Consider the following 121896-nt stretch of genomic DNA (forward strand, 5'->3'; position numbering starts at 1 on the left):
CCCCATCCCACCCGCACGTGCCTGCACCACCCGTGGCCTCCACCCCAATCACCGAGTTCCTTTCTGGCTTCTGTCGATGGGCCCCTCAGCGTATGACCTGTATCCCTCGTGGTTGGATGTCCCATAGCGGGAGCAGGATCACTGGCGGCAGGAGTGTCGTCGTCAAATAAAGGTAAGTCCTGCTCCCGGTGGGGAGGATACCTTTCAAATCCTGCGTCCTAAGAAGTGGGGTGGCACGTGACGAATCCGACCAGGGCACTGACAGACCACAGGGAGTCAGCTCTGGAGCCATCCAGCTCACTGGATGGCGGGACGGGCCACCCCGAGGGCGTGTGAGGCCCCAGGCCAGTGTTCGTCGGGGTCCCTGTCTCTAGAAGCAATGTCATTTAAAGACGCATCACAGGTCCACGGGCCCGTGAGAGGCACGGTGGTTTAGGGGTGAGGATTTAGAGTGATGGTAGGCAAGAGTTGCTAACGTATTTGTCAAGGGGCACACGTGAAGATTCTGGGTGCCCTTCCCTTCTGTCCACGTCCAGGAGCCATCCCTGCGTGTCCCTTGTCAACGGCACTGTTCCCGGGTGGTTTCACGTCTCCTACGGCAAGAAAAACGTGGCAACGCTGTTATTACCTACACGGTCATGACTCTTGCACAGACACCATGCAGACCTTCCCCATCCGCAGTCTCCTGGGGCCGTTTCTTTGAGACTAGTCCCAGGGGCGCCTGGGTGGCTCAGTTAGTTGAGCATCCGACTTCAGCTCAGGTCAGGATCTCGCGGTTTGTGAGTTTGAGCCCCGCGTCGGGCTCTGAGCTGTTGGCACAGCTCAATGTACTGATCAGGGGCAGGACCGGGTGTTGATTGGAAGGACCTGTGGGTGTGGGGAGGGATGGTCTGGAAAACCCTCCAGAGGACCCTCTGACAGGTGCCGTTGAGCCTGCGGGAGGCATGGGTAAAGCCACCAGCCCCACCGCCCTCAGGTGCCGTAGACCAGAGGCGGCACCTTCTGGAATATGTTCAGGCAAGAGCCAAGGCATGGCTCCCACACAGCTCAAGCCCAAGGGCGGGCTGTCGGCTGGATGGCACCCCTGTTGTGGTCAGTCCCGGGGAGGGGGGTTGGAAAATGCGGAGGGGAGTGCTCAGAAGGACAGGCCCCCTGACGCAGGGGCCCATCTACCCTAAGGGCCTAAGAATCTAAGGGTGATACTGACTCTGGGCCTCTGTTTCCGCATCTGTCAACTGGGAACAATACCCACCAGCCTGTGTCCGTGCTCAGGTCAACTGGGATTCCGAATGTTGGAGAAGCCCACCAACGCTCAGACATCATCGCAACCGAAGATGTTACTTTGACGGCGTTTTCACCTGTACCCGCAAAGGAATGTGGATATCAGTTCTGGAAAATTACTAGGACAACATAGAGTAAAAGACAGACATACAGACGAAAAACCAACCAAATGGCTCTTCCGATGAGCATACACAAGCAGCGGAAAGTGGAAAAAGAAAACCCTCGTTCCCAGAATGCTAAAATGTATTTCTCTGGTCTTTGCTCGGGATTGGCCCACCTTTTCTTGTAGCTCTGCCCTGGAGTTTTCGTCGCGGGATGCGGGTAGACTTGTCCACTGACGGAGGAAAGTGATGGGGGATGATGTGAGCTCTCAGGTGCCCCCGGGGAAGAGGAAGCAGGGGAAGGGGTGGTGCTGTGGGGAGGAAGGAGGTGCAGCCCTGAGCATTCCCATGGGAATCTGGGGGGCTTGTAGGGGAGTGGGGTTTCTGGAGTTCAGGAGAAGGTGCAGCGTCTTGGTGAATTCCGCAAGGAAGGCCGCAGGAAGGGAAGGGAAGAGACAGGTCTCCAGACAGGTGCATGGGTGTGGCCGGAGGGACCAGCAGAGCATCTCTCAGCACGGTGTCTGCAAGTGTGGCCTCTCAGACTCCCTGAGGGACCTGGGGGCCACCTGACTACCATTGTCTGTGATGGAAAGCCCCAGAGAAGAGCAGGATCATCGAAACACATGAGGGACACCCCAGGGGTCAGCCCGGCTGGTATGGATAAAGGGCGGCACCCCTTTACTGAGCAAATCCCTCACCCACCCTAGGCCGGCCATGCCCAGGCCTGTCCCCACTGACACGAGTCGAGCAGGACCCACAGAAGCAGGGGCCTGGCTGCTGGGCTCACCTACCCGCTAAGCAGTTGAAAAGACGTAGATGTCCGGAGCAGGCAGGCTGCGTGGGGACCCGGCAGGGAGTTTCCAAGTGCCTTCCCCCTCTTGGGAGGGGACACCCCACTCCCACCCAAGCCCTTTTGAGCCCACGTCTGGTCAACCAGCTGCATTGAGAGCAGAAGGGGGCTCTTCGGAAGAAGCAGGACAGAGTGGCCCTGGGCCCCACGTCCCTTTGGGTTTAGCCCCATCCTTCGTCCTGGCCTGAGGCTGCCAGAAGGTCTAAGGATCCGCGGGGGACTGGTCCAGGCCATCCTCTCTCTGGGTGACCGTGGGCAGTAGAGTCAGAAAATTCCCCAGGGCAGCGTGCTCTGTCCCTACCTGAACTTACGTGTGTCTTGACCGGTGCTGGCGAGAGGAGCTCAGAGGAGGTCCCCACCCTTGCCGTGTCCTAGAGCGGATGCCTCTGCAGATGCTCCCTGTGTTTCCTCAGCCTTCCACTGGTTCCCACAGCCCCGTCCCATGGGGGGAGGGGTGCGTGGACAGGGCCGTTGCCATGCTGTGGACGCGGCTCCGTGGCCCCGGCTGGAAAATCACATCTGCCTTTAGAGGGAGCGCCTGCTGCTGGGACATACCTTGTCAGCACCTTGGAGAGTCCCAGAGAGGGCTGGCCCCACCGGTAACAGCCCCCTAGCTTCATTGTGTACCATTTGCCATTTGCCAACTCCGAACCCCCTGCCACCCGCGGTCGAGGGAGCAGAATGGAAAGGGAGTTGGGAGCCACCAGACACGGGACCCATTGCAAGCAAACCCGACCGAGCCCAGCTCAGGGGAGCAAGGGGACACCCGCGGAAGGGGGCCAGAGCCCCAGGTGGGGTAGGGAGGATTCTGAACAGGCTCAGAGTTGTGCGGGAGGGAAGGTGGGGTGGGGATGGCGAGGGAGAGGGTCCCCCCAGCCCGCCTGCGCTCACTTTCACCTGCCCTGTGAAACTCAAGGACCACCCCTCCGGGGTGCCGCGCCCTGTGTCGAGGACCCTGCCCTGTGCACGAGCCCAGTGGGGGTACAGGTGACGGCGTGAGAGCAAATTACGTACCCCGTCGTGGCCCCGGCCATAACTTTCCTTACCTCCAGCAAAGACACCTACAAATGTGCTTCATAGTTTCTTGGACACTTGACATACTTTTAGTGAATATTTCATTGTAGTTTCTGGCCCAGTCACTCATTGGCATTATTGCTGCCCCCGGGAATAAAGGTTCTGACAACAAAAAACGTCCTTGTAAGATGTTCTTTTTATTAAGAGAGGCGATATTGTCAATGAAGAGTCAAACGCGGGTGCCGTGTGAATTAGGGGGTGATTATTCCCGTTACAAAGAAGCTCTCATTTTAGAGAACGATTCCCTATGGCATTCCTTTAACTAGCCAGCTTTCCCAATGCATTTTTAATGTGCTTCAGCATATTAAAAATTATTTACACGCGGCTTTCTCGGGTCTATCCAGTCAGCCCCCGCGTGCGGGCTCCCACTTGGAGGGACTGCACTCCCACAGGAGCGTCACCCAGGGAGGGGGTCACCCGCCTTGCGGTGAGCGAGAGCAGCCTCACTGCAAGGTGAAGCCTAAGGACGTGTCCCCACTTCCCCGGGGAGAGTGGGATGTTTTCTCAAAGCAGGGAGATCCCGCCGGCCGGGCAGGAAGCAGAAAGAACGGGGGTTCCACGGGGAGAGAAAGTGAGTGGGGACCCTCGGAGGAGGCCAGGGATCATTTTGCCTGCGTTGCTGGAGGGATGCGTCAGAAGAGGCTTGGCTGGTGGCGGAGAGCAAGGGCCCTTGTGCCAGTCAGAGGAGCAAGGCCATCGGGGCAGTGGGGGGCAGGGGAGTGTCACCCCCGGAGCCGGGTTCCAGGGAGGTGGCTTGGCCCAGCGGGAAGACGGGTCAGCGCCTTACCTGGAGTTGCCGGCCGGCTGTGAGCGGCTATAATGACCCGACGAGCCGCGTGCAGCCCGTCGTTGGGGCAGAGGCACTGGGGGCATCGGGGAGGGCGACAGCTCTGAGAATCACCTCCAGGAGTTAAGAACAGCCAGACATTTCTAACTCAGGCCAAAGCTGGAGCCGAGGGATGGCTGTGGGCGTGAACGTGACCCAGGGACCCAGCGGGGACACGAGGCCCAGCAGAGAAGGCAGGCCTGGCACAGGGGGGCCTGTCTGTGCTTCTTCTGCTGGAGGTTTCTGGCATGGGGTGGGGTGGGGGTGGAGGGAAGCGAACCGAGAAGGGAAGTGAGGCGCGGAGGCGAACGCGGGACCAGGGAAGCCTGACCACCGGAGGGGGGTGGAGGACGAGTGGGCTGGAGGGTCACACAGACCCAGAGAGGACCGGAGCGGAGCTGAGAGGGAGGCAGGGGGCAGAACGGGAACAGTGAGGCGGGGGACCGGGTGGGGGCCGGAGGAGACGCGGCCTGAGCGTGTCCACGACCAAGGGCCACAGCGGTGCCCCACTGCCTCGTGTCGCGTGGCCCCATAAGAGCACCCCCTCTTTTGAAACTGACAGCCCAGGGTAGCTTGTCCGAGGACACGCACGCGGGGGCTCCCGCCCGCCCTTGTCGCCAACGGCGGTGTCTTCTACCGGCTGCCGAGCCCTGGTTTTCTTGGCCCGGGAGCGATGAGGGAGAACAGGAGGAGGAGGAGCAGACGCACCCTGTGGGATCTCTGCAGCCCGTGTGCTGCCCCAGCGTCACCCTCACGGGCGAGTGCCCGGCTCTTCTGAGACTGGGACTTCAGGGGCGCCTGGGGGGCTCAGTCGGTGAAGCGCCCGACTCTTGGTTTCAGCTCCGGTCACGATCTTGCGGCTCCGTGGGTTCGAGCCCCGCGTCAGGCTCTGCCCTGACAGTGTGGAGCCTGCTTGGGATTCTCTCTCTGCCCCTCTCCTGCTTGCGCTCTCTCTGTCTTTCTCAAAATGAATACATAAACTTTAAAAAATAAAGAAAAAAGACCCTGGGAGCTCAAGCTGCCGGCCCAGGGGCTGTCTCGGCACTCGGTGGAGCTTTCGGGCCACGGGGCTGGGTGGTCACGGCCCGTCCACCCCTATCAGCCAGGCTTCTTCCCTCTGGATCCTGCAGGAACATGCTTCCTCCATGAAGCTTCCCTGATAACCCCCCAGACACTGCCCTTTGCACGGGCCCTGGTCTCGGACCCCCTTCGCTCCCCAACTTGCCCTCCAGGGATCCCCGCACCCCTTCCGGACTCAGAGCTCTCCACAGTGGCCAATGTCCTCCTGCCCGACCCCTTCTGCACCACAGGGCCTGGAGGCGGGCTCTGTGCCCCCAAGAGTTGGGTCAGCCCTGAGTAGGGGGAGAGTCGGGGACCAGGTATTGATGGAGGTAACTGAAGCCACCGAAAACACAGTAGGCAAGAGAAAATTTGTTTGGCCAGTGACTTTTCGCGAACCCCCCCTGCCGGACTGAAGCAGGTCGGTTATGTGTGACGTGTACACCTGCTGAGCGCCGATTGGAGAAGGCTCACGGTGCGTTACCTCTGTCTGTGAGACTCCCGATTCGGGGGGTCAAAACCCAGATCATGCCCTGTGGAGTCACGCTCTGTTGTGGTGCTTCGGGGGGGACCAGCACTGATAGCGTCCTTGGTCAGCGAGCAAAGCGCCCGAGGGGACATCCCACTAGGGGTGAGGTCGGAAACAACACATAACACCGAGCCCACACGAGGCCTTTTGTCCCCAGATTCCCAGGTTCGAGGGAGCTAAGTTAGAATCCAGGCTTTCCTGTTGCCCAGCTGCTGGACTTTGGGCCAGTCCCTTTATCTCTCGAGGCCTTAGTTTCCCCATCTGAAAGTGGGGGTGACGGCCCCCTCCCAGCCCACCTCTCAGATGATTACGGGGACTCGTAGGCAGAATGGGGGTGCGTTTCTTCCCTGAGTCTGCGTCAGACAACGGAAGCATAACCTGTCACGGTTCTGGAGGCGGAGAGTCCAGAGTGAGGTGTCAGCAGGGCCGTGCTTCCCTTGACATCTCGAGGGGAGAACCTTCCGTGTCTCTTCCAGCTTCTGGTGGCTGCTGGCCGTCCTCGGTGCTCCCGGGCTTGTGGGGGCTCCCTCCAGGCTCCCCTGCCTTGTCTCGTGGCCACCTCACCTCTGCATGTGCCTGTGTCCGGATTTCTTATAAGGATACAGTCACTGGACTGGGCCCACCGTCGTCCAGCATGACCTCACCTGAACTGGACTGCATCTGCAAAGCCTGTGTTGTTGTTGTTTTAAGTTTTTTCTAATGTTTATTTACTTTAGAGAGAGAGAGAGACACAGAATCGGAAGCGGGCTCCGGGCTCCGAGCTGTCAGCACGGAGCCCGATGCAGGGCTCGAACCCATGAACTGTGAGATCGTGACCTCAGCCGAAGTCGGACGCTCAGCCGACTGAGCCCCCCGGGCGCCCCAGGGCCTGTTTCTAAATAAGTTACATTCGCGGGCTCTGGGTGGACACGCAGGTTTAAGGGACACTAGTCCCGCCAGCGTGGGGGTGAAGCCCCAGAGGCAGGAACTAAATTCCCCCTTCTGCGAGTCCGGTGTGCAAGCAAACCCTGTTGATGACAGAGCCCCCGGGGGTCCCGAGGGCAGGCCCTGTGGAGACGAAGGAAGACCATACGTACGTGACGTCTGTCCCCTTCCCATCTCGGGATCGGGGCAGGAGGGAGAGGGTCGAGGGAAAACAGATCCAAACGGGCCTTGGTCAAAGACAGGTCTCGGGGAGAAACTGTGTCCCCCGTGTCACAAAGAACCTCATTTTAGGGCTGCAAGTCAGCGGGTCAGGACAGTGCACGTTTTATTTCTTGCAGCTGACGCCCTTTCCTCCAGCAGAGCTCGGCGTGACCGGAACCTCCCCTTGGATAGATGCCAGGTGACAAACGGTGACATGTCTTCACGTGGGTCAGCAGAACCACATCCGGGTCATCCTGTCATCAGAGACTGCAGGGCTGGGACGTGGCTCCCCTCCATCGTCCTGGGGACACTCACAGCGGGTGCTCCTTCTTCTGTTCTCCATTCAAAAGTGAACGAATGTGTGTCTACACTGGGCCAGCCGCTGTGTCCCTGGTCTGCTCCCAAGCTTCATTGTTAGCCATATGGGGAGAGAAACGCTTATCTTTCTTTCTTTCTTTCTTTCTTTCTTTGGGCGCAGAAAGCCGGTGGTTTGGGTCTGGGAAAGCGAGGCCGGCGTGGCCACGGCCACGGGGAAGCGTGGCGGTGGCCAAGACCCCCTCATTTTGCAGCTGAGGCGTCTGAGTCCAAGGCAAGGAGAGCGTCTAGTGTCATTCAGCAGGGCGGGTGCAGCACAGGAGAGGGACGCCGGAGCCCAGGTCAGTCCCGCGTGTCCCCAGCCGCGTCCCACGGGGCAAGGCGTGCATGGCCTTGCGGTGGTGGGGGGTGGACGCGGTCTCCCCACACCTCTCCCCTGCTGGGGCCTCGGCGAATGCTTGCACCCTGGCTCACCCACAAGGAGCATGGGGACGGGTCGGCTAGAGGCAACGCAGCGAGAGAAGACGGACAGACCAGATGCGAGCGTTTGTTCCCACGGGAGACGGGTGTCCCTGGCAAACTGGGGCGTCCTCTTCTGCCTCCACACAGCGGCAGGTCAAGGAGACCCAGGGTGAGCTGCCCGCAGGTCGCTGGTATGACACCACGGAAAAGAGCCCGGAAGCGTTGCCCAAGGTCAGCGCTATCGGAGGGCCGGGGAAGCGGGGGTGGTGAACCTGTCAGTGTTCTTGCAGGAACCTCAGACTCGGCTTCGCTGCACCGAGACTGCAGAAGGGCCTGGTGGCTTGAAACGTGACCGCCATTCGGGGGAACTCGCAGACCGAACAGGAGAACCGACTTTTCAGAACGAAGGTGTCTTTTCTTCTTTGGGCCAAGCAGACGGAGCGCTGGCTTGGGGGCTTGGCAAAGGGCGCTCCCGGCCCTGTTCCTGTTCCTGGGTGGTCCTGGGCAGGTGGGAGGCTCCACCCCGCCCCCCCCCCCCCCAGGCCGGGTGAGGGCCACACAGCCTGCTGGCGAGAGATCTGAGATCCGAGGTCCACCAGGGGTCGGTGACGATAAGGGCCTTTCCAAATGCCAGCGAGCGCAGAGCCCTTTCCGGGGCAGGGGTGCAGGAAGGCCTGGCCCCTGGCCGCCCTGAGCTGACCTGACCCCGGTTCGTCGAGGTACTCACCCCACTCGGGGCGTCAGGAAGTGAATTCGGTGCCAGCTCGGAGCTTTGACCTTCCGTGGGGTTCAGCAGCCCCGTCCCCACAAGGAAAACGGAGGCAACGCTTCTATGGGTCTGTCTTACATACCAGACCCATCGCCCATTTGATCTTGTTGTGCCGGACTGTTGAGACTCAAAAGGTTAGGTCGCCTGCCCAGCCTCACCCACCTTATGGCGGGGAGGGCCGGTGTGTGACCCAGTCCATGTGCGTCCGCGGGCGGGGGAGGGGGCGGGAGTGGGGTCAGGAGAGGCCAGCCCCCGCCCCCAGCCCCACAATCAGCTCACTCTGAGAAAGCTCCAGCATCCCAGCGTCTCAGTGCCCTTGGAGGAAAGAAGGGACAGAAAATCCCAGATACCCTCCCCCCACCCCCACACACACCTCACAGAAGTACTGAGCCCTTCTAGAAAAAATAAGGCTGCTGCCATCTCAGGATGTCTTGACCTCCAAGACACTTTTCATTTCAGCCCTCGCGACAGTTTGGGGGGGGGGAGGGGCAGGCGTGAGCATCGCCCTTCGGGGGATGGGGCGGTCAGCTGGCCAAGTGCAGAGAAGAGTGGACTCTTCTGGAGCTCACTGGAGCCCGAGCGTGGTCCGCGGGACCCCCAGGGCACCACGTCACTGCAACGTGGCTTGCCCTCCGCAAGGCAGGCGAAGCCTCTGGCCTGGCCTGGCCCCACCCCCTGCTGCTCTGTGCCCTTGGCTGGTGACTCCTGGGAGCCGCACTTCTCTTACTGTGATGGAGGGGGGAGGCATCGGATCTCAGACCTGGTGGATGGCTTTTAGGCAGAGATGACGCGCACAAAGCCCCCGTCCGGTGCCTGGCAGACAGGCGGTGCTCGGTTGGCAAAGGCAACACTTAACGAGGAATGAAGGCCCTCCAGCAGCGTCTCGGGGCCACTCCTCAAAGGATATCTGCCGTCCTGTGCGTCCCCTTCCTGTCCCTTTCTCCCCCCCCCCGCCCCGCCTCCGTTCCCTGCTGCCCTCCCTCCCTGCCCTCCTTCCTTCCCCCTCCCACGCAGGTATTTGGAATTACACCGTGCCAACGTGTGAAAGGAGTCAAGGTGGACTTTAACAAAATAAACGCAACATAACCGCTGAAATGGGAGGAAGGAAAGAAGTCAGATGTCACCGGGAGAAGGTTGGTGAGCGATGCTGCCTTTTGCCTTAGGAAGGACCCGGGGCGGGGGGTGGGGGTGCGTCGCGGGTCGTCTCTGCGCACAGGCTGTGCCAACGCGGAGGAGTGAGGTCCCGGGGCGGATCTGCGGAAGGGGCCGCGCAGGGTGGAGCCCCGGAGCTGGGAGACTCTCAGGGTCCTTCTGTTCCGCGCGGGGATCCCGACTCCCACGGGCGGTGTGTGTCAATATCAAATCAGTAAACGGTCTGAACTTCCAGATCTCCGGTCGTACCTGCCTCAGTGGGCAAACCTGTGACGGCCTTGATGGAGCGTCGTCTCCGGGGCACCTGGGTGGCTGCGTTGGTTGAGCATCCGACCTCAGCTCAGGGTACCATCTCACAGTTGGTGAGATCGAGCCCCACGTCGGGCTCTATGCTGACGGTGCGGAGCCTGCTTGGGATTCTGTCTCTCCCTCTCCCTCTCTGCCCCTCCTCCTCCTCTCTCTCTCTTTCTCTTTCAAAATAATACACTTTAAAAAAAAGAAAAAAAAGCATGATTTCCTGTGTGAGGGGGCATGTACAGGCACCTGCTTTGGTGAGAACTACGGTCTTGAGTCCAGAGAACATGACGTCAGGTCACGGTTAGTGGGTGTAGGCACGTCGCCGGCTGCTGTGAGTGGGGATGTGCTCTCTTGGCCACCGTCGGGGCTGGAGTTCAGATCTCATCCACACTCTGCTTCCTACTTCCTGCTTCGGGGAGATCACACCTAACCTGAGTCTCAGCGAGGGTTTTTCCTGTCAAATACAGACAACACTTCTCCTGTCTCCTCGTTGGACTTTTTTTTTTTTGTGAACGAAATGCGAAGGGATGTTAAAGTGTGTCTTAAAGCATGAAAGTGTCCCCGGAGGATGGGGCGTCGTCAGGTGCACCTGCCCTTGAGTCAGGGCCCCCCTTCCCTGTGGATCAGGTGCGGGTGGGGACACCTTGAAGATTCGGTTTGGCTTTGCAACCCTTCAACCTGGGGTCGTCCTGTGATGCTCCCTCTTCCTACGTGCCCCCCACCCCGGGAGCCCCTCGGCACGTCCCGCTGCTTACCGCCTCCCCCACGCTGGCCGTTTCCCTCCGGTAAGGGTGAGACAGACTGACTTCCACGTTGTGGTTCTCCTCTCTTCTCCGGGTGCGTGCTGTCACATGTCCAACGTCCTACGGAGAATATTAAGCAGGAGAAAGGACTTGAAATAACTTGAGAACCACCAAACATCTCTGTTCTCATTTCCTTTAATAAACACAAGTTCCTCCCTCTCCACTAAATATGGCACAGACCATATCCATTCCTGTTCATCTTGAGGACGGGGAAAAACCCACCCTGAGACACGGTTCTCCCGGTAAGATGCTCCTTCTTGTCACTGGGGGGCAAGTCCTCACATTTTGAGCACAAATCTCGGAGTCTGGCTCCATTGGCAGTAAGTAATTGCCCATGAGGTAGGACCCAGGAGTCATAAGACCTCCTCCTCCTGACAGAGAGCTGCCCACTCCCCCCCGCCCCCCACCGGCCTGTGGAGGAGAGCCAGATGGAATCAGGTTCCACGAACCATTTTTTCTTTCTCTGCGATGAACTTGAAAGTCTCTTTTCACTTTGAGAGTTGGGTTGGATTAAATTGACAGGATCTGTCTCCATGTGTAGAGTTGTAGAGTTAAGACGGGTCTCTGTGTGTCTGTGCATGTGTGTGTGTGTGTGTGTGTGTGTGTGTGTGTGTGTGTGCAGGGCCAGGGGCCGGGAGCTAAGTCCCTGCTGCTCTGGACACAGTGAATGGTCTCCTTCCGCCTGAAGGCAGGAAGCTTTAGGCAGGGGGCTGAGAGAACGGGGCTCCGACAGAGAGGTCAGGCTCCACACTCTCTGTTCTGTTTCTCCTCATAGAGTTCCCCAAGGTCAAGTTGGATGGGCATTTATTGGCTGCCTACTGTATACCGAGGAGGCCTGTTTAGTGCACGCGCCCAGACTATGTTGCAAACCGCCCCGGGAGACCCGCGGAGCAGAGAAGGTCTGGAGCAGGTGCGGGTGTGGCCGGGGCCCAGGGCAGATGGCTCACCCTTCCCGGTGGCCAAGGACACAGTTCAGGTCGTCACCCTTGGTCACCCCAACAAGGGAAAATAAACTGTTTATATTCTGAGCGTCTCTGCTCTTCGCAGATGTATTTTTACCCCTCAGGCTCTATTTATAAACGCCAGGTGCCAGTTCTGAGCTCAGAACTGCACATGTGCCCACACCTAGGCCCCCCCCCCACCCTCCTCTTGCCCCAGGCCCGTCCAACAGTCCGCAGGCAGGGGCCTGGGCTGGGCTCCGTGGGACAGACGCGGGCAGGATGCATCCTTGACTCCCGGGAGCTTTCTGGGGTGGGACAGACACACACACACACCCCCAGGTGACGAGGGCACGAGGCGGGAAAAGCAAACCCAACCTTCTTACTCTGGAGACGGCCAGTCCGCCAGTCCAACTGCACCGGATGGGGGCCGGGGCAGTCAGAGAAGCCACACACGGTGTCCCCACCCCCGGGGGGGCAGCCCCAGAGCTGGGAGGGGCCCCCCAGGAAGGAAGGGAGGGGCAGGGCTGCAGGAAGCCTCATGGAGGGCTTGGGAGGCTTTCTCCTATATCTGAGAAGACAGAACACCCTTGAAGGAGTGCTCTGACCTCTCTGTGCCTCAGTTTCCTCATCCCAAACCGTCTGGAGCCATCAGCTTAATGTATCTGGGGGTACATCTGCCCCAACAGATGGGGCTTAAACAACAGAACTTTATTTTCTGTCAGTTCTAGAGGTCAGAGGTCGGGGATCACAGTGCCCTTGGCATGGATTTCTGGCAAGGCCTCTCTCCCTCGGTGGAGACAACTCCTTTCTTGCTGTGTCTGCATATGGCCTTTCCTCTGTGTGGGCAGGGAGATAGAGGTGGAGAGGAAGGAGGGAGGGGGAGAGGGAGGGAGCGAAGGAGGAGGGGGGAGGGGGGAAGAGGGAGAGAAGGGGGAGAGGGACGATGGTGGGTGGGGAGGGAGGGCCACTTCTGGTGTCTCCCCCTGTCCTTACAAGGGCACCAGTGCTATGGGATCAGGGCCCCAGCCTTACGACCTCCGGTAACCTCAGTTACCTCCTTAAAGGCCCGTCTCCAAATACAGCCCCTTGGGGGGTCAGGGCCTCTCCACCTGCACTCTGGGGTGGGGGGCGCAGACACGCAGCCCACAGCACAGGGTCCCGCCGGTGTTTCGCTCACAGTAGCACCGTGATGATTAAAGACTCACTTCAGCAAATGCTTGTCCCAACACAGGGACGCAGAAAAGAGACACTCAATAAATAATCCTAATTATTACGACAAAACATCGGCACCGCAGACACCAAGACGAAAGTGAACCACGGACGGTGTTCCCATCAAGCGTTGCCTCGCTGGGGGCCGGGGGGGAGTCAGGAGACAGCGACAGAATGCAGGCTGGTGGCTGAGGGACACACGGAGCCAGGGCCGGGTCGCCTCAGGGTCACCTTCAGCCGTGTGGGTATGGCCAAGTCTTCTGGCCTTTCTGAGCCCTCATTCTTGACCAAAATATCCCCACCCGGGACCCCTGAGCGCTCGTGTTTGTGAGCTGTGATGCGTCGGGTACAGATGAGGCCTTGGCCGTAGGTAGGGGAGGGGGGCATCTGAACAGGCGTTTGCACGGAGAGGATCAGAGGTTTGGGGGAATGGAAGCAGGACCCCCACAGGGGGTACCCGCCGGCCCCCACCCCGTCGCACTTGAGAACGGCCCGCAGACCCCAGGGCCCAGGCCAGACCCTCACGGTTTCTGTTGTAACCGCGGGGGGCGGGGGCTGTCCCGGCATCCTTCCTAGCGCCTGCCCTCCCCGCGGTGTCCCGGATTCGTATCTCACCAGCCCTGCCCCAGCCAAGTCTCCTCCTCTCTGTCCTCGACCCTTCGGCCGTCCATCCGGGCCCCCCCCCCCCCGTTTCCACCCCACTCTCCGCAGCCCGTTCTCTCCGCCTAGCCTGAGCATGGCGTCCCCCTAACAGCCTCCGTCACTTGCAGCATCAGATCCAAGAGCCTCCACCGGGGCTACCGGACCTGACGAACTTCAGGCTTGGCGACTCTCCCTGACCGGACCCCTTAGACCCCTCCTGTCCCCCTCACTCACCTCCTGCTACACTGGGCTCCCTGAAGACCCTGCCCCAGGGCCTTTGCACAGGCCGCTCCTCCCTCTGTACTGCCCTGCCCCCATCCTTTACCTGACTGCCCTGCTCCCCTCATTGAGGCCTCTGTTCCGACACCATGGCTTCCAAGAGCCTCTCTCCTGCAAAGCAGAAATGACCACTCCTGTCACGTCGACCCCCTACCCGTCCCGGCCGTGTTCCCCTGCGTCGTGCTGGCGGCGGACTGAACCGCGTTCCCCGCAAATTCATACGTCGGAGCCTTAACACCCAATGTGACTATTTGGAGGCGAGGCTTCGAGGAGGTGAGTAGGTTTACAAGAGGTCGTGCGGGCAGGCTCCTCATCTCCTAGGATTGGGGGCCTTCGAAGAAGAAGGAGAGTCAAGGAAGGTGGGGAGGCGGCCAATGCCACCCTGGGAACTGAACTTGCTGGCACCTTGACCTCCAGCTTCCCAGCCTCCACCGGGAGCTGAGAGAGGGGAGCCCTGTGCGCACGCCCCGGGTGTGGCGCTGTGTGACGGCGGCCTCAGCTCAGACGCACTGGGCACTCGGCGCCTGTCCCGGTACCTGCTTCCACGGTGATTGTTTCTTACCCCGGAAGTACGCCCTGTGGAGCCGCGGACTCGCTTCTCTCGTGCGTGACCGTAGGTCCGGCCCCCGGGACAGGGCCTGGCTCAGCTCGTAGGCACCGGACGTGTATATGGTTGGGGATCAAAAGTCAGCCAATCGGTCGGTCACGTGTGTGGCTATCAGGCCTGTCTGTGAGTGCCAGGAGGCATCGGGGTGCCGTGACCGGCAGCTTCATAGAAGGCGGCTTTGGGCCAGGCCGTGAACCCTGCGCACAGGCCCCTCCTTCCCGGACGAGGATCTGGAACGGAGAGGGGCCGAGGATCCTCAGGGAGCAAGGGGTGATGGGAATGCGCAGGACCCATCCCAGGACGGCAGGGAGGCCAGCGCTGGGGTCGGGGGCCGGCGGGGACCAAGCAGGGAGGGTCAGGAAGGAGGACCACAGGGCGGCCGGAGCGCGCCCGGTGGCCAGGCAGGGTCCCTGCCTGCTGTGCTGTATAGGGGGAGGTCACGGATGCCACCGAGACAGCTCCCCTCCCCCCCACCGGGGAACTTCATCAACCTGCCTGGGGCCTCACAACAGAAAGCCTCCCCCGGTGGCTTTCCACTCCGCCTCTTGCTAAATTGGTTGATGCTGAGACGTTATTCATTTGCAAGTCGGACGGCCAAGTCCCTGGCCTTGAACTGTTGCCCTCGGCAAGGCCAGATCTGAACGCAAGGTGCGTATTGCAGAGCTCTGCTTATTTTCTTCTCTTCCCTGGAAACTCTTTTTAGGAGGAAGGTGTGGGGCCCCCATGGGTTCCTGGAGCACAGGCCAGCGGCCCACACAACCCCTCTGCCCTGCCCACTGGATCTGAGACAAGGTCAGCAGGTTCCGGAACCTCTGAGGGAGAATCCATCCATCCCGTGCCTCTGGCGTCACGTCGATCCTCGCTGGCAATTCCTGGCGTCACCCCGGGCTCTGCCTCATCCGTACACGGGCTGCTCCCCACATGCGCCTACATTTCCCTCTCTCGGAAGGACTACAGTCTTTGTGTTAGGTCACACCCGGATCCAGGATGCCCTCCCTTAACTTGGTCACACCCGCAAAGACCCTACTTTCAAATAAGGTCACGTGCACAGGACCCCGGGGCGACGTTAGGACTTGACCGTATCTGTTTGGGGGACATAGCTCCACCCACTACGGGCACCAAGTGCGGAGGACCTTGCTTTAAAGGCATAATTCTCCCAACAGCCCCCGGAGGCAAGTACCGTGATCGCCCCCACTGGGCAGTGAGGGAAACTGAGGGCCCTCAGGTGGGGGCTCTGAAGCCCGAGCACTGACCCCTCAGGTAGACCTGAGATCGTGGACGGAAAGCCCTTGCCTTACAGCCGCCTTGCTGCGTCGTGTTTCCTATGACCCGCCGTCAGGAAGCCTCAGTTGGCCAGTGGATTAATTTGGACATATCGATTCTTCTCTTTTTGATGCTAGTATTTTGCTCACCTGAATTACATTCTGATTTTGAAAGCCGGGGATGATTAGGTTTTAAAATGTGCTTGAGGGGCGCCTGGGTGGTGCAGTAGGTTGAGCGTCCGACTTCGGCTCAGGTCATGATCTCGCGGTCCGTGAGTTCGAGCCCCGCGTCGGGCTCTGTGCTGACGGCTCAGAGCCTGGAGCCCGTTTCGGATTCTGTGTCTCCCTCTCTCTCTCTGCCCTTCCCCTGCTTGTGCTCTCTCTCTCCCTCAAATAAACGTTTAAAAAAATTACAAAAAATAAAAATAAAATGTCATATCTGGAAACTCAGCCTTTGCTTTCATCCGGAGATGCCCTGATGAAGGGTCATGGTCCTGCCTCAGCGGACACGTCCCCTTTGCATAAGAAAGAACAAGAGAGGCCCGGTTCGATAGCCCTTGGTGGCTCTTCCTGGCTGTGCACATGAACTTCCAGGCAGACATGCATGGTTCAGGCAGAGGGGACTCTCGACATTCAAAACTATGGAGGACAGTCCTCTGCAGTGCGTCCTCACGGGCACTGTACCCTTTCCCTGGGACGCACGAGAATGGCGAGGACCCAGGGCTGCGGATGCTTCCTCCACGGCCCAAGTCTGCTGCTTCTTGAGCTGGTCAAGGCCAATCCCGCAGCCCCTGGGATTCAGTGGACGTGGGGGAGGTTGGCGGGGAAGTTGAGTTAAGGAGGTGAGGTGAGGATCTGTTTAGCACATTTCCATCTTCGTCCCACCTCTGGTTCTGGACCCAGCCTCCTACCTCCGTGAGCCAGCGTGGGCAGAGGCCACAGCCTTCACATTCACAAATAAGAAAGCGTCTGTAAGATTTTGCAACTTGAATCTTTGGAAGGGCGTGAGTTTCAACTTGGAAATTTAATGACAAACCACAACTTTATGCAGCCGTCCAATTTTTAATTTTTTTTTCAACGTTTATTTATTTTTGGGACAGAGAGAGACAGAGCATGAACGGGGGAGGGGCAGAGAGAGAGGGAGACACAGAATCGGAAACAGGCTCCAGGCTCCGAGCCATCAGCCCAGAGCCCGACGCGGGGCTCGAACTCACGGACCGCGAGATCGTGACCTGGCTGATGTCGGACGCTTAACCGACTGCGCCACCCAGGTGCCCCGAATTTTTAACGCATTTATTTAGCACGGAGTTGACTCCCTATTTGGAACACAGAAGCACACAAATAAACACACACACACACACACACACACACACACACACACACACACACCTGCAAGTGTGTACAATGAAGCCTGGCCAGCAGTTAGCTGGACAAAACACCCCCATTTGGTGATCGCCTGCTCTGATGCAGGCCCTGGGCTGGGGACTGGCATTCGGTGGCCGGGGGCGGGGGGTGGATATGAACAACGCCCCTGCCCCTCTGCTCGCCCCACACGCCTTACGGTTTACCTGTGTTGCAGGCTTGTGTCTAAACAGCTGCCACCTTAGCCTGGAAGAATCATCCTAGGGTCCAGGGTGACCTTTTTGGGTTTTTTTTTTTTTTGCAATTTTAGGGGATACAATATATCAGGAGCTAACCAAGGTAGGGGAATGTCCTCGGGAAAGCAGTTGTGTGGAAATTCCCCCCTGACCTCAGTCAGGCACGTATTCAGAACTTCCAAATTCACGTGTTTTCTCACAGACTTACCTTTCTCGTTCCTCCCTGATTTACAAAAATTGAATCATCTTCTAATTCCCTCCCCCCCCCCCATGAGTAATTATTGCAAGGAATACTGGTTTATGGCACCTCTTATTTTTTTTTTTTAATGTTTACTTATTTTTGAGGGAGAGAGACAGAGACAGAGGCAGAGCGAGCTGGGGAGGGGCAGAGAGAGAGGGAGACACAGAATCTGAAGCACTTCAGGCTCCGAGCTGTCAGCACAGAGCCCGACGCTGGGCTCGAACCCACGAACCGTGAGATCATGACCTGAGCCGAAGTCGGACACTTAACCCACGGAGCCACCCAGGCGCCCCCTCTCATTGTTTTAATAAAGGTCTTCATTTCATTGTTATAAATGTTATTCATTACTTGTAACTCCTTAATTACTAGTCTCCCTGGTGACTGCCACGTGGCCGTTGAAAGATTTTTACCTGTGTCCTCCCCAGAGAGTGACAAAATGGAGCCGGATGCCTGTATTTCAGTCTCCCAGCCTGTGGTGTCCATTGGCCACTGGCCGTGTTTGCTGGGCGTCCTTTGCAAGCCCAGTAGAGCTGCCGTGTAGAGGCTAGTGCACCTGCTTGGACCTGAGTCAGTTTCCGTTGGAAACAATTACCTACCAGCCACGCTTCCTTGGATGGCTCGCTCCGCGCATGTTGGCCTCAGTTCCCACATCCACACAATGGGGTTAACACCACCTACCTCCTAGGGTCTTGGCGAAGATGATTAAAGAAGCCACGAAAGCCCTCGCCATAATGCCTGGCATTTAAATATGTCCACATTCAGTAAACTCTCCTGTTATTTTTATTGTAACTTACAAGGTCTACTGTGGAACCAAGGTCTACATGATGGGCGCTTTTTCGTTTGGAATCTGCAGGCTCAGACGTGAAGCAGGGAGGCGGGGGTGAGTGAAACAGGAAGCAGGATGCTGTTCCATTCCGCTGTTTTGGCATTCGGCTAACTAAAACGGGGAGAGAATAAAAGCGCTTTTTTTTTTTTGAAAAGTCCTTGAAAGTTTTCAATGAACTATGGGAAAAAATATGCTGACTGTGTGCATGAATAATTGAACTCGACTTCCTGTGCCTGCAAACACAGGCCACTGAGGAAGAGCAAGCAGGATCTGAGGACAATGGAGCACCAGGGTTGCAGACCGCAGTGTCCCATTGACCCGAGGGAGACTCTGACGCCCAACCTGCTGGCGGGAAAGGGGCGTGAAATCTAACAAGGGCCTGGCACGGGGGAGGCCTGATGGGAAGCATCGGGCCCAGCCTCAGTGCTCCCCCGTGGAAGGAGGCTCAGGACTTTGATCACAGTGGCTCGGAGACAGAGGTGGGACCCCACAAATAAACTCAGGTTTGGTTAAGGAAGGAAAGAAAGGGAGCGTGTCCACGTCCTGGGGTTCCACGGCGGGCGGCTTTAAGCAACAGAGGGTCTGGAGTCCGAAATCAGGGTGTTAGCAGGGGCTGTCTTCTCTGAAGGCTCCAGGGTGGAATCTGTCCCATGATTCTGGGGCTGTTGGCTGTCCCTTCTGTTCTCTGTGTCTGTCACCACGTGGGATTCTCCTCTCTGGATGTGTCTCTGTCCCATTTGCTCAATCGTGGAACTCCTGGCCCCAGCCTGGCTTCCTACCCACGCAGGGGACAGAATCAAGGCGGAGCTCAAGCAGGGTCTGTCCCAAGAGGCCCCGGGTAGGGCCACCAACCTTTGCATTCAATTACTGCTCTGCTCCTGGACTCAAACGTTACCAGGTTGCAAGTGTTTTTAAAGAAACCTAAGCTGTTTGAGATGATGCTGCCCTGTCGTCAGGTGGGCCTGCCATGTTCTGTGAATCTTGAGAGACCAGGGCCACCTGGCCCGCTGTTGGGAGATGCCCACTGCCCACACAGGGCCCAGCCAAGCGAGTGAGCTTGGCTTGGCCGTGGTGAAGGGGCTACCACGTCTCTCCTGGGCCACATCTGAGCCGTGGTTGTAACCTGTAGGACCCTTTTTAATAATTAATTTTAAAATAATGATAATAATAGTAGTAAGGGAGCATCTGGGTGGCTCAATTGGTTGAGCGCCTGACACTTAAAAAAAAATTTATTTTAGAGACAGAGAGAGAGTGCCAGTGGGGAAGAGGGGCAGAGGGAGAGAGAGAGAATCTCAAGCAGGCTCCACGCTACTGCGAGGCTCGATCCCATGAACCACGAGATCATGACTGAGCTGAAATCAAGGGTTGGACGCTCAACCGACTCAGCCACCCAGGCGCCCCGAGAGTCTGACTCTTGATTATGGCTCATGTCATGATCCTGGGGTCGTGGGATCGAGCTCCACACCGGGCTCCGCACTGAGCGTGGAACCTGCTTGAGATTCTCTTTCCCCCTCTGCCTCTTCCCCTCACCTGTGCTCTCTCTCTCTAAAAAGAAAATATAATAATAGTGATAACAATAATAGGACACGAGTCACCGGACTGGGGCCCACCCTACTCTAGAATGGCCTCGTCTTAACTTGATCACATCTGCAAAGACCAACCAGGTCACATTCTGGGGGTCTGGGAAGGATGCGAATTTTGTGAGGACGTATTCTAACCCCACGCGGGGAGGCAAAAGACCACAGACCTCACTTCCCCCTGCCTGCCTACCACTGCACTGGAACTTGGCCCTTTCTGGGTCGCAACACGTCCCCCAGACAAGCGCGCTGAGGGCGGGGCCTCAGCGCCCCAACCTCATCATCTCTCCAACCTCCCCTCTCCCACCCCCCGAGCCCGCTGCAGTCACACAGGCCAGAAACCAGACGCTGCCCGGAGCCCCGCCTCTCCCTTGCTCTGCCTTCTCGCCTGCCCACCCGTGTCACCTTCACCCAGCCTACCTGGTGGGTCCCACTCCTTCCTCCTGTCGTAGATAGTGTCCTGCTCCAGTCACGGGGGGCGGGGACCACCACCCCTCCATCTGGGACAGCCGATGACCGGCAGGTCCTTGCCGCAAACCTTCACGGCACGTCTTCTTGGCCTGTGATATCGGGTCCTCCGCCATGTGGCTGACTCCCAGGTGTGCTTTGGGGTCCAGCTGAGCCCAGGACGCGCCGGCCCGTGTCGCCAAGAGCGAGGCGCTCCACTGACTCATTGTATGTTCCCGCTGGCTCGTAGCGTGCGCTCTGCGACCCAGTACTGAACGGGTAGCCCCTACTGTGCAGGAGGAGAAATAGACACTCGGAGCAAAGAGCTGGCTGTACGTCTTTCAGCCAGGGTGACAGCCAGGCTTCAGAATCACCCGACCTCAGCCGGCTGGGCCGGCCCACTCCTGTTACCTCTCAGAAAAGGCAAGTGCAGGGCCCTAGAGGGACACTGTCAGCCCCCAGTGTCAGCCCCCATTGGCAGCGCCACGAGAGGCCAAGGTCCAGGGCAGATTCGGATCAGCACATCAGGGACAACTGAGTCACCGTGCTCGTCCCTTGGCGCTCTGGACCAGACCTGCAGCTGCCTGCCCCGAGTCGCCCCCCGACGTCCTAGCCATCAGCGTCCCCCTGGGCTGCAGCCCTCCCACACCTGCCTCTCGGCCTGCCCACCCAGCCTGTGGCGGGCAACCTCACTGCCCACTTGGCCTCGCGGGTCAGACGGGCAGGAACGTTTTGGAGCCTCTCGTCCCCGTGCTCACGTCCACTTCGGCCTCCACCCCAGCTCCTCACGACACCTGCCTCTCCTGCCTGTGCCCCCCAAACAGAGCCAGGTCCAGACGGCCCCCACCCCCGCCCCCCGGGTCTGAATTCGGCAGTGATGCAGTCAGAGCACTTAGCCACCTCCCCGTCACCTGCCGACTGTCCTAACTGCTTCTAGGAGGCATTGGCTGCCGCCTCCATTTCTGGCTTATCGCTAATGCTCTCTGGCTGGGCAGATACTGCCCCGCCCCGCCCCGCCTCACCCCTCCCAGCCTCCCGCCTTCCTCCTGTGCATCCTGAGGCTTCTACTGTGATCATTCGTCTGCAACTCTCCAGCCTCGGGAGCGGGTGCGAGGAGAATGTCCCCCCCGGGAGCGGCCCTCGATCCGTGAGGGGCAGAGAGTTGGGGGAGAACCACCCCGGGTCTCTCCTCTTGAGTGGGACGACTCACAGGTGAGGTCCACGTAGCCTCCCCGACGGAGCTCCGTGGCCCAGCAAGGTCACGTGCTCCTTAATGCACCCTGCCTGGGCTTCCTTCCTCTCTCCAGGCCACTTCCTGCTCCCACAGGCGCTTCCTGGGACCACCCGCCAGCTAAACTCCTCTCTCCAGTCCCACTCAGGCCAGCTTCTGGCTTAGATCCAAGTGAAGCCATGGCCTCGATCCTCACTCAGTACACCTGTGCCCAAACCCACCCGCGCACTCGCGTCTCTGCATCTGGACCCTCAGCGGCATCCACCGACTAGGTGATTTGCAGGTAGCCTGACTGCCTTGAGCCTCAGTTTCCCCATGAAGAGTGGAGGCGACGGCAAAGCCCCCACCTCCTCCCCAGGGTGTAGCAGGGGCAGTGGAATGATGGCGTGTGAAGCCTACCAGTGAGAAAGGGGACTCCCTCCTGGGTGCTTTCCAGCCCCCATACGGCTCACCAGCAGCTATTTTGGGCCCACCCGTGGGATGGTGGACGGGAACCTGTTATCCCATCAGACTAGGAGCCTCTAGAAAGATCCCATCTCAGGGCACCTGGGTGGCTCCGTCGGTTAAGCATCCGGCTTCGGCTCAGGTCATGATCTCGCGGTTTGCGGGTTCGAGCCCCGCGTCGGGCTCTGTGCGGACAGCTCAGGGCCGGGAGCCTGCTTCGGATTCTGTGTCTCCCTCTCTCTCTGCCCCTCCCCCACTCACACTCTATCTGTCTCTCTCAAAAATAAACATTAAAAAAAATCAGTTAGGGGCGCCTGGGTGGCGCAGTCGGTTGAGCGTCCGACTTCAGCCAGGTCACGATCTCGCGGTCCGGGAGTTCGAGCCCCGCGTCAGGCTCTGGGCTGATGGCTCAGAGCGTGGAGCCTGTTTCCGGTTCTGTGTCTCCCTCTCTCTCTGCCCCTCCCCCGTTCATGCTCTGTCTCTCTCTGTCCCAAAAATAAATAAACGTTGAAAAAAAAAATTAAAAAAAAAATCAGTTAAAAAAGAAAGGAAGGAAGAGAGATCCCATCTCCCCATAGCCTCCAGGACGAGGCCCAAAACACAATAGGATCCCCACATGATGCCGTGGAACGGAATCCCATTTTTCCTCCCTCTGTGCCCCATCAATTACTCCCCCAGATGCACTTTGGCTCTGTCCATGGAGAGAAGAACCAGGCTCGGGGGCCGACCATGAAAAATAACTTTCACTATTACTCTGCAGAGAGGTCCCAGGGTCAGAATCGCTGCTTGGCCAGAAGCCTGGAAACAAAAACATCACCCAGCGTGAGAAAGAAAATCAGAGAAGCAATTCCACTCTCGCAGCGTCTCGAGTCTTCCAGGGATAAAGGTGACGGGGAAAGAGGCCTTAGCTCAGTGCGTCCCCGGGGGATTTCACTCCGCCCGATAAAGGGCATCCTGCATATGTGTGCAACACATTGACTCACCCTCAAGAGAGAATTGAACCTCTGACTTGGAATCTATGATGTGGGTGTAGAAGTACTAATTAGGAAGCTTTTGCTAATAATGGAAGCTTCGGGACAGACACATCTTAGGTGGCTCCAACGCTTGGATCCCGTGAGGCCCCTCACTTGTCTCTGTGGCTGTGCTGGGGCTCCGGGCGGTCAGGGCTGCAGCTGGGAAGTCCCTGTCCTTCCCTGGCCATTTTCTCTCTCTTTGATGTTCACATCAACCACTTTTTCCGGACGGAACCTGAACCCCCAGAGGTGAAGCCAGGAGCCTATAGTTTCTGACTCCAAGCAGGTCCACGTACGTGGGGGGCCCTGGGTTGTGACTTCATGTGGTGGACCTTGATTCTCTCCCCTGTAAACGGGCATGATGTTAGCACTTCCCAGGGCTACTACGGGATCGCCCGTAGCGTGTGTACGTATTCAGTCAAGGCCGCCGCGCTCTCGAACGTTCTCTGCAAATGCTAATTCCAGTCTCTTCCCCTGCCCGGCCGCCACCTTGCCAATTCTGACCCTCTCTCAGCCCAGTGCACGTCTCTGTTCCCCCTTTTAGGGCTGACGGATGGAGGGACGGAGGTGTTCAGTGGGGCGGGGGCAGAGTAACGGAACTACAGATCCACGGGACCACGCAGGACCCATAGTTGGCGGTGCCATCCTGTGTACGCAGAATTCTGTCTCGGTGGTAGATCTTGTGTTCAGCGCCCTTCTCACCACAAAAGAAACAAGTCCATCTTTAAAAAGTTTTAAGTGAAAGAGTCCACGGAAACGGCTGGAAAGAACGGATGAGTTCACGGCCTTGACTACGGCGATGGTCTCATGGAGGCACACTTGCCTCGAGCTCAGCATGTTGTCCGCGGAGTATCCACAGCTTCCTGTTTGTCAGTCATCCCTCAGTGGCTTTTCTGGATTCTGAACTCTGCCTTTGGAAACTGGGCCGTTGCTTGCAGGGGAGGGAAGAAAATGTATTGGGGGATAGAAAAACAACTCCCCAAGTGGCTTCTTGACCCCTGGCCCCAGGATGGAGAGCCAGCTGGAAGGGGAGGTGGCCAGAGGCGGTGGAGACGTCCTCCTCGGTTTGGGATCAAACCGTCCTGAGTTTGAATCCTGCCCCTCGCCCACACTGGCCAAGATCTAAGACAACTATTTAGCTTTGCTGGGCTTCCTTTTCTGACAGTGAGCAATTACTTCTGCCTTTTCGGGGCGGCGGGTGGGGGGAGGCAGGGCACAATATTGACGCGCATGATGATGTGGCAAAGTGGTCCAGTTAGCCTGGGGTAGGCGCAGTGATGGGGGGCTCATCCGTGCTGGCTCCCTGCCTCGTCTTTTTCCCGCTACGAACGCCCGGGGAGCCTCAGCGTTGGATCAGACCCTCAGAACCTTCCGCATCCTGTAAAGGGGAGCTCTCCTGCCCTGTGGGCATTCACTCAGTCTCCAGAGCCATCCTGTTCATGTTTGAAGGGATGTGGGATTGCAGGAACAAGCTGGTCTCCAGTCACGTGATCCATAATATGGAGGGCTTCTCTCTCGTCTTTAGCTGACTGAGCACAAGGTATGTAGTTTAGAAATGCCCTGTGGAACGATATATGTTTTGAGACTTCTCGGAATATCTGTGTTTGAAACCAAAATGTCAAGTTGTAAGGGTGCCCGGCTGGCTCAGTCGGTAGAGCATGTGACTCTTGATCTCGGGGTTGTGGGTTCAAGCCCCCTGTTGGGTGTAGAGATAACTTAAAAATAACATCTTTCAGGGCGCCTGGGTGGCGCAGTCAGTTAAAGCGTCCGACTTCAGCCAGGTCACGATCTCGCGGTCCGGGAGTTTGAGCCCCACATCGGGCTCTGGGCTGATGGCTGAGCCTGGAGCCTGCTTCCGATTCTGTGTCTCCCTCTCTCTCTGCCCCTCCCCCGTTCATGCTCTGTCTCTCTCTGTCCCAAAAATAAATAAACGTTGAAAAAAAATAATAAACTAACATCTTTCAGGGGCACCCGGGTGGCTCGGTCGTCTGAGCTTCCGACTTCAGCTCAGGTCATGATCTCGCAGTTCATGAGTTCGAGCCCGAGGTCACGAGGCTGTTAAGGGGTGGACCCAAGTCTCAAACCCAGGTATTCAAGCTCCAATCCAGGCAATTCGATCGCAATGCAGGTGAAGAGAAATGTGGATGCTGGGATGGACTGCAGACACGGCTCATTTCTGTGGCTATTATGAAGAGTCCACCTTTCCAAAAATGGAATGTATTTCTCTTAGCATTCATCCATTCATTCATTCATTCATTCCCTCCTCACTCACCTTCTCATCCGTTAGGCACCTACTTGGCTCTAGGCACACACTGTGCCTTCCTTCAACATATTTACACCATGTTCTGCTCACAGGACAGACTCGCTCTGAGCTGTCAGCACACAGCCCGACGCGGGGCTCGAACTCACAGACCGTGAGATCATGACTTGAGCTGAAGTTGGATGCTCAACCGACTGAGCCACCCAGGAGCCCCTAAAGAGGATTTTTAAAAGGTAGGTTAGAAGGGGAGCGCCTGGGTGGCTCAGTCGGTTAAGCATCGGACTCCTGATTTCAGCTCAGGTCATAATCTTACGATTTGTGAGTTTGAGCCCTTGATCCGGCTCTGCGCGGACAATGTGGGGCCTGCTTGGGATTCTGTCTGTCCCTCTCTTTCTGCTCCTCTCTTCCTCTCTCTAAAACTAAATTAACTATTAAAAAAAATTTTTTTTAAGGTAGGTTATGAGGGAAAGGGCATCCCACATGGCGGGGGGGTGCAGCATGGGCAAGGGGAGGGCGGTCCGGGGTGCAGGACGTCGTCAGGGAAGAGTGCATCCACAGCGGCAGCACAGAACTCTGCACATTTACTGACAAGAACTTCAGCTTTGGTTTTCTGCACGTAACCAACGCCCTCGTCTTCAGAGAGCACCCCAACCCTGCGCCTTGGTTGCTGGCTCAGGACTTAGGCAGCTACGGAAACAGCAGAGGGCCAAGCAGATGATAATTGCTGTGCCCCGAATTAATTACCAGAAACTTGCAGACAGCCCTTCGAAGTCTCCGCAGCAGAAAGCACCCTCCTCTAGCCAGCATCTGCCTGAGCGCACGGGTCACGGACAACCTGAGAGTCCTCTCTGTTGATTTAATTACATACACGGCCAATGAAATTATTATGAATTTTTAACCAAAAAGCCAGTGACATTTACAGAGATTACAGTAGGAATGCTCTCACGTGCCGTCTCTCCCTGGCTCTCTGAACACCGGTCCCCTGGGCAGCCTACTTTACCGGGCTGATGCGCAGCCCAGCAAAAGCACTAGGGAGAGAGGATGCCATCCTGAGCTGGGCCGAACCCACAGTGGAAGGAGCGAGAGCCTCTTCAGGGTAGCCGGAGTCAGCCCTTTTGTTTTGCATTCGGTGAACGGTGCCTCCCTGATTGGTGCTACACCAAATGGGTCATGACCACTTAGAACGTGTGAATTAACCAGCGATCCGTCACTGAGGTCTTCCTAAAGGCTGGCTGCTGGGGTCAGAGAGGAGAGGCCCCTGGTATCTGGGGGCCCAAGGGAAAAATGCGTAAGTCACGTGTGGCAAAAGCCCTAATGGAGAGGCCAGAGCAACACTGGGGTCCTGACCTGAAAAAAAAAAAAAAAATTCTGGCAACTTCTGATAGTAGACGAGCTCGTGGCCCGTTGGCATATGTTGAAAGGGCCATTTGTTGATCGTGTGTGCCTGGGTATTTTTTGTGCCGTGCAGGAACAGGAAGTTACGATGATTTACCAGCTTAAGCCTTTACTTAGAAAGACAATTGCCATTTCTACCCGGCATTTTTCAAACATACCAGGATGCTACCAACAGGGCACAAAGCGCTCCGACGTTAATTGATGAGGGTTGGTAACTCGACCATGGTAATATCGACTCCGAGACGTTAACCGCCTGGCCGTGGGCTGGGAGTTTTGGAATACGACCTCGGCAGCTGTACTTAAAACTGTTTTATGTGACATTGACCGGACGTGTTTACGATTTTTAACAACAGCCTTAAAAAGTCCAGTGACATCTGTTGGGAGTTTAATCGTGAGTGTAAAAAAAAAAAAAAAAAAAAAAAAAAAAATCATTAAAGGCACAGTCAAGAGATCAATGTCCTTACTGTTTAAACAACACGGTGGCCATCAGGCGGTGGGGGAATCTGGCGACAGGACTAACTGAATCTCCCAAGTAGAAGCGTCAGTATGCAGGGGGACAGGAGGGGACGGCAGACAATTTAAATAAAGTAGGAGACGGAGGCTGACGGAGGCAGGGAAGAGGGAGCATGGGGAAAGAGGGAGCACCGAGAGCCAGAGGAAAAAAGAAATGAAAAAAAAAAAAAAAGAAAAAATGGACATTCTTCTCCCCCCCCCCCCCCCACCGGAGAGTATCTACAAGCCCGGCCCTGGGCTGGGCGGCCCGGGGTCCTCACGTCTGGCTGCGCGCGCGGGCGGAGAGGAGGAGGGGCGTCCGGCCCGAACGGTCCCGGGGCCGGCGGCCCCAAGCCGCGGGCCGGCGAGTTTGCGCCCCTCGGCGCCGCCACTTTTGTTCTCCGCTCGGGGTGCGGGGCCGCGGCGGGGCCGCAGTGCGCACGCGCGGGCGGGGCGGGGGCGGGGCGGGGCGGGCGGCGGGCTCCGGCACCGCCCCCCGCCGCTCCGGCCCGCTCCATCCGGGCACTGCCGAATTAGCATCGCGCCGAGGCACAACTTTGCCGAGGCCCAGCGAGATCCAGGCGCGCGCCGGAGGAAATATAGTCCCTGCCGGCCGGCGGCGGCGGGGCGGGCGCGCGCGGGGCTGCGCGGGGCTGCGCGGGGCGCCCGGCGCCTGGGGGCCATGCGCCGGCCAGCGCGGGCGGCCCGGGGACCCGGCGCAACTTGCCGGGCAGCCTGAGGAGTTGGAGCGGCCGCGGGCTTGGCGCCGCGGCGCCCGGCCGCCTTTCTTCCCCCCTCGCCAGACCCCCCCCCTCCCTCCCGTTCGGCCTTGGGGGAGGGGGCTCGTGTCCCCCCCCCTCCCCACCCGGTCCCCGGAGGCCCGGTCCGCCCCCGCCCGCTCCCGCCCCCGCGGAGTCGCGCAACTTCCCGGGAGCCGGGGCCAAAGTGAGCGCAAAGTGCTGCCCAACTTGCCGGGATGGAGCTGCAGAGCCGGCCCGAGGCGCTCGCCGTGGAACTCGCGCGCCACCAGGTAGGCGGCCGGGGCCCCGGGCCGGGAGTGCGGGGCTTCAGGGACCCGAGCCCGGCGTCTTCTCCCGCGTCGCAGGGTCTGCGCGGCCGGAGGTACGCGGAAAGGGCTCCTCCTCAAGCCTGCTCCCGGGTGGGGGACTTGGTACCTGCACGGCCCCCGCCGACCCCCGGGCTCCTCCTCCTCCCTTCGTCTCTTGCAGTCTTGCACACTTTGGGGGGGGGGGTGGCTGGAGCCCGTGGGACCTGAGCCCCGCGTCTTCTCTTTCTCCGCGCGGGGTGTGCAGGACGGAGGGGGCCAGGAGGGGGCCCCTTCGTGAGCCTGCCCCGGGCTGTTTGTGTGAGAGTGCGGGCCGGCCCCCGCCCGACCCCCACTCGCGTGCAACCCCGCACAGTTTGCAAAAGTAGTTTTGGCGATTGTTGCTCGGGCTGGCGGCGGCGTGGCGGCCGGAGCCCGAGCGGTATTGCGGCGTGCGCGTGTGTGTGTTGGGGAGATTAGGACGCGACTTGAATATTTATGAGCTTTGCTCGACACGGACTCGCCGTGTTTACTTGGCTCTTTGTTCCTCCCCCCTCCCCCGGCACACACTCACACTCACTCGCACACGCACCCCTGCCTGCAAACTTGCACGGCTCGGGGCGCGCCGCCGGGTGGCCGCGGCCCCCGCCCCGCCCCGCGAGCTGCCCCGATGAGGCGGCAGCCACAGGTAAGCGGCCCCGCGCGGCACTGCCCGGCCGCCGCGCGTGCGGGACGCGCGGCCCGGGGAACTTGGGGCGCGCTTTGCACGGCCGGGCGGGGGTTGCGGCCCGCGGGGCCCCGGGGCGCACTCGGACCCCCGGGGCGGCCGGCCTGAGCCCGCTCCTCCGTGTTTCCGCAGAACGGCGACCTCAAGAAGCAGCTCCACGAAAGGCAGCCGCGGATCGCCGCGCTCAGCGACAAACAAGTAAGCGAGCTGGAGGCTGCGCCCCCCAACTCCGCCCGAGGTGGGGAGGAGGGGTCGCCCGGCACTTTGGCAGCCCCCTAAAAAAGTGCCGGCCTCGGCGCCGCACGCTCAGACTCCCAGAGGAGTCTGTCTGCAGCCCTCAAAGTTACCCGCCCCCCCCCCCTTTTCTGGAAAGAAAGAGCCGGGTTCCTGGAGGCCGAGGGGGGCGAGCCAGCCAGGCTCCGGCAGTGGCCGAAAGAGACGAGCTGCACTCAAAAGGCGGCGAGCAGCCCGGCGTCCATTTTGAGTTGGTGGACATGTTTTTGGAATGTGGCAGTTTCTCCCGGCTCGGTGTCCCCCACCCCACGCCGGTGCGAGGGTAGGGGCGGCGGGGGGCCGTATTTGGGACCTGGACGCCAAACTACTTGGAAGCAGCTTCTGGATTCCATTGCGAACCTTATTTAAAGAACCTTCCTCCGGGCTCCCCCCCCCCCCCCCCCCTTCCTCGCCACTTCTCCAGCATCACTTTTTATTCTTGGAACCTGACGCCAGCTCCCGGGGAACAAAAGAAAGGCGCCCCCAGGACCCCCCAGTTCTGCCCCAACTTTGGTCTCGGGGCTTCAGGTGTAGATTGGGACTCCCGACAGCCGCCTCGCGCCGGGGGGAAGGGCTGGCACGGCCGCCGACCCCCCTCCCGGCCCCTCCGGGGAGGAAAAGTTGTCCATTGTGACTTAGTTGCGCTGAGCTCAGCGCTCGGGGTTTCAGCACCACGAACAGATGCCGCCGCCAGAGCGCGGCCGGCCGCGCGCCCCCGCCCCCTCCCTCCCTCCCTCCCTCCCTCCCCGCCGCCCGCGCCCCTCCCCCTCCGCCCCTCCCCCCTGCGCGCCCCGCTCCCCGCACTCGCGCTCCCGCCCCTTCCCCCGCGCCGCCCGGAGCCGAGAACTTTGAGCCGCGCAGCCAATGGCGCTCCCGGGGCTCCGAGGCTGGCGGGGGGCGGGGGCGCCGGCGCCCCTCCCCGCGGCCCCTCCCCTCCGCGGGCCCGCCCCCGCCCCGCCGCGCCCCCTGGCCATCGATCGCGCTTCCTTCGGAATGCCGGCCGCCGCCGTCAGCACCAAACTTGGACAGCGCCGCCCCCGCCCCCGCCCCCGGTGCGGCCCCCTCCGGCCTCCCCCGGCTCGGGGCCGCGGGTCGGATGCCCCCTCCCCGGAGGGGTTTTCGGTGGCGGGAGAGACGTGGACGAGATCGGCGGGGGTGGCGGCGACCGCGGAGCGGGAGAACTCGGAGGCCGGGTGCAAATTTCGAGTCTTTAAAGTTGAAAAGTGGTGGGAGGGGGCGTGCTGAAGAGGAGGGGGCCGGAGGTCGCGCAAAGAAAGATGGCTGTGCCCGCGGGTCCGCGCCCGGTCGGGGGCGCCCGGCTGGACAGGCGGGTTGGGACGAATGCATTAACCCCTTTCTGACGCTGCCGCGGCACCCCCCTTCCAACCTCCCCCCCCCCCCCCGCCCTGCCCGGCCGCGCGCGCGCGCGCGCCCGCCCGCCCGGCCCGCGCCCCCGTCCAGGCGTGGAAGCTTCCATTCCCGCCGGAGGGGGGTCCGGCGCGCGGCCCCGGCGAAGTCGGGGAGTTCGCGGGGGGAGGGGACCCGGGCCCCGGCATTACCATTTTGATTGCTTTGATGCCATTTTTGGAGGGGGAGGGGTTGGAAGACCCTTCGCTGAGCACAAAGATGTTTAATCACTGTGTAGAATCAAATCAGATACTTTATTTGTATTTTATTGTTTTAAATCCGCCACCAAATCGGGTGCGGTGTGATAGCTGAGGGTTCCTAAGCTCTGTTTTCAGTGGGTAAAACGGCAAGTTGTTGACTCTTATGCTCGGAGTGAACGATTTAAGAGAGAGCGAGAGGGAGGGAGGGAGAATCCAGGAATCCAGCGGCTTCATCGCAACAATGTCTTTATGTGTGCTTCTACATGGCAATAGTTTTACTATTTGGAGTGGCTTTTCAGAGCTTAGGTCTGATCATTTCTTCTGTATTGTAGCAACTATGCCAGGGCTGTTTAAAATTTTATGTTGATAGTAAATGAGTAGCTATTTATTATCCGTCATGCCAGAATTTAGATGAGGCTGAGAGAAACATTGGAAAATTCTGTTTGGAGGCTCCATGCATCTCAGGGGAAGGAACTGTCCTACTCCCGGCTGCCTTTGCCTTTAAATTTGAACTCCGGGAAGGAAAGATGCTTGCGAATGGAATGCACCTCCATCTTTTTTGTGTCTGTGAGTGTGTGTCCAAAAAGAAAGAAAACAAGGAAAACTTTTGTTCTCTGGCCTTTTAAAAATGTTTCTCTTTTAAATGACTAAATATAACATCTGGATAGCAGCCAGCGTTGGGCCTGGCCATCGGAACTTGTGTTTGGAACTGTCTGTTGTTTTTCCTTTTCCCTTTGTGGCATTTTATATAACAAGGGCTCACAAAAGAGGGAGGGGAGGGGGCCGAGGCCGTGGCGCAGCATGCTAATAAAGCTGCCTGGTCTCTCCCAGGCTCTGAGGTGAAATCTTTCAGAAGTCACCTATGAAATGAGTTGGGTAGACTTCACATTTACTAGTCTCTCTCTCTCCTTGGGAGTTTGGTGGTGATTGGCAGCTTGGTGGGGGGTGGGGCGACGGTCCAGGAACAAGCTCTTGGAGGTGATTCCGGGCTGCACCCAGGGTCTTAAAGAGGGGCAGTGGGGCTCTGCCTGGGAGTGGCTGAAATGTGGGAGCAGGCATGAAAAAGCCAGTATTTTTAGAGTTTGTTTTTAACTCAACATGAAACGAAAGGTAGGGCTCACTTGTAGATTGGCTGGGGAAGAAACTCACCGTTTCCACCTCCGGAGATGTGTTTTCTTGCCGCTCCCTCTTGGAATGTGGGATGTAAAGGTTAAGTTTCAATTAAAAGTGCGTACGTGGATGATGAACTGGATGGTAAAGTGAACGGATGACCCCATTATCCACATCTGTTAGAAATACAATAGCAGCTGAGTAGCATCTTTGGGTGTCCTGCCATCAATTTCCCATTCATGCCCTTGACACTGGAATTTGTTCAGTTACGTCTAGAAACACAGACAAGTGTTTCAAGATGTTTACGGAGGACTCCTAGAAGTAAATAGGTTAGTTGTCGGTCGGAAGCAGAGATACGAGTCCCGTGTAACTGTTCAGTGCGTCTCCCACCATTGATGGACCAGGGGATAAACAGGAAACCAGTGTCTGTGTGAAAACGGAGTTCATAGTTTTTTCTTTAAAAAAAAAAAAAAAAAAAAGGAGGTGTGGGAGTTGGTCAGAGCGGAGTTTTGGGCCAGGCCGCATTCCCAGGTGTGGCCGCGCCTGGCAGCTGGGTTTTTTGATTTCAGTGGAGGAGGGACCCCTCGTCTTTAACGAGATATGATGTTTGAAGACTCCATTAGTTGCTCGGATGGTTTTACGCCATGAATTTGCAGCACACGCAGAGAGGCAGTAACATTTTTATCTAAATTGTCAAGCAACAAGCACTTCCGTGTAAATAACAGACCCGTCAAAAATACTGGGTGTCTTTTCTTCCTTCCTTCCTTCCTTCCTTCCTTCCTTCCTTCCTTCCTTCCTTCCTTCCTTCCTTCCTTCCTTTTCTCCCTCCCTCCCTCCCTTCCTTTCTTCCTTCCTTCCTTCCTTCCTTCCCCCTTCCCTCCTTGAAGTTCTCAGCACGTTTAGATGCCACGTATCACGGGCATCTCTAGACCTGAACTTCATGAAGTTCAGCTTCACCACGGAGCGAGAAGAGCCTCCTGTGTTGACTGTAGTCCACGCCGGCGTGGCTTCGCGACAGAGACCCCGGAGGTGAACTTGGGGCCTTTCCTGCTGCTTGATCCATCGATTTGATGGACTCTGGATTCCGAGGGGCTGTCCTTAAGTGCAGCAATAAAAATATGTCTTCTTGAAAGGTATTATGTATGTGGCGTGCACCCGGGTGCTGAATCACGTCTTCACCGTGATTCACTAGCCGCGTTGGACAGCAGAGGAATTCTGCCTTGAAAGTATCCGCTGAACAAAACTGCAGGCTGGCTACAGTCCTTTGGTAAAAGGGTGTTGTTCCGTTTGCCAAGCTTTCCTTCCAGTCTGCCCCTCTCCAGGGGGGTCAATTTCCATCTTCCTGACTTAGTGTCGAAGAGGTCATGTTTCAAATAGTATCATTACTTTCTAAAGAGAGAAGCCTCGCGGAGCTCCGCACTCCGTACCCCGCGGGGAAGAACGTGGCCTCGGATGGCAGGACCCAGCCCTGGTTTCGCCCGCTACCACGCTTCTTAGCCCGCAGCATCCCGAACCTACCCGCGCCCCCACCCCCCTCACCTGAGCCCTGCTCCCTGAGTCCCCTCTTCCCCTCCCCCGACTCCCACCATCGTCTGTCGGTTGAGGATTGAGGCTGCCACCTCACTGCATCTCCTGTGAAAACCAAAAACCCCCAAAGCGGCTTTAGTGAGGTACATGTCACATGTCATACAATTCACCCATTTAAAATGCACAATTAAATGGTTTTTTTGTGTATTCACAGACATGTGCGACTGTCCCCACCATCAGCTTTAGAACATTTTCATCTCAGAAAGAAACCCCTGGGCTCTCGCTCCCCACCCCCACCCAGCCCTAGGCAACTGCTGATCTACCTTCTGTCTTTCTGGGGTTGCCTGTTTTGCTTCCCTGTGAATGGGATCGTACGACCGGCTTCTCTCACTGGACATAACGTTTCAAGGCTCATCCGAGTCGTGGGAGATGTTGGTGCTTCGTTCCTTTGTGCGTCTGAACGATACTCTGTTGTACAGATAGACCATATTTTGCCCGTCTGCTCACGGGTTGACGGACGTTTGGGTTGTGTCCTCCTCTTGGCCACGTGAATAACGTGTCGCGTCTCCTCTTGCCCCCTCTGGTATGTTCTGCCGGGCTCTGCTCAGGGCGGTCTCCATCCCACTCCTGCACGTGGCAATGCAGTCTCCGTGGTTGCTTTCCGGCGGCTTCTCTGGCACGTCGAGCAGTTTCCTGCCTTTACACGGTGTTGGCCGGCGTCTGTCTCCATCTTTTCACGTCTGCTTCTGTGCTGGACTGTAAGCTCCGTGCAGGGGGGTGGCGCGGCCTGCTCTCCCTCTTCCCCTGCGCCTTGTACGGACTGAACGCGCTCAGTTGAGTGAGTGGATGACGTGGTAACAGGACAGGCATGAGGATTAGTGGAGTCCCCTAGTGGGGAGTCCCTAGCCTGTCACAGGCATGCAGCAAATGGTAGGTTATCCTGTGTCCGAAGTGAGTGGACTCAGCACTGATTAAGACCCGCGGCTCCCTGCCCTTGGAAACCTCACAAAAGAGTAAGGCGTAAATAACCACGTTTCGAGAAGATCCCAGCAAAGTCCTGGGAAAGTCATGTTGTCTGGCCTGGAGATGGAGGACAGCTTCCTGGAGAGGAGGTTGGGGGACAGGTAGGTCCTCGAGGATGCCTAGGGGCGTGGACAGGAGATGCTGGTGTGAGCCCGCTAAGGGATAATGGCCTAAAGAAACCTGCAGGTGCTGTGACCCTTCCGGCAGTAAAGCCTTGAGCAAGAGAGAGACATCACAGAAGGTGAGCTGGGGCCAGAGCAAGGAAGGCATCACTTGCTTGGAGGAAGGGCCTGGATTTTACACCTTAGGCTCGGAAATAGCCAAGGGCTGTTAGTGCATAGGTCTGGAAGGTGCAGGAATGGTGCTAAGGGCAGGTGGGAAGGGAGGAGAGAGAAGGACGCCTGAGCTCCCTCGTTGCTTGGCCGGGCTGGGCCATGTGAGTTCTTCAGATGTTTGTCACCTCCATGGGGAGGCCCTTGCATGGACGCTGGGTCCCGTGTACGACATGGGACAGGAGGCTGGGAGGCCGTTGGCCACGTAGACTTGATGACCGGCACCTAACAGGCTGTGGGGGCAGGGAGCCACTTGGTGATCCTCTCCCTCCTGCCTTCCCCAGAGCTGCTTTGAGCTGAGAAATTAATGGGGGGAGGGGAGTGCTTCTGGAAACTTCTAGAAGGTGTCTCGGTTAGCAGTTCTGTTCAGTTGGTTTAAGAAAAAGTGTATGTAGGGGCGCCCGGGTGGCTCAGTCAGTTAAGCGTCTGACTTCAGCTGGGGTCACGATCTCACGGTTTGTGAGTTCAAGCCCCACCTCAGGCTCTGTGCTGACAGCTCAGAGCCTGGAGCCTGCTTTGGATTCTGGGTCTCCCTCTCTTCTCTCCTGCTCGTGCTCTCTTTCTCTCTCTAAAAAAAAAAAATTTTTTTTTAAATGTACGTGTATATACGTATACGTATACACTTACCTGTCAGGTACATCTGTGTTAGTGATTTCATTTTGACAACGTAACAAGTTAAGTAATAAGCGTGTCACCACGTACCAATAAATATATGCAAAGTCTATGTAACATGTGTATAAAAATCAGTTACTAACTTTCCAGGATTTCCTAATGAAAATGAGAGGATTTGTTTTTTGTTTGTTTTTTTGATGTTTGTTTATTGTTAAGAGACAGAGACAGAGAGTGAGTGGGGGAGGGGCAGAGAGAGAGGGAGACAGAGAATCCAAAGCAGGCTCCAGGCTCTGAGCTGTCAGCACAGGGCCTGACGTGGGGCTTGAACTCACGAACCGCGAGATTTTGACCTGAGCCAAAGTCAGACGCTCAACCGACTGAGCCACCCAGGCGCTCCTAAGGATTTGTTTTGGAAGTAAGAAAATAATTATCATTCTCCTGAAGTAAAATCTTAACCGAGGAAGGTGGTGATCGACGTTCTTTTTTGTTATTTCTGTAACATTGAGGAGGTAAAGAAGAATTCTGCTTGTAAAAAAGTTTTTACTGTAAAAGCAGCATGTGCTTGTGAGGAGGAAGGTTTGCAGTACGGATCTGAGTCCTAAAACACGAGTCCCCTTCCTTCCACCCCACCCCCCATCCTTGCTTGGGGATGAGAGCAGGGCTGTGTTTGTAGGGCACGTTCTGTGCACACACAAATGTATACAACACAGATAAACACGCTTAGTGCACAGGCTGGGCACATACCTTGCCTAAACTTGCTTTTTACGCTTGACCTTGTAGTGCAGCCCTCTCTCTTGGTAATAACTCAGTTTAATTATTCCGTAAACACTTAACGAGCATCCACCAAGTACTGGGGATATGGAGGTGATGGTGGGTAGTGTGCCGTGAGCAATGGGGGCGTCTCATTTTGTCAGGCTTTATGCTGACAGGATGCTGTCACCCCTCTTTGGTTGCACACATTTTCACATACAGTTGGGGAGACAGGTGCCTCCACAGCTCCCTATTCCGTGGAGCCCGGTGAGGTGTCTGCGTGAGATGTTTAACCACCAGGCTCACTCGGGCAGCAGACGGGATGGTGTGCTCTGATGGGGTGCTTGGGGACCGCGCCGAGGAGGTGACGTGTCCACCTGTAGAGAAGCCTGGAGACAGATTGCGCACACGATCCCTTGGCCGTCAGCAGCAGCGATCAGTTCTGTCACCTCTTTCGTGCTGTCTTTTTATTTGATTGTCGGGATGATCCCGTGACTTGGGTCAGGCCGGGCAGGTACACGCTTCCTGCCAGACAGGTCAGAGAAGGGCGGCTTCCCGAGGTCACCCAGCTTGGGACCACTGAGAGGGTGCCCTCTGTTTCAGCCACTGCCTCGTCCCCAACTGGCCCCCTGCATTCCAGAGCATAGCATGATACAGCCAGAAGAGCAGAGGCCCTAAAGTCACACGCCAGCGTTCACATCCCAGCTTTCCGCATCAGGCTGGGCAAGCTCGGGCAGATGGGGTTCGTGTCCCAGCTCCCCGCATCTGGCTGAGTAGCCTTCGACGAGTCGTGTTGCTTCCTTGGGCTCTGTTTCCCCCGTCCGTAAGGTGGGCGTAGCAGTGAGACTTACCTCACCAGGTCGTTGAGATGAAGTCAGATAAGGGATGTAAAAGTGCGCATCAGCCGGGAAGCGAAGGGGTTGATTGGAGCGAATTGTGGTCGCTATCCCCGTGGCCACAGAAGACACCTGCCGATCCCTGTCCTGCACCTGTGGAACCTGCCACCTTTGCATTTCCACTTGCCTCCTGCTCACGGTTGGGGGCATTTCCTTTTTCCAAGTGTGGGCGTCCCGTTGCTCGGTGGCCCCGGGTGAGCTTGACGTTGGCTGTGCTGTCTTCTCCAGCCGGTGCAAGGTTCGCTTTGGTACTTAGCCTCTTACAACACCTGCCGACGGAACTGCACAATTGATTTCCATTAGCTTTGAATTTTTTCAGTGAGACGACTCTGATAACTTTGGTAATCCCACGATGCCTCATTAGAGCTGCTGGCTATGATGATTAGCCCTGTGATTTCGCAAGTTTTTCCTCCAATACCTTTGTCTGTCCAGGAGCCAAGTGACCGGCTCGCTGCTCTGTTCGTGTCCCTCGTACGAGCCAAACCTAAGTGTACCGCTGCCTGGTCTGCCCGCCGGGGCTCGCCGCTGGGTCTGAGGACGCGCCTTCCTTCTCCAGCAGAGCAGTGTCTTGGCACGCTTTGGTGACACACGGGGGACTCGAGGAGGGCCCTTTGGGGGTATCTGTTGGCTCGGCTTCCGAGGCCCTCACCCCAGACACGGGGGGACTTCGGGGGAAGAGGAGGGTGTCTGCAGTCAGTATGGCTACACTGTTTGCAAAGTGTGCTGTTTAAGGAGCTAGGACCCTGGATTTGGTTTCCCTCCCAGAAGAGGGCTGCTGAGAAGGCTTTTAACTTTTGTCTCTGAGAGGCATGTAACAAAGAGCTTAAAGCACAGGCTTTAGAGCGGGACAGACGGGGTTATAGACCCAACGCCACCCTTCTGTGGCTGTTCCACACTCAGTGGCCATAAAATGGGTATGACAGTGCATTGCGAACCAGGTGGCAGAGGGCTGGCACACGGTAAGAGCTAAGGAAATGACCCGAGAGAGGCGCTCGGAGGGTTCAGCCAAGAGGACGCGGTAAGCCCCCCCGCAGGTCCTCAGCAGGTGGGACCTGGAGGTCGTCCAATTCGGTGCTGAGTCCCGGCCTCCCTGTCTGATGCTAACTGGAGCCACGCCCCTCCGAGGGTTCCTTGGACCCGTCCACCGTTCACAGAGCCCTTGGGGAAGGCCTGCTCTGAATTGCATCGTCGTGCTCAGGACCGGCTGAAGCCCAGAGAGGTTGACCGGCTTGTTGACTTGACGCATGTCAGGCGACGAGCGGAGGGGCTGCAGTCCGGTTCCGGGCCTTGTGGTCCTCGCCGCGTCGGAGGAGGAGCGTGGGGGGGAGGGGGCGGAGAGGACACACGTTGGGCCACGAGTTAGAAAAACGGCCAGGGCGCGCGTTCGGGTGCAAGTAAGTGGCGTTCGCGCCTCAGAGACGAGCGCGGGTGAACCAGAAGCAGCCGTTCCGCAATGAGGAGCGGGAGTTTCACTCTGAGGTGGAAGGTTCTAGAACTTCGGAAGGGGCCTGGGCCTGCATCTGGTCTCTGCACACGGCACCAGGGTGGGGAGTGGGCAGCGGGCTGGGTGCAGGGGGTGGGGGGCTCCGCGGTGTGGAAGCCGGGGTTTGTGCTGACCCCGCCCTCGGTGAGGAGCCCGTGGGCGCTCCCCCCCCCCCCCCCCCCGCTCTGTGAGCCCCACCTTGGCCCCCGTGGCTTGGTTACTTACGAATCTTTTTATTTCCAGTGTCATTTCACACTTGAACGTCGAGGCGTTGCCTCGTTTTGAAATGGCCTCTGTTTTCGAAAGGAACAGATCCGCTTTCTCAAGCTTTTTTTTTATTATTATCGGTGGTTACTTCTTGTTGGGTAGCAGCAGTTTCCAGAGTGTGGTGAGAAATTGCTGCTACAGATCCATTCTGGTTATAGCCTCTGCCCGCCAGCAGCGGGCGTCCCGTGCGGTCTCAGATGGGCCCTGCTGTTTCCTTTTGCTTCCTCTGCTTGGCACCTCCTCCTGTGTCGGTCTTGCTAAAACACAGCAGAAAGAAGGGCTTCCTTGGGACATTTTCTTTTCCTTCCTCTTCTTCTTTTTTTTGTCTAAGGCCGAGGGGCTCGTCAGCCTCCAGGTCGTTACAAGAGGAGGGGCAGGTGGCTGCGTCCTGATCTCAGAGTATCTCAAAGGGGAAAATGCTGCTTCCCAGGCAAGTTGTCCTGAGGATCGGTGAGGACGTGTGTCCCAGGTGCCAGGCGTAATTCCCAGCATGCTGCAGGGCAGCGGAGTCCGAGGGAGCGCGGTGAGCAGTATCCCTCCGTCAACCAGGGTGTGAGATGTGGAGAGCTGGCCACACCCCAGAGATCTCACTGCCAGGGGGAAGTAGACCGGCAACTGGGGCTTTTTGTCAGGGCGGGAGCCTCTGGCTTGCTTTGGTCTCCTTGGACTGGCGTGTCCGCAGCTGGGTTGGGTCGTGAGTTTGGGGTTCAGTGGAAATGGAGGGTGCGTGTCCCCCAGACTCGGCGTGATGGCTTAAGGCACAAGATGCAAGAGCCACGGGGGGCTTTGCGGGGCCCCTGTGCCCAGCCCCCACGTTACACGTGGGGGACCGAGGCCCTGAGTGGGGGTGGGGGTGGCACCCAGGACCCAGAACGAGCCCCGGAGGACGCCTGTCTTCCCGACCCCACTCCGCAGTCATGCAAGAAGTCTGTCGTCTTTGCTCAGGCAGTTCTGCTTCATTCACTGGAGGTTTCCTTTGGAAGCACCCTCTTGGGTGTCCCCTGCGTGACGGGCCGGGGTCTCGCACGAGATGTCCCCTGTGACCTCAGGACCACCCGACCACCTCAGTCTTAGACTTTAAGAGCGGTTGACCCCCGATTGGCCCAAGTGGGGGGGGGGGCGGCCGCTTTGGTAGAGCACCGCGCATTCCGGAACTGTCCATCTTACGCAAGCGGCTGAATCTGATTGACTGGAGCTCTGTAGGTGCCAGTGTGTTCCAAAACGATGGTTCAGAAAGAGTCCCTGCGGGGGGGCCGCTTGTCACCCAGCCCCCTGGACGCTTCCTGCCTTTCAAGTCTGCCCTCGAGGTGGAGACTGGTTATGGCCTTGGGTGGGCAGCCCCCCTCCTGAGTAGAAAAGGCGGTGAGGGCTGCAGTTTGCGGGGAGCAGCCATCTTCAGGGGAAACGCGTCTGCCATCTCGTCTGTTGAGCGGAACCCCAAAAGTTACTTGAAACAGCAGTTGGGAGAGGTCTGTCGGAGCCTCCCGGGGGGGCGTCCGCAGGCTGTCCCCGGGCGATACCGTAATCCATCTGGGGACAGACTTTTTGCCCCATGAAAGAGAAGAAGGCAGGGCTGGGGCAGGAGAGAGAGAGAGAGAGAAGATGTGTTTCTCCTTGATGTCATTCAGGCGGAAAGCCAATCTGCACATGTAAATGAACTTGAAAATGCAATTAAAAATATATACATATTAGAGACTGTGATCCAGAATTTAATGGGGGATACAGGTTGCAAAGTGACAAACAGCATTTCCGACAATCAGTGTTAGCAGCTCTTCTCTGTGATTAACGCGTCTCGTCTCGGCGGTGATAAACGCAGCCACAGATAAACGCCAGAACAGCCCCCACTGGACGCCACTAACCCGCTCCCAGCTGCCACTGCTGAGGGGACACGTCCTCAAGAAGGCCCCTCCAAGGGCTTGTCCCGGCTGGACGGGAGAGGTGATGACAGTTGCTGGCATCATCGTGGGCAGAGATCAGAGGGGTCCTGAACCTGGTTACAGCCGTGGCGCCAGGAAGTGGGCACGTCACAGGGAGGTCACGAGGAGCCACCCGTGCCCTGCGGCTACACCAGGAGCCGGGATGTGGGAGGTCCGAGGGGTTCAGCGTAGGGAGGGGGCTGGAAGGGAGCGGGGTGAAAGAGTGTGTGTGTTTTAAGCCCGTCATTGAGGAGACAGCCCTGGAGCAAAAGCCTGCAGAAGCTGCGGGGGTGGGCCTCGTGGTTCTCTGCAGGAAGAGTGTCCCAGGCAGAGGCAAAGCCTGTGCAAAGGCCCTGAGGTGGGGCGTGCCTGGCATTTCCAGTGGAGGCCAGTGTGGCAGGGGGAGAGTGACAGGTGAGCACGAGGGAGATCTGGGAACTGAGGCAGGGTGGGGGGCTATCCTCTCCAGCGTGACTGCCCTCTGCCATTAACTTGTCTACTGGCTGGGGGCGGGGGGGGGGGGTGCAGTGCCTGGGTGGCTCAGTTGGTTGAGCCCCTGACTTAGGCTTAGGTTTATGAGTTTGAGCCCTGCATTGGGCTTACCCTGATATTTCAGAGCCTGCTTAGGATCTTCTCTCTCTCTCTCTCTCTCTCTCTCCCTCCCCCCCCTCCCTCTCTCTGCCCTTCCCCCACTCACCCTCTCTCAAAAATAAATAAAATATTAAAAATCAATAATAATAAAAAAAATAAATTGTGCACCGGCCGTAACGAATAAGCGGGAACAGCCGTTGGTTGGGGCAGAATTTTGAGTAGAAGCTGGACGTTTTCAGAAGGGCAGCCTTAACTCCCAGGTCTGGAGAAATTCCCTGACAGAGCTGGCCCGGGGCAGAAGTGGTTTTGCTGGGAATCCTTTGTCCGCCACACCAGCACCTCATCAGCCGAGGCGAGGCGAAGCGAGGCGGCCCCTGTGACAGCGGGAGGGGACCCCCAGGCCGCTTCTCCCGACACCGAGGTTCTGCCCAGAAGTGCCGAGGCTCGTCAAGGATCCTGCAGCTGCCTGAAGAGAAGCAGAGATGCTCTGACTAACGCAGAACCGCAGACTTCGACCCTGCCTGTCCCCAGTGGTCCTGAGGTCCCCCCTGCAGGGGGAGGGCAGTGTGGCCCAGCACCTGCCCCTTTGATATTTCAAGAGAAGCCGGAAAGTCGTGCTTCTGTGGGACCTCCTGAGGGGTAGGTGTGGGCAGTGCATAAGGCCTTTTGTAAATGCTGCCCGCCCGCCCGAGGGAGCACCTCTGCAGCCAGACCCGAGGCGCCTCTTCCGATCACCGCCCCGAGTCCCCTCCCCCGTGCCCTGGTGCCTTCCTCGGCGGCGTCCGGGCCTCGCTGAGGCGGTCAGTCGCCCTGACCTCGCAGACGGGCCGGGTGTCCCTCCTCTGGGCCAGCGCCCTTCAGGGCTCCATCGCACCGGGGTCACGATCTAGTCGTTGCCGCCCGCACGTCCCCCGGTCACAGTCTTGCGTGGTGTCCACGCACAGAGCACTAAACACAGAGCCGCGGGCGGAGGGCGTGAGAGCCGGGCCCTTGGGTGGTTCTGTAACCTTCAGTCGCTAGGGCGTGAGTGTCTGATAACCAGAGCCCTGAAGGGTCAGCCGTTCTGCGGCCCCAGAGACTCCCCCCCGCCCCCCCCCCCCGCCCGCCTTGTCACTTAGGGGAACACGGCCGACCGCGGGGCTAGAGGGCCATTGCGGTTTTCTTCAAGAACGTTCATCTCTCACTCAGATGCGTAAGCGGGACTCAAATACATTTCTGTAAATAAAACAGGCCCGCGGCCGCCCGCGCTCCAGCCGAAGTCGGCGCCTCGTTGAAGTTATTTTATTAACGAGTTCTGCTGAGTGGGCTCGCGTGGGGGCCGCCGCTCTCGTGTTGTCGAGCTAATTATAAACATGAGGGACGGAACCAAATAACTGGCCTTCGAAGGGAGAAGAGTCTGGTGGCTCAGTCTAAGTGTCCTTTGATGAACTTCTTTGGAACTCGTATCTTAGCAACACATTTTATTACATCCTGGTGCAGCTGGACGTGCAGCCCGGTAATTTATCCCCTCCCCCGGCGGCGCCCCCCACCCCGGCTCTCTTTGGTGACAGAGGTGACAGAGGGAAGGACGCGAGGCCCGCTTTCCCCCGGGCTCTGTTTGCATCGCTTCGGCTTTGTTCCGGCGGTTGGAAAGGGCGCACGCAGCGTTGGGAGCGGGGGCCCTGCCTGCTGGCTCGAGCTGGCACGGAGGGGACCCCGGCCCCGGCCCGAGAGGGGGCGGCCCTCCCGTGGCCGGGCCGCCCGCGAGTCCGGGTGCCGCCCGTCCAAGTGCCGATTCGCTCCCGGGCGCTCCCTGACTTTGGGTATTTTTATCTGGACTTCTTGTCATGACACCGATTCGGATGTGGTGGAAGTGAGGACGTTTGCAAATCGTTCGCGGTAATCAGCAGCCTGTGAGTGGGGCCGGGGAGCATTCTAGATGAGGTGGCCGTGGTGGGGGAGGGCAGGACGGGGGCGGAAGGACGGAGGGCTAGGACACGGGGCCCCCAGGGTGCTCAGCCAAGTTGCCTTCTCTGAGCTTAACTTTCTTGCTTGCTGCGTGAGTGTTCCGGGGCCGTTGTCACAAAGGGCCACAAACCGGTGGCTTACGACAGCAGAAATTTACCCTCTCACGGTTTAGAGCTGGAAGCCTGAAGTCAAGGTGTGGGCAGGGCGGTGGTCCCTCCTGAGGCACCAGAGGAGGGTCCCACCCACCTCTCCCAGCTCCGGGTGGCTCCGGGCTCTCCTGGGCTCGTGGCCAAGTCCCTTCAGTCTCTGTCTCTGCCCGCACATGGCCATCTTTCCTGTGTCTCTGTCCTCTCCTGTTCCCATCAGGACCCCGGTCATTGGACTTAGGACCTGCCTTAATCCAGTGTGGCCTCAAACGATCTCATCTGTAAGCATCCTATTTCCACACAAGGTCACGTTCCGAGAGGTTGGGTGGACGTGAATTTGGGGCAGACACTGTTCAACCCAGTGCACCTGCCAGTGGAAGGTTACCACGCTCAACTGAGGTCAGGGTCGGGGGGTCAGAGTAGACGGTGAACCCTTGATGCTCACCCAGCGCCAGGAACGCCCTGGGCTCCCTCGACGCTGGCCTCCCCACCCTTTCCCTTCAGTCGGGAGCCGACAGAGAAGCTGCTGAAGCCACGCTCCGTCATGAGCAACAGGGTGGCCCTGTTCCCCCAGCATGGCAGTTGGTGTGGACATTTGAAATCAGGGCCACCCCAGAAAACCTGGGGGTGTCGTTTCGTCTAGCTGGTGGCCCACCGCACGTGGAGGGTTTGCCGTGAATTTGCGGTTTGGAAAACCAGCCGGCCCCTGGTTTCACCCGGAGTTGTCCTCATTCAGTAGCGGGGACAGAATGCTCTAGAACACGGTGGATGGTAAGCAGGAAAGGGCACCCACGGGGCTGCGCAGAACCTCCCATTTGTCTCGTAGGGAGGTTGGCCTCCAACCCCGGGCTGGAGTTAGAGGCTCCCCTCCGAGGGGCTCCCACCTCTTTTTCTGCATCTGTAACGTGGGAATGGGACGTCACTCCCCACTCGCAGGGGAATTGCAAGAGCGGAATGAAAAAACACGAGGGGAAACCCGGGGGCTCAGGGGACTGGGCCTGGGCTGCTGGGGCCACGTGAGTGGGTCGGAGTGCCCAGAGAGATGGTCTTCCCCATCCCCATCCCCATCTCTTATTTTGAGCCTACTGTGTGTCAGGTGCTTTACACACGATAGCGCCACGGTCCTCCTTGGAACCGAGCCCTGATCCCTATTTACGGGAACAGGAAGCGTAGAAGCAGCTTTCAGGAGCGGGAGTGGCTAACGGCACAGAGGAGCAGGCTTTGAACCCTGGAACCCTCTCCCGCCTCCAGATTCGGAGCCTCCTCTCCTCGCGTGCAAAATACCTTCCACAGCAGCTCCTGGGTCTTCGGAGGGTTGAGCGGGGTGACGTGGTCAGTCATCGCCCTCGCTTGGGTGCCGCCCGCAGCGGAGCAGGACTGGACGACGTGGCTGGTGGGAAAGGCCGGGGGGGGGGGGGGGCTGTCTCTCCTCCCGCGTGCTGGCGGGGGGCGCTCAGGTCTGGCACTCCCAAGGCGCCCCCTCCCCCCGCCGAGGGACTCTTCCTAGTGTCGGTCCACCGTCTCTCCTTTGGCAGGGAGGCCCTGATCCCGTCCCGCCCCTGAAGGCACAGAGACCACCTTTCCGGTCCTTTCATTTGGACCCCTGTCATTACCGTACACCGAGCTGGAAAATTCTGCAGGGCTAGAATGTGTCAGTGGCTCATTGGTAGATAAACAGAATCCAGACTCGTCCCCTCCCAAAGGAGGCGGGAAGGGGCTGTGCTGCGAGGAGGCTCGGATGCCGGGAGGCTGTGTTGGTCAGGCCCCCCAGGTGCCTGCTTTTGCTCAGTGCCTTCCCTTTGGGGCCTTCGGACCTCGGGCCGTGTCCCGAGGCACTCTGGCTCCTATTCTGTTGGCCAAGGCGGGCCACGTGGCCAACTTGCCAGCAGAGGGTCCCTGAGCGGTGCCATCCTGCCACAGTGCGTGGCTGGTCACCACCCAGGCACCTGCTCAGGTGGCCGCTCGGCACACCCACTTCCCATCACCCCTGGGACACGTGGCGGCGGCAGGGGGGAGGTGGGGGTGGGAGAGAGTGGCCTCTGGAGCCCACAGACCTGCGTCCACGTCCCGCCCCTACGAGCCCTCTGTCCTGTGGAAACCGTCCCCGCCCTGCTCCCGGCGCCTGTGCACCTGTGTGCTCTCCCAGCTCCCAGATCCGCTCCCAGATCCGCTCACCTGTCGGGCCGGGTTTGACCTGTCTGTCCTTCAGGCAGTGCGTCCCTGGCACCCCAATGCCCCGGGTCCCCATCCCTGTCCTCTGCGGCTCTGCAGTTACTGGTGGAGGGCAGTGGGGGGGGAGGGGGGTGGCGGCTGCATGAGGCGGGGCTGGGCCCGCCCCTCCCCCTCCCGGGTGCCTCACCTGACCTGCCTGCACTGGGCAGGAGCTAGACAGCCTGGCCTGGCCGCCAGGGGACGCAGCCACCTGCGTTTGTAAGGGAATCCTTTCCCTCGGAGGCCGCGAGCGTGTTTAGCTCTTCTTCAGTTAACTTTTCCACCTGGTCTCCAGTAAGCATTTGTCGTTCAGTAAGCATTCACTTCCACCGTAGCGCAGCGCTCCGCCCGAGGCTCAGGACCCCAGAGGAGGGGTGGCTGGGAGTGACTGTCATTGCCGTCATCCCCAGTAGCCTTGCTCATCCCTGTCGGCGCTTGGATGCCCTTTGACCCCCCATCCATCCGTCCGTCCGTCCATCCGTCCATCCATCTGTCCATCCATCCGTCCGTCCGTCCGTCCATCCCTGCCAGTTCACTGGGCACCTGCCACGTGGCAGAGGTGAGCGTGCCGATGTAGACAAGACTCAAGACTCGGCCTCCAGGAGGGAGACAGAGACAGGACAAGGGCACGTGCTCCATCAGCTTCTGGCCCAGTTGTCACAGACGCTGTGAGACAGCCACCTGGTGATGGTGGTGGCTCTGAGGAGGGGGCGGTCAGTTCTCTGGGAGGCGTCACCGTGTGATTCTCCCCAGTTTTCAGACGAGGAAACAAGTGACCGTCCTAAGGCCCACAGCAGCCAAGGGGCAGTGCCGGATTCCAGAGGCATCTGCTTGACTCCAGTAGGCACTCTTACCCCCGTTTGAAAGGTGAACAAACTGAGGCCCCAAGAGGTCATTGGCTTTCCCAAGTCACCCACCTCCTAGATGGCAGTGCTCAGATCCCCACCCAGGTCTCTTGACCCCAAGTTCTCACTTCCTTCTGGGCTGTGTGGCTCCCGGAGACCTGGGTGGGGGGATTCGGTGTGGCCCTGGTCTTCAGGTCACTTGGCTGGTGGACACTGTCCCTGCCCTGTCCCCTCTAAGTGCACAGAGTCCCCTGATGGCTGAGCTAAAGTGCACTGTGCCTGACACGGCCTGGCTCAGTATTCACCACGCATGTGCTGTCTGAGGAAGAAGAGAGGAATTTGATGGGGAGGATTTGGTTTTTAGTTTGGGTCTGGGACCTCCTGTGTCAGGTCCCAGATCGTCCCGTCCCTGATCTCTCGTTCCTCCATCCATCCACCCACTGGGGGAGACCTTACTGATCCACGGACCAGCCGACGATGCAGCGCTTGGGGGGCTGCTTTGTGGGATTACGAACAAACTGTCCCCCAAGAGCTCTGCATCACCCCGAGGGCAGTGGTGTAGCAGCTCGGGGCACAGCGACCGGAGACGGCAGCCATCGGTGTAGGTCTTGTGACCTCGCGCAAGGTATTGGCCGTCCTTGGGCCTCCGCTTAGGCCCCCGGGGCGGCAGAGACAACACGGGTGGTGGGGCCTGAAGTGAGAGGTGAGGCTGGTGTGCGGTGAGGGCTCAGGAGGGGCGAGTCTCTGCGACCTTCTCTCCCCGGGGCTCATCTGCACCCCAGCTCCCCACCATCGTCTTGCCAGTCACCTCCTCCTAGTTCACTCTGCTTCCCTGCCTCTGCTGCTCTCGTTCGTCTTCAGCTGCTCTCACTCAGAGGGTTCCGGAGCCTCCTCGCTGCCCTCACTTGCCTCCTGCACTGGTCCTCCACACCATCACCATGGTTGTCATTCTGAGGTTCAGCCCTGCCTTCTCTCCCACTCCCCAGTGCCCACAGCGGAGCTCCGGGTGTGAGTCCCGTGAGGGGTGCTCTGCCCGAAGCAGGGCTGGGGCCCGGCCCCCCATGCACCCTGCCCTGTGCCCCTCCGCAGGGCCGCTGGCGAGTGGGGGACGCCTGGGGCTCCAGGGGACACCGCGTGGAGGGGGCTAGTGACTTGAAGAAGATTCAGAAATTCTTTGATGACGGGCCTTTTGTTATGTGACCTCGGATCATGTCTTCAGCCTCGTGTCCCGACACAGAGCTGTTGACCATTTCTCAGACACAGTATAAACGCTGTGGATCGCCCTTTTGAATTTAGCAAGATCCTGCTCATCTGCCAAGGTCGAGGTCATCTGCTCACCCTCCAGGAAGGCACCTCTGGATTCATTTGGATCGGATCGCGGTGGGGAGTGACGACGGTCACGGTGACGGTGGTGGTGGGGAGGAAGGTGACGGCGATGCTGACACCGGGGGTGATGAGGGTGGTGATGCGGTGCTGCTGATGATGGTGAGGATGCCGGTTACCGTAGAGGGGATGGCGAGAACACCGTCAGCGATGATGAGAGCCACTACCGTTTGGGGACCACTCCCGCCGCGGGTGTGAGTGTTTTCTGAGCTGCCTGACCTGGGATCGCAGCACATCCCCGTGAGGAAGTCTCATCCCCACCACACACTGGAGGAGACAGACCCGTAGCAGGGGCTAGTGCGGCCGGGCTGGGCTTGGCTTTGCTACTTAGGGGCCGATCAGACTCCTCAGTAAAATGGAAGACTGAGGGGTGTTGTCTGTGTCTGACCCATCCGTGCACAACAGTTCTGTTTTAATTAGTGGGTAGTGGGTGGGGATGTGCCTTAAAAACTGTAAATGTGATAGAAATGTCTTCTTTGCTGTTATATTGTGTCCCTGAAGACGAAATGCTTGTGGGGCACCTGGGTGGCTCGGTCGATTGAGCACCTGACTTCGGCTGAGGTCATGATCTCACAGTTCGTGGGTTCGAGCCCTACGTCGGGCTCTGTGCTGACGGCTCGGAGCCCGGAGCCTGCTTCGGATTCTGTGCCTCCCTCTCTCTCTCTCTGCCCCTCCCCCACTCACTCTCTGTCTCTCTGTCTCTCTCAAAAATAAATAAACATTAGAAAAAAAAAAAAAGAAATGTCTTTGCTGTTCTATTTTGTCCCTGAAGACAGAATGCCCGTGGGGCACCTGGGTGGCTCAGTTAGTTAAGCATCTGAGTTCAGCTCAGGTCGTGATCTCACAGTTCGTGAGTTTGAGCCCCGCATTAGAGCCCGCTTCAGATCCTGTCTCCCCGCTCACTCTCTGCCCTCCCAAATTGCGTGTGCTGTCTCTCAAAAATAAGTAAACATTTAAAACTTAAAAAAAAAAAAAAAAAAAAAAAAAAAGACAAAATGCTCGTGTGTGTGTGTGTGTGTGTGTGTGTGTGTGTGTGTGTGTGTGTGTAGAGGGGAAGCAAAAAGCTCTAGAGGTTCTAAAGTGACCAGAGTCAACACCCAAGCAACCAAGTCCCTCGTGCCCCTTGCGTACCATCCTGGGAACCCCTACAGGGTTGATAACAGATGACAGAACACGAGACTCTGCCAGTATGATTGATAAGGCATTTTCCAGGCAGGTGTGTGTTGTTGGTTTGCAGGTATGTTTGTGACATCTGCCGCCACTTAGTAGGTCTCCTTGGAAGTCGGCTGTCCCCTCTTGTCGCCGCTGAGGTTCTGGAGGGAAATCCCAGGCGTAGAAAATACTATGTGATTTTTCTTGAAAATAACGACTTTTTAAAAGGTTTATTTACTTATTTAAGTAATCTCTACCCCCAGTGTGGGGCTCGAACCCACAACCCTGAGATCAAGAGTCAGGTCGCGTTCCCCCACCTGAGCCAGCCAGGTACCCCTTGAAAATAAAAACTTTATTATTTTATAAGTTATTATTATTCTTAATGTTTTTATCTATTTTTGAGACAGAGACAGAGCATGAGCAGGGGAAGGGCAGAGAGAGGGAGACACAGAATCCGAAGCAGGCTCCAGGGCTCCGAGCTGTCAGCACAGAGCCCGACGCGGGGCTTGAACCCACGAACCGCGAGGTCATGACCTGAGCTGAAGTCGGACGGTTAACCGACTGAGTCACCCAGGCGCGCCGAAAATTAAAACTTTAAATGAAAAAGAACGAGATAAGCAGTCCTGCCACCCCTACAAATGTCGTTAACGGGTTCGGGAGCGATATCGAAATAAAAATAAGCATCCGTATCATCATTGACGTAATCGCTCCTTGTTGCACATAGCGCGTGTTTTTTTAACTCCCAGGTGACTCTCTACCCTCCACTGCGGTGTTTTCGGGCTTTGCAGAGACTCGGGCCCCAATTGGACCTTTGTTCAGGGTCTCTAGGTTCTGGCCCCTTGACCACCTGTCTTCACCTGAATCTCCTGGGAGCTCCATCTGCCAGCAGGTGCTTGGTCCGTAGTTGCAGAAGCAGCAGCTCCACCCTGAGCCCAGAAGTATGTGCGATGTGCCCCTCTCCCCCCGTGAGATTCTGGAGCCCCTGAAGAGTGAGAACCAGTCCTCTGAGTGAGGATAACCCTTTCCCTGGGCACCTGACACAATGGAAGGGTGTGGACAGCCTGCTTCTTCCGTCCTTTCCCTCTTTCGTGATCATGGGGGTGATGATGATGATGAAGAAGAAGACAAGGGTGGTGACGGTTGTGATGGTGGCAGTGTGGGTGGTGATGGGTGTGTCCCGCCTTGCCACCCTCACAGAGGGTTGAGGTTGGGGCGTGCGAGGGGGGCCCAGCCCCAGGTCCTCCGAGTGCTTGCCTTGCCCTCTTGAGTAAGGCATGGAAACTTCCCAAACCTTACTTACCCTGCTCGCTAACGGGACGTAGCTGTATCTCTATAAGCTGTAAGAGCTTGTGTCGACATTCGTGGTTTTATTCTAACTCGGAGGACTGGCCTCGGTTTTAATCACGTGACCTCTGCACGCGAAGGGGTAGCAGAGGAAGGAGGACTATCAGTGAGAATGGTCTGTGACGTTAGACTGTTTGCACTCCTGTTTTGTGTCGCTGATACTTGGGCATTTCTTCTTTCCTTCCTCTTTCTCGGGATGAATTTTAAAACCTATTTCCGTAAACGTGTTTAAAAGACGAACACAGAAAGTGAGGGTCATGGCACCAGCCTCCATTACCTGCCCCTCGGTGTGATGTCTGGGGAGAGGCCTGGGCCCCGTGTCACACGCCCCAGTTCTCGCAGGCTCCTCTCTTGGTGCCCTCCGTACAGTCTGTGCTCCGGTCCCCACACAGGGCGCCTGATGCTGCCGCCGTAGCCTCTGCCCGTGTCGGCGAGCTGCCTGGACGGCTGGGCTCCCCGAGAGCCACTGGCCGAGGCTGAGAAGCTCTCCTTCCCCATTCTGGGTGACTTTGCCTTTGCCCCATCCAGATCAGGTTTTGTTTTATCTATTGGAGCTCCATTTCATAATTCTGCTGGCTTTGATCTTGCCATCACAGTTTAGACATCTTCCTTTGCTGGCTTCTCCCGTTAGCCCCAGGTGCCTCCTTCCTGACACAGGGCCTGCTGCTCCTGTAATACATCCTCACCCCTAATGAGCTACTTAAAAAATAAGCATTGATTTCTAGATAAAAATCACAATTAATTTTAAATGCCCTCTGTAAGCCTTGTTACAAATAATTGCCAGAAACACGCAAGATCTGAAATTAATTAAAATCGACAGCCTCGTTTGATGTGGGATGCGCTTCTCATTTTTTAGTTACGTAAGGGAGCCGTGCGGATACTCTGCTCTGGCAGAACCAGTGGCTGCGAGATGCCGGGTGGGGGGATTTGCCAGGAGGAGGAGCTGAGCTCTCTGTACCCCCCTCCCCCGGGTCTGGAGTCATCCGGACCTGGCTGGCAGCCCTGCATCCTCTTACAGTGGGGTTGGCTGACTTTCCATGCCTCCAGTTCCACATCTGTGAAATGGGTTTATCAGTGTCGGCCCCGCGGGCAGCTGGTGGAGGGTGATGGCGAGGAGGTGCTGCTGTGAGGCTGTGGTCAGTGCTTAGTCTCAGCCTCTGTCCTCCCCACTGTCCCTTCCCTTGCCCTGGAAAGGTTACCCCACCCTTCTGTTATTCGGGTCGTATCGTTCCATTCATTCACTTACTTCTGCCGCGAGATCAACACGGAAGCTCACTAGTTCCCCTCCTCCCGGTGAAGCACCTGAGGATGTTGAAGGTGGGGAAGTGACTTGATCAAGGCCAGGCCTGGCCGAACCAGGCGTGCACCTTTCCACGCTAGCACACCGATGGCCTCGCCAGGCTGTTGGGGCCGCTGGGAGTTGGCTTTTGCCAAGGCGGAAGGAGCCAGCCGAGGGCCACCGCTCTGTGGTTCCCCTGCCCCCACCCTGGGGTGGCATAAGCCCCTTTCTCAGCAATGGGGTGGACGCGGAGAGGTGAGGAGGGCAGCATTGCTGTAGTAACAGGTGCATTTATACCAACTTGCGTTCGTGGTCAACCTTTTGTCAGCTTGCGTTCCAGAATTCTGCGAATCACGGCAGTGTGTCCTTGAGCACAGAGCCCTGTGGCCCTTAGCATTTCATTACTGGTCCCTGTGTAGCTATATGAGGGGCCACCTCCCCCGCCCCGCTTCCTGAAGGAGCACGACCGAGCGCAGGCTTAGACCTACCCAGGACTGGTCCTTAGGTCCTGCCCTTTACAGACTACAGATGCTGGACAGCTACTGCTTAGTATCTCTTCACACCTCAGGTTCCTCGTCTGCAGATAGGGATAGACTAGCACTGACCTAGTTCTTACGGTCTGTTCGCGTGTTTATTGGGGGGGGGGGGGGGGGGCGTTTCCTGCGCACCTGCTGTGTGCCTGGCCTTGGCTGAGGTGCTGGGGAAACAGAGCAACTGCACAAGGTCCCTGCCCTCTACAAGCTCCTTAGCCAGGTCTGGGGACACATCAGGGCAGCCCTCCTTGCTGAGTAAAAGGAGGGAGCTCGGAGGGGGTCCTGCAAAGGACCCACCAGTCCGGCCAGGGGCCACAGGAGACAGCGACCCCGAGAGGGTGGAGGTGACACAGGAACAGTGCTTAGCAAATTGTGCAGGCTCAGTTAGGAGGGTTTCCTGCTCACCTCCTCCCCTCCTTCTCTCCCAGTCCCCGAGTGTCTCTTAACCCTTTCTCTCCCCCTCTCTTTGGAAGCTTTGGATAGTAAAGGCCAGTTCCTTGTCAGATTTCTCCCATGCCTTTGGTCCCAGAGACAAGTATGTGGACCCCCCACCCCCACCCCACGTCCCCACAGACACGGCTGCAGAAAAAAAAGAGAACAAAGCTCAGGAGTGATTTATTTCTCGCTTTGCAGAAATGTTTATTTCGAAGCCGCACGGCAAGGTGGGACGGTTTGATTTGATTAGCAAGTCTAAATGTATTAGCAGCAAGACAGAAACGATATTACAATTAGTGGTAATTAGTTGTGCTGATGACTCTGGGTGGCAGTGCACGGTGACAGATGTTGCTTCCTGGTCCCGGGTTAGATTGGGGGGGGGGGCACTTTCCCCTTGTGAAGGGACTTGTTGGGCTCCCTGGAGACATAGGACCCCAGCCGTGTCGTCAGCGTGTCTGAGTCACAGCTAATTAGTCACTTCACACAGACACGTGTGCCGGACCCACTTGTGTAAAGTGACTTCTTGGTGTTTGGGGGGCAGTGGGCCTGACTTTTGGGGAACCAGAACCTTCCAGGCTGCTTTGGTTTGGCACCATGGACGACCACAGCAGTGGATTCCTTCGTACCTGACTCATCTGTCTCCACGTCTTTATCACGGCCCAGCCCTCCGTACCCCATTCGCTTGGGTTTCCTTGTGGGTTCTCTCCCTGAGGCCCCCCCCGGCCTAGGCTGCAGGGAGATGCCCTTGGTTACATTCGCTGATGCTGCTGTGGTGGAGGGCGGTGACACTGGAAGGTGCTGGGTTTACACTTAGGAGACCCTGGAGACTATGTGCCTCATGTTTAGAAGTTACTGCACGTGGCGGTGACTTTGTTTTGTTTTGTTTAAATGTTTGTTTTTGGGAGAGAGAGCATGCATGCACATGCAGGGAGGGAGAGAGAGAGAATCCCAAGCGGGCTCTGAGCTGTCAGCACAGAGCCCAATGTAGGGCTCGAACTCATGAACTGTGAGATCATGACCTGAGCCGAAGTCAGACACTTAACCGAATGAGCCACCCAGGTGCCCCGGTTGTCAGTGACTTTGAGCAAGGATAAGGGTGGGGCGGAAATGGCCCGAGGCCCCGCCTGCCCTCCAGGAAGGAGTTCCCAGTCTCCCCACGGAGGCCCCAGACCCCAGACTTGAAAACGTCCTTGCAGGAACAAGCCAAGTGCTTCTTGTGGGGGGAAGGGAATGTTTTAGAGCTGGGTGGACATGGGGGTTGCCTGACTCTGTGAGTGGGTCAAATGCCACTGAGTTGTTCTCTTTAAAACAGTCATTTTGAGGGGCGCCTGGGTGGCGCAGTCGGTTAAGCGTCCGACTTCAGCCAGGTCACGATCTCGCGGTCCGTGAGTTCGAGCCCCGCGTCGGGCTCTGGGCTGATGGCTCAGAGCCTGGAGCCTGTTTCCGATTCTGTGTCTCCCTCTCTCTCTGCTCCTCCCCCGTTCATGCTCTGTCTCTCTCTATCCCAAAAATAAAAAAATAAAAGTTGAAAAAAAAAAACCAAAAACAAAAAAAACAGTCATTTTGGGGTGCCTGGGTGGCTCAGTCAGTTGAGCGTCCGACCTCGGCTCAGGTCATGATCTCACGGTTTCGAGTTCGAGCCCCGCGTCGGGCTCTGGGCTGTCATTGCAGAACCCGCTTCGGATCCTCTGTCTCCTTCCCTCTGCCCCTCCCCTGCTTGCACTCTCTCAAAAATAAATAAGTAAAAACAAACAAACAAAAAAACACTTAAAATAGTTACTTTCGCGTTACGTGAATGTCGCCTCCGGTCTTTAAAAAGGCAGCGGAGTGCTAAGAGGTGTATTTTGGAAGCCCAAACACTACACTGAGCATATCTCAGAGGCTTTAAGGAGATAAAGTTTCTGAGAACACAGAGCCAGTATTAGAGATGATCATGGATGCTGAGTCTGCCTCTGGGGTTGAGGGAGCCCAGGGGGGAGGAGGGAAGAGCCCTCCCCCCGCCTCCACTGAGGCCCCAGGTGCTGGAGGTGCAATCTTTGGACAAGAGTGAGGAAGAGGCAAAAGAGTGCAAGTGAGACCACATTTCCTTTCTGCCTTGGCTGCCCTCCGGGGGCTGTAGGAAGGGGGAGCACGAGCCATGTTTATGCTGGGAGGAGGCAGCCCCACCTGCCTCTGTTGCCACCCGGGGCTCTTGTGCACGTTACAGACCACAGCCGCCTCTCCAGCGTGGCTGCCCTTTCCCTGGCCTCAAGGCGGTCTTGGCCTCAGCCGTGGCATCTGCCAGGCCTGCTTGGAGCCCCCAGACGGTAACTTCTTCCCATCCTCCACAGCCCCCACCGTCGGGAGGATCCTCTGGGTTCCAGATCTGTGCCAGACCTGGACCAGGCACTCACTGCAGGTGCAGCAGAGTGAGACAGGCATGGCATGCCCACGGGGGCTAGAGCCCCCGAGAGTCAGCCCGGAACTGCCCCTAAGGCTGCGTGGTGGGGTTTCCGGGGGACCTGGGAAGGGCTACAGCTCGAGGAGATGCTTTCTGAACCTGAAGTGTGATTGGAGCTTAGGGGCTGTTATTTTCAGGGGTGGGGGCAGCAAGAACGCATTTAGCTGTGAACCTGAAAAGTGGGCTCACCTGGGGGGTGAGGACCCTGGGGGGTGGGCGGGGCTGCTGTCCTCTGCAGCTCCAGGCAGACTCCACACAGAGCATCAGTCTGTCCGGTCCTCTGAAGGACATGCGTTTGGTCCAGAACCTTTCTACCGAAGCCGGAACCCAGAGGTGTCGGCGGGGCGGGAGCAGGGGGTGTTGGACAGACCTTCCTAGAAGCGAAGAGTCAGTCAGCTTGTGCAAAGATGCTCGGCCTTACCCGTGTCCGGGAAATACCCACGAAAACCACGTTGAGCTTCTGCCTCCTCCTTGTGACACCAGTCTGATGGTGCTGGGGACTGGTGAGCACACACAGACCAGCCCAAACTATGCAGTGCTCGAGGGCCAGAAATTGGGGAACTTGGAAAACAATTTGGAGTCATCCAGTAAAGCTGAAGACACACTTACCCTGTGGCCAGAAGTCCTACTTTTGGGTGCGTGCCTTAGAAAAAGTCTGACACAGGTGTGCCAGGAGATCTGCACGTTCCTAGCAGCCCAAACAAGACCATCAGATGTGTGCTGACTGTGAATGGGTCACCAAGTACACGCATGCGCCGTGTGGCAGTGGGGAGGGGCGAGCCGGGCCACAAGCAACAGCAGTGAACCTTAGGAATGTGTCGTTGAGCCCAGAGTGGAGGTTGCATGGTACTTTGGTATGATTCCATTTATATAAAGTTCAGAGATAGGCAAAACAAAACTGTATTTTTGGATACGTAGATTTGGTAAACTACGAAGAAAATTCAGGGAGTGATAAATGCAAAATCATAGTTACCTGTACGTGGGAGGGAGTGGGGAGGGCACGTAGGGGTATTTCAAAGCTAGTGTTGATTTTCCTTCTGTAACCTGGGCACTGGGCACACACACAGTATAGTTAGTCTTTAATTTTTTAAATTACATTTCTTTATTTTTGAGAGGCAGAGACACAGAGCGCCAGTGGGGGAGGGGCAGAGAGCGAGGGAGACACAGAATCCCAAGCAGGCTCCAGGCTCCGAGCTGTCAGCACAGAGCCCGACGCGGGGCTCGAACTCATGAACCGTGAGGTCATGACCTGAGCCAAAGCTGGATGTTCAACCAACTGAGCCACCCAGGCGCCCGGTATTGTTATTCTTTAAATGATGCACGTATCTTATCGTCTTTGGTATGTCTTTAGTACTTAATAAAATACATATACGTTCAAAAGGTGAACCTGCAGGCATGAAGTGTCCTGCCTCAAATGCACAGTGAGATGATGTGCTTTAGAGCAGGCAGACGGGTTGGGGGTGGTTAGGGCTGAAGCCTCCAGGGATAGGGCATTTCCAGCTTCCCAGAGGAAAAGTTGTGTAACTTTTGGAAACGAGACAGAATGGTGAAAACTGCATGATACTAGATGTGTACATTGTGAAACCTAAATCGTAAATCTGCTTTCCGCCCAATCTAAGGTAGCTTAAAGGCCACATTTAAAAGTTTTGTTTTTAACCTGGATAATGCAGCAAAACCGCTTAGCGCCCTCTCCTGGGCAAGACGGGGTGGAACCCCTGGTGTCCCGGGTGGTAGGAGAGCTGGGCCCGCGTTGATTCAGCACCACGGACAGCGTCCGCGTCTTTGGTCGCCACCCCGTTGGGCACGGCTGGAATTGGGCTTCCCGCACTTGGTAGCGGTGTGGCCTTGGGCAAGTCTCTTAGGATCCTGGAGGGGCTCCCCTCCTCGGGGAACACAGAGTGAGGAAAGCTACCGCCATGGCACCCAGCATGGGCTCTGTGCTCCAGAAACGGTCATCCAGGGTCTGATGGGGCTGAATGGGATGGGCAGGGCAGGGCAGGGCAGAAGATGCCAGATCAGTCAGTCCTTGTTGGAACCGTGTGACTTGTGAGGAACACCGTGAGTGGTGACTCGTGTAACCAGGCTCTGCACACACTTGCTAGGCTGGCTGGCTGGGGCTCCCGGGGTGGGCAGGAGCGTCACTGTGGCTCTGGGCACCTGCCCATCCGCCACCTGCACTTCCCGCCCAGGGCCAGCCTCCAGGTGACCAGAAGAGGAGCGAGGCCAGGCAGGTGCAGGCATTGCCTTGGGCTTGCTTGCCTCAGTGGTGAGGCAGGTGGAGCCAGCAGAGGGGTCTCCATCAAGAGCTTGGACCCTTGCTTGGCCCTCAGTCTCTGCAGAGAAGGTGGCTTGGTGCACGTGGGGAGGGTAGTGAGATGGTGGTGGCGGTGGCTTCTGGAAAGTTCTTTGCTGTGTTTTCTGAGTGAAATGAGAAGCAAGGCCCTCAGCTGAGTGTGGGGATGCAGCAGGGGAGGGGGGAGCAGGTGAGGAGGGATTGGCCAGGAGAGTTGGCCAGGTGGCTTCGTGCTGGAGAAGAGGCAAAGTCTGAAGGAAGATCTCAGGATTCGGCTTTAAATTCTAGGCCATTTGTTTTCAGCCACAACAATGCTCATTTGTTAATCCACGTTTCTTTTTTTTTTTTTAACGTTTATTTATTATTGAGAGACAGAGAGAGACAGAGCATGAGCAGGGGAGGGGCAGAGAGAGAGGGAGACACAGAATCCGAAGCAGCTCCAGGCTCTGAGCTGTCAGCACAGAGCCCGACGCGGGGCTCGAACTCACAGACCGCGAGATCATGACCTGAGCCAAAGTTGGCCGCTTAACCGACTGAGCCACCCAGGCGCCCCTGGAATGATTTTTTGTTTTTAATTTTTTAACGTTTATTTATTTTTGAGACAGAGAGAGACAGAGCGTGAACAGGGGAGGGGCAGAGAGAGAGGGAGACACAGAATCCGAAGCGGGCTCCAGGCTCTGAGCTGTCAGCACAGAGCCCGACGCGGGGCTCGAACCCACGAACCGTGAGATCGTGACCTGAGCCGAAGTCGGATGCTCAACCGACTGAGCCACCCAGGCGTCCCCACGTTTCTTTTTGATTTACTTGTTCAGCGATTGGGGCACTGAGTGGTATCATATGACCTAAACTTTCAGCAACAGCAAGAACGTTACACCATTAGTTGGAACGAATTGGTTGGCATCTGTATCTCCGTGTATCGCCCTGATCTCATTAAATCTAAATCACATTCACACTCGGCAGGTCTGATTTGAACTGTAAGCCCAGCGTGGTGGAGGGATACCTGCTGTTTGAAGACCTATCTTTCTTTCTCCTCTGATTTCTGGCTTGATCCGACGTTAGCTATACAGCGTCGGGCCGTGTCTGTAAGGGCCCGCGAGGTGGTGGCAGGGTCCCAGAAGCGACCCACCGTCGGCAGGGCGCGTCTGTCTGGTGTGAAAACTCGACGTACGTTGCACAGAGGCAGGACTCGGTGCTGTGTTGCACCAGCACGCTCGAGTGTGTGGGTTGTGTACGTGAAAATGCAAGCGTGTGCCACATCAGGGCATGTTTGTACAGACCGTCATGTCCCTAATGAGGCCGATTATGACTTCACACACCGGCCCTCCAGGGCCAAGAACAGAACTGATGTTCCAGTCCTGTCTGTTGTCATAACCGCTATGGCTGCAGCCCAAAGTTCACAGTGCTTCTGAGCCAGGAGGAGAGTTTAGCCTAGCCCAGGGGTCCAGGGACACAACCCCAGGCCCCACGTTCCACACTTGGATGGCTCATCAGTGTCCAAAACGTGTGCATTTAGTATTGTTTCTGCTAATTCTGTGTTGTCTCTTCCTGCCTTGTCTCCTGGCTCATTCCTGCAAATCCTTTAAGAACTGACTTGGTACTTCCTCCTCCGGGAAGGCTTCCCTGACTTCACAGTGCTGGGCTGGGTCTTCCTCAACCAGCTGCACAGCTCTGGGAGGGAGCAGGGGCCACATAGTCCCCTCCCATCATACCTTGCCAAAGCTGGGAAATCAGTAGGTGATCGGTATGTGTTCATCGTATTTCAAAATGGTTATTTTCCCCTCCCCTCGGTCAAGCACGAGAGGATTTTCCTCCAGGATTTACTAGGAGAACCTGATGGGGTTCCTGGAGGGAAACCCACCAGAGGATGAGGGGCCCCTTCGACTGAGCCGTCAGGAGATTTTGGCTCTCCAGCTTGTTCGCATTCAGCCTCCAGAAGGGCTTTGAAGCCACCGTTACGAGTGTGTTGCCGGTTCCTGGCCGGCAGCTCTGTTCTCAGTCAGCTGTGATTGTCCGTAGCCCCCCCGTGTCCAGGCAGCCTCCTGCTGGCTCTCTGGGCTTACGGGGTGCCAGGGTTGTGCCAGGGCTGCGTCTGGCAGCAAAGAGGAAATCCCCATTTGGGGCAGACACACACAGCCCCGGCGCACACTTCTTTGCGGAGGGGAAGGGCCGCAATCGTCTTGGTCCCAGGGCCGGGTCAGCTGCACTCGGGCCAGGCAGGCAGAAATGCTCCTTCGGCGTTTGTTGACCGACCGAGGGTTTGTGAGGCCGGCGCTGTGCCTGGCTCTGCCCGGAGCACCCCTGAGCTGACCCTGGCAGAGGAATCCGGACCCAAAGGCACGTGCCAAGAGGGCCATCGCCAGCCTCCGGGCACTCGGTCCAGTCGGGGAGCCGTCTCAGCCAAGACGAGGTTCCAGGCTACTCTGGCTCCCCTGCCCCTTAACAAAATGATGAAAATGCACAATCGGCCAGAATGCCCAAATCCAGAACGCATTGTACGTTCTCCCAAAGTTAAAAAAGAAAGAAAGAAAGAAAAAGAGTCCCCCTTAATCACCTTTCATATTTTCATTAACAACATCAAAGCGATTAGCTCTGGAAAAACCGGTCGAACCATAGTCATCTCAGAAGAGGTGGATGAGGAACGCAAAAGAATTTGAATTTCAAAGCCGAGCCTTTATCTCTCATTAATGCTTTCTGCTGTGAGGGCTCCCCCAAGACCCAGCCGTGTCATCCATTAGGGGAGCTGCTGGATGGTGGATCTGTAGTCCTTGCTCGCTTTAAAGCCTTCAGTGCTGACGGTGCGGGTGGCCCCACTGTGAGCCCACGTGACTGCCCCCTCCCACCCCAGTCCAGGGACCCAGTTCAGAGCTGCGTCGCCTCCCCGAGCAGCTAGCTTGTTCTTACTCGTTTGTTGGGAGCTGGGGACACCTGTTGCATGCGTGACTCTGCACTGAGCCAGGTGGGGGGCGAGATCTGTAAGATGCCCTCAGGGAGCTCCCTGCCCAGTGGGGAGACGCCCCCAACCCCACAGGGGAAGGATCAGCACAGGCTTCAGTCACGTTCTGCAGGGTGTGGACCAGTGCCAAGAGGGCAGGGCCACCCAAGGGCCAGGCCCCGTCCTGGCTGCCTGAAGGCACCGCACATCCCCGGGTCGATCAGAGCTGTGTTGAGGCCTCCAGATGTCTGCTGGGACCTGGAGACACAATGGGGGGACACACACACATCATTGGCTCCATTTCCACCAAGGTCAGCCACGCCCAAGTGGAAACGTAAAGCCCCTTCTCCCCGTCTTCCTGACTCTGGGGTGTTAGTCACGCGTCTATACCGGGTGCCGGGTACATCATCTCGACCGCCGGCCCTGACTGGCTCCTGAAAGGGCCCAAAATCCTGCAGAGTGGTGCCGCTTACTGGGCATGAGCGCCTTCTTTCGTCATCTGGAAAATGGCAGAAAACCCAAGGGAGGACAGAGCGATCCCACCAGGTGAGAGGTGCAGGTGAGGACATCAGAGGCATCCCCATCGGACAGGCTTTGTAGTGGGGGCTGGGGGGGGGGGTCACTGATGGTGGCTTGCTCTGTCTAGCTGGGAAGGAAGAAATGCCCGGAAGTGTATTACAGACCCCTCTGTGTCCAATCCCCTGGGGACAGGGAGGGGAAGCCTCGGAGGGGGGGACTGAAGGGGATTCAGGACCCGGATGCCGAAGCCTCAAGTTCCAGAATGAGGTATGTGGACATGCGCCGAGGTCCTCATTCCTCACAGCTGGTCTGAGGATGGGTCGCCTCAGAGTGGCCAAGGGAGTTCTGGTCACACAGGTGCCCTGCCCCACCTTTGCTCCCTGCGGTCAGGGCTCTAGGGAGGGTTCGAGAATCGAGCCTGGGAGCTGCTGCTGGAGCCGGCGACAGCGGCGTGTGGGCCGTTGTCTGTGCGGTGAGAGGCGGCCCGCCCTGCCCCCGGCAGAGAGGGAAGCCTGCAGGGGTGGCCGGGGTCACAGCAGCCTTGGTGATGCACTGACCTGGCCTCAGGAGCAGGCACAGGGTGGGTGCCTGGGGGCTGTGCAGCAGCAGACCTGCCGGCAGGGGTGTGGCGACACTGCTCATGCCCTCCGATGCACGAGCGAGCGAGTGAGGTGCATCTGGCCCTGCCGGGCCCCGCCCTCCCGGGGCTCAGGTGCCGCCTTTGGCGTTTCAGCTCTGGTTGATCAGCACCTGCCCTGTGGCTCTGCAGGACAGACCTTTGCTGGAGTCCGTCCTGAAAGAACAGTGTGCAGGGAAGGATTCCCTCGGCCTTCTCCGCAGAGCAGATCGCGTGGCCAGCCCCACGAGAAGGGCTGGGGAGACACCGCAGAGTCCCGGTGCCCAGGGGCTGGGAGACAGGGATGCCCTCCGGCTGTCTGATGAGCGGGCTCTGTGGCCTCTCTGGGCTCTGGTGTCCCCACGTATCAGACACTGGGGTGGGGCTGTGATCTCTGGGCCTTTCAGAGCTCACCTCCTGTGGTTTCAGGAGACGAGGGTGCTACCAGAGGACCTGATGACAACGGAGCAGTGACCCTGAAGGCTTTCCAGAGCAGGCAGACGATGAGACGGGGTTTTGATCTCCGTGCCAACGCTTAGCAGCTGGGTGTCCTTGGGCCAGTTACTCAACCTCTCCGTGCCTCTATTTCCTCATCTGCGAGATGGGGACGGTAAAGGCTCCTGTGGGACTGTGGCAAGGACGACGTGAGATGATGGAAATCCTGCACAAACGCTAGACTTTATTCTAACCAAGCGCGAGCAGCCTCTCGCCCCTAATCGGTTATCCTCAAGCAGCTCCGTTTTTCTGTTGAATCCCGGCCCCTCCTGACTCCACAGCTCACGTGCCACCGGCTACGGGGTGTCATTTGTGATGGAAACACCCTTTGTTTGGGGGGGTCTCCTGCTGACTGACGTGAGGGGGGCCTTGGCACCGCACAGAGACCCCGTTGCTCCAACGCCTTAGCTCCGCGAAGCCCGGGGTGACTCTGGCCACGTCCTTCGATGCAACAGATAAAGGGTGTCCAGGAGCACAGCATCTTGCAGTGCTGGAAACAAAGAAGAATCACAATGATGGGAATATGTCGGAGGGACACAGGAGCCGACTCAGAGCACCCCCTGGCCACGGCTGGGACAGTTTGAGGAGCAAAACATAGTGTGGGGTTATAATCCCAAGGGTAACGTGACTTCCTGCTTTATAAATAAGGGATTGACTAAGCAGGGGAGAAGAGACAAGGCTCCCACACGGAAGATTCCAAGCGCAGGACGCAGATACTTGGCCCCGGAGGAGCTGGGGCAGAACCGCCTCCTTCCGCGTGGGCCGTGCAGTGCTGCCCCCTCCAGGGCAGCGTGGACGGGGTGGGGGTGGGGGTGACTGAGGCCGGCACCTCGGTCATCAGTCAGGCTGACAAGCAGGTGCCCTGATGGGGCGGGACAAGGAGGGCCCTTCTGTGTGCTTCCTCCCAAACCCGGGACCCCAGTTCAACCCCGAGCAAGACATCAGACGAATCCCGGTTGAGGTTCGTTCTGCAGAATGCCGGACGAACTTGCCTTGAATCTGTCAAGGTCGTCAAAAACGGGGAAAGTCTGAAAAACTGTCACGGTGCGGGAGGGGCCCAAGGAGGCGTGATGGCTGTGTCACGTGGGGTCCTGGGTGGGGTCCCGGGAAGAGGACGTGAGGTGGAAACACTGGAGCTCCGGATGGAGTGTGGACGTCAGTTAACAAGGAGCATACAGATCCTGGGTCCATAGTTGAGACGAATGTGCCAGACCCCAGGGGGAGGCGATGACGGCAGGGAAAGCCAGGCGTGGGTGTGTGGGACCCGGTACCATCTGGGCCACTTTTCCGTATGTCTGAAACTATCCTAAAATGAAAAGATTGTTTGTAAAAAATTAGGATTAAGGGGGCGCCTGGGTGGCTCAGTTGGTTAAGCCTCCGACTTCGACTCAGGTCATGATCTCCCAGTTCGTGGGTTCGAGCCCCGCGTCGGGCTCTCTGTTGACAGCTCGGAGCCTGGAGCCTGCTTCAGATTCTGTGTCTCCCTCTCTCTCTCTGCCCCTCCCCCGCTCGTGCTCGGTCTCTCTCTCTTTCTCAAAAATAAACATCAAAAAATTTGTTTAATAATAAAAAAATAAAACAGAAGGGGATTCTGGCGTCTCTTCCGCAGGCACCAATCTGACAATGGCTGCCCCTCACTGGTTCCCAGTGGCCGCCTGTCATTTCATTCGGCCTTTACGACTTTGCTTGTGGTCACAGTAGGTGGGCACCAGGGCTCCTGTGCTGGCACCTTGATGCTCACGGACGCTGGCATGGTCACCTGCTTCTTGCTGCCCTCCTCTTGGGGCCCCGGGGACAGAATGGCCTTGGACCTGTCGTTTCCCGCCGCCCCCCCCCCCCCCATTGCCTGGGGACTTTGTGAGGACAGTGGCTGGGCCTGACTCCCCTATGTCTCCAGTGCCCAGGCTGGCCCTTCCGTGTGACCCCGAGCTTCCCCAGAGGCCGGCCTCTGAGAAGCAGGAGCGGAGCGTGCGGCCCACCTGAGGCCATGGGCAGGCGAGCCCCGAGGTTCAGGCTTCTCCGTGAAAGGGACTGAAACACCGGGTTTCTTTTTGGTTGTTTTAATTTTTTTTTTAAGCTTAGTTGTTCATTTCGAGAGAGAGAAAGAGAGAGCCAGGGAGGGGCAGAGAGAGAGGGAGGGGCAGAGAGAATCCCAAGCAGGCTCTGTGCCATCAGTACAGATCTCACAAACCGAAAAATCATGAATTGAGTTGGGCAGTTCGCCGACTGAGCCACGCAGGCGCCCGACCCACCGGGTTTCTGAGCTTTCTCTGCGGCCACGTGAGGGCTGACCGGGGCTGGGCGGGGTGTGCTCGGGGCTCCGGGCTCACCCCCCCAACCCCCCCCCCCCCATCTCTGTCTGTGCTGGAAAGCCAGTGAGGGCGCTCCCGGGGCCTGGAACGCCAGGGGAGAGCCCAGGCCGGACTCAGAGGCTTGGACTTTTTTGCACATCATCTTTCCAGAGGCGTGCCTACTGGGCCCTTGCCCCCCTGTCCTGGCAGCTCCTGACTACAGCAAGGAGGAGGCAGTGGGTGGCAGCGTGAGGGGGACCTGGTGACGTGGGGTGACCTGGGTGACAGGCGGGTGGGGTTGAGTTGGGTCTGTGCCGTGGCTAGCGGGAGGAAAGGGCCTTCCAGGCTGAAGGGGCAGCGGGAGGGAAACGCGTGGCCGTCTCTGGAATCCTCCCGCGCCTGCCCGCCCCCTCCCTGCAAGGCTTAGTTCCAGGTGAAGACTCATCCCTGCCTTGGGGTGGGTGGGTGAACAGATGTGTGGAAGTGAGGCCTCCGGAAAGAGGATTTCTGGCCGGCGCCCGCCTCCTGTGTGCAGGGCGCAGGTGGCTGGGGCAGGTGGGTGATCAGGGTGGGGAAACGCGCTGGTGGTCGGCTCGGAGCTCCTGGGGATAAATGGCTGGTGCTTGTGCCCCAGGCTCCAGGGATGGGCGCGTCCCCTGCCACCCTCTGCCGGCCGTGCCGGGTCTGAGGCCCTGGAGGAGCAAGTGCTGGACCCTCTCACTGAGACCCTGCCCGCCGGCTCCCGGGTCAGGCAGGGCCACTGGGGCTCTTGTCTGGAGGGGAAGGAGCCAGATTAGCTGACAGCAGCAGCAGGGCTCCGAGAGGGAGGGGAGCCCCAGAGTCAGGGCGGGACTGGGCCCAGCACGCCGGGAAAGGAGCTGGGGGGACGCTGCACGGCATCTTTGAGGATAGATGGGACTTGTCAGGCTGGGATCAAGCAGGACCGAGAGGGGTGGAAAGAGCCAGAAGAAGCAGGACCTGTGGGCTGAGGGGGGAGGGGACGGGGGCGGAGGTCCTGGCTGGAACAGTGGTGACTTCCGCCCGAGACGTGGGCACCTGAGCCGCCTGCTTGCCTCTCCCACCCCCAGAAGGGCAGGGGGGCCTGCGCCAGAGACCCGGATGGAGGTGGCTTGGCGTAGTGAGGACGGGGGAGGTGGGGAGAGGTGTGCCATCCGGTGGTGCCGTGCAAGGGCCACGCATCCCTTGAGGGAGGAGGAGTGTGGCCCGCCACCTGCACATGGGTGTGTGCCCGAGGCTGGGCGGGGCCGCCGGATTGAGAGGTCGGAAAGCCCTGCCTGGCGGCTGCCCTGAACAGGTGGCCCACGTGGGGGGACTTCCGGCCAAGCGCATCTCCAGGCCGGTTCAGGCCGGGGGGGGGGGGGGGGGGGTCCAAGGCTGAGACTCCGAGTGGCTGGGTCATCCACACCACGCGCAGGGCAGCCCCGCCGGGAAGGCCTCAGGACCCCTTGCTTGCCAGCCGCCTCCTCTCCAGCACGTGGATGAGAAGCTGAGGACCAGAGAGGTTAGGGTTGCTTGCCCAGGCGCACACAGCAGAAAGCAGCCGGGGCAGGGTTGGGCCACACCCTCCGCCCTGAGAACCATCCAGAGTTTCGTGTGAGTGTCCACGAGGCCCAAGAAAGGAGGTCTTTCCATCTGGGCTGTCGGTGGCTCAGGCTTTTATCTGCTCCCGCGAATAAATAAGTAAATCGAGGAGACCTGTTTCTTGTCTAAAGTCACATTAGAACATTTGCTGCAGGCAAGAACTTTCCCCCAAAGATCTCACCCTGGGAGGTATCTCCCTTTAACATGTAGTTATTAATCACTGTAGCTGAAATTAGCATAATCTGTTCGTTTAAATGCAGAGCGCAGTGAGTGAGGATCTCCCGTGGAGGGGGGGCGGGGGCTCGTCTTACTGCTGGAGTTCGGGGTACCCAGGGACGGCCCAGGGGTCAGGCCTGAGCTCCGAGTGGGAGGGGCCGGGTGCAGGGTTGCGGGAGTCTTGGGGGGGCCTTGAGCCCAGCTGGGCCTGGGGAGTGAGGCCGGAGGGGAACGGGGGGCCCCCGAGGTGAGCCACGTGAGCTCCCGCCCTCTCAGGGCTGGGGCTCTCGGTGACCCGGTCTGGCAGGTGTGCTCTGGGGTCTGTGTTTTGAGGACAGTCACCTGAACCGCCGCTGTGAGGGGAGAACAGAGGCTGGGGCCTCGATCAGTAATAACAGTAATTTGTGTGTTCTCGTTGGTCCTTGTGGGGAAAGGGAAGCTGAGGCTTGTGGGCCCCCTTCCCCCCGCCAACACACACAGCTGGACGGGGCCAGGGTCGGGGTGTGAGGGCAGGCCACCTGGCTCTGGAGCCAGTGCCCCTCCAGAGAGTAACCTGAGCGCCCCGTGCCTTCCAGGCTTTTCTCCGTGAGGAGGGACACAGTGGTTTGCGTTCATACAGCAGGTGTTTAAAAACACCTGCTGGGGGGCACCTGGATGGCTCAGTCGGTTAAGCGGCCGACTTCGGCTCAGGTCATGATCTCGCGGTCCGTGAGTTCGAGCCCCACGTCAGGCTCTGGGCTGATGGCTCAGAGCCTGGAGCCTGCTTCCGATTCTGTGTCTCCCTCTCTCTCTGTCCCTCCCCCGTTCATGCTCTGTCTCAAAAATAAATAAACGTTAAAAAAAAAAAAAACACCTGCTGGGGCTGGTCCTTTGGGCCCTCTGCCCGTGCTCGGGCGTGGCCCTCTTCTCTGAACTTGGGGTGTTTCCTGGTTCTGCCCCAGGGGCCAGGCCTGCAGGGGCATCACTCAGGCACGCCCTGTGGAGGTTAGGTCAGAGAAAGGCGTGGGGTTCGGGGGGTTAAAGTGAAGTCTTCGGTTCGTGTCTGCACGCTTCCTGCGGGTCCGGAAAGCACCTCCGTTCTCTTCATTCTCCACCTGAGCTGCACTTTGCACTCGGGATGATGATGGCGACAGCTGTGACACTGATGGCCAACGGAGGCTTGGTGACACCGTGTGGGTCGGGCCATCTTGGAGCCTTCGGACCCGGCTGGCGAGGTCCCCATAGCAGCCAGCTTTCTGGGTGGAAGCCAAACAAGCCTGTTGGCCCCGGAGCCGCAGGAGGGGCTCTGTGCTCAGCACGTGCGTGTCCTGAAAGGCCGTCCAGTGTAACGCTCGCCCTCTGCTCGTCGGCGTGAGGTCTCGCTCCCCGGGCCACTGCCAGATGGCGTGGAAGTCGTCCCTGCGCCCAGGCTCGCGTGAGTCCCCCAGTCATTCACACATGACGAGGGGGCTGGCAGTCCACTGCACGCGAGCAAAGGGTCCCCACGCAGGGAGGGCCCAGGTTGGAGCCAAGACCTTATCCTTTAGGAGGTGAGAGCCGGTGGGGGGGGGGGAGCCCCTGCGCTCCAGAGAGCTCTGTTTCCTCCTCCGCAGAAGGAACCGAAGAACAAGAAGGAACCAAACGAGAATGGACGAGCTGATGCTTTGCGGCTCTCGGGCCACCACGCACAGGTCTGAGGCGTCACTGTTTTATGGCCCTTGTCGCCTCGGGGCAAATGTGGCAGTGGTAGTGACGTGTTCCCGGGAGGCCTGTGTCCTCCAGCCATGTGGAGAGTAGGGGGGGCCCCTCTGTCCCCCACTGCCGCCCACCACTGTCCCACGAGGAACAGAGGGCTCTTCGTGCATTCGTCTTCCGTTGCTACCAAGTGTCTCCTGCAGGCAGGACTCGGAGCAGCCTGTGACCAGCTTGCGCTGGGCTCTCCAGGGAAACAGAGCCAACAGGATGGAACTTTTAACATACGCACGTTCATGTATCGTACACGTTTACATTACGTGTTTACGTATGTTTTTAATATATGTGATACGTTAACGTTTATAGATATGCACGTATTTAACATACGTAACGTGTACATTATGTACGTACGTCCATAGACACAAGCGTCTGTAAACGCGAGAGATTTGTGGCAAGGAATCGGCGCGTTCAATTCTGGAGGCTGGCAAGTTGGGAATTTGGAGACCCAGGAGCTCTGATGGTGTAAGTTCCAGCCCAAGAGCCAGCAGAGGCACGAGACCCTAGAAGGGCCCATGTTTCGCTCTGAGTCTGAAGGCAGGGTAAGCCCGATGTCTCAGCTCGCGGTCAGGCAGGAAGAATTCCTCCTTACTCAGCCTTTCCGTTTTACTCAGGCCTCCGGTAGGTTGGATGAGGCCCACCCTCACCGGAGAGGGCCGCCTGCTTTACCCCGTCTGCTGCTCCGAATGTTCGTCTCATCCAGACGCACCCAGAGTAACGTTTAACCGGATGTCTGGGTGCCCGGCACGCACCCCGTCAGGCTGACACATAAGATTAACCATCGCGCGGCCCCTCGGGGGACCAGACCTCCGAAAGAGCCGGCAGCCCCGGGCAGTGCGAGCACCTCCCCCAACTCGGGGCCCGGAGCACAGAGGAGCTGGAAGTGATGCCAGCTGGCAGGGGAAAGATGGGGGCAGATAGGGGGCCTTGGAGACACGGGAGGGCGGACCGCGTCTGCCTGCTGCCCACCACACCTGCCCTGTGCCAAAGGTCATCTGATTTTTTTTTTAATTTTTTTTTTTTGTAATGTTTATTTCTTTTTGAGACAGAGAGAGACAGAGCATGAACGGGGGAGGGTCAGAGAGAGAGGGAGACACAGAATCCGAAACAGGCTCCGGGCTCTGAGCGGGTCAGCACAGAGCCCGACGCAGGGCTCGAACTCACGGACCGCGAGATCGTGACCTGAGCCGAAGTCGGCCGCCCAACCGACTGAGCCACCCAGGCGCCCCGAAGGGTCGTCTGATTTTTAAGGCGGTGAGGGAAAAAAAGATGTGTCGATGTTATCTTCTTTTGAAGTTTATTTATTGAGAGAGAGGGAGAGAATCCCAAGCAGGCTCTGTGCTTCCAGCGCACAGCCCGACGTGAGGTTCAGACTCATGAAACTGTGAGATCATGACCTGAGCCGAAACCAGGAGTCGGACGTTTAACCCCCTGAGCCGCCCAGGCGCCCCTGGACGTTGTCTTTTAAAGCCAACGTTTGGCAGTGAACTTAGGTAGCCGAGGAGGGAAGGGGTGTCTCTGCAGGGCCAGGTTAACTGTAAATAAAACAGCAGGAAATGGAAAAATACATCCGGGAAGTGGGTCCGTCGGCTTGGCTCTCGGAAGACTGAGCATCTGGGGGGTTTCCTCCAGGCGGATGTTTATTTAGCATTTACCCCATGCCAGGCCTTGTGCTCGGTGTTGGATGCACACTGGTGAGTAAGCACCCTGAAAACTCAGGTTTCCGTGAGAGAAAGGTTTGCGCACATAGAGAAGAGTGCGGTGCCCTTGCCGCAGGTGCTCGCTGCCCTGCGCAGGACCTTCCGGGCCCCACAGCCTTCTGGAATGGCCTGGCTTATTCCGCCTCAGCCCCCATCGCCTTCGCCCCAGTCAGGCCGCATCCCTGCATCTCCTTCAACACGCTGGCCTCGGCTCCTACCTCCAGTCTTTGCAGAAATGTGTTTCTCTCCTGGAATGGCTTTTCCCTCCCATCACCCATCGAGGATCCGCTTAATTTCAGTTCTCAGCTCTTCCTGCCCCGGGGAGGCGCCGGCTTCCCTGCATCGATGCCTCCAGGCACTGCAAACAGACATCCTCCAGCCCCGGGCCCTGTCCCTCATGCCTCTTATCACGTGCCCGCCTTCCCCACCGGCCCGTGTCCTCTCGGCCAGGGCCCGCTGCAGCCAGGTGTCCCAAAGGCCTGCTGAATGAGTGAGCACTTTTCCAGAGGGCGTGGGGGTGGCCTCGCTCATCAGGACCACGGTTGGAAGAGGGCAGAGGGCTCGGCAGGCGTGGAGGCACCGAGGGGCCCGGACATCGTGACAAGTTCCGTAGATGCAGCACGAAGCCCAGAGTAGGTGCACGAAAAGGTGGATAAGGACAAAATGCCGTCACCCGTAGACGACGTTGGTGACCCAGTGCAGACCCTCCAGAGGCTTTCAATGCCTTGTCTTGAAGTGGGGGTGAATAGTCAGGGGTCATGGCACATTCGAGTCTTCCAAAACCTTAAGCCCAAATAAGTTCTCCAAGCAAAATAAATAAATAAACTTAAATTTTTTTTTTAAATTTTTTACATTTATTTATTTTAGAGAGAGAGAGAGGCAGAATGCAAGTGGGGGAGGGGCAGAGAGAGGGAGACACAGAATCCAACGCAGGCTCCAGGCTCTGAGCCGTCAGCACAGAGCCCGATGGGGGGCTCGAACTCACGAACATGTGAGATCCGACCTGAGCCGAAGTCGGATGCTTAACCGACTGAGCCACCCAGGTGTCCCTTAACTTTTTTTTTTAAGTTTATTTGAGAGAAGCAGCGCAAGTGGGGGAGGAGCAGAGAGAGAGATTGAGAGAGAGAATCGTAAGCAGGCTCTGTGCTGTCAGCACGGAGCTCGAGGTGGGGCTCGAACTCACAAACCGTGAGATCGTGACCTGAGCTGAAACCAGGAGTCGGACGCTTAACCGACTGAGCCACCCAGGCGCCCCTAGAGAAAGGACTTAATAATTCAGTCGGGGCATTCCGGAAAAATCAGCAAGAGGATCATAGGAAAGCAAGCCAGCGAAAAGTCGGAGCGGAAAGGAAAAGCAGTTTTGTGGGAGGGCTGACTATTGATTATGGATGTGCATTATTTAGAGACAAATCAAGTTAATTTGAAAACTGCCCCTGGAAGCAGCGGCGAGGAGGAGCAGACAGAAAGGGACGTCACGCCCCCGCCCCCATTCTTCCGCGACTGACCGCCACATGCAGCAGCGGCGCATGGTACCTTCGTAAAGGTGTTCCTACACGTAATTGGGGGAAAAGAAAGCTTTTCAAAGAGAGTTAATCCTCGTAAAGGATACGGTCCACTGCTTGACCCAGGAAAGGGCGTGTTCTCAACTCGGTGTGTGGAAATGTGGTCCTTCTGCAGAAGGTCAAGGGCCGGGCCAGGCCGCGGCCGTGGCCAACAGGAAGCATCCTCGGTGGTGGTGGGCGGGGCGTGCAGGGTTGGGGGAAACCGGGCAGGGAGCCGGGTCGGAAGGTTATGCGGATGGGGCGGTGGTGACCTGCGGGGAGGGGGTGTGCTCAGGTGGCTGTGGCTGTGGGGCCACCGTGGGGGCAGCGGAGGGCATGGGTGGCACTCTTGAATGCCCCAGAGCGTGTGGGATGCTGCTCTCCTTGAACCCTTCCCCCTTCCCGGCTCTCAGTGAGACCCAGTGAGGGAGGTCAGAGGGCCAGGCGGGACCACCCATCCCTTCCCTCTGCCTCCTTCCAGCTTCCAGAGGGGCCGAGTGGATTCCAGGAATGGGAGCCACTGCCCCAGGTGGGCACAGCGGGGCCCCCGGGAGACAGCGCCCCGTGGGCCTCCGTGTTCCCGAGCAGCGCGGGGATGCCCCCCGAGGTCTCCACGCCCCTCACTCACAAGCCGCCTCGTGGAGAAGGTCCAGCAGTTCTGTGTCCCGTAATGTGTGAGAAATCCCAATATTTCTGCCATTAAACAACAGCGTCACGAGGGCTGAATTGCCACCCGCAATGAGCAAATTAAATATCGACGATTTCATTGACTGTTAGATTTAATTTGGAGCCATCTTGCTGCGGCCGTAATGGGGCTGGAAATGACTTACTATTTAATCCTGGCTGTCGTCCCCGTTAAGAGCTGACTGATAAGGAAAAGATTACTCACCCAGGCGAGCAAGTCCCGGCTCTCAGGCCGCTGCCCGGTCAATCTGGGGCCGAGTGATGGGGGCTGCCCCCCTCCTCCCCCCGCAGCAGCCGTACCTCGTCCCCCAGGAAAGATTGAGAAACTCTGGCTTCCTCCCGAGGGGAGGCCGGGGTCTCCTACTGGAGGCTGGTCTTCCAGGATGGGGGTGGTGGCTTCACGCCGTTGGGGCTGAGATGCTTGGCGCCCTTCCTTGCTGGCTGCTGGCTTGGCTCCGTGGGGCAGGGAGGGGACCCTGAGCCCCAGGTGGCTCAGTGTCAGCTCAGCGTGGGCGGGGCTGGTGACATGTGTATCAGGTAACTGCAGGAACTTGGGACACTCTCCTCCTCAATGGCCACGACCAGCGACCTGTGAGCATAGGTCGAGATCACCCAGATGAGGAACTGAAGCCCAGAGAGTTTCAGGGACCTCCCTGAGGTCAAGGTCACACAGCTGGGTGACCAGGATTCTGACCGAAGACTGGGCCTCCACCCTTTGTCTCCTTAGCCCCGACCCGGCTGGATCACTGGGGCGTGACTGGCAGGGTGCTTGCTCTGGGCTGGTGGCCCCATCCCGTCCACCTGCCCGTCCGCCCCACGCACTCCTGGCCCCGTTTGCTCCGCATCTCACACCTCCTTGCCTTGGACTCCCTTTCCTCCTCCCTGCAGGGAGAGCCCCTCGCCATCTGTCAAGACCTGCCCCCTTCTTCAGAGCCAACTTTTGCGGTGTGGATAACCACTTCTCAGTCCATAGCCCCGAATTACTCCAGAACGGGCCAGATGGATGTTCGCAGAGAAGCAGGGTGAGATGGGACTGAACGTTGGTGAAGTCGAGGCAGGACTTTGTGCAGAAATACTTCCACGTGGCTCAGGTTGGCTGGGTTGACGCGAGGCGGTCCTGGCCTCAGAAGCCCTGCTGGGGAAGGGACAGCTAGCCACCGGGTGCCACCGTGCCTGTTCATTTGAGCACCTTCCAGCCGTGGTTTGGGGCAGTTCAGCCAGATGCCTGTGTAGGAGGGGCTCGGACAAGAGTCACCTAACGTCTCAGAGACAGAGTTGTTGGGGTCCAGAGGAGGGAGGGAGCGATGTGTCCTGGTGGCCGTGGATTTGGGGGGGGGGGGCTGGAAAGAACCGAAGAAGCATTGGGCGCTTGCAAAAGTATTTTCCGAGGGGATTTGAAAAGAGAAAGGAACTGGTAGCCGCTCAACGCAGTCACAAGAAAAAGACCTTGACGGATGGCACTTCCCCAATGTAAACGCGGTCGAGGAATGCTGTGGGTCACACCCCACACGGTGGGGTCCTGAGCTGGGGGAGGCTCCCCGAGGGCATACAGGGTTCAGGGAGGCCCCACGGATAGAAGGAGGGGCACCCTCAGAACCTTGATTCCTAATCAAATACGACTCGCAGCTTCGGTCGCCAGACCCGCACACCTGGAAGCTGTGGGTCTCAAGGGGGAGGGCTGGAAGCCTCCAGAGCAGGGGGCCCTGCTTGGCTCCCTCCTCCCCCTGCCCCCCGCAAGCAGAAGAAGAGAAAACGCTCAGAGATGTTGGCTGTGTTGAAGGGATCCACTCCGGGGCTGGGATTATGTTGTGAGCAGAGAGACTAATTAATGAATTAGAACAGGAAAAATAAAACGAAAGGGAACGTGGGGAAGTGAGGAGTGATCAAGGCAGGAAAGCCCCACGGGGTCTGGGACTGGTGGGGTTTGCGAGGGACTGGGGGCCGAGGCAGGGTGCCCGCGGGAGGGCGATGGCTGGATCGGCCAGTTTGATGTTCCTAATTGGTCGAGCTTCTCTGCTTAAAAGAAAACGAACTGGGAAACCACACTCAGACTAGCAGGTGCCTTCCGTCCCGAGCTGCGGGACCAGATCCCCCAGAGCCTCTCTGCCCCGGCCCGGGTTCTCCGCGTCCGTGTGGAGGGCGCAGCGGGGAACCTTCTCTGGCTGGAGCCGGGCCCCACACCTGGGCTTCCGGCACCAAGCCCACCCCACCCCCTGGCCACCCTGGGCTGCTGTAGGAGAAACCCCAGGGGCTCTGGAGCGGAAGTAGGGGGAGGGGGGCCAGGAGGGGGGTGCACCCACTGCTCAGGAGGGCCGACTGAAAGGGCCCCTCGTGGAATGCATAAATGAGCGACTTGGGCCAAGGGAAAGGGAGAGAGATCCGGACGGAAGACACGGTGTCTTGCTGCTGAGACTCGGAGAGTTATGGGAACCCCAGCCCTGCGTGGAGCCCCAAGATTCAGTGTGTCCAGGCCACCGCACCCGGTGCCTGCCCGGGCTGCCTGCTGAGGTTGGGGGAGGCAGGGACCCTTTACTCCCCCATCCTGCCATCGGTATTTGAGGGGAGCCCAGTCAGGTGCCAGAAGAGGAGGGGATCCCAGGACCCCCCCCCATCACTGCCTGCCCCCTCAATTCAAGCCCTCCCTGAGGCCCAGGTGCAGGGACAGGGACGCAAGCCCCAGGCTGCCGGCCACTGCTTGGGCACTGCCCCACATTTCCTCTTGGGGCAGTAAAACTCGCTCCCCACTCAGGGGCGGGAGGGGCTCAGATTCAAGGCTCTCGTCTGCCTCGGGAGCCCAGGACCCCGTGTCACTGGGTCAGAGTTAAGTTGCCCCATTTTACAGCGAAGGGAGTACAGGCCCCACTCAGGGGTGCCAGGAACCTGGGCCAGAAATACTATAAAGTAGGGTGCCTGGCTGGCTCAGTGGGTTGAGCGTGCGACTCTTGATCTCAGGGTCATGAGTTCAAACCCCATGTTGGGTGTGGAGCCTACTTAAAGTACTACGCCTGGGTGGCTCGGTCGGTGAAGCGTCTGATTCTTGGTTTCTGCTCAGGTCAGGATCTCGAGGTTCGTGAGATCGACCCCCGTGTCAGGCTCTGCACTGACAGTGTGGAGCCTGTTTGGTATTCTTTGTCCCTACTTCCCCCACCCCCCTCACTCTCTGCCCCTCTCCTGCCAGTGTGTGTGCATATGTGCTCTCTCTCAAAATATTAAAAAAATTTTTAAAAATGTTTTTTAAACATTCATATTTTGAGAGACAGACAGAGTATGAGCAGGGGAAAGATAGAGAGAGAGGGAGACCCAGGATCCGAAGCAGGCTCCGGGCTCCGAGCTGTCGGCCCAGAGCCCGACGCGGGGCTCGAACTCATGAACCGCGAGATCGTGGCCTGAGCCGAAGTCGGACGCTCCACCGACTGAGCCCCCCAGATTCTCCTCAAAATAAATAGTTTCTAAAAAGTGTAAAGTAATTTCCACGTGAACCAGAGCTTCATAAATGCCAGCGTTTCTGCAGCATTGCACGTGCCTGAGGGCTCCCCCTCGTTGTGTTAGGTGAGCCTCGTCGCCGGCCAATCACAGGAAATTAAAGCAGGAGAGGGACGGGAGCGGGCCGTGATCAAGCGCCTTCTAAGCACGCAGTCAGCCCCCCGTGCAGCAGGTGCACTGCGATCCTGCAGGGAAAGGGTCTCCCTCCCCAACTGACGGAGGAGGAAGCTGAGGGTCGGGTGGACCTCCGACCGAGCAGGACGCGAGTGCCAGGCCAGAGCCCCGCTCTCCCTGCCTGACTGCGGAGCCTGGACGCTCCCGTTCCCCCACTGTAGTTCCCTGCTCTAGTCTGGGGCTCTCGCGTGGGTTTTAGGTCCCCCCCCCCCGCCCCCCGTGAGGTGGGCTGGGCCAGGGATCTGCGGTTTCTGGCGTCATCCATTCATTCGCTCACTCACTCACTCATCAGGAGCCCGTCTCTCCCCGGGCAGACAGCCGAACGTCCCCATTGCACGTCCTGATGGTCCACGCTGCGCGTCTCCGGCTGGCGGAACCAACGTGTGCCGGCCGACCCGGGGTCGCGTCAGCTTGCGGGTCGGTGGCGGCGGGGCTTGGCGGGGCGCGTGACGTGGCGGTCAGTGCATTTCCTAGCTCTGCGGCTGCCTCCTTTGAGTCCCCAGCGTGTCCCTGACCCGAGGCGGTGCCGACACGTTATTGATGGCCCAGCTGTGGTCAGGGCCTCCGGACAGTCTTTTCTGGGGCCTTTGCGGCCGAGGGAGGAAGAACAGGAGGACGTCACATGGCACGTGGGCTGGAGTTGTGCCCCCCGCCCCCCCATGTGAGCGCGCGGCCCCTGGGAGCTCCTCCCTCACAACACCAAGTCTGGAGATGAGATGCGCCCAGGAGTGACGCGTGTTTCCTCCCTTACCTTCTCTTGAAGGGGATGTGGTTTTCCGCTTCCACACAGAGCGCGCTCCACACGGCTCATCAGAAGTTTTGACAGCCCGATCGTGTCTTACCAGTAGGTGGTGATAGGATTCCCATTTGCAGATGGGGAAACTGAGGCTCACGGGGCTCAGCCTGTCACGGAGGGTCAGTGGGCCGAATGGCCGAAGACGTTTTCTCGACCGCCTGCCACACGCGGGGCACCGAGGGTTTGCATGCGTTTGAGACCGAGTTGGTCTCCCGGCTGCTTCGACACAGGCTGGAATGCGCCGGGCAGATTTCCTTGGGGCCCGTGGACCTGCGCGGGGCAGGGGGGCTGCTGGACTGGACGCTGGTGCCTCTGTCCCTTGGGCAGAGCCCAGGGGTGAGCCTCTCGCCCCTCCCCCCGGTCGGGGAGCACTTGTCATCTGCGTCACTGCACGTGGGGACCAAACCCTGTCACTCGGCTGAACGTAAGGTTGCCAAAGAAGGGCTTGGAGGTGGCACAGCGGGCACGGTGCCCGCCGGGGATTCCAGACGGCAGGGTGGGGCCTGCAGGAGCGCACGAGCTGGCCACGTCCCGGGGAGGAAACCGAGGCACAGCCCAGCCTTCTGGGGAGCCAGGCCTCCTGACCTCTCGTGGCGCCTTGCCCAGAGCCCCACACGCTTCCTCCCCTCCGCGTCCTGAACCTTCCCCACGTGTCTGTACAGATCTGGTCCTGCGTCAAACGAAACAGGAACATAGGTATGTCTGTCCTGCCGAGATCCCGGGCTTCCTCTGTCCCGGGGATTCTCATGCTGTTGTTGCAGTCCTCTGGGTGGAGGTGACCCCCACCCCCTCACGGTGTGCTGCTGGGGGACAGACGCCGGGACCTGTCTGGTCCCGCCCTGGTCTCCGGGCTTCTGGGCAGAAAGCACGCTACGATGGGGGCCTGCGGGCAGGATCGCACCTGTTGGGGAAGGGGAAGTAGAGGGTTGGGGTGGATATGAGGGGCCCGGCTGGGTGGTCAGGGGTCTCACTGAGCAGGAACCTGTTCTAGATCTTTCTTCCAGCCTTGGCAGGCCTTGGCTGTGTCTCCCGGGCCCCCTGCCCCACCTAATCCAGGGGCCTCTGCCCCCGGCTTACGTCCTAAGGTTCTCAGATCCTTCCTCTTTCTCTGAGTCAGACCCACCACACTGGACCTCGGGGATCAGCCAGTGCACCCCCATCGTGCAGGTGGGGCAACTGAGGTCCATCTGGGTCAAAGGGTTTGCTGGACCTGAACCAGACAGCCCCGCACACCCACCTCCTGGGTGTTCTCCGGAGATTGACTGTAACCTCCTGGCATGTGTGGGTGGTCCTGCCCTCCGTGTGGCCTCCTGCTCCTCCTTGGGGGTCTCAGCTCAGCAGCCAGGCCTTGCTGGAGCTGCAGGCGTCTTGCTGCCACCCTGAACCTTTGCTGTGTGTTCGCCGGGCCTCTGAGGACAGTCTAGAGCGAGCGCCGTCTCTGTGGCCAGGCTCGTTCTGGCCCGGCTCCCTTCACCTCGTGGCCGGATCTGGTCACGGAAGTGGAATGATCTTCTCAGGCTTGTGGAGGGAATGAAATGAGCCGTGCCCGTCAGGGGCCTAGGCCAGGGTGGCCTGTGCGCCTGGCATCCTGCTCTCTTCCCCTGCAGTCTTGGTCCCCAGATACCGGGGACCTGACTCTGTGTCCCCGGGCCCCCGTGGCCAGCTTTGAGACGCTCCAGGCCCTGGATCGTCTGCTGGGAAAAGGGAGAGGAACCCTCAGTGCCGGTCCTGAGCATGATGGCCTGAGGCCCTTCTGGCCCCAGACCTGCTGCCCCGCCCCCGCCCCCTGCAGGCTGCTCCCTAGGCCCCCCAAGGGCACACCCTCTCCACCAGGCCTTAGCCTCCGCTGTGTCCTCTCTCGTGGGCCACCTCGCTCCCCTCCTCTGGGAAGGTGCTCACTCTGCCCCCACAAACTGAGGGGGGATGGGTCTGTACCCACCGAACTGAGCCCCTGGGGGACGGGAGCGGCGTCCGATTCACCCCTGCTTGCCTGAGCCTGGAACCGAATGCAGAAGGGAGTAAGGGAGGGAGGCGGGGAGGGAGGCAGCTTCCGTGCCTCAGGAGGGCCCCGCGGGGGTCCCCGCCGTGGCGCCGCTCCGACACTGCCCTCACCGCGGTCTGTCACCGTCAGCCGGTGTGTCTGGCCCACCGAAGCCCCTTGCCTGGCACGCAGTAGGTGCGCGGGCGGTTTTCTGAACAAGGGAGGGGCTCAGAGTCGGGTTCGGTGTGAAAATGGAGCTGCACCGTGACCTTCCGCGGCCGCCGCTGGGTCGGAGGCGCGAGGCGTGCTCAGCTTGGGTGGGATCTGTGCCTTTGTCGTCTCCCCACCCCTTCTGCTGCACCTGCTTATTCTCAGCGATGGAGATGAGACCAGCTAAGGATGTGAGGTCAGGGGCCGCCTGACCCTCCCCCCCCCCCCCCGCCCCAGGCCGATGGCACATGCCCAGCGCTGCAGGGCTCCTGGGAGTCGGGGAGGCTGGCGGTGGGGGCCTGGGAGGGGCCGGAAGCTGGGGGTGACCTTGGGCAAGTCACAGTGTCTTCTGAGCCTCCGTTTCTGCACGTGAAAGGGAACAGTGGTCGTGAGCACTCCGGGCTCCTGAAGGATTGAGTCAAGTCGGGGCTGCGTGACCCAGGGCAGGGGTCATGCCAGGAATGCCGTCATCACTCTGTGATCTCTCTCCTTGCTCCGCAAATGTTTGCGGAACGTGTTTTAAAGCTTGAAGAGGCTGGAATTTCAGAAGTTGGTCTAGCATTATAAATTAAAATTAAATTCCACGAAAATGACAGTAAGGGGGCTGCCGTCCGTGTCTGTGGGCTGGGTTGGCATGTCCCCGGACGTCTCCTACGTGTGTCCCCTTCTGCCCGCGGTGGACCTCGTGTCCACCTCGGGCCCCCAGCCCTGGAGGAGGCAGTACTGGGTAGGCCGGCCCCACCTTGGCCTGGCCGGAGCTCGCCAGCTGCAGGGGGCGGTCCCAGTGGTGGGGGAGGCCCCGGGACCCCGAGGCAAGGAAGCCCCCACGGGTCTGCCGCTGCCACTGCTGAGCCAGGTCCTCAGCGGGGAGTCCCAGGCCGCACTGTGTCCCCCTCTCCGTGAGGCCGCATGTGGGGGTGATCTGTCCTTGCCCCGGCCTCCTGCTCCACCCTCTCCCTCCTTGAGCCCTTGACACTTCGGGGGACTCCGGGACACCCACCTTCTGCCCCAGGGACAGGCTTGGGCGCACTTGGGTCTTTGGCCAAGGGCTGGGGGTCACGGCCAAAGGCGACCTTCCTTTTCCCCCCGGGCCTGTCAGCGAGGACCCACGTGATGCGCTCCCTCTGTGCCCCCCGTCGGTCCACACGCCGTGTCCTGGCCCCCAGACGTGCGCAGGGATGGCGTGAGAGCCTTCTCTTGAGCCCGGCACGAGGCTCTGTCCTGACACAAGGCCGAGCCCCGGTCCCCCAGCCTTGTTCACGCTGTCTTCCGGCAGCCCGCCGACCGGGGGCGGCACTCGGCCCCCTCCCCGCTCCTTCTGGTGGTCCCGAAGAACCTGAGACCCCAAGACCTGAAATCAAGATAGCCCTCCGTCCCGTTGGGCCCCGCTGCTGGGTGCAGCCTCGTTATCCTGGCTCGTTAACGTGAGGACGCGACGCTCGGCCACACGCCTCTGAAGTCGCGCAGCAGGCGGGCGGACGAGAAATGCTAATGTCCGGTGATTAGAACGTGGTCGGATGGTGCGTGCAGCCTCGCGGTGCCCGTCGGGGCTGGGTTTTGGGTTTCGGGTGTGGAAATAATTAAGCCGACGGGAGGCTTAAGAGCAGGCCTGCCCGGGTCGGACCCTCTTGCCGAGAGCAGGGGCGAATGATTTCCTGCTGATCTGAACACTCCGTGCCCGGCACGGGTTGGCGGAGTTTTAAGCACATCTGCGTTTTACCTTGACTGTTCCCTTTGACGCGTGGGGAAGCGGAGGCTCTGGGGGGGGGGGGGGGGCCCGCCCCACCCCCCCCATCCCCACCCAGTAACCGCGGCTGTCATTTTCTTGAGGACGAGGGCCTGATCTTCACATCTTTGTCCCCACCACCTAAAGGTGGGCTTGCTGGGGTTTTCAGCAAGGTCAGTCTCCTGCTTAAAGCCCCCGGGGCCCCAGCAGGTCTCCGTGGCTTCTTGTTCGCATCACTTGTTCCCCTGACCCCTCCCCGCCTCTCCTCCCTCTCTTCCCTGCCTCCACTTGTACCCCTTGTGGCCCATCTCGAGCCCCTGCGCTGTTCTGTGGTAGCCTCGCGTGTCCCCAGCTCTCTGTCCACCCTGCACGGGGTGGCCTCCGGGGCCCTGGGACCCACTCCCCCCCACCCAGCCTCCCCAGCCTCGGCCCCCTCTGCATCTCTGCCCGTCCCGTGTCCCTGTCATCTTCTGGTGTCCCGGGCATCCCCACTCCGTGCCCCCCACCTGTAAGATCCTGTCCCAGCGTCTCCATCATCTTCCCCTTGGGGCCCCGACAGATTCCCTCTGACATGTTCCTGATTCCATTTGATGACACCTCGCCTTTTAGGCCGTAACTGACGTAACCACAAACACAATTCCAGTCCGAACGCAGCGAGTTAGCCGTGAAGGCTCGAAATCCAGGGGCAGGGGGAGGGGTCTGCACCCCAGTTGCCCCACTTTTCCTTCTCTCTGGGGGGCTGGCATTGCAACCCTTGCATTGTGTAAATACGTATAGCTTTTTCCTTTGAAATACATTTACGGCAAAAAAGGGCGCCTGGGCGGCTCAGTCGGTTGAGCGTCTGACTTCAGCTCAGGTCGCGATCTCGCGGTCCGTGGGTTCGAGCCCCCACGTCGGGCTCTGTGCCGACAGCTCAGAACCTGGAGCCCGCGTCGGATTCTGTGTCTCCCTCTCTCTCTGCCCCTCCCCCACTCACTCTCTGTCTCTGTCTCTCTCTCAAAAATAAACAAACATTAAAAAATATATATATTTACGTACCTTGAACTTCACAGATCTTAGCCGTATCGTGTGACGAGGTTTGACACCTGTATACGCTCGAGTAACTGATCCCCCCAGAACGTTCTCACCACCTCAGAAAGCTCCCCCGTGTACCTGCCCGGTGACGCTCCCCCAGGGCAGCCCCCCCCTTCTGATTTCCCCCACCCGATGAGCCCACCAGCTCCTGGGCTTCGTGTCAGTGGAACTAAGTGCTCAGCGAGTGGCCTGTCTTGCTCTGTTCATTCGGCCCCATTTTTGAGGCTCCCCGTCCCACATTCACCAGCTGACGGACATTCGGGTGGTTCCCACGTTCCAGCGGTTATGAACAAAGCTCGGAGCATCTGTGTGCACATCGTTTTGGGGACACGTTTTCATTTCTCGTGTCAGTACCTAGGAGGGAAACTGCCAGCTCCTGGGGCACAGGTGCGTGTTCGAGTTTGCAGGAAATCGCCAAGCTCTTTCCCAGAGGGGTGGCCGCACCTCCCGGTCCCCAGCAGCGGTCTGTGACGGCCCCGTGCCTCGGTGCCTGGGTCCCCTGTGCACCTGTGCTCACACCAGGCGCCCGCCCCGGTGTGGACACTCCCCTTGCTGCTCCCCCTTACTCCCTGGAACTTGGTCTTTCTTGTGTCCATCACTTGTCTCCAGTCCTTCCATAGAGAAGTATGGTTTTTATTCTGAGTGAGTCTTCCTTCTTGTTACCATGGAGCACAGGGTCGAGGCCGTTCATCCTGCTTTCTCGTTAGAAGCGGACGTCCGCGGCTTTTGTCTTGAAATTGCAACGTCCCGTAGAAGAGCTCCATCCAACGGAAGTATAAAGGGAGCCACGGGCGTAACCTCACATCTTGGAAGCCTCGTAACCAGTATATCCAAAACCTTATCACTGCAACACGTAACTAACCTCTCCAAATATTCGCGAGCTGTTTTATTCACACCAAGTCTGTGAAGCCCCGTGTGTGCCTTACGCTGACAGCAAATCTTCGGTGGCACCAGCCACATTTCACGTGCTCACCGGCAACAAGTGCCTGGCTGCCCAGAACTCAGAGGTGGCTCTGGAGCCGTGGAGAACTGAGCTCGGATCCCAGCTCTGCCTCTGACGCGCTGTGCGATTTGAACAAGCCACTCTGCCTCTCCGAGCCTTAAGTTTCCTTCCCCGTGAAATGGGGCTTCAGCTCCAGGTTGTGGCGGACAAGCTGTGCCAGTGGAGACCGTCCGTGTCGTTGCTCGTCTCTGGGGTTTCTTGGCAGGATGTCTCAGGGGCCTGGGGTGCGACCCTGGGAGGGTTGTCGGGGGAGAAGGGAGCGCCTAAGTATTGAGAAGTGGGGGCCATGGCCTGGAGCGGCGCTTGGCACAGCAGCATCCTCTGCAAGAGAGCAGCCTCGAAGTGGGTGGGCTGCTAGCACCTTCCCTGCCCCGGAAGCCCAGCAACGCCGCTGCCCTTGGTCTGGACCCCACTGGGCGGAGCCCTCCAGGGGCGCATGGGGCGGGGGTGCATCCCAGCTGTGGAGACACAGCATCTTGCTTCCTCAGGACCCCCCTAGAGGTGTTCTCCACTATATTTCGCCTACAAGGACTTTTTTTCCCCTCCCCTAGTACACGGAACCCAAACTCTAAAACTTACTTTCAACACTTTATTCGTTTCCATGCCGAAGTGCTGTTTCTTCTAAAAATACCCTGGCGGAGAGAGCAGGATGTTGTCTCCCGGGGGCAGCGGGCTGTGGGCACACCGTCACCACGCACGGCACGGCCCGTCGCCGCGTCCAGCTCAGAGCAGGCTCTGGGTGAGGCCCGGGCGTCCCTGCGCGGGGTGGGGAGGGGGCGGGGCCACCCCTTCCAGAGCTGAAGGTCTTGCGTTCCTAATCTCGCTGATCCCTCACCCCCCTGTGAAGCCGATGTCGGCGACCCCGCGTCCCCGTCTTGTAGAGAAGCTGAGGCTCTGGTGGTGAGGTGGCCTCACCAAAGTCCCAGCTGCCTGAGACCATGTTGTCCTCAGGGAGCCACCGTTGTTTCAGGGACTCCGAGGCTCCAGGTATGTGTCCCCTGCTTCCCTTTGGACTGTCAGAGCAAACCAGTGTGGACCAGTTAATTGTCCCCGTTTTACAAAGGAGACAGCCTGAGGTCCGGCGAGTTTGCATAAAGCTGTGCAAGCAGTGACAGCCCGTCCATGGCAGGGCTGGGATTTGACTCCAGGTCTTTCGGCCGCTTCCCTGCAGCTCCCAGCGAGGCACCTCGGGCGCGTGTGGGGGCAGGAGTGACAGCTGGACGGGTCACCGCGACCCCTTGGAACCGTCAGCAGCAGCCTACACATGTGGACGTGTGGTTGGCGTGGCATTTTTAGAAGCTCTGCTCTAAACGTGGCAAGAGTGGACGCTGTGTTCGAGTGTGTGTTTAACGGGGCTTCGACGCTTCCAAGGCCGGGGCAGTTTCCCCAAGTGCAGCGGGCGCTGCCCTCCCCCGCAAGGCATTAGGCTGCAGGTGCGTGGCTCCCTCCCAGCCCGAGGTCTCCCTGGGACTCTCGAGGGGAGGGTGACAGCCCCGGGGTGGCAATGTGAAGCAGCCCGGGGATGGCCCCAGGGTTCGGGGGACACTTCCTGCAGTCTCTGAGCAAGACCACAACCGGATGGGGAGGACGGCTTCTCTTTCCACGCTGGAGAAGCCGTCCCAGGGAAGCACTCTGATTGGTCTGCTGGGTCACATGCCCGCCCTCTAGACCAATAACAGATCCCGGATAATCCGGTGCCGTGATTGGCCCAGTTGAGTCATGTGGCCCAGCCCGCCCCTCCCCCTCCCCCCCCCCCCCCCCCCCCCCCGGACCCAGTGGGCGAGCGTCCTCCTGTAGCCCATTCTCTTGTTGAGTGAAGGCTGAAGAAGGTTGCTGGCCTGGCACGGGAGCCAGGGAGGGCATGCCAGGCAGGGGCCCCGGTGTGCACCAACACACGCGTGTGCGAGGGCGTGGACGCACGAAGTGTCCCCGGGTCTGCTGGCCCCTTGTCACCCTGCTTCCCAGGGAGTGGGCTAGGCGGTGGTGTTTGCAGACCACCGTCCTTGGGGACGTGGGCGGAGCCTGGCCAGGGTGAATCCAGGAGGGACATGCGTGTCAGAGGAAAGGCCCCCAAAAGTCTGCTCAGCCGTTCACCCAGGGGTGAAGGGGGGAGCCACTGAAGAAAGCAAATTGACGATTCTCCTGGGGCATCTGGGTGGCTCAGTCCGCTGACTGACTCTTGGTTTCTGTTCAAGTCATGATATCGCAGTTCGTGGGTTCGAGCCCAGCTTCGGGCTCTGCGCTGACAGCCTGCTTGGGATTCTCTCCCTCTCTCTCTGCCCCTATCCTGCTAGCACATTCTCTCTCTCTCTCTCTCTCTCCCTCTCTCTCTCTCTCTCTCAAAATAAATAAGTGAACTTAAAAAAAAAAATTCCTCTCCCGGCACGGCATTGAGTTCTTGGGCCTCAGCTTTCTTGTCTATAAAATGGGCGGCCCTCTGCGCCTCACAGAATGGCGGGAGGGTCGGCCGAGGTGGTGTATGCGAAGCACCGGGTAGGTGCGGTGCCTGGCGGCCGGTGGGTGAGCAGTAACCTTCTTACAGTCACGCTGGACTAGGGCGGGCGTCAGGCTCCCACGGGCAGACGGGAAACATTTGCTGTTGGGCCCCTTCTCTTTGTCTTTTTGGGTCAGTATCACCTGCTCCAGGGCTCAGTTTCCCCACCTGTAAAACGGGAAGCCTAGAGAGATTCTGCGAGGTCGCATCCGGCAGCTCACGACCGTCAGCAACTGTTCGTGTTCTTAGAAGGCTGGCCTGAGACGTCTGCCCCGTTCGGCTCTCTAAGCAGCTGCCGGGCCGCCATCCTGTGGGGCGTAAAGGTTGGTCTGCGGGGCACGGGAGTGCTCAGAGATGCTCTGGCCCCTTCCTGTTTCCTGTAGAGTCGCAGGGGATGCTACTGCCCCGAGAAATGCCCTTTAGGCTGAACAGTCCCTGAACAGGAGGGAATGGTGTGAGAGGGTCTCTGTCCCCGCTAAGCCATGCTGAGTGTCCCTCTGTGCCTGTGGCTGCAATCACCTAACAGACCTGGTCCCCTCCCCCTGAGAGGATGATGGATCTTCTTCCCCGGGATGTGGGGAGGCCGGAGGTGGGTTCTGGGTGGGCTTCCTCCAGCATCTGCGCCGCACCTGCTACGGCCGGCCTCGCTCCTGTCTTCTTACCCTGACCTGGGGGCACATCTCAGCGAGGCTGGGGCGCCTCACAGGACGTGACCTCGTGGAGCCTGCTCAGGGTGCGGTGGGTCTCGCGTCCGGAAACGTGTCGGGGAAAGAGTGAGGATCAGACAGGGTGTTCTCTCCTGCGAGGGGAGCGCGCGGGTGCGGCACGGGCCTGGAGATGCCACGGTGGGTGCTGTCAGAGCAGGTGACGCGTGGGATGCTCTTAGCCAGGCCTTCACCACGCCCACCACACCCCCTGCCCTAGGCCTGGGCGGTCAGTGTCGAGTTCAAAAGATGTCTTCCAGTGATCTGGTTGACCACCCCCCTAGACAGTGGTGACCCCGTCACAGAGATGGGGAAACTGAGTCAGGAGATGAGGTCACTCCGAGGTGAAGACAGCACCACCTTGTTTCTCTTTGGCCCAAGAGACCTTGGGACCCTCCCCTCCTCCCACGCGGGGCCACGTGCAGAAGAGTGACCCCTGTAATCCCTACCATGGCCGTCACTGCCCAGGTCCCAGAGTCCTGCCACCAAGTAAGTGTCACAGGCCCCTCGTGTCCTGCTCCAGACAGGCTGGTGCTGGGACGTACCTCTGGGAGGGAAGGGGTTCGGCTTGTGCCTTTATCAAGCGCCTCCTATGTGCCCGGCACTGTCTTCCGCAGACCCCCTGCATGGCTGAGATGGCCGTGCTGAGCCCTCGGGGGACCCTGAGCCCCTCTCTGTGTGTCCTCCCTTCCTCCCCACGACCAGGTCTCATCCTGCAGGACAGAGTCAGGAGGAAGAGAGGGAGGGGTAGGGCAGGGTGGTGGGAAGAGAAGGGTCCCCTCCCAGGGTGCCCCCCAGGTCCCCTCCCAGCCGTCTCCCTCAGGCCACCGCCTGGGGCAGGTCACTTCCCCTCCCTACGTTTTGAACATCCACACATCCATCGGAGTCCTGGTACTCGTCTTCCAGAAGGGTGGCGACCAGCTAGACACAGAGGTGCTTTATCAACGACGACCAATGCTCCCACGCCCTCCCCTGCTAGCAGGAGCCTCCCATCCGCCTCCGTCTGTGCTGGCCGAGTGGGGGCCGAGTGGGGGGCGCCGCTCACCGGCTGGCACCTTCAGATCTGAGTTCACATCCCGGCCCCGCACCTGCTGAGAGCCTGTACCCTCACAGCCCGGGTGGGAACCTTGACTTGCTTACATCTGTCCACACGGTACGCTGCTCCCCCAGCTAGAACCCTTGTGGGGATGCCCGGCCCTCCCCTGAGGGGTGCTCAGGAGCCCCCCGCCAAGTTGCTGGAAGGTTCTGTATCTTCGTCTGGGTGGTGGTTACTTGGGCTGAGCTCTGCGCCTTTTGCTGTAAGTAAATCGTGTCTCCCGATTCACGCAGGGGGGGCCCCCTTTCGGAAGCCGAGAGTGTCTGGGTCACTGCCCATGGGAGGCTCGGCAGAGGCGCTCTGTCAGCGGGCTTCCCGGGGCTCTGTGCAGATGTGCGTCCCCTAAATTAGATTCCGGGGCAAATTAGATTCCGGGGCATCGGGGGTGGCAAGATGATGAGGCCGAGGCCAGGGGGAGTGCGCGGCCGCCGACCACACGTGGAAATTAGATTTATCTTCCCAAGGTCCGCGGGTTGGTGGGGAGCACCGGGAGAAGCCCTCCCGTGGATCGCACAACTCGGCCGTTGTGATTTGTTTGAAGACGCGGACCTGGCGGGGCCGCCTCCACATCCGAGGGCCCAGAGAGCTGCTCCGGGCCTCCCTCCAAGGGGCAGACACAGATACTTCAAGTCCCAGATAGCAGGGGCCCCGAGGTGAGGGTGACAGGTGGCCTGTGGGGAGCAAGGCCTGGGGACAGGCAGGTACCACCCCTGCCGTGTTTTCCTCTGGCCTCGGGCCCCTGCCCGGGCAGCCTCAGAGACAAGCCGGCGGCCTTCCCGGCAGGCGGGGGGGCTCCGGCCACAGCATCTTCGCTGTGGCCCGGCCCCTCCTTGAGAGGACCCCTGCAGAGCGGGGGAGGCAGCCTGCTCTCGGGCCTTCTAGCCAGGGGCCACCATCCCTGGGGACAGGGGTACCTGGAGGGCCGGGCAGGGGTGCCAGCTGGCTTCTGCCCTCCGTAGTCCAGTGCCGTCTCAGAAATGGCACTTCTTCCCCAGTTTTGTTGATGTGATACGGCTGCTTTAGCTGCTCTCCCGGACGCCCCTCTCCACTACCCCCCCAACTGCAGAAAGGGCACAGCCCCCCATCTTCAGTCCACCAGGCCATTTAGAGCGTGTGTTTCCTACTAAATAGCATAAAATTACACCCTTTCAAGTTAATGAAAGCACTTGGCGACGCTGGGGCTGCTGGGGCGGGGGGTGGGGTGGGGGGGTTAAATGTCAGCTCAGAGAAGCCGCCTGTGTTCTCTGGGGCTTGCTGATTACGAGCGGCCTCCCCTGGAAGGACCTCTGCATTGGTTAAGTGGCCCCGGGCAGCCTGCCTCAGCTGGCCCACTCGGTCAGGGTCACCGGGACCTGGCTGGGCGGGAGCCGCCTGTGCGGGGGGCCGTGCCGTTTCCCCCGCTGTGCACTCGGGAAATGGGTTTGCGTTGCAAACGCTGTGGTGCTTGGAGAAGCCGGTTTCGGGAGACGGTTCTTGTGTTAAAGCCCCAGTGCCACAGTCTCCTGAGAGTCCCCTTGGACGTGCCCCCCTCTCCCGGGAGCTGCTCTCAGTGGGGACCACCTGCCCGCCCCCGGGGGAGAACAGGACGCCCAGGGCAGGGCTGGCAGGTGTGGGTGCCCGTGGGCAAGAAGAGCCTTAGGACAAGGCCGGTCCTGGGCTGGGCGCCACCGTGGGATGCTCAGAAGCCCCGCCCCCTCGGGAAGCAGCCAGCCAGCAATCCGTCGTGTCAGAGGAGGCCAGAACCCACTTCCTGCTTGCCCCGGAGGGCTCCCTGGCTTACAGTCCACATCTTACCCCCCGGCCTCAGATCTGGCCTCCACACAGAAGCCCCCTTCCTGCCCTGCTACACCATCCAAGAGCCTACGGTGGCTGACGGCTCCCCATCTCCCACAGGGCATGGCCACGCTCTTGGGTGTGGCATTCAAGGCCCTACCTGGCTCTCTACTTCACCGTACCCACCTTTGGCTTTGTGGTTCGGCCCCCAGTGCTCCGAGCTCCTGGTGCCCTCGCCCCTCCCCATCCCTCCTATTTACCACGCACTTACCTGGCTGCCCCCTTGATCAATTCCGGTGCATCTCTCAGGGCCCGGCTCGGACACCACTCCTCCAGGATGCCTCCCCCCTTCCCCTCTGCAGAGCCCTTTCTGCCTTCTTTTACGCTTAGCTTTTAATTACAAGTACGCAAGGGTGCTGTGATAAGCCTGCATGTGCCCTCTGCCCGAAGGAATCAGTGGGCGCTTCGTCACGTTTGCGCTGACCGTCTTTTGAAGCAGTAAGATGCGCAGAAGAAGCAGGTGCCCTCCGGACTCCCCCTCGCCGTCCCCCTCTCCCCCCACCGCCAGGGGCACCCACGATCGTGAGTCGGCTTTGCACGTTTACTCAGCGTCAGCAAACCAGGCCGTCCCGTGGTGCTTACTCTACGTGAACGTAGCGGGTGGCGGGCACCGCTCGTGGGTTTCACCAAGGGCCTGTCTCTGCGGTGACGCGTCTACATCCGGCTTGTGGCTCTGGCTGCCGGGAGCCAGAGAACGTCCCCCGTCGGGGGGACATTGTGGTGGGTCCGTCCCCTGCCGATGGGACAGTCCCTTTTCCCCGAGGCAGGTGCTGTTGTGCAACACGTGTGTCCCGGGCACGTGGGCACGCGTGGCCCTGGGGGGTGTGTCCAGAAGGGGAGCCACGGACCTGGCCCCGCCTGTGTTCACTCTGTCGGGCAACCCCGTGGCCGTCGTCCCCACGCCGGCCTCTCCCTCTCTTCCTTGTCTCGATGCCGCCTTGGTCCTTGACGCACATTCGTGACGGGAGGAGCCACTGGAAGGACCCAGGCGCCAGCAGCTCTGGGCCAGGTGGGAGGGACGCTTGTCCCATTCCCGGCGATGGGAATGAATGTGTCTGCCGGTCGGCCGAGCCCCCCCCCGGTAGGGACACGGGCGTGGTGGACACAGGCTTTGTGTCCGGGACACAGCAGCGGGAGCAAAAGCAGGTGCGTGTTTCCCTGGGCTTTCGCACGAACCTCCAGTGGCCCCCGGTGGCCCCGCGTGGACGGGCTCGGGTTAGCGGGAGCCGGCGTGGGGGCCCCGGGCCGGGTGGACGGTGGTGGCCGGGCTGAGCGGGAGCACACCGGCCGCACGCGGAGTGAGCCCAGGGCCTGTCCCCGGCGGCCAGGGTTCACCTGCGAGCCACAAACTGGTTTCGCACGACAGCCAAAGTGGTGCTTGTGTTAGAGTACTGTTTATCGGCACTTACTGGTGTTGGGGCTCACTTGCGTTTGGCCCGCGTCCCAGCCAGCCTCTGAGAAGGCAAGGGACCTCAGAGCTCCAGAAGCCACACAGCCGCGCGGCTCGAGTGGAGGGATGCGAACCGAGGCCACCTTCCCTGGGGCTGCTGGGTGGTCCTGGGGTGCCCGGGGCTGCTGCCCCACTGTCATCGCCCAGCTCGGGGGGAGGCGGGAGCCAGGAGGGGTGCGGGATGTGGGAGCCCCGGCTCTGGGCAGCAAGTCCCGTCCCAGCCACTGGAGAGGCCCGAGAAGCGGGGCCACACGCTTCCCTGCTGTCCTCAAAGCTGCGCTCGGCACTCCGCGTCCCCTGCCGGACGGCACCCTCCCAGGCGAGGTTAGTGGAAGTTGCGGGGAGAGGCGGGTTCCTCCAGGGCAACCCGGCTCCTGTGTCCACAGTGCTGGCCGGAGCCCCGCCACCGAGGGCAGAGGGCAGGTCGCGGCTCTGCCACTCACTGTCCCGGGGCCCAGCAAGACCGCCCCCTCTGGGCCTGTCACCTCATATGGAACACGTACGGTCAAGTAAGGGAGGGACAGGTGTGCACTTACAGAAACATTTGTCTCTGTATGATGCGGCCTCCTTCTGTGAGGCCGCTGCTCCTGTATGAATTCCAAGGTCCTTAAGGGCCACCTTCTGCTCTGGCCACTGGCCACGCCACGGGTACACAACACCCCCCCACACACACACACACACTCACACACACACCAGCCAGGGCTCACACTGGATCTCCCTCCTCCTCCCTGTCCATCCTGTCCCTAACGTGACCCGGGGGGAGGGGCTCACTGTGACCCCATGCCTGCCCCCTGCATCAAGGGAGAGGAAAGGGGAGGGTCTGGACGACTGGGTCCCACTGACTCGCGGCCTGTCCCGGGGGCCACAGCCTGGGCAGGAGAGGCAGACGGCCACCGAGGCCCTGCACGCTGATGGAGCCTTCCCGTGATTGCCCTCTCCGCCAGTTCTGGTGGCCGCTGGGGTCCCTTCCTGCTGTCCGCGTGCAAGGCCCTTGCTGGTGGGCCGTGTGGAAGGCGCAGGCACACGCCTGCCCGAGGACGGTCCCCGGATGCGGTGGGAGGTATGACGGTCACTCTTCCCATCGTTGAGCGTCAGGGGCTGACCTTCGGGGTCAGACAGGCCGGAAGCTGGCAGGTCAGGGCAGGCCCTGGCTCGAGGTCCTGCGTGGGAGTCGTTCTGTCCGGTCCTAGAGGTTGGCCAGTGCTCACGGCTGGGTTGCTTCGGGAACACGTCTACCCACGTGACCTGGACGGGGCCACCTCAGGACCCCCTGGGTTCCGCCGAGAGGACAGCCCTGTGAGGTCTGGGGTCAGCGCCCAGAGGTCACGGTCTGCGTGGGTGTGGAGAGCGGGCTCAGGCAGGGGTGAAGCTGGCCGTGGCCTGCCGCCTGTGCAGGTGGCAGAGGGCAGGCCCATCTGATGGTGGACCCTGGTGGCCGTGCGTGCAGGCGTGCAGAAAGAGCCCCCCATGCCTCGGCCGCTCCCCGAGGCCCTCCTGGTTTAACGACATCTGTCAGACACCCACTCCAGCCAGGACCTGGGCTGGACTCCACACGGAGAGGGGCTTCAGCCCCGCCCCGCCTTGCCGGAGGGGCCCTCCTGTCCCGCCCCGCGGGGGAGCAGAGACCGGTTCTGGTCCCTCGGGTCAGAGGCTGGGGTGGGAGCAGCCGCGGTGAGGCTCACGGACCCCGTTGCCAGCCAGATACCCCGTGGGTGCTCCGGGACGTCTGCTGAACGAATGAGGGAGAGAAGGGGGTCACCGTGGGCGGGGGGCGTCTGGCAGTGCCCGGAGGTCTAGGGAGGCCACGACGGGGAAGAACCTTGGCCACCGCAGTGCACGAGCAGCAAGTCGGGATGAAAGCACCTCCACCTGGCAGGGGCGTGGCCCCGTGGCCTGGTCCCGTGGCTCGCCCTGGCTGGGGGTTTACTGAAAACCCAGCAGGCTCTGTTGTCTGCACTTGGGCACAGAAGGAAACACGGTGGATGGGAACACAGGCGGGAAGCCCGAGAGGTGGTGGGTCTGGTTTTCTTTTCTTCTTCCTCGCGCTGCTGGGCACCAGGGTATTTTACTCTGATTTTGGGGGCAGGGAAAGGCAAGTCCGTACACCCCATCTGAGAGTCAGGGGGTGCCCAGGTTTGCCCAAAAAGACAGGGGCCACTCCGGCGCGGGTACCTGGTCAGGCTGATGCCACGAGTCCCGTCCCTCCCCCGTTCCCGGCAGGCTGGCCGGCTCCGACCCTCCCCCTTTGCCCAGCGCTCACCGTGCGAGCCGGCCCCACGGCGCCCGCTGCCTCCGACCCGCCCGCGCCCCGTGCAGCAGGCTCTGTTCCTGTGGCAGATGAGGGGACTGGGCCCCGAGAGCTGGGGGACCCCACGCAGCTGCTGTCAGAGCCGGGCTGCCCCAGGGACTCCGCCGATGCAGGACAAATGTGAAGTTATCTTTGACTTTTATGGCCCTTTTTTTCCCTATTAAGATGCTTAGAGCTGTAAATGTAGTCCTAAAGAGCTCATTTATCCTGACGAAAGTGTGGCTATAAACTATCCAGTGCTCGTGACATAGCCGCTGAGATGATTGTTTCTGCTGGTACCGATAAATTCCGACGCGGAGCAGAAAGGTCAGCCCCTGCCAGATAAAATGTCTTTTCAGCTTGTTAATTAAAGCTTCATAAGGACATGGAAGAACGCACTCTGGGGGCGGAACTTAGAAAAGGAGCAAACAGATGAGGCTTGCAGGGTGCCCGGAAGCCGGCCCCGCGCAGACGGGGAGTGGACGCTCGTGGCAGGTGACTTTGGTGTCCTGGGAGGCGACCCAGCGTTCCCAGAAGCGCGAGGTGGAGGGACCCGGCTCAGCAGCCCCGTTTGTAGCAAACTTCTCCTAAGAGCCCAGGACTTCAGGCTTTGACCCGGGAGTGGTCCCGTCTCTGGGTCTCCTCTCGATGCCCCGGCACAGAGGGACCCCGACACCCTGCGAGGTGCTCCTTAAAGCCCAGTCAGGCACCCCGAGCGAGCCCCAGGCAGCGGCCGCCGTGGGGCTGGGCTGCAGTCAGGCAGGGTTTTAGCTGGTGGAGTCAGGGGGTGAATGCTGTTCGTTCTGCGAGCTGGTGGCATCCGGGGGCTTGTCTGGGGGCGTCTTAGCCAGAAGGGGATTCCCAGGGGAAGTAGGCTGGCCCCTTGTTCCCTGGCTCCTGTAGGTGCTGGGCGTGCATTTGCCCAGAAGTTGTGCGGCCTCAGGATCTTCCGGTCAGCTCCCGTCTGTGCAGGAACCCCTGCTCCCAGGGGGCCACACAGCTTCGCTCACTGATGACACCAGGTGCCCGTGGGGGTCTCTGATGCAGAACCTGCTAGAGGGACAGGGCGGTTTCCTCTTGGCTTGTGGTCCCCAGGTTGGCAGAATCACCCGGAAGCTTGCTAATCAGATGGGGCACCGTGCCTGCCTCCACCTGTGCACACCTGGGCCGGAGCGGGGCGGACGGGGGTGGTCGGGGTGGGGGGGTCATATCCGGCTGGAGGCAGGCCCCACAGGTGGTGCGGGTCGCCAGCAGGGCTGGGCCAGGGAGGGCAGAACCTTCCACACTCATCCCTTTGCAGAACGCAGGGCAGACTCTTAAAATGTGGGCGTTGGGGGGCGCCTGGGGCGTTATTTTAGCACTGCTCCCCAAGCTGTTCTGGCCAGAGACCTGAGACGGCATTACAGGTTGAGACGCGTCCCTGAGAAGAGACCGCGCGTGGTTTTCATGCTGGCTGTGTTGTGCGTCCAGCCCTGTTCCGGCCAATGTCCACGGTGGATTTCCGGTTAAATGTGCAGGGTGTGGCTCCCCACCGAGAGGCGGGCAGCCGGCTTGGACGACCTGAACCCACTTGGGGCAGGTGACCTATTCCAGAGGAGGGAGGAGCCGGCCCTCCATCAGGAGAAGCTGCGCTGGGGCTTGTGGGGCCTGAGACCCTCCGCTGTGTCATTTGGGGACAGATGAAACCAGCACCAGAATCGGGACGGCGAACACATCCCCCGCCCCCAACCTGGAAACGTTTCCCGGTGCGTTTTGTAATCCCTTCCTCCCATCCCCCCATCTCCGCATGATCTGACCTGCTTCTTCGTTTTGGAGATGGGTTTGCTCTTTCTGGAATCTTACATAAATGGCATCGTACGACACGTCCTCCTTTCCTTTTTGGCGGGGGCGCCCGGCTCCTTCATTCAGCCAACGTTTGGAGGTTCGTCCCGGCCGCGTGTACGAGTTGCTCATTCCTTTTGATCACCGGGCGATGCCCCGTTGGGTGCAGACAGCACAGGTTGTTCAGCTGCGGGCCTGGTGGCATTTAGGCCGTTCCCAAACGGGACGTCTGGAAGTCCCAGATCGGGGCGCCTCTGTGTTCGGGTGCCCTCTTCTCGCTGAGACCTCGCGTGGGGTAAGGGGCTAGCGGTCTCTCTGGGGCTCTTTTTACACGACGCTAATCCCACCGAGTTCATAAGGCTCCACCCTCCTGACTGAACACTTCCCAAAGTCCCCACCTCCTGACACCCCCACATCGAGAGCCTGGACTCCCAACATGTGATTTGGGGGGGGCACGCACATTCAGTCCATAGCAGTAAATGTGCGTTTAACTTTTTGAGAAACGGGCAGACTGTTTTCTGGGGTTACTGTGCCCTCTTACGTTCCCAGGAGCCGTGGGTCAGCTGCTGTCTGTCACCACCACGTCCCGATCTGGTCCCTCCCCGAGGAGGCGGGAGGAGTGCCTCATTGGGGCTTTAGTGAGCACTTCCCGAATGACCGACGCTGTCTAGCATCTTCTTGGGGGCTTGTTTGCCGTCCACGTGTCTTTAGTGAAGTATCCGTTCGGATCTTGTGTTCATTGTTTTCATCACGTTTTCTGATTAGCGTGTTTCGAGAGTTTTTTGGGTTTTTTTAATGTTTGTTTATTTTTGAGAGACAGAGTGAGCCGGGGAGGGGGGAGGGAGAGAGAGAGAGGGAGAGAGGGAGACACAGAATCCGAAGCAGCTCCAGGCTCTGATCTGTCAGCACAGAGCCCGACACGGGGCTCGAACCCACGAACCGGGAGATCATGACCTGAGCTGAAGTCAGACGCTCAACTGACCGAGCCATCCAGGCGCCCCTCAAGAGTTAGTCGAAGTCTGGACACCAGTCTTTTATCAGCCAACTTTTAAGTGTGTTTTTCCCAGTCTGGGGCTTTCTACTCTCTTCACAGGTAAGCTTCAGGAGTTTTTAAATTCTTTTTGTAGCCCAGTTTACTAATTCATTCTCATATGGATCATGCTTTTGGTGTTAAACGTATGACTCTTTGCCTACCCGAGGGTCCCAAAGATTTTCTCCTGTGGTTTTTTCCTAGATGCTTTGTATTTCTAGGTTTTACATTTAGGCTCTGCTTCATTTTGCTGTGGTTTTTAAAATATTGCGCCACGTATGGATTCAAGTTCATTTTTCTTGGTTTTTAGTGTACAGGTATCCATGTGAAAAACCTTACTTTTAAAAAAGCAAGTTGGGGGGTGTGTGGGTGGCTCGGTCGGTTAAACCTCAGACTTTGGCCCAGGTCCATGAGTTCCAGCCCCCAGTCGGGTGAGCATGAGCCCTGCTTCGGGTGAGACCTGCTTCTCTCTCCCTCCCTTTCTCTCCCTCTCTGCCCCCACCGTGGGATTCTCTCTCTCTCTCTCTCTCTCTCTCTCTCCTTTTCTCTTTGCCCCTCACGCACTTGCGTCCCCCGCCCCCAAAATAAATAAATAAGTTGGGGCCTCACATTGGGTGAGCTCCAGCCTTCTTCTCTCTCTCTCTCCCCCTCTCTGCCCCACGCTCACTTGCCCCCCCCAAAATAAGTAGATAATAAATAAATAAATAAATAAATAAATAAATAAATAAGAAGTCAAGGCACCTGGGTGTTGCAGACGATTAAGCGTCTGACACTTAATTTCAGCTCGGGTCATGATCCCAGGGTCGTGGGGTCGAGCCCCGTGTCGGGCTATGTGCTGACAGCTGGGAGCCTGTTTGGGATTTTCTCTCTCTCTCTAGCTCTCTCTCTGCCCCTCCCTCTCTCTCTCTCTCTCTCTCTCTCTCTCTCAAAATAAATAAGTAACATTAAAAAAGAGAAAAAGCTGAGGTGCCTCAGGGCTAATTATTTTCTGGATGATGCCGTCCTTTCTCTCGCTCTAGTTTCCAGAATTTCTTTTCTTTTTTTTTTTTTAAATTTTTTTTTAACGTTTATTTATTTTTGAGAGAGAGAGAGAGACAGAGCATGAACGGGGGAGGGTCAGAGAGAGAGGGAGACACAGAATGTGAACCAGGCTCCAGGCTCCGAGCCGTCAGCACAGAGCCTGACGCGGGGCTTGAACTCACGAACCGCGAGATCGTGACCTGAGCCGAAGTCGGACATTTAACCGACTGAGCCACCCAGGCGCTCCTAGTTTCCAGAATTTCTTACATGACCAAGTTACCTCGGTGATCGTAAACTCCTGATGAAGGAAGGGAAGGGCGGGGAAGGGCGGGCTGCTCGGCCAGCCCGGCAGGAGCCACGCACCCGCCGGGTGGGCCTCATGGTCTCAGCGCCGTGTCCCCGTGGTCCTGGCTCAGCGCCTCCTCCTGTCTTGCAGGCTTTGGGAACCATCACTGCAGTGCCTGTCACGGGTCCTCAGGTCAGCTCCTTGCAGAGGTTGGCCGGACAAGGAGTGGCCGTGCTACCTCAGGTAAGCAGCTCGCAGGTGGGCCCCGGAGAGTCTGTCTGTCTGTCCCCAGCCCCTCTGGCGCCGAGGATGTGCTCCCGTCCCTTCCCTCCCCTGCCTCTCCTGCCTGTGAGAGGAGGAGACGGACGTTCCGAGTAGACCCAGTGTCGACAGTGAGGAATTGCAGAATCCTTTTAGTGGGTCGTGACCAGGACTTTTTCTGTTTTCACGGAATCAACGAGGCTGGACTAGAATAGGACAGAACGTAGCAAGATGCACCAAAGGCATTGTTTCTCGAATCCCTTGTGTCCGGACCGGGTCGCGAGGTCACAGGCGTTTCGGTCACAGTTAAAGCAGCACGAGAAACTCTGCCCAAGATGATTCATTCGGGGAGGCAGCGAGGTGCTCGGCTAGTCCGTGCCTGGGCTCCGCACTTTGGACAAGTCGCCTGGCCTCTCGACCCTCCTGGACCGAATCTCCTGTGCTGCAAAGGGGCTGGTGCAGGTGGCTCCTTGGTGGCCGGGGGGATGAATCGGACGGCACAGAGGCGTCCTGGTACGGAGCAGGTGCAGGCTAGCGGTTCACCGGTGCTCGGCTGTGTTGAGCGAGTGTTGTGTGCCCGGTGGCCCGCCAGGGCTGCTGGCCCCAGAGGGGAGGACGGCTCCCGCAAGTCATGAGCTCTGGGGTCCCCCGCATCCGTGTTCTCGGGCTTGGAGGCCCAGCCCCTGCAGCCTGGGCACGGCTCGCCCCCCGTCTGGAGTTGGGATTATGTGGTGTGAGTTGGCCAGTGTGGACCAAACCCGGAGTGACCTGGGAGGAACCGGCGGCCCAGAACGGCCTCACTTGACCTGAACGGACATCGCAGCTGGGAGGTCCCCCGCCCCCCGCCCCAACCGCCGCCCACCCGGTCCACCCCCCACCCCAAGAGGACGGCGGGTCCCCAGGCTGGCCCAAGGCGGGCGAGGACCAGAAGAAGGAAACTTCCCGAGGTTCTCACGTTCAGAATCGGTGTTTGTGCCGGGCTCTGATCCTGACCCCGTGTGCCAAGGACGCAGCAGGACAGGATCACGCGCCTGGGGGAGTGCCCCGATGGCAGGAGGGCCCAGCTGGCGGGGGAAGGGCAGGGCACTAGAAGGGAGGCCAGCTCCCTGGCGGGCCCTGGCGAGGAGCAGGTGGACGAGACTGAGGGGCACGCCGCACCGAGGTGACCTGCTCAAGGTCCCGGAGCCCTGTGGGAGCCACTCCGAACCCCTCCCTCCACGAGGGCATGGGTGGAGCCAACCCAGCCCGCCGCCAGCCCACGCCAACACCTGGCAGGCTCGTGGAGGTCCCGCGTGCACGTCCCTCTGCCCTAACGACGGCTGGAGCCTTGTTCTTCTCCCTGGGGAAGCCCCTTCCTCTCCAGGCCTCCATTTGCTCATCTGTAGGATAGGCCAACGTACCTGCTTCACAACGCGGTCACGGGGGGGGGGGGGGGGGGGGGCCGGTAAGGTAAGACAAGGCAGGCCCTCTTCTGCCTCCTTGTCCCTAAGAAGGTGGCCCTAGGGCAGATGTCACGGGGTTGGCGTGAGGCTCGTTTCTGGTCGCAGGAAAGCAGGGGAGCTGGCGACAGCTGACAGGACGCACACGTTGCGCCTTCTCCCCACCCCCAGCGCACGGATGAGGCGCGTGTCCGGCACCACACGGGTCCCGGAGGGGCAGGGCCGGCCCCAGACCAGCCGTCCAGAGCGCTGGCCGGAACCGCGTCGTGGCTGCCTGCGCCTGCTTTCACTCCGCGTGCGTGGGCCTCGCAGAGCGCGATGTGGCTCCCGGCCTGGTGGCTTCCGCAGGGGACGCAGCGGCAGCCCCCACCCCGATCACGAAGCAGACTGAGCGGGGCCGGGAGCCCCCGGTGGCCCCTCCCAGTCCCCCCCCCCCCCCCGCAATGACAGCGCCGTGTGGACTTCTGTCTTCCGGGAGAGCTCGCGGCTTTGCGGCTGGAGCCAGAGGGCACCCAACTGGCCCATGTGCAGCTTTCCCATCGCCCTCCTGCTCGTCACCATTTTGGGTTGAGCCGGAAGGGGCTTGGGTCCGGAGCTGGGCCCCGCGGCCTCTCACCCGGGAGGCCTCCGAGCCCGGCCGCGTCCGTGCCTGGGCTCCCCCCTTCCCGAGTCCCGGCTGTGTTCGGGGCCCGCCCCTCCTCCGCGTCTGTCGTCACCCCGCCTGCCTGTGTGTCCGCCCCGCCGTGCGACTGTCCTTCCCTCCCTCCCCAGGTTAGGCCAAAGACTCTGATTCCAGACAGCCTCCCCGTCACCCCAGGCCGGGACCGGCCCCCCAAGCAGCCCCCCACGTTCCAGAAGGCCACCGTGGTCAGCGTCAAGAACCCCAGCCCGGCCCTCCCCACCGCCAACAACACCGTGAGCCATGTGCCGACGCCCAGCAGCCAGCCCCAGGCCCTCGCCGAGTCCTCGGCCATCACCTCCCCCCTGAGCGGCGCCGGGGTGGCCTACGCCATCATCTCCACCGCCCCCAACAATGCCACCGCCATCGCCCCCAGCACCGCCGTGTCTGTGGTCAGCGACAGCGTCATGGTCCAGCCCCTCCTCATCAGTGCCGACAAGAAGGTGGGTGTGTTGTGCCCGCAGGCGCGGGAGGCCCGGACAGAGTGGGCGGGTGGCTGCTGGAGTGACCACCCGAGGGCCCCGGTGAACCAAGCGGGTGTGAACAGAGGCGCGAATGAGCCGTCAGGAGAGGGGTCAGTGCTCGAGCGCCTGGGGCACGAAGGAACGACCCAGCGAGGGAGGGAGGGAGTCGGTGGCGGAAGGGATGGTGGTGGGAACGAGGCACGAAGGGGAACGGCTCCACACGTGAACGGGGCGGCACGGACGGGCGGGTGTGTGGCCGAAACGCGTGGCCGAATGCATCTGTATCGGTGGAAAAACGATGATTGGGCAGTGAATGAGCGACTTCATTCACGGGAGTCATTAACTGGGCAGTGAGGTCTGTGCCCGGAGGAGGCCGGAGCTGGTGACGACGGGTCTCTGGCCAGTGTCGTTGGGTAGCCAAGGACCTTCGGGGACGCCAGGTGCCCGGAAGGAAAACCCGTGATGTCTTGGCAAGATTGAAAACCGAAACTCAGATCCTCTCTGTGTCCCTCTCCGAACTCCTTGGTGCTTGTGCGGCTCGAGGCCTCTGGGGCTGCGTGAAAGGCACCGCTTCTTCTCGGTGGCCCTTGTCCTCTGTCCCTAGTTCGGGATCTGCCACAAGGCCCCTGTCTTGCCGATGGCCAGCGTCCCTCCTAATTCCCAGCCTGGGAGCTGGCGGCCCGCTTTCCTGCTCCTGTACGTGGTTGCACACGGTGTATTTCTGGCAGTATTGTCATTCTGGGCCCTGCCACCCGCGGACGGTAGCCCGGGGGATCCTCGGTTAGGACAAGCCGTGGTCAGGTGGGGGAGACGTGGCCCTCAGGACCACGGCCGGTCACGAGGGGGGAGCTCAGCAGGCGTTTGTGGGATGAGTGCCCTTTTCACTGCAACCTCAGCAGCATTCCATGTTGCCACTTTAAACGCTTTTTGCTGTTTAATCGGTGCGAACAGATGCTCGCTGTTCAAAGTTGAATTCCTTTGGTTATTAGGAAGCTCGAATGTTTCCTCTATACTTTTCAAGAATCCTGTCTCCTTCAACGTGACTCGCTTGAGGATATTTTTTGCCCTGTTTTCTACTGGGGATCTTAACGTTTTTCTTCCCACGAATATAAAGAGGGACCTTTTTTTTTTTTCCCCATCCCGAGAATTCTGGGGTTTTAAAATTGTGATACAAAGGAGAACAAAGAACCTCTCCTCGAGCCAGCCGAAAAACAGAATGCGTTTTCTCTTCGTGCTCAGGAGCTCCAAATTCACGAGACAGTCATGTTCTCAGGGGGAGAAATACAAGTTCAGGTTCTTCCTGGCTTGGGTCAGACCCTGGCTGGCTGCTCCTGGTGAATTCCTTCCCTCGGATCCGTGCAAGATAGCGATCCTTTGCCAATTCCCTGCCCAAAACAATTAATAAAATAGTTGAGCCACAGATGGAGGGAGGGAGAGGCTGGGCTGCACGAATCCCTTTCTGACTTTTCAGCCGCAGACCCTTTGATCAAACCACACGGTTACCCTGAACCCTGATGGAAGCTGGCTGGAGTGGGGCCGCTCTGGGCGATACTGAGCTGGGTCTGGAGTCTACCTCCCCCTTCTCGCCCCCACCTCGCTGAGGCCAGATGTGAGAGCCTCAGACACAGTGGCCCGGGGGCCCAGGGGCATGCTGGGGAGTGGGCAGGCTGGGCCCTGCAGACAGATAGACCCCTGATGACCTCAGGCGGCAAATCTGAGCCCTCCTGGCCTCCGTTTACCTGCATTTGAGGTAGGGGTAAAGAAACCAACCTTTCTTGAGTCTCTGCTGCCCGGGTCTCCACCGCCTCCCTGGAGGTGGGTGTTTATTGCGAGGAAGCTGAGGCTCAGAGAAGCAAAGTGACCGCCCCGAGGCCACACAGCCGCGACATGCCAGCGGAGGCCTGAACCCAGGCCCTTCTGGTTCCTAAACCAGGCCCAGCCTCGTGCAGACCCTCCTCCCGGTGTGAAGGGTGGGCTGGAGGCGCACACCCTGGGGGCAGGCGCCCCCTGGGCCCGAGAGCCTCCTCCGCAGCTGTGATCCCGCCTTCCAAGGCCCCTCTCCCTCCCCAGTTCTCCCCCCCTCACCCCTCCCCCCTCCCCCGCCACTTCCAGGTCATCATCATCCAGCCTCAAGTGCAGACGCAGCCCGAGAGCACGGCGGAGCCACGGCCGCCCACGGAGGAGCCATCTCAGGGAGCTCAGGCCACCAAAAAGAAGAAGGAAGACCGGCCCCCGAGCCAGGAGAACCCCGAGGTAGGGTGGCCGGGGTCGGGCAGGGACAACAGAAGCTCCCTGGGGTTGGGCCTCGGCCTTGCGTCTTGCAGATGGGCTCGCGGAGTGGCGCTGTGGGGCGGACGTTTGCACAGATTCTAGAAGCAGGCGCCTGGCTTTGCATTTCCTGCCGCCAGCTTTCTAGAAGTGTGACCGGGGGCAGGTCCTGTCTGTGTCTCTGTCTATAATGCGGGTGGTGAGCGTTCCTGGCAGCGTCCTTGGGAAGATCCCGCGGGTCGGGGTCTGCTCAGTCCAGGGGACGGGGCTGCTCCGGGCGGCGCACACGCACGGCCCTCCGGTGGGCAGAGCGAGACCCCGAATGCCTCAGAAGCCAGCTGCAGCCAAGGCTGGCGCTGGAGAGGCAGATGTCTCTCCGAAGTTCCTGTAGAACTTTCCAGAAATTGCACGTGAGTGCCTCCTCCCCCACCCCCACCTGAAGGAGGAGGGACGAATGGCATCCTTCTCCGTGGCTAACACAGAGCCACCTGCACCAGGGAGTGGAAGAGGCCAGCAGCTAATTCAAGGTCATTCTTTGTTAACTTTCAGGGACAGCGGGTGACCATTCTTGTGTTACTGCTTCTGTCCTCGGCCATCCTGGGCCAAAGTCAACCCTTTGGGCCTTTTTCCATGCGGCTACCCTCACCTGACCCCCCTTTTCTCCCCTATTTGTTTGTCCGATGAGATTCACTTCAGACATCCTCTCCTCCAGGCAGCCTTCCCTGACCACCTCACCTCACTGGGCAGAAGAGATCCCTCTGGGCTCCTACAGCAACTTGTGATTCTTTCTTTGTTGTTGCTGTTCTTTACATAATGTATTGTCAAGTTGGCTAACATGCAGTGTGCACAGCGTGCTCTTGGTTTTGGGGGGAGATTCCCGCGATTCGTCACTTACACTACGTGGTCCTCACCCCAGCAAGTGCCCTCCTCAGTGCCCACCGCCATTTTCCCCTCCTCCTCCCCCCCACCCCCTACCCGCATCAGCCCTGTTCGTTCTCTGTATCTGAGAGTCTCTTATGGTTTGCCTCCCTCTCTGTTTTTATCGTATTTTTCCTTCCCTTCCCCCATGGTCTTCTGTAAGTTTCTCAGATGACATCTGTCTTTCTCTGCCTGACTTACTTCACTTAGCGTAATACCGTCCAGTTCCACCCACGTCATCGCAAATGGTAAGATTTCATTCTTTTCCATCGCTGAGTAGTATTCCACGGCGTCTGTGTATATACCGCATCGTCTACACCACATCATCTTTATCCAGTCGTCCGTCGATGGACACTCGGGGCTCTTCCCATACTTTGCTGTTGTTGATAATACTGCTGTAAACATTGGGGTGCATGTGCCCCTTCGAATCAGCACTTTTGTGTCCTTTGGGTAAATTCCCAGTAGCGCTATTGCTGGGTCGTAGGGTAATTCTGTTTTCAGTTTTTTGAGGACTCCCGCATACTGTTTTCCAGAGCGGCTGCACCAGCGTGCATTCCCACCAACGGTGCCTCCTCCGCATCCTTGCCGATATCTGTCATTTCCTGAGCCCTTACGATTCTTTTAAACCAACGGGCTGTCGTTATCAAAAGAAGTCAGCCTTTCTTCCGTTCATTCACTTACTCTTCGGACATGTCTTAGAGTTTGCTCCGTGCCAGGCTCCGTGCTGAGGGTAGGGACGTGGAGATGGGGCAGTTGGAGCCCTGGCCCCGGGGGAACTCACTCCTCCCGGCACGACCACCAGGACTTCAGCTTGGGTTAAAAAGTGTCAAGTGTCGGGGAGCCTGGGTGACTCCGTCGGTGAAGCGTCCGACTTTGGCTCAGGTCACGATCTCGCGGTTCGTGGGTTCGAGCCCCACGTCGGGCTCCGTGCTGACAGCTCGGAGCCTGCTTGGGATTCCGTGTCTCCCTCTCTCTCTGCCCCTCCCCTGCTTGCTCTCTGTCTGTCTGTCTCTCTCTCTCAAAAATAAATAAACATAAAAAAAAATTTTTTTTTAAATGTCAGGTGCCATCAGAGAAGCTCACATTCAGAGCGGTGGGAGGTAGGAGCAGGGAGAAGGAGCTTGTGTTTCCACCCGGAACGACTGGGGAAGGCTTTGCAGAGGAGGGGCGGGGCAGAGGCAGGAGGGACAGCGTGTTGTGCAGAGGACATTGCTTGCACAATCTCGTGGATGTGAGAAGGCATTTAGCAGGCCCAGGAAAGCCAGCGGGTCTGCTTGGAGCTCAGGTGGCACGTGTGCGTGAGAAAACCCTAAACCCAGGGTCGGAGAGACGTTGGAGCCTGACCCTGGGGGGCCTGCATGCTGGCTGCCGTGGTGCAGCTTCATTCCTTGGGCAGTGGGGAGCCATGGAATATCCTTGAGCGGGAGAGTGACTTCATTATTGTCCTTTGGCGTGTCCAGAAAGCCCGTTGGCTTTTTGGGAGTAGCTTCGATTCAGAGTCGACCATTCACTGAGGCTGAGATAACCGGGTGTCCTTGGGCCCGATTTGTCTCAGGAGGCCCTCCGTTCCGTCCCTCCGTGACGTTTGCGCACCTGCTGCGTGCGCGGTGAGCCCCGGGCCGGCCTCTGCCTGCGCCCCTGTGTCTTCCCACGGGGACCCGCAGCCTTCCTGGAGGTTTTCCGGGCGGATTCTCTGTGTTCCCTCAAAGTATATCTCACCCGGTTATTGTGCGTTTATACAATTAGTATAATTACATTTAACTACATAATTAGCGTAAATACGTGTAATGACTTAAATAGAACTGGCAATTACAACACGTCCCGGCGTAAAAATCCTTATTAAACTTTCTTTTTTATAACACGGGGTCTGGGAGCGGTTGTGCGCGGCCGATGCGGGGCTCTGTGGCGCCCTTTGAGCCCGTTCACCAAGAGCCCGAGTCAAGAGCTCCCGAGGCCAGGGCGGCCCCTGCCCCAGAAGCTTCGCCGGAGGAGTGGGCTGGCGTCCGGGGTGGCTGGTGGCAATGGAGGCTCCCGGGGCTGCATGAGCGAGCCCAGGGTGCCTGCAGCCCGGAGCCCCGCTGAAGGGAAGGGAACACCGAGTTTACCGGCACCCGGAATGACTCCAAGGCTCTCTCCCCTCGGCCCTGTCTCGAGGCCCACGGCCACCTTTAGGACACAGCTGTGGCCTTGCCTGTGCCGCCCCTCATCCTGGCCTCGGGCAGCACCTGACTGAGACTGGCCGCCGTCAGAGCAGCACGAGGACTGCAGGGGCCCCAGCCCCGCACGAGCCCTGACTGCGGCCACCTCCCTGGGCGGGACCCGTGCGCACAGATGCCCACGCCGTCCGGGTCACCACGGCCCCCGTTCCTGCCCCTGGACGGGTTCCTCCCTGTCTGTCCTCCCAGTAGCTAGAAGGATCTTTCTAAACTTCAGAAATAACCAAGGCACCCCCCGCTTCTTGAAACCGATCCCGGGCGGCTCGGGGTTCCGACTTGGAGGTAGCCCCCTGAGGCAGACCCACAACAACGGCAGAAAAAGTGTAGGAACGTCACGGGACCAACGCGAGTTCGTTTCGTGGGGAGTCACAGGCGCGCCAGGCGGAGTTGGCACACAAAGTCAGCTTTGGAATAGCTCTGGACACTGACTGCCCGGGGTGGGGGGGGGTGCCTTAGGTTTAGGGTCAGGATGAGTAGACAGGGAAGGCTTGTCATCGTAGGGAGACAGGGCGCCTTGACGAAAGCTGCCAGTGCACCCAGTGCGTGTCCTGTAAACGCGGCTGAAGGCTCCTCCGGGGGGAGGTTTCGGTATCATATTGAGGCTCAGGCGATTGCCCGTCATTCCAGCGTCACTCCGTGGTCCACCTGCGCAGGCACGAGGTGGGGGCTTGGCTGTCACGGCCTGGAGGTCTGGGCCGGGTCTTGACGGGACAGTCGCCATCACCTGAGGGCCGGTTTCGGGTGTCGTTTGCCTGAGTTTAAGAGCTAAGCCGGAAGGGAGAGCTTCAGGAAAAATGTAAGACGTTTGTGGGTACGAGTAGGTGGGCAATAAACGCCAGGTCCTGGGGACTAGCCGGTGACAGGAAGAGACAACAGAGAGGCCGCTGTGCTGGGTCCCAGATGCCCGAGCAGTGAGCAGGACCCTAGGGCCACCGGGCTGCAGGTCCGGAATGCCGGAATCGGGTGAGGGCCACCAGGAGGGCAGGGGAGGGGGGGGAGCTCACACCTGGCAGTGTGGGTCCCATAAGCTCTTCAAGAAGGAAAGGAGCCAACCTGAGCCTGAGGCCACAGCCGCACCTGGGGAGGGGGAGGGGGAGGGAGCGGGAGAGGGGAGAGGGGGAGGTGGAGGGATGGAGGGGGAGGGAAAGGGAGGGGGAGAGGGGCAAGCAGGAGAGGGAGGGAGGGGGAGAGAGGGGAGAGCAGGAGGTGGAGGAAGGGGGAGGGATGGAGGGGGAGGGAGGGGCGAGCAGGAGGGGGAGGGAGAGGGAGGGAGGGAGGGGGAGGGAGGGGGAGAGGGGTGAGCAGGAGGGAGGCAAAAACGGAAACACAGAACAGGAAGGAGGAGCTGTGCCCAAGATGAGTCTGGACAGAATTCTGGAACACGTGACGCGGTCCACGCGGAGTATGACAGAGTCCACGCGTGGAACGTGAATTTCCTCAAGATGGACTTCGTTTTGTGGCATCGTCTAGCCACGACTTGCACACGAGTTTGTTTACGGGGTACTCGGGCAAGTTTGTGTTTTAAAGGGAATAACAGCCCCTTTTTGGAATAAATAAGAAATAACGGGGCAAACGATGTCATGAAAGTTAAAGCGAGATCAGGTGAATGTAAAACCCGTTTGGAAATCTTGGTGATGAAGAACATGGTGATTGGTGGAAATTAAGAGTCTTACTGGACGGGGTCGCCTCGGGGGCTCAGTCTGCTGAGTGTCCGACTCTTGATTTCGGCTCAGGGCATGATCTCACGGTTCGTAGGTTCGAGCCCCGGGCCAGGCTCTGCGTTGGACAGGGTGGAGACTGCTTGAGATTCTCTGTCCCTCTCTCTCTGCCCCTCCCTGCTCCCAAGTGTTCACACATGCTCTCTCTCTCTCTCTCTCAAAAGAAACGAATAAACTTCATAAAAAACTTACTAGACAGGATGAACGGAGATAATTAGTGCTTTGGAATAGCCACCAGGGGTGTAGCACGGAGTTGCAAAAAAGTATGGGGGGCGCCTGGGTGGCTCAGTCGGTTAAGCGTCTGACTTGGACTCGGGTCATGATCTCGCGGTCCGTGAGTTCGAGCCCCGCGTTGTGTCTGTGCTGACAGCTCGGAGCGCGGAGCCTGCTTTGGATTCTGTGCCTCCCTCTCTGCCCCTCCCCTGCTCCTACTCTGTATCTCTCTCTCTCTCTCAAAAATAAAAGACATCTGAAAAAATTTTTTTAAAAAGAAGGAAAAGAATGATCCCTTCGAAGACCAGCAGAGAGGATATGACGACGGGAGTGGCAGCTTCGGGGAGCCCTACCAGGATCACGGAGCCAGACAGACGAAGAGACACTTCCCGCGACAGCCGCGGTGATGGGGGTTTGGCTGTATCGTGGCGGGCACCTGGCTGCCATTTCCCGTCCTCGAGTGACCGTGGCTCGAGTTACCTTCCGTGGAAGACGGGGTGGCGGCAGGGGGAGGCCGGTGGGGGGCGCCAGGAGGCGGGAGCTTGGCCTCCACGTTGGTGGTGTTCGCTCAGGTGGGGCCCGCGAGGCGGGTGCAGGTACCGAGGGGGGTCCCTAGAGTCCCTGCCACCGTGCGGCCAGCCCCAGGGCCCCGAAGCAGCACTCAAACCAGGTGGCAGCAGACCACAGCCTGGACCGCTGTCGGCCGCATCTGGGGGACCCCACAATCCCCTTTCCGGAGGCTGCACGGCCACGTTAATCACGTTGTAAGTCTTGCATTCACGTGAGCCCACACCTTCCGGAATAAAATTTACAGGCCCTCCTTTCCATGGGGTGGAGGTGCTTCGTGGTGTTTTAGATAGAATTGGGGGGCTCGTCCGACTCTTGGTTTCTGCTCAGGTCACGGTTTGTCACATTGAGCGCCCCATGGGGCTCTGCGCTGAGCCTGCTTGGCCTTCTCCGTCTCTCTCTCTGCCCCTCCCCTGTTCACATGCTTGCTCGTGCGCTCTCTCTTTGGCTCTCTCTCAATAAATAAACTTAAAAAAATTTTTTTAAATATATACTTCAAGAAAAGTTGACTGAAATCAAAGAAGACTTATGCACACATCACGCGGACTGTGGCCCTGGTACCAGGCACCGGGGAAGATGGCCGTGTGCACCTGCTACGTGACCCGGCAGGTCCCTGCGGGATCCGGAGGGCGTCCGGGCAAAAGCAGTCACGTCACTTTAGAGGGAAAACAGCCAGGCCTTGGCTTTCCCGCGCGGCATCTGAGTCCAGAATCCAGCAAAGCAAGGGTCGCCTGGATGGCTCAGTCGGTTGAGCGTCCGACTTCGGCTCAGGGCTCGGGTCATGGTCTCACGGTTCATGAGTTTGCGACAAGATCCTGAGGAGAGACAGAAAGAGCCTAGGGTTTTATGTCCCGCCAAGCTGGCCTTCAAACTGGAAGCCTCCATCTGCGTGGAAGGTTTTATTATTTTTTTAATGTGTATTTATTTTTGAGAGAGCGAGAGCGGGGCGGAGAGAGGGAGACAGAGGATCTGAAACAGGCTCTGTGTTGTCAGCGCGGAGCCCGACGCAGGGCTCGATCCCACGAACTGTGAGATTGTGCTGAGCCGAAGTCAAGAGTCGGTCGCTTCACCGACCGAGCCCCCCCCCCACTCCCAGGCGCCCCCCTCCAGATAGGTTTTAAATCTGCTAAGGACTCGGGAGATGCTGTTCCGTGGGCCTGGCTCGACCCCCACCGGCCCAGAGGAGACCGGGGCCCCTCTGGCACCAGCCCTCGGGCGGGCGGCTCCAAAACTCAGCCGCGGGGTGAAACGAAAAGGGTAAGGATGTCAGGTCAGAACTGAAGTAGGACATTCTCCGATCGCGTACAAATGCTTCATCTCCGTAGCGTCGGGGGTGGGGGGGCCGTGAGAGAAGGTGGGAGGCAGAGTGAGCTCCGGGGGAGTCTCCGTCGTAGCCGAGATTTTCAGTGAATCAAAGAATATCACGTAAAGCTGACAGATGGAGGGGGAGAACTATTTTTAGCAGCACAGAAGTAAAAAAAATGGAAGAGTAAACAGTCACTATTTGGAATGATTTGGAAAACCCAAGAGAATCGATGATAAGAAAACAAATCTGCAGACAGAAGTTGTAGAGGCAGCGGGGTTTAGTATTAATGCAAAACATCGATAATCGTCAACAGAAACACAGAGCAGCCTGTTAGAAGCCTTACAGATAACCGTATTTACAGTAGCAACAAAAAGATTAAATATCTAGGGACAGACACGCTGACAACAGTCAAACCCCGCTGGAGGGTAAGTTTAAACCCCCGAAGGCAGAAGAGGAACAGAGAGAGAGGCACACCACGGTTTTGGGGGGGAAGATTGCGTATCACAAAGTTGTCATTATGCCCTACGTTAATTTTTAAAAATTTTTTTAATGTTTATTTTTTAGAGGGAGAGAGAGAGAGAGAGACAGAGTGTGCCTGGGGGAGGGTCAGAGAGAGAGGGAGACACGGAATCTGAAACAGGCTCCAGGCTCTGAGCTGTCGGCACAGAGCCCGACACGGGGCTCGAACTCACAGACCTCGAGATCATGACCTGAGCCGAAGTCGGCCACCCAACTAACTGAGCCACCCAGGCGCCCCTCCCTACGTTAATTTATCGTCTTTACATCATCCCAGAAAAGCTGCCAAGGGGCTCCCTCCGGCTCCTTCATGGTTTGTAAATTTCACCTGGAAAAAACAAGCAGGAAGGACCGGAGAGCCCTGAACAGGAAGAACACAGAGAAAAGGATCCTAATCCCGCCAGAGTTCTGTAAAGCCAAGGTAGGGACACGGTGCCACGGGAGCTCACAAACAGGTAGGAACAGAACAGGGGGCCCAGAAAGAGACCACAGATACGAGTGATCATTTAGCGTATGATTCAAGTGGCTCCTCAAACCAGTGAAAAGTGGAAAGATGGAAGTTTCAATAAATGGTATTGGAACAAGTGAGTAGTAGCCATGTGGACTGAAAGGAATCCGCATTTCACGCCAGGATACGTTCCCAACGGCTCATAAACCTGCATGTAAACAGTGAGGGGGGCCTGGCTGCCTCCGTCGGTAGAGCCTGTGACTCTTGATCTCGGGGTTGTGAGTTCAAGCCCCACGTTGGGTGGGGAGCCTCCTTTTAAAAAGTCATAGGGGCGCCTGGGTGGCTCAGTCGGTTAAGCCTCCGTCTTCGGCTCAGGTCATGACCTCACGGTCCGTGGGTTCAGGCCCCGCGTCAGGCTCTGTGCCGACAGCTCGGAGCCCGGAGCCTGCTTCGGAGTCTGTGTCCCCCTCTCTCTCTGTCCCTCCCCCGCTCGCACTCTGTCTCTCTCTCTCTCAAAAATAAATGAAGATTAAAAAAAAATGAAAAAATCATAGGGGCATCTGGGTGGCTCAGTCGGTTAAGCGTCTGACTCTTAATCTCGGTTCAAGTCATGATCTCAGCGTTCGTGAGTTCAAACCCCGTGTTGGGCTGGCTCTCCACTGACAGGTGGAGCCTGCTTGGGAGTCTCTCTCCCCACCCCCTGCTCCTCCCCTGCTCTCTCTCTCTCTCAAAATAAATAAACTTAAAAAATCATAATAAAATAAAGTAAGCAGTGAAATTACAAATACTGCAATAAAACATAAGCAACTTGGTTTACAACCTCAGAGTCTGTAGCTAAGATTCAAAAACCGAAACGCTGAAAAAGAAAATACTGCTAAATTCTACTACGTACAAATTTTTTTTAGTCTACGTGGCCAAAAAAGGCCACTGGGGAGCACAATTCCCTGCTTCTTAAGTGTGAGTGGTGACCAGCCACTTCCTGCCAATGAGGACAGTGTGGACGGGGAAAGAGGGATTTTCAGTGGAGGCGGCCGACCGATGCCTCAGCCGGGTGGTCAAGGGCAACGTCACAGTGCTGAGTCACGTTGATAACACGTGCCCTGGATATGATGGGGTTGGCGGGACACTTCCCCTCTGTGGTCCTCCTCCCCCAGGCCCATAGCCCAGTCTAACCATGAGAAAACCATCAGGCGAATCCTAACTGAGGGGCATCCTTTGAAACACCTGACCAGCCCAAGCTCAGAACTGTCGCCATCAGAAACAAAGAAAACCAGAGAAATCCGGCCCAGCCCAGAGGAGCTAAGGAGGCACGGCAACTGAGTGCAACGGGAGATCCTGGATGGGGTCCTGGGACAGAGAGGGGACCGTAGGTAGCAACGAAGGAGACCCGAGACAGATCAGCCAGCCCCATGAGTAGGTGCTCCTGTTGAATCTGTCGAATGACTGGAAAGACATGGAAGGTGGTGGTAACGCCTCTCCGTTTCCCTCTCTTAGAAAATCGCCTTCATGGTAGCTCTTGGCCTGGTCACAACGGAGCACTTGGAAGGTAAGGACCCCGCACGGTGGCAGGCTGGGCTGGGACCGGCCTGCGCCGTGGGGTGACAGCCGGCGGGGGGGCGGCAGTCCCTTCTGGGACGTGTGTCCCAAGTGCCGGAGGTTGTGAGCACAGAGAGAGGGAGAGCCTCCCGGCTCCCCCTGCCTCGGTGGCTGCCCGCACAACTTGCCAGAACGGGTGTGAGGGCTGCGTTAACGGTGCTTTGCTGATAGACTCGTGACTGTTACTACGGTTTTTGTAAGTAGCCCTCCTGGGGGCGCCTGGGGGGGCTCGGTCGGTTCAGCGTCCGACCTCGGCCCGGGTTATGATCTCAGGGTTCGTGAGAGAGGCGGCCCCGGGCTGGGGGATGGCACCCGGGGGACCAGCACTGTCGGTGGGTACCTTTCACCCTCCAGCCGGAAGCCGGCACCTCTGTCCGCCCCAGAGGGAGCCGTGCCGGGGCCACTCTGGGGCGCGGATGCGGGGCAGGAGGGGACGGGGCCGCCCAGGGCTTGCGGCGGAAGCGTTCAGCGTTCCCGGGACAGGAAGGATCCAGTAAGTGCTGTGTCTGTGTCTTTCCAGAAATCCAGAGCAAGCGCCAAGAGCGGAAGAGAAGAAGCACAGCCAATCCCGCCTACAGCGGCCTCCTGGAGACCGAGGTGAGGGACCCGCCCTCTGCACCTGCGGGGGGACCCCCCCCCCGCCCCGCCCATGATGTCCCGATCAGGTCCGTGGTGTCCCGAGCACTGTGCCCTTTGGGAAGGATGTCACTGAGCTGTTCCTTGACCTCCACGCAAGGAGGTGCTGACCGCTGTCTGGACCAAAGGGCCCCGTTCCCTTTGCCGTGCTCACTGATGAAACCGTCCCCCGCTCTGTGCGCGAAGCCACACCCCAGTGTCCCCAGTCTGTGGCCAGGGCCAGAGAGGACCTGATTAAGGAATCAGGAGCCGCCTCCCAGCCGTGACCCTTGAGCCCTGGACACCTCTGTGCCGTGGCTCCACGAGCGGCCCTGCCACGGGGGCCTCGCCCTTGGCTCTGAGCACAGCCCCACCGCGACGGGGGAGGCGGGTGCAAAGTCGGTCGTGTGTTCTCGGCCTGTGGCTGAAGCCACCGTTCGGAACGTACCGGAAGCCTCCGCGTCTCCACGATGTTGGGTGCCGGGGACGACCCTGTACCGAGGGTTCCTGGGCCCCGTGCCAAGAAGTGAGGTTTGGGGAGCGAGTCCCTCACACCCTCGTCTCCCCACCTGACCCCAGAGCCAGCTGACAAGGTGCAGGAGGCAGACGGACGGGGAACCTGGTGGCTGCTTGTTACTGGTTGGCCCCGATTCGGGGTCCCCCACTCGTCCCTCCCGAGTGAGGCAGACGTATCGGCGGGGAGCGGGCCTGGGTTCCACGCCTGCCGCAGGGCAGAGCCCTTGCTGACGCCAGCCCGCCCCTCCCCTGCCCTGCAGCCCCGGTGTCCGTCCCCGTTTGTGCCTCTGGAGCCCTGGGTGGGGAGTCTGTCCCGGGTACGCCCTGGGCAGGGGCAGGGGCACTGAGGAGGGCTCCCCGCGAGACGGTTTTTCTTTTGTTTTGTGTCCCCTGCAGAGGAAACGGCTGGCATCCAACTATCTCAACAGCCCCCTGTTCGTCACAGCAAGAGGTAAGTGCCTGCGGGGCGTGGCTTCTCCTGCCGCGGCCGCTGTGGGGCCGGGGGCCAGGTCGGCTTTGGTGGCTCTGGTGGCTTTGGTGGCCCTCCGCTCCTGGCCTCCGTGGGGCTGGGCTGGCCCGTCCGCGGCCGGGACAGTTGTTTCCGGCGGAGGGTGCGTTCCAGCGCCACGCCCCGGCCCCCTTCGCCCTGTCGTCGTCTGTAGGGAGGAGGAGGGCAGGTGGCGGTGCCGGGACTGCGAGCCGGGTGACGACGTAAGGGCCGGATGTGACCGCGGTTTGTAAACTGTCCCGTACACACCGAAGCTGAGCTTCCCCCTGGACGGCGTTATGTGCGGACAGCCCTGACCCAGAAACTAAGAGGAAAACCACTTTTTGTGATCATTAAATGTGTGGTTTGGCATCGCTTACTGGAAGCAGGGTGGGTGGTTATGGGGGGGGAAAAAACAGTCGAAAATAAATCACCTTGAGAGGTTCCCGGAATGATGTGTCCCTCCCCTGGGCAGCTCCCTGCCTGTCCCACGGTGGGTCCTGGCCATGACCAGGGCAGAGACCCTTATTCCTGTCACTCCCTGGGTGAGACCCAGGTGTCCTGGGTCCAGTGGTCCTCCCGTCGTGTCCCGGGTCCAGTGGTGCTCCCATCATGCCCCGGGTGAGACCCAAGTGTCCCGGGTGAGACCCGGGTGTCCCGGGTCCAGTGGTGTTCCCATCATGCCCGGGGTGAGACCCAGGTGTCCCGGGTGAGACCCGGGTGTCCCGGGTCCAGTGGTGCTCCCATCATGCCCCGGGTGAGACCCAGGTGTCCCGGGTGAGACCCAGGTGTCCTGGGTCCAGTGGTCCTCCCGTCGTGTCCCGGGTCCACTGATGCTCCCATCATGCCCCGGGTGAGACCAAAGTGTCCCGGGTGAGACCCGGGTGTCCTGGGTCCAGTGGTCCTCCCGTCGTGTCCCGGGTCCAGTGGTGCTCCCATCATGCCTGGGGTGAGACCCGGGTGTCCCGGGTCCAGTGGTGTTCCCATCATGCCTGGGGTGAGACCCGGGTGTCCCGGGTCCAGTGATGCTCCCGTCATGTCCCGGGTGAGAACCCCCCGTCCATACTGGGCCTCGTGGCCTCCAGTCCTGATCGGCGCTCCTCCAATGCCCACTAACATGTTCTCCGCCCTTCTTCCCTGTGCCAGCCAATGAGGACCCCTGCTGGAAGGTACGTGTCCCCTCGCTGTCACGCCTGGGCGGGGTGGGGCATGTTTCCACGGTCCAGGTGTGGGTGCTCCTGGCAGGCGGGAGCCGAGTAGAGGGGCTGCAGGCTCCGTCCTCAGCGCCGAGAGCTTTGCGACAACACGTCGGCTGTCGTCCAGCCCGCGTGGTGCGTTAGGCGTCACCCCAGGGCCAGCCCACAGGGTTCAAGCACAAGCTGAGGACGCAGGGACCCCGGGAGCCAAGGAGGCCCAGGTGGAGGCAGCTGATCCCGGGGCTGCCAGCCGGGCCCTACCTGGCTCTTCTCGGCCCCAGTGTGACGCTAGGTGCAGTGGGTCCCCTCGGTTTCTCACTGTCCACCTCACGAGGGTCTAGACTTAGTAATAACCCCCAGGGTCTCAGCCCTCACGGCTCCGTTTCTGTGATCCTGTGAGACCCCAATCCCCCCGTGCACAGACCACGTCCCTGCTTCCCAGGACACAGGCTGGCCGTGACCTCATGTGCAGGCATGGCCTCAGAATTTATTTAGTGGCTTTTTTTTTTTTTTTAAGTAAGTCTTGGATCTCGTCCTAAAAGAATTTTCTAGTCCCTACACGCCAAGAATGGCCAAGCCACTAAGCAGCAGCAGGTGACGGGTATAAACTCAGATTATTCCAGGCTTTTTGCCACCAGAACCCTGTAGCGTCATGGATCAGGGCTGGTGGCCTGCCGTGTCCGTCCACAGCCACCTGTGCCCCCGACCAGCGTGAGCACAGGAGATGCCTGGAGCCTGAGCCTCGCTTCTGCAGACCCCAGAGTCCCGCAGGGGCCTTGGCCTCGAGGCGAGAGACCCCGATGCTGGCCCTGCTTCTGTCTCCAGCTCCCTGAGTGGTCTCGGGCGAGTGGCTCACCTTCCCTGGGCCCTTGGTCTGCCACCCCCTTCCTCGTGGACGGCCTGGGCTCCAGGGTCCTCGTGGCCTGGGTCGTTCCCGATGGGAGCCCTCTGGTCCCTTGCAGCTCTGAAGTCGGAAGCTGCCGCTGACACGCAGGTAGAGAAGCGACGTCGCTGGCACGGAGAAGGGTTTCTAGTGGGTGGTGGAAAACCGTTCAGACTTTGCAGGTCACGGGAAGCAGGGCGTTAGGAAGAGCTCCTCTCTCGGTCAGGGCCGGGCACCGGGCAGCGGGCTGGCTGGAAAGGCAGTGAGCCCCCTGTCCCTGCAGGTGTGTAAGTGGAGGCTGAGTGACCAAATGGCGACGACGCCACAAGGGACATCTGAAGTTCCTTTGTCCCAAGGAAAGAGGGAGCTGCCCTTTCCCAGGCTCCTTCTGGACTGCGCTTGGGGTGACCTCTCCTCTCGAGTCATCCCGGTGGCCCGGGGGGCGGGTGTCGCTAGCCCACGTTACAGAGGCGGAAACAGGGGCGCGGTAACCCACACGGGAGGCCGGAGGTGCCAGGTCGGGCTGCGGCTCCCTCAAGGGGCCTGGAGAGCGCCGTGAGTCCGGGCCTCCCGAGGCAGCGCGTGCAGGAAAACTGTGTGGGAGGGACGCGTGGCGAGCGCTGGCCGGCCCCTCCCCCCCGACGTGGGGTGCAGTGTGGACCCGAGGGGGACCGTTTCCCAAGCCACGGCAGGACCGCCTGCCCCGCCACCTGCACCTGGGGACCAGGTCTCATGCGGGGGTCACACCCGCCTGACCCTCACCCCTAGTGAACGTGGCCTGGGGGATGCCCTAGAGTCCCACGTCTGGCCGCCTCCTCCTCCCGGCTTCCGGGCTTATCCCTCTCTCTCCCAGAGCTGCTGAGAAACGCTGGCGGAAGCTGGTCCGGCTCCCTCCCAGCCCAGCTGACCTGGACCCCCTAACCCCCACCCCTCACCCCCCACTGACCCGCCTCCCGCCCCCCCCCTTCTCTTTCAGAATGAGATCACCCACGATGAGCACTGTGCCGCCTGCAAGCAAGGGGCCAATCTGCAGCCCTGCGGCACCTGCCCGGGGGCCTACCACCTCAGCTGCCTGGACCCGCCCCTCAAGACCGCGCCCAAGGGCGTGTGGGTGTGTCCCAAGTGCCAGCAGAAGGTAAGGAGGCTGCGCTGCGGGGCGGCCGGCCCTCCCACCCCCGCCCTGCCTCTCTCCCCGTACCCAGGGACCCTCCACACAACATCTGCAGCTGCTCACACTGTGTTTTGGGGTCGGGTCGGGTCGGGCCGCGGAGGGGTGACCAGAGGGGCCGGCGTGGGAGAGGCTTTCTCCGCCTCGGCACGACCCAGTGACTCCAGCTCTGGCCTCAAAACTCCTTCCCGGGTGGAGCTGGACCGATAACACAGACCACAACGATAGCACTACTTAGCAGGTCCCATCTCCCTGCTGACACACGAATGAAAACCAATCAGGTTCAAAAAAACAGTAACACTCCCTTCCGGTGGCGATGTGGTGAGGCAGGCACTCTTAGACGGTGCAGAATTTTATCCGAGCCTCAAAAGCGTGCGTATCTTTTAAACCCAGAATCTAGCTTTGGGGAACGCAGTCTAAAGAAATAATCCAAATACAGATAGGATTCTGGGCACAAAGAAGCCCCTCGCCCCTTACTTACAAAGGAAAGACACAGCCTACTTCAAAGCAGCAGGAGATAGTGGAATTAATTCCAGTGGGGCACTCAGCGAGATGTTGTGTGGTCATTGAAAATGATCTTTGCAAAGGTTTTGTGATTCTTTGGATTTGTTCACCGTATGGAATTAAGTTTAAAAAGAAAAAAGAGAACGCTAGGCTTCATAGCAGCTGTATAGTTGAATCATCAGCTCCCTGAGAAAAACTGTAGGCAGAATAACCCAGGGAGAGGGTGGGTACAGTGGGCCCTATGTCACTGTGCCACCAGCCCCTGCACTGTGACTGCCCGGGGGTCGCAGCTCTTTGCAGGAAGACAGAGGGAACAGAATTCTGTTCCCCGCTTCGGCATGATGGTGGGGCCTCACCGGGCACTCGATTTGCCCCCCCCGGCTGGCCTGGGGCTGCCCGGCACAAGGGAAGAACACCCCAGTGGTCATTCACATATTCATTCATTCAGGAAAAATCAGAACCTCCTCCCCGCCGGCACCGTCTGGGGCCCTGGCGATACGCAGGCTCCTGTCCTCGGGGAGCTCTGGGAGCCAGACCGTGAGGCAGGAGGGACGGGCTCCCTCCTGTCCCAGCTGAGGAACCTGCAGCTCAGGAAGCCTTGTCCCCCCACTCCCGCCCCCCAGCGCTGCGCGGCCAGACCGAGGCAGGCTCTGGCCCGTCTGCTTGTTCATTTCCCCATCTGCCCTCTAGGCCTTAAAGAAAGACGGTGGCGTGCCCTGGTCCGGGATGCTGGCCATTGTGCACTCCTACGTCACCCACAAGACAGGTAAGACAGTCTTGCTCCCTTCCCTCCCACCCCACCCAGTCCCCTGGGCTCGCCCTGGGCCCATCCGCAGCCATTCCTAGCCAGGGCTCTGCGCGGAGGGACCCTGGGAGTGGTGCGGCGTGCAGGGCCATCACTGTGGGGGGAGCGGGGGGTCATCTCCAGTCCCTGTGTCCTCAGCCACGGCCACTGGCTTCTGCGGGAGGATGTGGCCAGAACGGCCCGTAGGCTCGGGTTCTCCGTGCTTCTCCCGCTCGCCCACGGCCCGGCCTTTTTGCTCACCTAGTTTGCTGGCTCACCTGGCCTTCTCTTTCCTAGTCAAGGTAGAGGAGAAGCAGAAGCTGCTACAGAGAGGCAGCGAGCTACAGAGCGAGCTCCGGCAGCTGGAGGAGTGTGACCGGCGCCTGGCCTCGGCGGTGAAGGTGCGCTGGGGGTGCGGGGCAGGGGGCTGGGGGACCTTACGGCCGCGAGATACCAGGCCAGGGTTTCGCTGTCCCGTCCCTGAGGCCCCAGGAGAAGACGGACTCACGGACGTCGCTCCGCGAGGCGGAGTGCAGCTCTGATCCGCTCGACGTTCAGGTCTTGAGCGGTTGGGCTTGGGGCTCCTTCCTGGCTCTTTGACTTTGGCAAAGCTCTCGGAGCCTCAGGCGCTTCGTGCGTGATGTGAACGCGATGATTTCTCTCCTGTAGTGTGGTGGTCGTGATAATGTGATGGTCACGATGGTGACGGTGGTGGTGACGATGGTGATGGTGGTGGTGGTGGTGGTGATGGCTGAGGTCGTGGAGGGGATAATGGTGGTGAGGGCGGTGCCAGGCCCTAGTGAAACTCTTTAAAGGCGGTATCTCATTTAATCTCTCAAGAGCCCGGGCAGAGGCTCTCTGATCATTCCTATCTGGGAGTCGGGACGCAGTTTCAGGGGATAGGAGCGGTTTCCCCGAGCAGCAGATGGCTGATGCTGTAGCCTGCGCGCCCGTCCTGGCTGCCTTACGCACGTGACACGTAGAGAGCCCACCAAGAGGCAAGAGCACGGCAGGCGGGAGCAGAGCAGAGAGCGGGCTGGCAATCCGTAGGTCTCCTGCAGGGGCTGTCGTTGAGGCTGAACCGGCCCCAGCTTCCTCCAGGAGGAGGAGGGGTAGACGTGGTCAGCAAGGCAGCACCACAGCCACGAGGGAGAACGTTCCACGCTCTGGCACAGGCACGCCGTTTCTAGCCCTGAACTCTAAAACGGATTTCTCCTGCGCTGCGGGAGGCCCTTGGCCGGCGTCCTTCGGGCCCCCGCAGTGGAGGGGAGGAGCTGTAGGGGGAGAGGGGCCGAGAGGGCGGCGGCCCCCAGGACGCCTGCACGGTTGAATTCTGAGAGCCTCCCCCTGCCCCTCTCTCCCCCTGACAGAAATGCCTAGAGCTTAAGACGAGCCTGCTGGCCCGGCAGAGGGGCACCCAGACATCCCTGGACCGCCTGCGGGCCCTCCTGAGACTGATACAGGGCGAGCAGGTGCTGCAAGTTGCCATGACGACCACCGGCCCCGCCCCGCTGCTGGCCGGGCCCTGGACCAAGCCCTCGGCAGCAGCCATGCACCCCGCCCTCCAGCAGCCCCAGGGGCACAACTGACCCCGAGGGACCGGCTTCACACCCACGGAAGGTTCCTGGGACCCCGCTCACCAGACCTGAGGGTTCTGTCCGCCTTAATTCATAAACACTATGAATTTCAGACGAAACTAAAAGCAGACCGAGAGAGAGAGACGGAGGAAAGAGGGGGAGAAGGAACCGGGACGGGTTGGGATGCAGTCCTACCCTCCACGTGCGGACGGGACCCCAGGAGGCCAGGTGGGCGCGAGACGGCCGGGCGCACAGTCAGTCCCCCGGCCGTTGGGGGGCTGGCCCGGGCCCCTGGCTTCCAGGCACAGCTGTCTCCCGGCCTCGTGCTGCCCCCGGGGGAGACAAGGGCAGAGAGAGGCTGGGAGGCGAGCCGGGGACCTAGCTCAGTAGTAGGGGTAGTTGGGACAAGCAGTGGGTAGCGGATCTAGGTAGGGGCCCGGGGCTCGGGGCTCGAGGCCGCAGGGCTCCAGCGCCTTCCGGATCGCGGGCCCTTGTCAGTATTATTAGCGTTAAGAGTCACAGCTGTTGAACTTGAAAGAAACTACACTGTGGGTCCCTCCAGGGACGCTGCGGTACCCACCTGCCAGGGTCCCCGCGTGCCCCCGAGGCTCCTTCCCTTAGCTGATCGTTTGGACTCCTTTGGCCGCCGACGTGTTTTTCTCATGGAGTTTTGCGGGCAAGATGGGCCTGCAGGCACGCAGGGGAGGCACGTGGCAGGTTTTCTACTTGGGGTTGAATCCTTCAACTTAACGACCGAAGCCTTTTCCTTTTCTCCCCTCGAAGAGCCGATAAAGTGTTCCACTCCTCTTTTCTTGCCAGTACAGACACTATGCCAAAAAATAACTTTACATTTTTGTATGGCGTTTTTATTGTGAGCTATTTAATGTGAAGGGGGGATGCTTGCGGACTTCTTTTCCCGCTTAGGGTAGTCTCAGCTGCAAGGTACGAATGCAAAAGCCCTTCCTGGGGGACTCCCAACCTGGAGAGATCCAGAGGGTTCTTTCAGAAGGAGGCTGGGGGGCGGGGAGAGAGGGTGGGGAGGGAGAGGGGGCCGTGGCCTCTGGAGGGTTTGGCCTTTGGAGACTCGAGAGTCCCTTTTCCTGCTGCCTCCTTGAGTTAGTGAGAGCGGAGCGCGCCGTCCTAAAAGGGCTCCCGAGTCTTGGGCTGGGTCGTCACACCCCGCCTCCGGCTTCTCCGGTCCCGAGGGGCCTAGCACAACGGGATAGGCGTCAGGGAAGCCACAGGGCTCCCACCCCAGCATATCACACGGTGCCGCGCTGCATCGGACACACGTGCGTGCGTGCACACGCGGCCCCAGACACACACGCACACGCGCACGCCGACAAGTGCAGAGCAGGGAGGCTGGCCAGAATCCCACGGGCTGCCGTGGTCCCTCCTGTCATTTTCTCGACTCCGGGAGAAACTGTGCTGTACGATACAGATCTATTTTAATACACTCAACACTGGGTTGAACAAGATTTTTATATTCTTTTATTGATGAACAAAGTGAGCTGTGAGACACACGTCTTCTATATTGGTTACTCTAGATGCCAATTGTGTGTCACCGCGTGGCTTGCGATGTAAATGTCTTCAGGTTCCTTTCTGTTGGTTCGTTTTTCTTCTTGGATGGATCGGATTCCATTTTTAAAAAAAAAAAAAACGTAACGGGAGGATGTGAGAGGTTGGACCCGGGAGGGGTAGCTGCCGACGTGTCTCGAGGCGTAGCGTTTTGGACCAAGGAGGACCGTCCAGTGCATAGTGAGGATAGAGAAAAGTGTTTGTCTTAAATATGCCCGTGTAGTTTTCCTTCTGTACGATGCATTAAACGCAACTGATGATTTCAGAGCCGTGTGCTTCTCGTTACCGTGCCGTCAGCAGAGAGGCCTCCGGGGGCACATGGGGCGGGGAGACTCGCGGAGTGGAACGGCGGGGTCCTGCCGCGGGCCCACCCCCAGGGAGGGGGGGCAGCGGAGAGCTCGTGGGCACCCCCCAGAGGTGGCAGGTGCACCTGTTGGGACCAGGCGGAGGCTGTCCAGCGGCAGAAACCCTCCAGGCCGGGCGCTGTGCGGTGTGGACCCCGCTCCCTCACTGGTTCCTGCTTCTCTCCGCCCATCGACAGCACCTGCCTTTTCTGTTCCACACGAGGTCCCACAGCCACCCTGGGGCTTAGTCCTTGGCCTTTCAGGAGGGCGGCCAAACTGGGGAGCCAGACCCCCCCCCCCCCCACGTCCTAGCTCCAGGGGCCTCCGGGAGGCTCAGTCAGGTGAGGAGGAACCCAGCTCTGGACAACCAGATGTGGCCGAGGGTGGGATCGGATACGAAGTGACGGCCGACTGGAGCCCCAGGACTGAGCGATGTGCCCAGAGACAGGGGAGGGCTGGGCCACCTGGCCGGGGTCCCCGACAGTCCTGTCCGGTTTCCAGGCTGGCCCAGAATCACATGGTTTGGGCGGGGCCTAGAACTCAAGGCCGCTCTGCCCGACCCCCAGCCACAAGATCCCTCACCACCCCCTACACACCCCTCCCCGCCCCCGAAAGCTGGCCAGTCTCAGCCCCGGGGCCCCCAGGGAGCCCCTCGCCCTCCTGGCTGGGGTCTCAGAGCCCCCTTGTTCTGAGTTCCTTATATTCCTCCCACCTTTTGGGGTCCTTTCCGGTCAGGCTGCCTCTGCTCCCCTGGAGCTGCCCAGTTCAGGGTCAGGAGTGACCTTCCTGTGGCCAGACCTAGCGGGTGACACATTGGCCCTCCTGCTGGAGGAGACTCCGGGACCCCCCACCCCCAACCCCCCTCCCCCGCTCGCCTGTTTTTTCCAGTTTCTCTCTTCCGCCTAATCGCTGAATGCCCGAGAGCCCCGGTCTCCCGGTCTGTGCTCTGACCTCTCTGCTCCCGAATTCCTTGGCTGACCCCGTCCCGCCTCCTGGTTTTCCGTGTCTATGCTGGCCGCTCCCAACTGTTACCTGCGGACTGGGCCTCTGCCACGGACCCCAGCGCACTGGGCACCAGCAAGCGTCTGTCCCCGCCAGGCCAGTCCCCTGCTCGTGTCCTGTGTCCGGGAGATGCCACCGTCCTGATAACACGGGCTAGCGCCCCGGCGGCCTCACCCTCCGCCCCTGGTCATCGGCAGTGCCCTCGGAACACACGCGGGAGGTGGCCGTGTGCCCCACCCACGCCAGCGTCACCTGGGTGGGTCTCAGCCCACCGCCTCACCGGGATTACCGCAGCCACGTGCTCCTCCCCCATCTCGCTGCCTCGGTTCTCGGGCCAGCAGCTAGCAGGCGAGGCCTCTGCCGAAACCCCGCTTCACGGCCCATCTTGCCCAGCAGCAGCTCAAGCCCTACAAGGGCCACGCTTACCGCATTCCTGCCTCTCTCCAGTCTCCTCGCCGTGTTCCAGCCACGCGGCCTCCCTGCTCTACCTGGAACCCACGCGGCATGCTCCTGCCACAGGGCCTTTGCACAGGCCGCACGTGTCCTTGCCCGGCGTGCCCAGCTGTC

The 121896-nt window shown here is 59.3% G+C and overlaps 1 protein-coding gene across 2 annotated transcripts; it reads left to right on the top strand.

Annotated features, from left to right (window-relative positions):
• Positions 1-27972: 27972 nt before the first annotated feature.
• Positions 27973-119259, top strand: PHF21B (PHD finger protein 21B). Of its 2 annotated transcripts, none has more exons than XM_086712036.1 (13): positions 27973-28137; positions 29012-29077; positions 96217-96309; positions 98538-98888; positions 101022-101162; positions 110574-110625; positions 111196-111272; positions 112203-112257; positions 113440-113462; positions 115349-115507; positions 116735-116810; positions 117126-117229; positions 118199-119259. In XM_086712036.1, exons 1-13 carry the CDS (start codon positions 28084-28086, stop codon positions 118415-118417), a joined length of 1470 nt encoding a protein of 489 aa, XP_086568162.1. In that variant the 5' UTR covers positions 27973-28083; the 3' UTR covers positions 118418-119259. The 2 variants fall into 2 exon arrangements, with proteins under 2 accessions (XP_086568162.1, XP_086568163.1); XM_086712037.1 differs by lacking the exon at positions 27973-28137 and adding an exon at positions 28791-28840.
• Positions 119260-121896: the final 2637 nt, after the last annotated feature.

This window comes from Puma concolor, chromosome B4 (genome assembly GCF_028749965.1).
Source record: "Puma concolor isolate L17-30 chromosome B4, mPumCon1.1.hap2, whole genome shotgun sequence".
Taxonomy (NCBI): Eukaryota; Metazoa; Chordata; class Mammalia; order Carnivora; family Felidae; genus Puma; species Puma concolor.

What these genes read in the sequence shown, in the direction of transcription:
- PHF21B (XM_086712036.1), top strand. Translation starts at nt 28,084, where the DNA reads ATGGAGCTGCAGAGCCGGCCCGAGGCGCTCGCCGTGGAACTCGCGCGC. An exon ending in TCATCAGTGCCGACAAGAAG is followed by an intron (nt 98,889 to 101,021) that starts GTGGGTGTGTTG and finishes CGCCACTTCCAG; the next exon opens with GTCATCATCATCCAGCCTCA. An exon ending in GCCTGGCCTCGGCGGTGAAG is followed by an intron (nt 117,230 to 118,198) that starts GTGCGCTGGGGG and finishes TCCCCCTGACAG; the next exon opens with AAATGCCTAGAGCTTAAGAC.